Source organism: Emydura macquarii, unplaced genomic scaffold (genome assembly GCF_026122565.2).
Source record: "Emydura macquarii macquarii isolate MOO-44397 ecotype Brisbane River unplaced genomic scaffold, CSIRO-AGI_Emac_v2 contig_499, whole genome shotgun sequence".
NCBI lineage: Eukaryota > Metazoa > Chordata > Testudines > Chelidae > Emydura > Emydura macquarii.
Window position 1 is genome coordinate 15,631,284 of NW_027130636.1, and position 129,768 is coordinate 15,761,051.

Below are 129,768 nucleotides of genomic sequence, written 5' to 3' on the forward strand. Positions count from 1 at the left end.
TTCTGTGGGTAAGGCCCCAGTATACCCCACCATGTCACACCAGCTAGCAAGCGTGGTCTTACCTGACTCACCTAGCTCCTTCCTGGCTAAAGCCAGATTCCACGGTGATAATTCTAAAATACTGTCTTCTGCATTCTTATACCAAGCAGGCGGCTTAATTGGATGTAAAATTAAAATGTTGGCAGGATTTTGATTTCTGTATCTGTAAGTCATTTTTTAAAAGTCTATCAAAGTCAGCATCTTATATTTTATGCTGCATTTCTGTTAGACAACTCTTGGCTTTTTGAATCTGTTTAGCATACCTTGGAAACTGCTCACCTCGTTTGACACAAGATGTCAACACTGCAGCTCTTAGTTATGTCTGGCACCAAAGACTGCCCTTCTGTAGCTGAAAATTAGAGTTGAACTCCTTAGCCCAGCAGACCCAGAAATTCAGCCATTGAGTTCTGAAGTTTAGATGAGGCCTTGCTATAGGATCCAATAGGATGGAAAGAAATTAGGTAAACTGTTTTACTAGAACAATTTCTTTCAGTAAGAGGCTAGTGTAGACATCTTTTGATAGCTAAATTTAAGGTCTGTTTATAACAGTTGTCATCAGAGAGAGTAACTGCTGTAGTACTTATTTTATCATAACGTTTGTTGAGACAAGGGAGGGCCTTTGTGGTGAACGTACAGGACTGGTATGCAGAGAGCTACGTTCAGTTCCCAGCACTTCTGCAAACTTCATGCAACTTCAGATATGTTGTTTCATTGTTCTCTGCCTTCATTCCCTGTCTGCAAAATGGGAGTAATACATCCCCAACCTCAACAGGCTGTTCTGAGGATGACTCCATGAACACGGGGAAGGACTCACACTGTGGTGACAGGGTCCAGAGCAACCCCTACTCCTGTATGGCTGCGCTGTCTCTTTACTAACAATAAATGAGGACCATTAAACATCTGATACTAATAAAAGTAGTAAATGTTTAATTAAACATAACAGAAGGTGCTTCTGTCGTCACTTCTTAGTAGTTGAATGTTAAGTGGTCCAGGTACCAAGTGTCACTGTGTGGAAATGGAGGACACGACTTCTTGAGCACCGCATGGTGCACACTCATTTGGCAGGTTCACTTAGCCTGAGTTTAAAAGGACGACACCAAGTTGAAATCTTGATTTCACACAGAGCAAAAGTGGCAGGAATAGCAGTGGCCCCTGCCAATTTTTCTGGTTTGACATTTCTTCCTTTCAGAAATGGGGCTCCATGAAGGACCAGAACAAAGAGGTGAGAGTTAAACTAGCTATACACAAACCTAGCTGAGGAAAGCGATTTCTTATCCAACATTGCTAGTAACCTCACTTCTTTGTTAGGAGATTAAAAGGATTCAGATACTGACAGGTATCCCTTGTAAAAAAAGGGAAGAGCAGCTCTGCTGCTACCAGCATTAGCAGTGAAATAGTCAAGTGGTGACACTGTCAGCTTTAGGCTTCAAAGTTAAATACCCAAACAGAGATAAATGGGACACTTCACATCTGACTAGTTTTAGCACTGTGTATTTTTAAAGTTACCTTTGTAGGCATGAAGGCTAGCAACCTAGTTTTTATAAATGAAAGTACAGATTCTAGAGCACAGTTTGGTAGGTGGCACACATAGGACCTTATGCTGTAGCTGATAGCAGTCTAGCTTTGCTGTTGGTAAGGCAAATAAGCATAGTGGCAGTTTACAAAGCACTATACATATTATAGCAGTTTAAAAGCACAAAAGACAGAGTGGTCATTATTTTGTCCCTCAGTGGATGCTTTCATCTTTCCCACATTATCTCAATTAAACAATTTACGTGAGGATAGTTAATGTTTCTTTGGAAACTCTACAAATCCAGAATTAGGCCCTGTATTCTTACAGGTGCATGCGATAACTTCAGAAGGCAAGCAATCTGCCATTAGCACTGCAGCAAGGGAAGATTAAACTCCTGAGGTTGAGAATAGCACAATGGATGTGAGAGCCCACCAGTGTTCCCCTGTCGTCACCTCTCCCTCCCCACCGTTTTTATTTATTTATTTAATTTTAAAAGAACCTTTCTAAGAAAGCACACAGGAAATAGCTCCATTATCTTCAGTCTGACAGAAGGATTCAAGGCAACTGGTCCAGGCCTCAACTACATTTGAGACATGATAGCTTAGCTGGTAGGCCCAGCTACAGCCCCAAGCATCCAATGTGAACTGTTAAACACCCGTTGCAACACCTGAATTCTTTTTAACAGGTTAGCCCCATTCCACCAAACCATGGTAGAAATTAGATGCCCTGGAACTGCTTCAGAGGAGTTTCCATGCTACATAAGCCTCTCTGGCCAGCAAATGAGGGGTAAAATACTCTCCCCGCTTCCTTTACAGCAGAGGCCGGACCTCAGAAACAAGTACTAAAAAACCAAAGATTTTAAGTTTGTTTATTCAGATACAAATTGAAAGCAGTTGATGAACGGCACACAGCCCCACTTTCTCCACCATCCCCCCTCTCCCTTTAAAATTAATGCAAGGGAGATGAGGAGGAACAGCAGCAGAGAGAAAGCAGCAAGTAATTTAGTGACAGAAGCATCATGGCTCAAGAGTCAAACCTCTGCTCTCTGGGAGACTGGGGCAGACAATTAGATTAGCATCAATAGGTCAGTCAGTCTCATCATGGAGGAGATCATTTATGGCCAGCTGTCACCACCTTCTGTGCACAAAAGCATCAACTGACAAGTGCTGTTCCTAAATGCAGGAAAATGCATTGCAAACATGAATTTGCCATCTGCAGAAACCCTAGAGGAAGGAGAGGACTTCACTAGCTTCTATGGTTGCTTGCATCAGGATACAGGTCTCCTATGCAGCTGTTTTCTAGCCAGCTTTCATTTTTAGTAAATAGATATTAAGGGTCACAGGCAAGCCCCTGTAAAGCTATTATTTTAAGTAACTCCAAGGTTTCCAGTACAACCGTAGTTGACTTTTAACTATCAACTTTTCTAGGCAACCATTTTTTCTAACCTTTTGGGATGATCATTTAAAATGGATTTCTGTGAACTAGCTTTTACAGTATACATTTGCCACATTGTGCTTGAAGGATCATCAGAGGGAAGCTGCAGAATAGCATGTGACTGGTATGCAGCTAAGAAATAAATTCTACGTCCATTTAAATTTCAAGCCCTGGTGTACATTATTTTGAAAGGGAGTCCAATGGGAGCAGTATCTGGAACTGTTCAACCCAGGAGGAGTAACCACACTACACATGATGCATTGTGATTGTTTTAAGCCAACAGTTTTTGGTGCCACAGGGACTAATTCACAAGGTGAAACCTTACATACCAACACCATGCAGGCTGTAAAATCAGAAGAGGGGTTAGGTGTGAAAAGGAACATGGTAGATTCTCAAATTTCCAGTTCTGCCTACCCAACCCCTGATCATTTTTAACTAAAAGCAGTATCAGGCTCAAGATTTAAAAACATCTTGGCCTCTCGCAGGGCTCTGGTGTCTAGGTCTCTTAAAGAGAACAGAAGCTTTAATTAAGACACCTCACTGCTGTGTTTGTCAATACATCTTTTTGCAGAGCCTTGGTGTTTTGTTGACTCATCCCATGAGACTGTAGCCCTTCACCTATATCCCTTTCTTCCTTCCTCCTTTTATTTTAACTGGGATTCTCCTCCCCTTTTGGTTATCTTCAGATCTTGGATATTACCAAGAGGTTCTCCCACACAGGAAGTGCTTTTCTAGTTACTAGCCACATATCAGATTCACCTCTGAAAGAAGATTGCTTCTAGGTACGGTGAGAAGACAGGCAGCACTGTTTGTGAGAAAGCACTGCAACTACCATAAAGCACGAGCAGCAGTGCATGGCCTATTACTATAGAAAACATAACCATGCGGCTGACTAGCTCACATGCTACTGGGCTGGAGATTCTGTGGGATGTGCCTGTATTAATTTATATTGCTTTCCATAAAACTAATTTTGGCTCAGATCAGCCAAAGCAGGAAAGCTCTGGAAGGAACTAGCAACAGTACAGGTTTTTCCCCCCAAAAGAGGGATGGCTCTTGATTAAATATCACTGGGGAGTACTCGTAAGGGTCTAGCTCCCTGTCAGATTTCTACCGTTACTCTTGTAGAGCCAGCTGAGCTGCTGCTGTTACAAACCACCTTTGAATTCCTAGGCATCACTGCATCCACTTCCTGCAAATGTTTTGCACTGAGAAATCCTGACTCTGACCATTGAAGCCTTAATGATGATGTGTTTCTTGATCCCAATGCAAACAGTGCACACTCTGCTCGAGACTGCACAGAATGCTGGGTGGATGGGAGGCAGGGATGTCAGCAAGCACCTATGAAAACCAGTAGGGGCCCAGGCACTCGAAGAAACTGCCTTCCCCCCTGTGCCCCACACACAATACAGATGTGCAGTCAGTTTCCTATTTGTTTTCAAAGAGATAAGATTTCAAAGTCTTCATCCTCTGAGTCAAAGAATCTTTCCAACCTGTCTGCGTCAGACGAGTCTGAAAGACAAGAGACAAAACCACCTCTCTGTAATGTGCCCATTGCTTAAAACAGATTTAAACCAAAGCCACTCAGCAGCCAGAAGCTGTATTAGAGGAAAATTATGGGCATCACAAGCCAACGCAATGAAGAGCTGGCACAATTGGGGGAAGGGATTGGAGAATGGATGGCGACAAAGCATGCTTTAATAGCAAGGAACAATGGACAATCCACCGACACAGTGTGGCAAAGAATGTACCAGCTATCCCTAAATGGTCCTCAGTGCTGGATAGTTTGTATCACAGCCTTAATGTGTCCCAACCTTGTGTTGTAACTTCTGATGGCTGTATATATAAGCATCACATGCACAGACTTTATACACCCATAAATATATATGCTGTACACTGTATATATATATACAGAGAGTTCTGGTTAAAGAGACGTTCCAGAGGGGCAGCCGTGTTAGTCTGTTTACAGCAAAAACAATGAGAGTCTTGTTGCACCTTAAAGACTAACAAATTTCTTCGGGCATAAGCTTTCGTGGGCTGCAACCCATATTGTCAGATGCATGAAGTGAAAACCACAGATAGGAGGTATCTGACGAAGTGGGTTGTAGCCCACGAAAGCTTATGCCTGCAGAAATTTGTTAGTCTTTAAGGTGCTACAGGACTTTCGTTGTTTTTGGTTAAAGAGAGGCTGAATTCAACCATATCTTTGGAAAGAAAATGGATGAGTGCCCAGGCTTGAGGCTTTATATGGACCATACCTAATCCTTTGTGGCTAGTACTGGGTGGTGTCACACATCCCAACACGAGTAGAAGAAATATTCCCTTTTATTAATGCCTTTGATCCAGAACACTAGGAAAGGGCAACACCACAACACAGATGTTCCCGACTCAGGTGAGGCCGGCTCTAGCAGGGAGCCGACACTGATGCAGACTCATGTTCCCTGCTGGTTTGAAGAGTGCAGGCCATGCAGATGGAGCAGGCCATTGATGAATGCCCAGCACAGCAGCACTGAAGGCAACGTGTGGGTTGGTCTATGATAGTTTTACCATCACAGCAGGCATGCCAACTGCACTCTCTAAACTTGCAGCTGTCCACAGTGGAAAATTCAATTTAAAAGGTGGAAGAGAAGTGGAACAGGGCACAAGTTGCCGAGACCAACAGTAGCTAAAGCAGTAAGAAAATTTGTCTTAAATTCTACCAGTGTAACAAATGGCTAGTGAAATGCTGACTGACTGCAAGGCATCGACAGAGGAGACAAGTCAGCTAAGAATTGGCAGGGCTCTGGATTGTGGTTCTTAGATCTTGCCACAAACATTCAGTTCCCGGAGGGAGCATATGCGAAAGCCCTATGGTCACTGCTTTCCACAGTTTTCCAACTAGATGCTGAGGGACCACGTGTCAAGAGCATGGTTGTACCTATACACACAATACCCAAGGGGAAGTATTCAACTGAAGCAATAAAGGAAAAAATAGCAGAGGACAATGGCAGCAGTAAGACCAAAATAAGACTGAATTAATCACAAGCCAAATCAGTCATTCTATCAAGGGCCATGGCAATAAAATGAGCAGAAAAAATACGGGATTGGTAAGGGGAGGGAGAACTGAAGCTGAGCAGCACATTCCAACATTTGAGGGAGGAACAAGAGATGGGAACTAGGGAGAATTTGAACAGAGAATAGGGTCAAGAGAAGGATTAAGAATAAGGGGAAAAAAAAGCTTTCCTGAAGGAGGAATAGACAGAGTGTGAGATAAGGGAGGCTGTGAGAAAAGCAGGGATAAAACAGAGAGTCACAGAGGGGAGAAATAGATAAGAACACGAGGTACAATTGACAGGAGACATCCAGTTCCTGGTAACTAGGGAGATGTTTGTCCACAGACACTGAACTCCTTTTGGCAGAAGTTGTCAAATGCTTTGCCTCCTGCAATGTCCATGCCTAATAAGCACAAACAGGGATGGCAGCAGAGATCTGCATGGAGGTTGTTCCCCTTTGCACTAATAGGGCTGGGGTGGGTAGACGGCACATACCCAGGAGGAAGAAATCAATTACATGGGAAACTGAAAGAAGTCTAATTCTTTCCAAGGTCTTTTCCATTTCTAGAGGAGTCCCAAATCATTCTCTTTCAAGGAAATTGAAGGGATAAGTCCACCCCTCAGTCTTTTTACCAAACCAACCAGATGGCTGGGCCTTACCTGGCGTGAGATTCAGAACATCAGGACTGGAGAAATGCGAAGGCTGATGTTCCACTAGTTCAAACATTGGCAGGGCTCCTCTTAGCAGGGACAGCTGTGGAGTGAGAAAACAGAAGCAAGCTGTTAGTACAAACATACCCACAATCAAGGGTAGTTAATGGCTGCCTCTTCATTCCGGAGCTGGAAGAAAGTATTGCTGTCAGATTCTTCACCTGACTAGTAAGTTCCCCTTCTACAACTTTAAACTCCTGCCTTTTCTGGAAGGGAGCATTCACCTAGCTGGTTTCTATCGCTCAACAGCAGGGAAGGAGAAGAGGATCCATAACTCTTTTGGTCCTTCTCCTGGTTGATAAGGAAAAGTCATGGAAGAGTATAGCAGAGTACTTATTTTAAAGGAAGTTCTTGTGTAGAGATTTCTGGTTTAGAGATTCTGAGCACAACAATCCTAGGAGCACCAAACACACACAAGCACCAAGAGAAGGAACTAGTGGCTCACAGCATCCGAAGCTAACATCAGGATTGCCTCGGGAAACACTGAAGAAGACATCATCAGGGAGTCGTTTTATTTGTTCTTCAAGCCAAAGGAGTTATTATTTCAGAGGGTTCAAGTGAAGCTTCAAACTAACTCAGCTTAACACATTTCTGTAACTTTGGGCTGTTAAAGCCACCAAATCTCAAAATCGTCAAGGATGGGGCATGGTTACTATTCAGACATGAGATCCCCATCCACTCCCCTTTTCCCACATACTTCCAAGAAATAACCCACGATGCTGGTGATTCGGTTTAAGGACAGGAGTTGAGCCAATGTTCTAGCATGCTGTTAAGGGGCACTGTGCTGCTTGGGGAGACAAACTCTTGGATGAGATATAAAATCAAAGTCCTGTTTCCCTGTGTTCCACAGAGATCCCACAGTACCCTGTTTAGCAGGGGCAATTATCCTTGACAGTTCCAAGCTAGGTAATTCTATTTTGCTCACCCAAAATCCCTATGCAGTTTTAGCAGGTTGTGGTGCACTTCATTTCCTTTCCTTATTACTGCTTTGTTAAACTGCTGCTGTGTTCCACCTCGGGACTGAAAGAATGACTGAGTTAGGCAAAAGAAAGAGGAGACCAGGGGTCTTTTCCTGTCTCTGGCAGACTTCTTGTGACACCTGGACAAGTCACGAATCTCACTCACAGACCGGTCTCATTTTTCTAATATGTTAAGTGATGATAACTCCTATTTTCAGCCTTGCAGAGCTTCACACGTTAATGATTATAAGGTGCTTGCCAATCTGCTGGCCTTCAAGGCATGGCATCGAAGATCACCTCTTAGGAGTTTGCATTTCTATTTGATAGTTAAAAGTGGGGGGCAGAGTTCTTTTTGGTTTTAATTATTAACTAGTTTTGTACTCTTTAAAATGTGGTCTCTCTGCAGAACGTGTATTGGCTGCATTTGCAGAAGTTGGAAATTAATGTAGGCAATGCCCTGTACCAATGACATGTCTGAACACAAACCTTTTTGATTTGCTGGCACCAGTCATTAAAATCTTCCTCTGTGTTGCAGAAAAAGCCCTGAAAAGAAATTTTATATAATCTTTATTAGCTCATAATAAAAACAGAACAAAGTGTTGATGGTGTCTATCAAAGCCTCACAAATTAATGCCATGCAATTATATCAAATATACATGCTGAACACCAGCTATGCTGATAAACATGTTTTCATGTAGTGACCAAGACAAAGGGGCAAGAATGTTTTTGTCGTTCTATCCACCTGGCTTTAAACCGCAATTCAGACTGTAACAAAACTGGCTACTTCTCATGGGCCTACTCAGGCCAACCCCTTCCAAAGCTGGATGCACTAACTATGGTCTCTGCTGGGATGACAGAAGTGGTACGGGGACAGAGCCAGCCCAGCTGAACGTGTCACAATTGTACTTGGATCACCTACTTCACCAGAAGGCAGGATGCAAATCCAGGCTGCACGCCAGAGATGGCAGAACCTGCCCACACACTCAGAGACAAGTGACCTGAGGGTCTAGTACTTGCTACAGTATTCGGGGTAATATACCTCAGAGTTATTAAGATGCTGTCAAAAAGGCAACTGTAAGCACAGCTGCATGAAGATAAAGTCAGGGGTACATAAGAGGCAACTTCTCTCTAGGTACTCTTCATTATACCCTGGAACTGGAGTGTTATGATCTGGGACTGTTCTGCTCTTCATAGGTCGATGCATTCACTATATTCTGGAGTTGCCTGCAGCACTTGCCAAGCTGCATGTCAGACATTCAGTAATTAGTCACTGTGTAGACGCAGCACAGTAAGGGTGTTCCCCCTGTGTGGAACTGTTTCATGCAGGAGATTTATTTTGGCCCTCCCCTACACCCCCAGCATTTTTGACCAAAAGTTTAAGCTAAAGTCAGGTATGGCAGAAGTTTCCAATAGGACTGGCAAGTAAAAAGCAGTCTCGGAGGGAGTGGAAACAGCCGGAAGAGGGCTGAAAAAGATGGTCCCAGCTGCTACAGTGGCACTACTGCAAGGAGAGGTCAAGCTCTCAACAGGTGGGGCAGAAATCAGTCACAGGTACACACCACTGCGATGGATGGGTCAAGCTCAGCAATGCTCATTCGGCAGGGAGGGTGCTGGCAGTGGAAGCTCTCATCAGGGAGACAGCTGCTGTCACTGGGTTCCACTGCAGGCTGTGTGGTGTGGGGGTCCAGGTAAATTAGTTCCTCATCTGGACAAATAGAGAAGGAGAAATTAACAGGCTCTCTCACACCGGATGACCTTCTTCTGAGGAGTAAGAGGGTGGATAAGGGTCACGAACGCACCCTCTGTCCCACCATAATCAGCTCATGATTTGGAAAATAGCAGGAAGAGGAAAGAGACAGGTGCTCACAAAGGAAAAGCGGGAGGAGAGAGTAAATAAGTTATACAAACCCATGAAGGGAAGTCAGCTCTTGATCAAAGATGAGCTCAGTACATAGACCCCTCTTCTGCAGTTTAATTCTACACGAGGAATGTTCCACAATACCAGTCACTCACCTACATAGCCAATGAAGTAGTGAGCACTGTTGGGTTTCCCTCCAATCACTCCCAGGGACTGAGGCATCATGAAGCAGTGCTGGAAAGCAAGACAGAACATGGGCAGCTGGCAGGCAGTAGCCACTAGAGAAAGTGATCAGAAATCAAACTGAAAGGCAATCACTGTGGTAGTGACTCACACTGGGCTTCTGAACAGTGAGCAAGCCCAGCAGCAGAAGTAACAGTTCATGGTAGAAGGTAGAAGGGAAGGATGCTGCAACATGGAGCCTTCAAGGGCAAGAGGTTCAGAGAAGCCTTAGAGCCTTGGGGGAGAGATCGACCAAGAAGAAAAAGGGGTGGGAGGAATAAGGAGAAGAGACATTGCATGGTGCAATCTGCAACGTGGTCACAAATTCCAGGAATGACTGAGCAAAACCCTCGCTCCACTAAAGTTAATGGCAAAACTCCCATTGACTTCAATAGGACCAGGATTTTACCCTAAATCTTTTGTCAGTGGATCTGCAACACAAGGGCATTACATTGTTCCAAGTGCTCTAGGGAAATGGATTAAGAGAATTTAGCATCCACGTTGCTGTGTCCAAGCACAATTCAATGTATTCTGGACAAAGTATCCAGCCTGAATTCAGAGTTCCCTTACTCACACAACTGAGGGACCAACACCACTGTTAGAACAAGACACTGCGCAACTCTCCTCACCAAGTCAATGTGTGCCTCTCCTAACCTGATGTAGGCCAGCCTCTGTTGCTCCAAGTGCTGGTCCAGAATCCCAGAGTTCTGCCCACCTAAATTCTGATTTGCAACACAGATCTCACACTACAGCCAAACATGGACTTGCAGCACTTAAAACACAGGCTGTTCCCGTGCAGAAAACGGCAATTGTGCTGATCTGTGATAGCTTTGGGCTGGGTACAGACAAACAGGTAAGGGCTGAGATTAGACCATGGGTAAAATTTTCAGAAGCGCCTAAATCCCATTTTGAAGAGTGCACTGCTACAGACTGAGGACTGACTAGTTAAGGCAGCAGTTCTGCCGAAAAGGACCTGAGGGTTACAGTGGACAAGAAGCTGGATATGAGTCAACAGTGTGCCCTTATTGCCAAGTAGGCTAACAGCATATTGGGCTGCATTAATAGGAGCATTGACTATAGATCGAGGGACATGATTATTCCCCTCTATCCGGCACTGGTGAGGCCACATCTGGAATACTGTGTCCAGTTTTGGGCCCCCCCACTCCGGAAAGGATGTGGACAAATTGGAGAGAGTCCAGCAGAGGGCAATGATTAGGGGGTTGGAATATGACTTATGAGGAGAGGCTGAGGGAACTGAGCTTATTTAGTCTGCAGAAGAGAAGAGTGAGGAGGAATTTGATAGCAATCTAACTACCTGAAGGGGGTTCCAGGGAGGATGGAGCTAGGCTGTTCTCAGTGGTGGCAGATGACAGAACAAGGAGCAGTGGTCTCAACTTGCAGTGGGGGAAGTCTAGGTTGGATATTAGGAAAAACTTTTTCACTAGGAGGGTGGTGAAGCACTGGAATGAGTTACCTAGGGAGGTGGTGGAATCTCCATCCTTAGAGGTTTTTAAGGCCCAGCTTGATAAAGCCCTGGCTGGGATGATTTAGTTGGGGTTGGTCCTGCTTTGAGCAGGGGGTTGTACTAGATGACCTCCTAAGGTCCCTTCTAATCCTAATCTACTATGACTTAACCACTTTGGCTCTGAAGTCCCACTGCCTGTCCATGAGACTTGGGCAGCTAAGCACCCATGTCTCTTTTGCAACTGGAACTTGGGCACTTCCGAACATTTTGCCTCAGAACCAATTTTACACCTGAGCTAATCACAAAATTTATTCCTGGGGTAGTAGTAGAACACCATGATGTCAGCTTGTCCAAGCCATAACAAACAGCACTAATTCCCCTACCTTTAGTGTTTCAATATAAGCTTCATTGATATCCGTGAGCCCAAGACGAAGAGGTATCAGCAGCACCAATGGTTTCCATAGCAACAACCTCTCTGTAACCTCTGCTCCATCCGGGTACCCATTATAGAGCAGGTCTGACTCTGCCGCAGGGAACGCTGCAGCCCCAGCACACAAGAAGCTGGACTTGCACAATCTTCCTACAGAAAGGGAACACACACACATGCAGAAATGGTTTCAGGAAAAGCCTCAAACAGCTTTTAGACCTTGATGAGTATTTATCCCCCACTCCCGTGGTGAACAACAGACACCACTATCTAATTTCTCAGAGCTACATGCAACTTAAATAAGCAGCTGGTCTCAAGAGAAAATGCTTCACTTGAGTTCTATATTCTCTTCAGAACCCTCTGGTGAAGCTCACATTTATTTTAGAAATCCTGTACATCAGTTTACATTAAGCCTTTTACATCAAAGCACTTTGAACATGCAGGGTATGTCTACACTGCAATAAAACACCTGCAGCTGGCCTATGTCCGCTGACTCAGGTGTGTGGGGCTATATAGTTGCAGTGTGGATGTTCAGACTCAGGCTGGAGCCAGGGCTCTGGGACCCCAAGAAGGGGGAGGGTTCCACAGCCTGGCCTCCACCCCAGCCTAAATATCCACATTGCAATTTTATAATCCACTGCCTGAGTCAACGGACACAGGCCAGCCGCGGGCTTTTTATTGAGTGTAGACATACCCACGGGGATCACTTGGGATACCATCTGTAGGGCAGCAATGCAAGAACCAAGCAACTGCTCTGTACCAGCAAGATTAAACAATACAATTTTGAGGAGAGACAAAACTAACTTATCCAATTGAAATCCCAGGGAGAATTTAGGTAGGAAGAAGGGAAATGCTTGAGCTGTAATTTGGTCAGGACACGGGGCTGAATGCAGGAGGTCTTCACCTATAATAAGACACAAACAGCACTACACCACCACACTAAGTCTTACAGGGGCCCTTCGTGATACTTAGCCTTCAAAGACAACACAGGATTCTTGCCAAGGTCAGGCAGGTCAAATGAAAGGCATCCAAGAGGCAATTCCAGAGGTATCTAAAGTTGAAGCATTCAAGAATTCTGGAACCTCAGTTAACTAAGGTTCCTTAAAACAAAACAAAACCTCATCAACAAAACCTCATCTCATCAGCTATGGCCACAACAGTGTTTTTATGAGCAGCACAACTGAGTCTGATTAGGGCTATTTCAAAAAAGCTTTCAGTCCCTACACCTCTTTTTGGTCATCTGGTTCCACAAAATAGCTTCCAAGCAATCCCAAATTTTCCACTCCCTGACACCTCCCAGCTTACATGCCAGGGAGGATATTGACAAGTGGAGTCTGCCTAGGAGGGTAATATGAGGGATACAATCAACACAATGCATGCTGTGACATCAAGCATCATTCAGCAGCTACTTTAAGAGCCTAAGGAGAGTGGAGGAGGGAAAACATTATTAAAACGTGAAGCCATCTTGAAATGCAAAGTGCCTCACAATTATAATAGTGACACTTAGCACAAACAGCTGTACAAATACTGATCCCCATAGCACATCTGTGAAGTGAGCACAGTGTACCCCCATTTTACAGATAGGGAAACTGAGGCAGAGAGTTCAACCAGGTTGCTGAAGGCCACCCAGCAAGTCAGTGACAGAAATGGGATTTTCCCACTACCTGGAAGTTTCTGGCTCTTAACCACAATTACACTTCATAACCAAGGCAGCAAGGGCTGGATAAGTCTACTGCTCACTAGAAAACTACAGTGTCATTTTGTTGTAAAGTGAGGCAGATTGGAAAACAAATGGAAAAGGTTGATTTGATCTCATCTATAAGAGGCCCAAACAGGAAGCTGCACAACACATGTAAGTGCTTCCAAGCACTTCCAGTTCAAGCAGGACATTTACTTGTTTGCCAGGCCCTATATCCCAGCTGGATAAAGAGAAAGTGTTATCAGGATACAGGGCATTATTACATGGAATGAATGCATTTGGAATAATTTGTGTGTGTCATGTTCTATGTATGAATGAGTGGGCAGTACAGCTATTTGTTTGGGCTATTTGCAGACCCTTCTCTAGCTGAGATAATTCTCATATCTTGTCCATTTATTTTTTCACTCGCCATCGCTGTTTTAGTGGGTTGATCTGACCATCTTGTAAAACTTTTTGAATTTATCGGATACCCTTGGAATTATTTGGTTTTTCTTCCGGGACTTTCCTGCCAGCAGTCTGAAATCTTGTCACTCTTATTGTAGCTATTTGATCTGTTGCATTGCAAATCGCTACATGGATTTAGTTATTGCAACCATTCCATACTTTCACCCAATTTATAATTCTGAAATTCTTTATCTTTGATCTCATGTGCTCCTCACATCCCATGCTCCTGGTTTCTCACTGTCTCTTTTAGCACTCTTTCCCTGTCCTTTTGATACAGTAGACTAATTCAGAAAGGATAATGGATGGATGTTTTTCACCATACTAACAAAAAGACATTTCCTATTCATTTGGGAAAGAATAGCTATACAGTTTGTAAAACACCATTTAACTTCTGACTGTCTGCATGTGTTTTGGGTTTTCTATGAGGATAGAACAATGTGTTATTTAGTAATACTAATATGTGTAAGTGCAGAGTAACAGATTGATTTAGCTGTTTTCAGACTGGGAATAGCATTTCATCATTAACATTCCAAACGCATTTTACAAAGATAGAGAATATATTGCTTATCTAAAACATCAGCCTGACCAGCACTGCAGAACAACAGGCAGCAACAGTTACCATCCTGCCAATGTCCCTCAATCTTAGCCTGAACACATTGCCTCTAGAGGGGAAAGGTTAATTCAGTCTCTATGGTCGTTCAGTTTAAGGCACGTGACTTCCATGGAGCTACTCACGTGCTTAAAGTTAGGCAGGTACTTCAGTACTTTGAAGAGTCAGGGTTTCAAATCCTTGGCATTTCTGCAGAGACTGTCGAATGACAGAGGTGTTTTTTGTAACATAGACACTTGCACTCTAGGGCCAAAATGCCCTCACAGGCTGATCAATTTTAGTCATTACTGACCTATTGCTGATCTAAACCAGTGATCTAATGGTGAAAGTCTCCAGGTTGAGACTGGGGGGAGTGGTAGATACCCTGCAAGGTAGGGATAGGATACAGAGTGACCTAAACAAACTGGGGGATTGGGCCAAAAGAAATCTAATGAGGTTCAACAAAGAAAAGTGCAGAGTCCTCCACTTAGGAAGGAAGAATCCCATGCACAGCTATAGACTGGGGACCGACGAGCTGGGCAGCAGCTCTGCAGAAAAGGACCTGGGGTAACAGTGGATAAAAAGCTGGATATGAGTCAGCAGTGTGCCCTGGTTGTCAAGAAGGCTAATAGCATATTGGGCTGCATTAGTAGGAGCATTGCCAGCAGGTCACGGGAAGTGATTATTCCCCTCTATTCGGCATTGGTGAGGCCACATTTAGAATATTGTGTCCAGTTTTGGGCCCCCCACTACAAAAAGGATGTGGACAAGTTGGAGAGAGTACAGCGGAGGGCAACCAAAATGATTAGGGGGCTGGAGCACAGGACTTATGAGGAGAGGCTGAGGAAACTGGGCTTGTTTAGTCTGCAAAAGAGAAGAATGAGGGGCGATTTGATAGCGGCCTTTAACTACCTGAAAGGGGGTTCCAGGGAGGATGGGGCTAGGCTGTTCTCGGTGGTGGCAGATGACAAAACAAGGAGCAACGGTCTCAAGTTGCAGGGCGGGAGGTCTAGGTTGGACATTAGGAAAAAGTTTTTCACTAGGAGGGTGGTGAAGCACTGGAATGGGTTACCTAGGGAGGTGGTGGAATCTCCATCCTTAGAGGTTTTTAAGCTGAGGCTTGAGAAAGCCCTGGCTGGGATGATATAGCTGAGGTTAGTCCTGCTTTGAGCAGGGGGTTGGACTAGATGACCTCCTGAGGTCCCTTCCAACTCTAATATTCTATGATTCTATGATTACCAATGTGTTGAACCATCCAGTTCTCAAGAAAGAAACAGCTAATCATTTATCTCTAAAAGATCTCTCCTATTAGCCAGGATTTCCTTTACTCTTTCTTTGCTCCTCCCCAGAAGGGATTTTCAGCACAATTTCCTTATTCCCTCCCCGCAGCAAACTTGTTCTTGTTTTCTTACTGTTTGGTAGCAGAGATGCTGCAGTTTTCAATTCCAAGAGAAACACAGATAACCATTTACACATAAACGTGGCCCCCCAAATGAATTTGCCAACACCAACCTCCAGGTTGTTCTTTCACATTGTCTCAGGTCTAGCTGGTTTTCCTCTCCAGAGCCGGAATTCACATACCAGGTCAACCCAGGCTTTACAATAAAAGCAATAAAACTACTTATTTGGCTTTGCCTTTTGCTCCTAAAAGCAGCAGTTCCCATTTCGGGTATGCCTACACAGCAAAGCAAAACCTGCGGCTGGTCTGTGCCAGACGATGTGGGCTCACGGAGCTAAAACTACAGGGCAGTTTCATTGCTCTGTAGACTTCCAGGCTTGGTCTGAGCTCTGGAACCCTCCCACCCCATAGGGTCCTAGAGCGTGGGCTCCAACCCGAGCCCAGAAGTCTATACAGCAATGAAATAGCCTCACAACCCAAGCCCTATGAGCCTGAGTCAGCTGGCACAGTCCAGCCATGGGCTTTTCTTTGCTGTACAGACATACCCTTTGTTTCCAACACACCTGGCTGCGGCTTTGTACAGAAGGCATTCATTGTAAATTTAGTTGTTATACTGCAACTGCTCTCCTGGTTCCTTCTGTACTTTTTGCAGCCAGGGCACACAACTTTGACTCTACATTTAGGTTATACTTACTAATTTCTTCCATTACTACAGTGTTGTCCATGGCTATGTGCACTGCTAGTGAGCTCCATGTATCAAAAGTAGCAAGTTTTCTACAGGAGAGAGAGAGGTAAACAGAGGACTAAATATAGGGCAGTACACAAAGGCAAGGTTCTAGCAGAGAAGAACTTTCACTTTTTCCCCTATAGTTTTCATAAAACAAGATACTGAACTAGAGAAGACACTGGGTCTCACAGTTTGTGCCAGTCCCAGCCCCTCTCAGTAGAGTTCACTGCAGGCATTCGTAGCTTGCAATGAGGAAAATGCTGCAGGGAGAAAGAATGCCTTTAACCTACAATGATGATTGAATAACTGCAGTTTTACCATGTCTAATTCCTATAGTGTACAAGGTTCACCTATACAGCTCTCAGCTTCAGCTCATTACCATAAAGCCCCAACAGAAAATAATTTTTGAAGGTTTACGCTTTATTCTGTCACTCAAATGGTTTACTGACCACCTGAGAGACTGCCTCTGTCCTTCACTCTTAGGTAATGCCACTACTGTCAAGGTTTGCAGAGGCAGTCCTCAGATATGACCATAGATTCAGCGATGTTGAAGCCAGAAGGAACTCTTATCATCTAATCCAACCTTCTGTACAACACAGGCCATTCCAGCAGCAAGCCCAATAGCTTGCAAGGTCTGGAGACAGATTCTTGGAGGACTGCCCTCAAATGGAATTCACTTGTCTTTTTGGTCCACCAAGCCTCGGAGCAAGGGGAAAAGTCCATTTCCTCTCCCACTGGGATTGATTTCCTAGGGAGTGGGGAGATGGTTTGGTTTTGACACTATACAATTCAACACAATTGCTTTTATACAGCACACAGCACCCAGAGACTTGGGTGAGGGGCAGTTTGACTGACTGAAAAATAAAGAGCTACCCCATTGCATTGCACAGAAGGAACAAAAGGAAAAGCTCAGCACTTACTTGAGCACTTGTGCAACTGTGTTTGGTCCATACCACTGGCCTATTGATTTGCCCTCTCCAACTCCCATCTGGGCTGCACCAAGTAGACAAAACCAAATTAGTCAGCAGCCTCAAACCTGGCCCCTTCTCACAGCCCCCACTATCCCACTGTTGGAGTTTGATGTTGTTAGTTATGAGCTGGTACAAAAAGGATTTTATGGGAAGAGTAAAAACTTAGGCCTGGTCTACCCAAAAAGTTTAGGTGGACCCAGCTAAATCCACACCCCTGAGCGATGCAGTTAAGCTGACCTAACACTGGTGTGGACAGCGCTACGTCAGCAGAAGACCTCTTCCATCAACCTTGCTACCACCTCTTGGAGAGAGGGATTACCGACACTGACAGGAGAACCTCTCCCGCCAGTGCAGGTAGTGTCTACGCTACAGCGCTATCACTGTGACATTTCAAGCATAGACAAGCCCTTCAAAATGCTTTAGAGTCACACCACACCATCTTGCCTGGGGGTCTGAAGAAACCACAGCACCTCATGTGACTGTAACAATAGCCCTTCCAGTCAATTAAAAAAGCATGTTAATTAATAGGCTTCAAAAAGGAGTCTCAGCCATCCTCTGCTGGAAGCAAGATGGGTTTAGGGCTCAAGAACGAGACAAAGGGAATTCCTAAAAAGGCTAAGAACTGCAGATGCCTCAGAGGAAATGCTATTTAGAAACAATTCTATTTAACAATCCCTGATTTTTCAGAGATGCTGGGCACCCCCGTTCCCACTGTTTAACTGGGAGTGTGAGTGCTGCAAGCAGGAACACCGCAATTTTTGCTTTGCTTTTCCTTCGTTCCTTAGCACACTTGCACCCAAACAGGATCTTTGTGGAGTTTGGGAGCTCCTCCTGCTAATTCCCCACCTGATGCCAATCTTCTTGTTTGCAAGATTCCTGTGTAGCTGCTGTGAGCATGACTATCATCAGTCTCTCTCATCTTGAGACAGCAAGAACGAGGGAGACAAGGATACTGGCATTAGGCTGAAAGGATTGCACTAGACAGACAGTTTTCACATCACAAATCCTTCAACCCTTAAATCAATAACCTTAGTTTTAGGCAACATCACACAGCAAGCAGTGCTCTATATATTTCATTCATACATAGCAGCACAAATACATAGAAGTTGATCTGCACACATCTTACCACAGCCCATCACAAGTTATTATTACATCAATATCTACAAGTAGGTTGCTTCTGAAATTGCTGTGCCACTAAAATAAACCTGAAGAATCTGTTGCTGTTCTGTAACATTGAGAGAAGCCTAGGGCAGGATACGTCAATCCACAACTGCCTCTTACCTATCTGGTGGATGGAGTAGTAGCTGTCTTTTTTGTCAATGAAGGCATTAAGTACATTGAAGTAATTATCCATCTGCCTCTTCCCTTTCACCCACCTCCAATCTAAGAGATACAGGGGAAAAATAGGTTACTGACTAGTATACTCCTCCATACGTCACTGCTTAGTAGGATTTCCTTGATGCTATTCAGCCAGAAGCCTTATTACTAGGGATCTGTGGAGATCCCAAGAAAAAGGACCACATTTAATGCAAGTAAAAGGGTCTTCTCAGATGTGGAACATTTTTGGGAATTGAAGACATGATAAAAATCAATTGCAGGACATGCATTGACCCTTCTCAGTCAAGAGGCACTGGCTTCCAGGAGAGGGAATACCAGACAGTGTTAAAAATCTCACATGCCACCCCCACCCTACCCCTAAAATCCCACACGCCTGAAAGAGCATTGGAATTTCTGTGTCCAGAAAGTCCCTGCAGAAGTGGGGCACTTGGTTTGAGATGGACAGGATACCAGTGCCACAAAGGCATCTCCTGCCAATCCACAGAACTTCAGCAGCAACCACAGAAGAGACCATGTATCACAAGGTGTCAGCTGGCTATTGGTATCACTTCTAGAAAGGTGATGTTCAAGGAGAGGACAAGTCAATCAAGGCCTGAAGGTGTCCCAGCAGAAGGTTCAAAATAAAACTAACAGTGGCCTACAATGCAGCAATTTTAACCAGTGTAAAGGTTTTACAAATTCTGGTGTACAAATCTGGGAAATTTGGGGCTCTCTTGGCTAGCCCTTTCGGAAGGTCTGAGACACAAAATGGGGTTCTGTTCATTTTGGGGGTATAGGCAAGAGGGTTTGCTGTAATTTAGAAAAGCTCAGCAGACAAAACCATGGTCTGACATTTAGCAGAACATCTGCAGGCTGCAGTAGCAGTAAATCCAAATGTTTGGGTGTTTTTCCCCCTCAGAGTGACATGATCTCGTCTCCAAACACCCCACGTTACAAGTGGAAAGCAGGCTGCTCCACTAGCACAGAAGAATTTACAAGAACATTTTACTGGTTAGTGCAGCCCTTGCCAATTGTAAACAAATTCCTTTGTCCATTTAATAACGGATTTATTGATGTAGATTCAGAAGCAAGATGCTAGTAAAACTCTGCTGGGATGTTTCCACTGGGGCTGTACCATCATCTAGCTCTTCAGGTGAGAAGAGCTAGGAAAGCTTTACATGAAGCCCACCGCAGTTTCAAGTTGTGCCCTCTCTATTTGTTGCCCCAACAAGCATACCATTATTTGAAGGTATCTTGCTCTGGACACTTCGCTTAAAGATGCACTGATTTACCTCTGCCTAAGTGCCGGCAGATTAAGGCCTGAGCGAAGATCATTTGGCCACACCTCAACATGCAGCCCCAGCCGGTATCAGATGTGGGGCCCGTTCCTCCTGTAGCCAAACAAACAAAAAAAAGTCAGAACACAGAACAGAATGCAAGAGTTAGACCAGCTGTCTAATCACAGTGCAATACAGTGGCAGGTGAGGGAGGGAGAAATCTGGGTATGCAAGGCAGGGTATTATGACAACAGTGACCCATCTGTCAGACAATAATACTGAGGAATAAACACAGATTTAAGAGACAAACCCTACTGCCACCTCTTTAAGGGAAATAAAGCCAGGCACTTTCAGAAGAGAGGGGTGAGGACTTTCAAGTAAAAATCCAACCAACTCAGCCTGGCGAATGAGACATGGGATCACACCAGCCCTCAGACATGGTTCTGGGAACTGATCTCCAGCCCAAGCTACCAGAAACTTATTTATATATTTAAGATTAAAGGTTTTTATGGACTATTTTCCCCATAATCTTCACCCAGTCCTACATCTGAAGGCACTTCACCAGGAAAACAAGATAAGGAATCTCCACAGCTGCTAATGGCTAGGCAAGGTTTCCAAGTAAACATTATAGGAAAAGCACCAAAAGACATTAGGCTATTGGCTCATGTTTTCAGTATGCAGAGGCTAAAGGCCAAAAGGCTTTAAGCTCATCTTATGGCAGAACTTCAAAAGGAAAACTGCCACTTCCTCTCCCACGCTAGGACATTCAACAGCCAGCTTTTAAGATAAAGTTTAAAAAGCTGAGAGTAACCAGAACGAGGGGGCTGGTTTTACAGACTGAGCTGCTCCTTAATGCAGTGGTAGCAGGAAATCCTTTGTAACTATTTTCTCTTCTCTCTGCTTCTATCTGGTCATTTTATATCAAGGGTGTAGGGAGATCAAAAGTAAAACAGCCAAAGAGGAGATTCTCCAGATCTCATCTCCCTGAGTCATGCTAGCATGTTAGACCAATTTTTCCTATTTGGTCAGCCGAGATCTCCTTTAATCAGGCTAGTAATCTGTCATGTATAGAGGCCCAAAAACATGATAGATGCTGTACAGAACAAATACATTGCCCTTGTCCTCAAAAGCTTACAATTGAATTTTAGCTGTCACAATGGATGGGAGGAGCCAACAATGGAGAGGATGATGAGGGGAAGATGGGGAAAAGAACAAGGTTTACAGCAGTAATAAGGGCTTGGTCTACACTGACAATGGAAGTCGATGTAACATGGCTTATGTTGACTATCTAAAGTATGCATCTCCACTGGCATCTCAGTTCTGCCAACCTAAATTGCCGTAAAATTCAACGTAATAAAGCCACCTCCGCAAGTAGCATAATGCTGACATCGAATTCTATGGGTCGAAAGAGCACCAGTGTAGGCAGAGCACAATGTAAATTGACATCATTGGCCTCTGGAAGGTATCCCATAATGCTCTGTTGTGATCGCTCTGGACATTTGCACTCTGCTGCATCATGGTCACGTAAACAGGAAATAGCTCCTCCCCTCAAGCCCTGGGAAATTTTTAATTCCCATTTCCTGTTTGGTCAGCGGGGAGAGAGCTTTGTATCTGCACTGCTCATGGCGACTGCATGCCCCAAACGCGCTCCAGCCTGGAGTCGATCTGAGGTCTTGGATCTCATCAGCCTGTGGGGCAAAGAGTCTGTTCTGGCTCAATTTAAATTTAATTAGAAATTTAAGAATCTATGAGAAGATATTGCATGGTATGGTGGAGAAGGGCTACAACAGGGACATGCAGCAATGCCATGTTAAAATCAAAGAGGTGAGGCAGGCATATCAGAAAACTAGGGAGGTGAACAGTTGTTCTGGCTTGTCACCGAAGACGTGCCACTTTTATGAGGAGCTGCATGTGATTCTCGGCAGTGACCCCACCACTGTGCTACCACGCAGCATTGCTACCTCCGAAGAATCCCAATCCAGGATGAATGAGGACTCTGTGGAGGAGGAGGAAGATGAGGAAAATAGGTTAGGAGAGCGGGGTATCCATTCTCCCACAGAGCCAAGACCTGTTCGTTACCCCAGAGCAGCACAGCCGGGAACAGGACAGTGTTACAGACCGAGATGCCAGGGAAGCATACCTGGTGTGTGTAGCAAATCACATTTCTGTGGTCATGTCCCCAGTCCAGCTTATTTTTGGGAAAAAAAGGAGTTTGTGTTTTTGTGGGAATGGGCTTCTTGGGGTTTGGTAAACTTCAGCAGAGGGTTACCCCCTGAACAGACTATTTAGGTGCACAGTGATGCTCTAAGACTCCTCCATGGATATCTCCAGGAAACTTTCATGTAGGTACTCTGCAATCCTTTGCAGGTTTCTGGGGAGGGCAGCCTTACTTCTTCCTCTACAGTAGGACACTTTTCTCTTCCACTCTGCTATTAAATGAGCAGGCATCATTATGGAACACAGCATGAGACTCAGGCCTATACCCCGATGCTTGCAGGAAATCTTCCCTTTCTGGCTGTGTTACCCTCAGGAGACTGATATCACACATGGTCACCTAGGGAAAACGGCTTAAGTTTACAGTACGCAACCAATATAGTCACTGCATGTTATTTCCCTGCTGTGGATGGTGTCCCTGGGTCCCTCCACAGACAATTCCTAGCCATGATATTGTTAGCAAGGGTGTTAAGTCCGGGAACTGTTTTTTCCCCCAGTGACACTTCACCCACACCCTCCTCCAATCCCTTTGACCACCTCCTCCCAAACCGGTCTTTGGAATGGTAATGGTGAGCCCAATAATCCTTCTTCTTGGTTGTGTGTGAATTATGGAATTTAGTGCTATACAGACTTTTCTGTAATGGATGCAAGGACCCCTTACTTACCATATGTGGAATGGCACTCCAACCTGTGCAATAGGTACAGATTGGTATGTGAGTCTGGCTTTGCCTTGTGAATATGAAAGGGAGTTCTTTTTACATTGTAACATTTCTTTTACTCCATGGGATCAGCTCACAATGGCAACTTTGTGCTTTGCTTGCCTTACAGCAGACACCTCAGCCTTCACCCTATCTTCTACTCCCAAGAAGCACCTTTCCCAGATTAGGAAGCGGAAAAAAACCAGCAACTTGGGATGACATATTCAACAAACTAATGAATACCTCCATGGCTGCTGGCACAGAGCTCAGAATCTGAATAATGTACTTGTCAGAAAAACTAAACATGGATACGGAACACAGAAAAACAGCGCAGTAGCATGCAATGCAACAGGAGATGTTGCATATTATGAGAGATCAGTCTGATATGCTGAAGTGGCTGGTAGAGCTCCAGGAAGAGTAGTGGCAGGACACTCCCTCTGCAGCCCCTGCAAAATGCTCAGTCAACAAGCTGTTTCTATGAATCCATCCTCAAGCGCTCTAGGAGGAGGTTAAGCATGGTGCAATATGTGCTGCACTCCACGCTGGTGGAGGGGAGCAGAAAGAGATGACAGCCCTTTTAAGAACTAGGCATGTGCATGATTTGCTGTTTGTACTGTCACACCTTGCATTGGCTGCCCAAGCAGCTTTATGTGAATGTTAAATTATCTTCCTTTCCTCCCCTATAACTGATCACCAATAAAACTTTACTCCTTAAAAAAACATTTCTCTTTATTCATGGAGAGCTTGGGGATTGCCAGCAGTGAAAGAAGGGAAGGGGGCTGATGGTGTGAGGGTGGGGGATGGGAATGGAAGGCACAGCAGTGCCAGAGACGTACATTACCGCGGTTCATTCCAAAAATGGGTTTTCAATGCTTCCCTATGGCACAGTGCTCTGCAGTTGGCTCTTAGTGTAGCACTGGAAGCTGGCTGCTCAAAATTAGCAGCCAGCCTATCAGCCTCCATGACACAACCCTGGGAGAACTTTTCTTGTTTCATAAATGTTATGAAGAACACAGCAGGCAGAGGTAACAGTTGGGATGTTGCGTTCACTGAGGTCTAACCTACAGAGAAAATTGCGCCATCTTGCCTTTAAGCAGCCAGATGCACATTCCACCACCATTCATCACTTGCTGAGCCTATTACTGAAACGCTCCTTCTCGCTGTCCAGGTGCCCAGTGTATGGCTTCATTAGCCAGGAGAGCAAGCGGTAGGGAGGACCCCCCAGGATCACTATTGACATTTCAACATCACCAATATTTAATTTTTGGTTAGGGAAGAAAGTGTCCGCCAGCATCTTTTTGAACAGACCTGAGTTCGTAAAGATGTGCACATCATGCACCTTTCCAGACCACCCTACACTGATGTCGGTGAAACATCCCCTGTGATCCATAAGGCCCTGCAACACCATTGAGAAGTATCCATTCTAGTTTATGTACTCTGTGATAAGGTGGTCCAATGCTAAAATAGGATATGCATGCCACCTATCGCCCTCCACAGTTTGGGAACCCCATTGCGACAAACCCATCTACTATGTCCTGCACATTTCCCACAGTCACTAGCCTTCTTAGCAGAAGTTTATTAATGGCCCTGCACACTTGCATCACAACAGCTCCCACAGTGGATTTACTGACTCCAAATTGGTTCCCAACTGACCGGTAGCAGTCTGGGTTGCTAGCTTCCACAGAGCGATGGTCAGTTGCTTCTCCACTGCAGAGCAGGTCTCAAGCAAGTATTCATGTGCTTCAGGGCTGGGGACAGCTCTCCGCAAAGTTCAATGAAAGTGGCCTTTCATATACAAAAGTTCTGCAGCCACTGATCATCATCCCACACCTTTGTAACAATGCAGTCCCACCAGTCAGAGCTTGTTTCCCAGGACCAGACCCGCCACTCCACCAACTGAAGATGCTGCATGACAGCCTGCAGCAAACAGGAATTATTTCGCTCTATGGCTTGTAGCAGGGCGGCCTCAGTAACATCACAATTTTCCATGCTGCGGCTCCTGTCTCAGCCTTGAAAGTACTACAGGATAAGTCACGAGGTGTTTGTGATGCTCACAACAATAGTGCAGAGCTGAGCAGGCTTCTCCGGCAATGCTTCTCTATGCTTCTCTGGCAATGGCGTGCATGCAGCACAGACTGAAGGGTTTAGAAAAATAGTGCGAAAAGGCATTTGTCCATTTGTTTGGGACAAGAAGGGAGGGAGCACACTGTATCATGGGAGGTTGGTTGCCTCTGTCCAGTTGTACTGTGGGATAGCTACCCATGGTGCACTGCTTTGATTGTCGACCCAAATATGGCTAGAGGGGACGCAATACCCCAACGCAATGAGCATGGTGTGATCACACTCCTGCGACTTCTAAAATTCAGCAGATGAAAATCTATTTAAAATAAATCGACTTCACTCTGCAGTGTAGACATATCCCAGATCAAATGGTTACTTGGGTATAGTAAGGTCACATCTTGGGCTTCCTAGGAAAGTCCCTGCTTGCATGGAAGCAGCACAGAAAAAGGTGCAGCAATGGGAATGGAAAAGACTGAAAGGGGTGTTGAAGCAGACATTTAAAGAGTTGTGGAAGCATGGTGGGCCACAGACACTATCTTGTGCTTCTCCCAGGAACCTTTTTGGGGGTCCCTCTTTTCACTAGTAGAGGAGGAAGTTTGCCTCTGTGGTCTTGCTACTTTCTACTGTAAACCAGGTTAATTTATGAAGTTCACTAATACTAAGCCTGTAGAAGTTTAAGTTAACTGACATTCAGGGGAACAGAGAGACAAGGTGGGTGAGGTAATATTTTATTGGACCAACTTCTCTGTGAGAGAGAAAAGTTTTCAAGCCACATAGAGCTCACATGTTATCGTCTTCCACCATCTCTGCCTCAAATAATGCACAACAGCGACATCACCACTCACAATTACCACATCCCACCAACAATCATGCTTCCTATCATGGGTCCAAGTCATCCAAGAAAACTTATATAGCTTGTGACAAAGCTCTTCCTCTACCTAGGTGGGTCCAGCACTTCTTTCTAGCGGTAGGTCGGGGAACTGCTTCACCCCTTAGTACTTCCACCCTCTAGTGGTGGATGAGGGTAATACAGCCTCTCTAAGATGGCCGCTCCCTGCTGGTCCCAGTCCTGTCTCTGGTTCTTAGAGGCCCTTGCCTCTTCGCTGGGGCTCTTGTCCCTCCAGTGAATGGCTGGTAAAGGGTGGGGGAAGGGCCCAGTCCCACCCTTGACTCCAGGCCCCAAACCAGGGACCCTACAAACTACAGCCTAACACTATGGCTTCAGAAAAGCTGCTAGCTTCGCTGGGTTACTTCCCCGTGACCACTGACAATGTCCGTACCCTGCTCAGACAAGGGCCCTTCCTTGGACTCCTTGCCAGGGGAGGCTCTTGACTCCTGACAGCCCCACTAGGCATCATAGTGCCAAACCAAATGTCCAGTTCAATCTTCCCCTTCTGGCAGGCTCTTTTCCCTCAGGCCTCCAGGCCTGGGGAAGGTCCTTTGCTCTCTTCGGGCAGGGTTTTCCCTCCCCCAGTCTTTGAACCTGCAGGGTTCTCTCCTGCCAATGTTCTGCTCCTTCTCCTACACCCTCCTGGCTCTTGACAGTGTCTTGTTTGCTCACACCCCCTGGGAGCTCACCTCACTCCCACAACTCCAGCCACACCCTCTCTCTGGAAAAAGGCTTTTTAACAAGTCCTGGGCAGGGCCTTGATTGGCTCCAGGTGTGTTAATTAACCTAGAGTAACCCCTGCTCAGCTATCAGGGAAAAAAGGACTTACTGATCCTGGGGCTGATATATCAGCTTTCCAGCATTCTCTGGTAGCCATTAGGTCTGACATTGTCACAAACTCCTGTTCAAAACTATTAGTTCTCAATGGGCTTGTTTTAATCTGGGGTCATATAGAACCAGGGATGAGCTGAATGAGACATATCTGCACACCACTGCACGCTAAGCCTATTTGAGAAACAGTCCCAGCTGGCTAAAAGCTCTAGAAGAATTAAGTTATATTAAAAATCAAAGGTGGAATCAAAAGATACTACAAAATCCTCTCTGTGCTTTGGCACTTCTTAGAGCATGGAAAAACATTGAACACCCTAGATCAGTGGTTCCCAGCTTGTGGCCCAGGGGCCAAAAGTGGCCTGTAGGGTCTTTCAAAGTGGCCCACCACTCCCCTCCCACTGGCTGCAGAAGGGAGCCACCATCTAAGGACTTAAGTGGAGTGTGTTGCACTGGTCTTGTAGCCCTGCGGCAGGCTCCTTGCTATAGCCAAGGGGATGGGAGATCAGCACTCCCCTCCCCCTGGTTGTTGCAGGATGCATGGCAAAGTGCTCCTCCTGCATCCATAGGCACTGGGGTCCCTCCTGGAACCAGAGGGAGGGAAGCACTGATTTCCTGTTCCTCTGGCTGCAAAAGGGAACCACTGCCTAGGGACCCAGTTGGAGTGCACAGGGCTACAGGATGCATGCAGTTTCCCTGCTGCAGCCAGGGGGACAGGAGATCAGCAAGGAGGAAGCCTCCTCGCTGAACTTCCGTCTGGCTGCAGTGGGGCGGGGAGGGGCTGATAGAGCAACCAGAACCTACTATGCTTCAGGAGGGGCAGGACTCAAACTCAGTGCCTTATGGTTTGGCCTACACTTAGCAGGCCACCCAGCATGATTTAGGTGCCAGGCCATGTGCTTCAGTGTGTAGTGACAGTCACTCATCTACACTAGTGCTTTGTCTGTGAGTGTGTGACATAGGTGTAAAATAGTGAATGTAAAAATAACCACAGAAGCATCAAAATGTTTACTTTAAATATGTAGTGATTTGTAGTCCTTAATGGTGAATATGTCAATACATTTTTTTATGATCTGATACACTGATGGCCCTTCACAGTTGTAAAAATTATATTTGTGGCCCTCGACCCAAAAAGGTTGGGAACCACTGCTCTAGACATTGCAAGATTGGTGTCCAGAACCCCTCTTGTGAGGCAACCCTACAGGATTGCTCTTAAATGGTAATCCAGACCCGCAGAAAGGGTAGGTAGCTAGCATTAATTTTGTAGGTGACATTTCTTAATCAAATTATCTTAAATCCTTCCAGTAACTGATCCAATTTTCTCTTCTAATAAGTTCTTATCAATCCCTACAATACAATATTGGGTCACTTCCACTTCATAGAGAGTTGAATATTCCAAATTTAATAATGATGAGACCCTTTCTTCCAGCAATGGGAAACAAAGTTCTTGTGCTTAACACAAAATAAAGAAATACAAAATGTAAAATAAAACATCTACATATGATCTTATTGCATGCAAACTAAAACAAAGTGCTATGATAAAAGATAGAGATAGAATAAAGAAATTTCCATCTTAAAGTATCTACCATGGAATTGTGTATAACAGACTAGGAATATGTACAAATGGAATGAATTGTACTGGTAGAATGAAAATTCTCCACTAGATCAAAGGCTTTCTCACAGGTCCTTTTCCTGAAGATGACTCTACTTTCTTTGTGTGCAATTTTATATATTAAAATGGGATGGAAATCAGAGGAAACCATAACAGTGTGTAAATGGAATTATAGATCTGTGCCCTACCAATGGAACAGTGGTTTAGACTCAGAAATATCAGGAATTTTAGGCTACTTACAATGGGTACAGAATGGTCCACTCTTCCATTTCTTTAAAAGCAATTATCTAACGGGATTTGAAACATCCCCCGAACACCTACTGCAGACACAACTGAATATGTTAGCTGGTTGCATTGAAGCCTAGACTCATCCTGGGTTCAACCTTGACTGAGCACATAGAAGTGAAAGGGATTAACCAGTCTCAAAATTTTTCCTAGTGTAGAGATTAGATGAGGGTTAGTTAACGTTTTAGCAAATATCAATCTGATCTCAACCTCACTGTCTAAATTAGACAAACCCTAGATGAACTTAACTTGTTGCCCTGAATGCAGGGTGGTTGTAGTCATGTTGGTCCCAGTACAGTAGAGACACACAGCGAGTGAGGTAATATCTGCTATTGGACCAACTTTGTTGAGGTGAGAGACAAGCCTTCAAGCCACACAGAATTCTTCTTCAGGTCTGGGAAAGGTATTCGCAGGCCTTATCTACACTTGTGGTTATGCTGGCAAAACTTTGTCGCTCAGGGGTGTTTGCTGACATAAGCGTGAGCATAGCCGTGTTACGTTGGGAGGAAAGAGCTCCCCCACCGACATAATAAATGAGCGTCTCCCACTGACATAGTGCCGTCCACACTCGCACTTATGCCGGCAAAACTTATGTCGCTCCCCAGAGTGACAGTGTTTTGTCGGCATAACCGCGAGCATAGACAAGGCCTAAGGCATTGTCTACATTTAAAAAATAAGTCGACTTAATATAGGTCTAATATAGTCGACCAATAGAGGTTGACTTACAGCCGACATACACTGCCTTCCTTCGGTCGGTGGAATGCGTCCTCACTAGGAGCACTTCCATCGACCTAAGGGGCAGTGCAGGGTCTCAGTTCCCTGCCGGGCTCCAGCTGCCTACAGCTTCCTTGGTCCCACCCCACAATCCGGAGCCAGAAACCAGCCACCCCAGCTTCCTTGTCAATTTAAGTAGTGAAATTGACAAGAATGACAGCCCCTCCACCGCTGTAAAGGGACGCATTGTCTACATTGACACTGCATCGCCCTAGCTATGCTGACAAAAGCCCTATACCTCTCATCAAGGTGGTTTTATTTTGTCAAAGAAACAGGGCAGTTTTGTCGGTGGGGGGTGGAGGGGTGATTGCAGTGTGTACAGCACTGTTTTGATGACAAAAGCTGACTTTTGTCAACAAAACTCTCTAGTGTAGACCAGGCCTCAGTTAAATGCAAGGTGGAACAGACTGTTTGGCATAAGAAGTTAACACATGTTCTAAGGGACCATTCAAAGGAGTATTGCCTATTTACACATCTGCAGTCATAGGACAAAAAGAGGGGGTTAGTACATAAGAATGGCCATAGTGGGTCAGACCAATGGTCCATCTAGCTCAGTATAGAGGCTTCAGAGAATGAATAAAACAAGTAATCATCACGTGATCCATCTGTCGCTCTTCAGCACCTCTTTTCTATGGCATTTATCTGGCCCTGTTAACACAGTACTGGCACCTTACAGTCATTACTGGATCTATCCTCATAACACCCCTGTAAGTCAGGACAGTGCTGTTCTCCACATTATACAGGTGGGGAACTGAGGCACAGACAGGCTAAGGCCTTGCCTACACTAGCAATTATGCTGGCAAAACTTTTGTTGCTCAGGAGTGTGGGGAAAAAAAAAAAAAAAAAGCAAACCCCTTAGCGACATCCGCTTTGCCAGCATAAGCACTAGTGTAGCCATGTTAAGTCAATGGGAGAGAACTCTCCAACTGACATAATAAAGCAACTCCCACCAACATAGCACTGTCCACACAAGGGCTTGTACTGGCAAAATTGATATCACTCGATAGGGGTGTTTTTTCACACCCCCAAGTGACAAAAGTGTTGCCAGCATAAAAGCTAGTGTTGCCAAGGCCTGAGTTAGCCAAGGACACACAAGGAGTTTGTGAAAAAGCAAGGAATTGAACCTGTTTCTCCCGAGTCCCACACTATCACCCTAATCATTGAACCCTCCACTTCCCACTTATGACAAAGTAGTACATTTCCTCCATATCCACTATTGCCCAAGATGTAACCAAATGCTAAGAGGCCAGGGATAGGCGTTGAAGGTGGTGGCTTTGACAAGGGGCTCCCCTCACACCTTGGGGTGTTCCCTTAACACTGCACTAGGTCGGTGTGTTTTCTAAAAGCACTCCGGTCCTTTACTGCCACTCCACTTCAAATACTTACTTCTGACAGGATGGTACCTTGTACATATCCCAGATCCGAAGTCCAGTGAGCTCAATGGAAAGGCTCCAGTTGGGTCAGGTCCTAAGAGACAAGTCAGACTCCTTTGCAGTATAGAGTTATTTTCTTAACTGTCTTTGCTACTTACCAATGGCAGGAAAGTTCCTTCTGTATGTGAACCAAAGCCGAGAGGTCACATCCAACAGGATCTCCTCTTTCTCTGAAGAATTTTCAGAAACAAACGCACATAAATGACATCCCTCAGAAAGACACCAACCCCACCTAAATCCCATCACTTAATCACTTTCACTGATGATACTGCTCCTCATTCAGAGCTTGGCTTGACAGGAGCAGGAAAATATTCCATGAAGGATGGACCAGTCAAAGATCCAGCCTGCAGGGCAGGAGAGGCCTGGGAAGAAAAAACAGGGCCATGTGTGGAGAAAACAGTCTTTACTACTTCAGTCTCTCCTTGCCAACGTTAGTCTTCCCTTGCTTTAAGCAGTGTGGCCCTGTATCTCCAGCCAGGAAAGTGGGAGAAGAGGGTGTTCTACAATCCCTGTAGCCAACAAATATTCTCCAAAAATGCAGCAGGAGCGCCTGAAGGTAGGAGGCCAGGCTATCCTGGGAACAAGCAGGGGAGCTCATGACAGCATGTATTGTAAGCAAAATGCCTATCAGCTAGCAAGCAGGGGCTGCACTTCTGCAGGTTGCTCTTTAGAAAAAGCTGGGATCACATAAGAGTTCAAAACACTACATAGGATGGGTTGATGTATGTAAAGCCCTCAAGCCCTGAAAAGCATTGTGTAAGTAGTAGTATGTGAGTGAAGTACCTGTAAATACACTGTATTTTCTCCCCAGTATCCAAACAGGCTCTTTGGTCTCAGGGAAATCTTCATACTCAAACCTGAGAGTATCATAGGTAAGAGTAGCTGAAGAGAAACAGAAAACACAGAAATCACATTCACTGTGGTTTGTTTTTTCCAGTTTAAATTATGTAGTAATACATGTTGAGGTTTTGGTAAGGATTTGGTAAGAGTGCTATTGATCACATTAATACTGAATACCACCTAGCTCTTATCTAGTGCTGTACATCAATCAATCTCAAAGCACATTACAAAGATGGAATGGGGAAACTGAGGCACAGAGTGGGAAAGTGAGTTGCCTAAGGTCACCCAGTAGGTCATTGAAGAGCCAGCAACAGAATGCAGGTCTCCTGAATCCCAATTCAGTGCTCTACCCACTAGATCACAGTGCTTTGATAAAACCAGTAAACTGGAGAAAATTGCTGCATCAATGAGCAAAAGCTCAGCATTGAACCAAAACACAGGAATCGCCAAACGGAATCAGACCAAACGTCCATTTGACTCAGTATCCTGTCTCTGACTGTGGCCAGCATCAGCTGCTTCAGAGGAAGGTGCAAGAACGCTGCAACAGGCAGAGGTGGGATAATCTGCCAATCCCCAACATAGGTCTCAATTCGGTCTCTAATAGTTTGACATGGTCTTAAACCTTGAAGCACGAAATTTAATATCCCTTTTAGAATGTCCAGACTTGTTATTAACAACAAACAAGTCCCTTCTCCCAGAGAAAACAGTTTTTTGGTGGTGCAGTGAGAAGCCTAGAATTAAATTAACATGGATACTAAATATTCTTCTCAAACCCTTCTGTGGGTCTGAAAATTGCTCCCTTGTTAGAACCAAACATGCAAAAGTCTGCTCAAAAAATAGAGTCTGCTGGCTGGGGAAAAGTTGAGATGATGCCCTTTATCCATATCACACCACAAATCATGTGAAAAAAATGGGATCTATGCTGAGTCATCCAATCCAGAGGTTGCAGGCTTGTATATTATCCATTCTACTAGTTTCCTTCATAACATGACCTGGATCAGTGCTTAAACATGTTTTTCTAACAAATATCCAGCATTATTGATGCATTTCAAAACAACCCAGCAGTGTAGTCTATTGCAAAGCTCCCAATCAGGGCTGTGAGTCTCTCCACAGAAGCAAACAAGCAAGTCTGATATGGCATGCTTAGTCAGGTTTATTGTTTGGAACTTCTGCACAACATATTAGTGAAAACAGGGCTCCACTATATGGCTTGGTAACTGTTGATCTGAGCTCCCAGGAAAAATGTTCTTAATAAAAATGTGTCAGAAGACTCAGTTCCAATCACTTTTTACTTTACATGTGTCATTCTTGAATAAGCTTGAGCAAGCTGCACATCAAATTGTAACAGCTTTACGTGGTTGTGCTGTACAGACAAGATATTCTCAGCAACTATTTTAGCTGAGACAAGATTCCATAAATTACCCAGTGATACAGCTGACATGAAATCACACAGCACACTCCATTCCCCTCGGTAACTGTGTCTACTGTCTGCCTCTTAGCTTTCTGATGTGACTCAGTGGCCATTTATCAGTCGCCATCTGTGCTGCTGATTTCACTGTCCTTCATTCTAATTTCATGAGTAGAATTCTATACACACAAATTCAGTTCTCTTAGAAATTGGTGGTTTATCACCACTGTATTTCGGGCTTGCCTACACGCGAAAGTTAGTTTGAATGAAGTTAGCTTATGATTTTAAAGCACAGTAGCTGTTTGTGAACACTATGTAGACAAGTGCTCAGCCTGGCTAAGTGTTATCACAGTTTTACAGGTGAGGTCAATAATTCCTTTACAGTTGGTACTAAAAAAATTTAACAGCATATGCAGGGTCAAAAAGATTCTGCTCTTCCTCCTTTCAGCCATGCAGGTTAACCTATGTTACATTCAGAAAAACAAGACAGACAAGATGTTTTTGTCAATGAGACCACACAGGTCCCACTCAGATCTTCTGCCTCTTGGTCTTTCTAACCAGGAATGTCATGATCTGAGCGTAGCAATCTGCCATCACTGGTAAACTGTAGTTTTAAGTAATAGGGCTCTATCTACATAAATGGGGGGGACTAATTCCAAATTAAGATCTGATTGGACAGACATTTTTCACAGTATGGACCACATCTTAATAGAGACAATGATCTCCTGGACACCTCTCTTCCCATGGGCAATGCCTTCCCTGCTCACTTGCTATAGCATGACTTCTTTGTGGCAAGCACAGCAATTCTTTGCATGGGAAAATATTAATATGATGTAGCAGCAGAAAAAAGGATTAGAGCCAAACCCATATAACAAGCCACCATGTCTAAGACCACCACCGATCAACAAGCCACACTTTGGTTTATCTTCTTTCACCTTCTCCTTACTACAACCAACTGATAATTGTGCTATCAATGCTTGTCTGTCTACACTAAGCCCCTGTGTGTTTGGTACTATTTGTGACAGATGGTATTTTCATAAACCTGTATTTGAACCCAAAATAATCTTCACCCTTCTCCTTCTGCACCCCAAATGCACAGGCTTATTTGCAACCCAAAGGTGAATTTATTATTAATTTTTGCAAAATTCTGTGCACTCACTTGAGATAGTCTTAACGTTTTTTACGTTGACACTTTTCAGACAAGTATTAAGCCATCTTTGAGTGATGAGCTCTATTTTTAGGATTTTCAAACTTGCCATGGATCAAGCACTCAGTGAAAATACTTGTTTAAATAAATTGGAAAAAAGGACTGTATTTACACAGTACATGACTCTCCACCTTTACCCCTTCAATATACATCTCTGCCCATATATCTTAAACACTGCACATTAAATGAGTATGAGCTGGTTGAGATGGCCAAGTTAAACTTTGCTTGGCTGGTCTCTCTTATTCAGGGCTGGCCTGGGACGAACCTGCACCCTTAGCAAGGCATCACTCTCCCATCAGCCTCCACATTTTTTGAATTCCCAATCAGTAGCTGATACATTCAGTTCAAATTTTACATGTTCCACAACTTTCTTTTCTACAAGCACACAGGGACCATGTGATTTGAAGCTGGCAGAGTGGTGAGTGAGAGACCAGCTGGGCCCTTTCCAACTCACTGAAAGTTGCCATGGGAAGAGGTGAAGCATGTCTATCGGATTCCCAAGCTGCACACTACAGAGCACAGTGTGCTCACAGAATCCAAAGACCCCAGAACATGCAAAATTTTATTTGAACACAGTCACTATGCACATCCAGGATAATAGTTGTAAGGCCCCATTCCCACAACTGGACCTGCACACTCAGTTCCCTGCATCAGCATGGAGCCCCATTGGCGGCAACGGGGTTCCCTCAAGATGTAGAGGCTCACCCATGCAGATTCAAGTGCACGACCGGAATCTCAGACTGCACATTCAACAGAAATCAGTCAGATACACTAGCTGGTCTCTTGCTTATTAAAGAAAAATATAGGTGACAACTCAATGTGAGATGTGACATCCATTCAACAGGAAAGTTAAGATTTTACATGCATGTCAGGACAGTCAAAATTATGGTTCCTGGTGAATATAATTATGACACACTCCCCATTATAATGGGCATGCTAGTGTGCCAGGTATATTTAAGATTACCAGAGCATTTTCACTATAAACTCCATTTTCAGGTGATCAAGTTTTCCAAAAGTTCCACCCACTGGGCTGAAATTCTCCAGACCTGCTGTACACCCAAAGATGAATACCTAGACAAGTTTAAACAAAACAGTTCTGCTATTTTTGAGTATGAGAAGAGTGGGGAAAAAGCATACATGCACATATTTTCTCCATTCTAGAGTTTTGTTGGAGTAATTCCTTTCTTGGACGCTTTAGAGTCAAAATGGCTGGAAATAAAAGGTGGAAATTAGGCCGGCAGAAAGTCTTTTGAATGTTCAGCTGAAAGTCAGTTGAGATTTGGCAGAGTTATGAGGCTTCTCTGAAGACAATGCTTTTTGCACCACAAGTTTTGAATATGCGTATTTTAACAACCATCTACTAGTATTCCGAAAGGGAGAAAAGTTGCAATGGATACGTGTGCAGATAACAGGTGCACATTAAATAGGGCAGCCCACCTTCATTCAGTGCATATTTATTGCCTAGGTAGTCAAGGGGACTAAATGTGCCCAGTACAACGTTTTCAACTCTGCAAAGCGCAGATTCAAGAAGGCAGGGCTCTCTTGTCTCATGGACCCAGGCATGATGTGAACTACGCAAGGCTGTACAGAGTCCTTGCCTTAGTGAGTGAACATCTTGCATAGGATATACCACAGCATTGCAGCACCATCTCCCCCGCCTCCGACCCAAAGAATCACTTTGACCCTGTCTACACTTATCTACGGGATTCGGCGGCAGTCGACGGGAGTTACGCAAGCTACGCAAAATATTTGTGTGACTCCCATCGACTTCTGGGCTCCTCTTCTGAGCGCCATCTTCACTGCACTGCGCCAATGGGAACCACATTCCCATCGAAGCAGCGCTACACCACTTGCAAAGGTGGTCTTAGTATGTCGATTTCTGGATCGATTGAGCAGGTCTTCACTGACCGCTCAGTCGATCCAGAGAAATCGATCTGACGGCGGCGACTTTGCCGCCATCAGTGTACCCGTAGCCTTAGGTCAAGTTAAAAGGAAAAAGAAATTCCATACTAAGCCATTAAAAAATTACATTAAGAATATAAGGGTTGCACAGTTCAGCACTCAAGTGAGAAAATACTATTAATTCCACTAAGACAGAACAACCTACAGTTGCTCCCTTTTGCAGGCATTTAAGACAATAATTACAAAACATACTTTCTCTTATTATGATACAATGCATCTCCTACAGTCTTGTATGGTATGCACTAAATGATCCCTTACCTGTCTGTTTGCATCTTGTATATAAAAGGACTTTTAGAGTCAATTTATCTGGCATAAACAGTAGCATCAGTGGTAGGAGATTCTACACATTGATGTATTAAGGTTGTAAAACAACTGTATGATACTGCACTATTTGAGAAATTGTATGCTATAATCAGATAATATTTTAGTGCATAAGGGGATGAATTTAAGATTATAGGTGAAAACAGACATCTTCGGTACTTCTAAAATTTAAACATGAAAAATTGATGTTTAGTTCGGTTTTAGCACACTGAAAAGTTATCACATGTGCACACAAATGGGCAGCAAGTTAGTCATTGCCAGAACCAGGCTTTGAATTTCCCGATTTGTACATCATGTCAAATTGCAACCATCACACTAAGTTACTAAATGCAAGGACTGTCACTCTTACTGCTGTAAGGCAGTCTTACCAGCCACATTAACATTAGCTCTGTAAAGGGTAAAACAGCAAGTCATTGCAATACTTCTAGTGTTTGTTTCTGTGTCTATCTAAAAATTAGTAAGAAATCAAAGCTCTGATGACTCAAACAGAAACATGACCTATGAGTGCAGCAAGTGATTATTTTCCTTGTGCACACTAAGTAGAAGAGCTGATTTAAGCATGGGTGGTCTGAATAAGTTGTATAGGAACACTATAAAGATATTTCAACAAAATATATTTATTACCAGCACTCTCTGGAAGGCATTTAAGTAGAGTGAGACTGCAGGAAACCCTGGCTTTTCAATACCCTCTGGGGGGTTTTCTGAAATCACCAAAGTAGGAGAATGCCACAAAATTAGAGCTATCTTGCCTCTTGTTCCACACAATAGTATTTTCCAGACAGTGCCAGCAACTGTTTTAAAAACAGCTTCCCCAAGCCTACTCTCTTTCAATCTACTGACGCCAGAACTGCCAGGAATAGCGTCACTGTGCAGGAGAATATGTGCAAATGCATCATGTGATCATCTCTCTGAGCTGATGGGGTACATTACAGAGATAAACAAGGAGGAAACAGCAGACAGAAAGATACATCAATGAGAGGGGAAAAATTAAAGTAATACAATTAGTTGTTAGTAGCTGAAAAATGCCTAGTTAAAATATCTAACAAAAAGGTTTGAAGCCTCCCCATTTTTACAGGGAAAGAAGCAGCACACACTTCTCACAAAAAGCCTTAAATAAAATTAAACCCCTGTTGTGTTTAAGAGGTAAAAGAGAAGAGAAAGGCCCAGACAAACAAAAGATCTCAAAGGAAAAGCTAAGTACTTCAGATAGGGAAGGAAATCAGCCAGCAGGGTAACTCCTCTACTGTCAGTGCCCCATGACAGTAAGTGCAAACAGTTAAAGATCTGTTGACCTCTAATTGAAACAGATGACTTCCTCCCTCCAAATCTAACTGGCTAAGCAGAGTTGCAGGACAAAAGGGCCAAGAAGGTCCTGAAATTCCATTGCAGCAGAGTTCCTGAACACTGCAACAGAGAAAACCTGTAGGAGCCAACTTTCATTTGGATAAGCGAAGTTCAGCTAATTGAGGATCTACTGTACATCACACCATGGTTTTCTTCCCTTGATAAAACTTGTACCAAATAAGATAACACCTAAACTGCTAGATATGCTCTGCATACTATTCACTTGCTATATTATTCATCTTGCTCCCCATCAACAGGCACGCTAGGCTAAATGCAAACAAATATTGTGCTTTCATGTGCTATGATGCACTGGTCAAGGAGCCAGTTTAATATCCACAGCTGTAGAACTCTGGTTGTTAATACTACTAGCACTGCAGAAGAAAATTAAAGTCAACAGCCCTGGGGCACAGGAGTTATGGGTCCAAGATGAAAAATAAGCAGGGGCTGTGAATGGCTCAGGAGAATGTTAATCAGTAGAGTCATCCAATCCGCAAAAATGGTCTATGGATATAAAGTGGATATCCACAGATTTGCAGGGCTCTATTAATGAGAGTAGGGTATGGAGTCCATCTTTGGTTCAGTGGCTTACATGTGGCCCTGGAAAGAAGGAATCAAAATTACCACTGTATGATGGCTGTCAGACAATTGTTTGCAAGGAGTTGATTAAGTCCATTTCCTAATATAACAAAACATTAATGCTGGTCTTAATTGTCTCCCATGCTGGCAATCAGAGCAGAGAAGGGGAAAATGAACAGTGATTGAAAGAAACCAACTATCTCACTTCTGGAAGTGGTATCTCTATAAGTCTGCAAAACTTTCCCAGGAGAGTGGAAAAAAATTGTATAGACAACTGCTCTTCCTCTACAGTGAATTTCTACATCCAAGGCAGTCAAACCAGCATCACTGAAGCAGTGACGTGCCCTTTTCCATTACTCCAATTACAAAAGAAACAGGAGAAAAGCTGGAAGGAGGAATCTTTTCTAAAGTCTATAAACTGTCCACACAGCGTGCATCAGGCTACACACACCAGGCTGCAGAAGAAAGGAGGGTGGTCCTGTGAAACCAGAAATGCTGCTTCCAAAGAGCGTTACTGATGATGACCAAGCTAATTTCAAATGCTGAACCACACCTAATAGGAGCAGACTATTCCCACTCAGCACATACAGCCTTTCCCAAACTGCCATGCATAGCCTGGGGTTGGGGATGAAGATAGATCTGTTCTGTTTCAATTCAAGGTACTTTGTTTGCATAAAATGTTATGTAACCATTGCCAAACATAAAAGCCAAACCTTAGGTCTCTGTCAGAAACAGACAATGCATCAAGGATCTGCAGAGTGTCCACAGTTGTAAGTGTCCATGATAACATGCTATATCCCTCCTGTCTCCTTGTGTCCCTTCTAGGGCAAGCCACACTCTTCTCTCTAATGCCAGGGAGAACCCAGGCTATGTGCATGGTTAAGGGGGTGTCCCACACGTACCATGGTTGACACCTCCAATGCCAAGTTCTGGTAGAACTTTTTTATAACACGAGCCACATTTTAATAGAGACTGTCCTGGGCCATCCCCTCTTCCCCTATGAACACACCAGGTTGATGGCAGAAATTAACACATTTCAGCATAGTATCCCTCATTTTAGCTTTGCCCTTGTACTAACTGAGCTTAAAATGTTGATGCTGTGAGAGAAAAAACAGGGAGTCTTGGGAAAACAAGATACACCCAGAACCCCTGTCATGTGCAAATGGGGGTCACAGAGAACCCCTAACATGGGGAAGGGGTCAGGCTATAGGGAGTCCCTGAAATAAAGGAGGGTGAAACACATAGAGCTTGTAGGAGACAAAGGAGGGATGCAAAGAGCCCCTACAACGCTGAGCACCGTAGAAGAGCCTACTTAGAAGAGAAGTGTGTGACCCAGTGTATTCTTAACTTTCTATGTGAGTTAGCAGCAAGATGTGAGAAAGCATCACCATGGGCGCAGCCAGTGACCAACGGTCAATGAACCACAGTTTGGGACCCCACCTGCACACACCCCCTACCACCTTCCACCCCCCACCCCTGCATTGGGATCCCCAAGCCCCCCCCCCACACACACTACTCCCATCCCCTACCTTGGGGACCCCAGGCCCCCGCCGCCATCCTACGCGACCTTCCCCTCAAACCGCACCCCCCCCATGGGAGGTACCAAAGGAAAATGACCCCCAGTCACGGGGCCCCCCAACCCTCTAATCCCACCCCCCGCCCCACTGCGTATCCTGTGCCGGCGGGGAGGAGGAGGGCTAACACCGGTGCTCAGGGCAGCGGGGACACAGCCAGCCCGCCCGCCACGCCGGCTCTAGGCCGGGCTCCCGCCACCGCTCACCTGCGTCCATCCTACGATTCCTGCCTCCCGCCCGGCCCCAGGGCCAGGCCAGGCCAGCAGCGCGAGCTGCGGCGGCGGCTACTGCTGCTGCCTCCTCCACACACACACACACACACACAGGGCCACAGCCTACCCCGCTGCTGCCGGGCAGCCCGGCGCGTCCAATCAGAGAGATACTCACTGCGCTTCTCAATCGGGATAGGTCGACAGGGAACCTCGCCGAGTTCAGCTGCGCCGCACCGCTTCCTCATCTACCCGGGGGCCACCATTTTACTGTACGGACCCTTTGAGCTGAGAATGAGGTGGAGTCATGTGGCTCTAGACTGAAGCCGGGGGCGGGGAATAAGCGACGAATGATCTTTAAATGCTTTGCCCTTCCGGCTCCCTGCCCACTGCGCATCCCACCCCTATATACCGGCGCAGGGCAGACCCGATACGTGGGCGCCACCATCGTGTTGTACGGATCCGGAAAGGCCTGGGCCCTTTTCCAACACGATGGCTTCAGTTGTGCTCCATTTGAACCCCCCGACTGTCACAATCACCAGACAGAAACCCGCTCCCCACAAGCGTAACCCCCGCCTCCGAGAAAGAACCAGCGAGGTACAGAGAGGGGTGCTGGGAGCTGTCCCTCTCCGCGGTAGATGGCTCTGTACGGCAGAGCCTCGACCAAAATGGCGGCGGCCAAGTGGTCGTCGCCATCTTGGTTGACGGCACCGCCGTACAGAAGTCAGAAACCCCTTCCCCAGGGAAGGGGGGCAGCTGAGGTGACCTGGCTCCGCCATCTTGTTGTACGGCTGGCCTCGGCCCCTGTGTTGGGACTGGGACTGGGGGGGGTGAGGTGAGGGAACTGGGGGGAAGGGCCAGCCGGCCGGAGATGGTGATCTGCTGCGCGGCGGTGAATTGCTCTAACCGGCAGGGGAAGGTGCACAGAGGAGCCGTCTCCTTCCACAGGTAACAGCGGCCGCTGCAGCCGGCCCAGGCAGGTACCCCCGTCCCGACCGCCCAAGCCCGGCGCCCCCTGGGCTCGCGGCCGGAGCACAGAGCCGCCCCTCCCCCTCCACGGGCCAGGCCCACTGACTGGCTGAGTGAGTGACAGACACCGACCCCTCTTTATCCCATCCTGAGAGATCTCCCAGACAGACGGCCTCATTCCCCCTTATACACACCCTGTCCTCCTAGACTGACAGACACACACACAGCTGCTCATCCTTCACAGGTAGAACCAGTTGTCCTCCCCCGCGGCCAGGCAGCCATCCATCTTCTCTTTGCCCCCCACCACACACCCTTGCCCGTCTCCTTACTACACCTCCACACTGCCCCAGCCACACTCTACCCCCTTACAGAGCTACACCTGTTGTCCACCTGCCACTGCCCCTCACACACAAGTTCACCTCCCCCTGCCCTGACACACAGGAACATCTACCCCCTAGCAGGGACACACATACCTCCCACAGCCTAACACGCTCACACTTCTCTCTAGGTACATCCCCCAAACCAAGACAGACCCCTTTACCTCCCCAGGTCATGGACAGACACACATGTACCAACCTCCAGCCCTCCCTGACCCCTGCACACAGGCACACGTTCACCTACACCCTCCCACAGACTGATAGACATACTCTCACCTTTCTCCTCCATTAGACACATACTCTTTTCCTCTGTCCCCATGCAGACAGGCAGTCTAACTCCTGTCCTGTCCCTCCAACAGAAATACACAGAGCTGCCTTCATTCTCCATCCTCCTAAGAAGATGGAGAGTCACAGCTATCTTCAATCCCCAGATGCCCACATACCTTCTCATCTTCCCTCCTCAGAATGGCAGGTACTCATCTACCCCTGCCCTCCGCTCTTTGCAGGTTTCCCACTGACCCTGTAATGCTTAGTCCTGCTACATTTTTTGATGGTTGATGAAGAACTCTCATGTTTCTTCCTCTCCCATCAGACGCATTTTATCCTCCCCCTTCTCTCCTGCCCCAACACATGTATTTCCTGCATCCTGACAAATCTCCAACTGAACTGCATATAAGTGTTTAATCTTGCTGTACCTTTAAGGTCGTGATGGGGGACATACACATTCTTCCCTGATTCCCTGACACACATCGTTCCCCCTTTATGTCTCCTGACAGCCAGTATAGCTGCTTAGCCCTGCTGTACACTTCAAGTTGGTGATACAGGGGATAGTACATCCCCCTTTTCCCTAACAATCTATTTTTTTCCTTTCTCCAGACACACACTTCTTGATATCCCCAACCCTGCAGCTTTTCCTATAGTAGGCATCCCAACTGCTATATTTTTAGGCTGTTGATGACAAGGGATACATGCTTCCCTTCCCCACTGTCTTTATGTTCTCACTCTGCTCTTTTAGCCTTGTCTACATTAGGAAAGCATGGTGTTAAGCAAGTGCTTAATCATTTTAAAAAGTTGAGTTGGTTGACACTATGCTGAGCATAACTGCAGTCAGCCTAGACAAGGACAAGTTGTGTTTGGTATGGTGACAGATTTGATCATGAAGTCTAGCTGACAGCACGTTGAACATGACTTGTCTGCACTGGCCACAAAGCCCTGGTCAGCCTGTGTTGGCTAACTCTGTTGTTAAAAACCATAATTAAATACAATAACATTTCTACTACAGACAAGATCTAAAATGCATTTCTCTCCCACTCTTCAGTGTGTTTCCTCCCCTGCAGCTCTCCCCCTAGACGTATGTCGAGTCTACATTACAAAAACTTTGATGGTATAACTACTGGCAAACTCTCCTAGTTAAGATGCAGTTTATACCATCAAGAGTGCTTTTGTTTGTATAGCTTATTTTGTTCAGTGAATAAGCTCCACTGACAAAAGCACTTTTTTACTGGTATAATTACATCTAAATTAGGGCTTTTGCCAGTATAAAAATGTAAAATAAAATCACACCCCTCTCTCACATTGCTATTCTAGCAAAAGTTTCTAGAGTACACCTGCCCATAGTAATTCTTCTTATGCTATTGATGAAGAACACACACTTGAATTTCCCCCTTCCAAGCTCTTCACTAGCTAATGAAACTGCAGCTTAGTCTTGTTATAACCTAAGGCAGGCATTAAGGTCCATATACACACATTTCCCCCATTGCATATCTCAGCTAGTATGCATAATAGTTTTGTTGTCATGTACCCTTTTTGCTGGTGATGTGGGACACACATTCTTGCTCTTCTCTTGTGTCTTTGCTGACCAATGAGACAGCTTGGCCCAGAATAAGCAATAGGGAAAGAGGTTCCATGAGTTACATGCACACAGCTTTTTTTCTGAGATGTATTTTACTACTGCAGGTGGCATCTAGGAGAAACTCCATTAAATAAATGCTCTGTAGTAGTAGTCTTTTTCTCTTCCAAAAAAGCCAGGATAAAATATTGCTTTCCTCTTGTATTTAGAAAAACTGAAGACAACTCAAGAGCAAATTATATACAACACTTGTTTGTAATGAAATTGAGGAAATAATGTTTCCTGTGCACGAAATGAGTAATACAATAAACTTCACTTATGCACTTGTTGTCAGACTATACTGATTCTGTTCTCTAAGTCTCTTACTTAAAATCTGCAAACAAATAAGTTGTCCCTTTTTTCTGCAGACCAGTTAATAACTTTTATATCCATTATGCTTTGTTGTATGAATTTTGTGATTTGTTTTGTCATCTTTTGACATTCAGAAAGCTGATGATTTTTGGTTTGGAAGGTTGCTGAGCAATCACAATGGGTTTGGATAATATGGTGTTCCTGCCTTAACATATTCACTTCAGTCAGACGCTCTCTTAAAATAGTGGGTCATGTGGTCCAAAGTCACAATCATGCAAATGGAACTATGCATGTACCTGCATGCAGCCCGTGGGCTCTGCAGAAGTGTGGGGGGGTCCATCTGCCTAGATCCAAATGTAACCTTAGCAATGGTAATACTAAGCAAAATTGAGATGACTTATGCGAGCCCATTTCAAACTGTATCTTGTCTGCCTAGTTTAATTTTTTATTTTATTTTCTTCCCTCTCGGGTTATGAAAATCTGCTGAATTCCTCTACGAAAATGATTGTGTGTGAAGTCCTTGGCTATGATTTTGTTTTTTCTGGAGACATACTGTTGACAGTCTAAAATAAGCATTCATGTCAACTATAAGAAATATAGTGTGTGGAAAAATTACGATTTCTTAGCATTGAGGTCTGAACTGCAGGATGTTTTATATCTTGTTTAATATCCCTTCATTACATTGTATAAACACCAATCAGTCTCTGAAGATTGTAGATGGATTGGATTATTGTTCCAACAGTGGCTCATGGTTGTTCAAGGCAGAGGGTTTCACTATTCACATCTTGTCTTTCTTAACTTACAAGTACTGTCATGGTCTCTGACTGGTATAAATACGTAGTGGCGTGGCCAGTTGCTTGCTAGCTGATTTTAATAGGGGAACACAAAGCAAACTGGTTATGTCCTCTCTGAGGAATTTCATTGCCAGTCAAGGAAATGTTTAGCATTCCACTGAAACTTTCAATAATCAATCATCAACCACACATAACAAGTACTATTTTCTAGATAATTTTGGTTTCCTAAACTTATCGCCCACTGACACTGAGCGTCTTTGATTACAGAAATATCAACTTTTTTTTACCCTTTTATGCTTCTTGTTTGCAGATTCCCTCTAAAGGACTCAAAACGTCTGATCCAGTGGTTAAAAGCAGTTCAAAGGGACAACTGGACTCCCACTAAGTATTCCTTTCTCTGCAGCGAGCATTTCACCAAAGATAGTTTCTCCAAACGGCTGGAAGATCAGCATCGGCTACTCAAGCCAACAGCTGTGCCAACCATCTTCCAGATCACAGAGAAGAAAGTCAACAACCAGGATTATGTCAAAAGTAGAATTAAAATAGCAAGCCAAATATCTGTGAGGGATGGAGATCAACCAAGGGAAGGAGGCTGTAAGGTAGTTCAGAGAACCTTATTTTCTGACAAAGACTTTATGGTAATGCAAGGGACTAAAGAGATGGACCAAGTGACTCTGCAAGCTGAAATTGGCTCAATGTCTGAGCAAGGAGAGAATGTCTGTGGGCAGTTGGAAGGGCCTCTGAGAAGGATGTTAGCTGAAAATTTACTCACAAAGACAGGACTCCAGAGAAAGCCAGAAAGACCATCTGTGGGCGATAGTTCTGAACCCAACGTCCATACTGAGAGTTGGATAACAGATAGAAGTGGTGTATCAATTGATGACTTCACACCGCCAGTATCTGGGGCTTGCAAATTTATTGGCTCCCTCCACTCTTACAGCTTTTCCTCCAAGCACACCCGAGAGAAGCCATCTTTCCCAAAAGAGCAACTTGAGAAGAAAAGGCCAAAGAGAGATGTGGAACCAAGCTGCAGTAGCAATATCATGGGGCACAATAAGAGCTTAGCAGAAAGCTCCCTTAATTCATCACTTACTGCAACCCCTCAGAAACCTTCCCAAAGTTTGTCGGCATCCCCTGCAGACCTTACCCCTCAGCCAGCAACAGAGGCTGTGGTAGGTCAGAAGGGAGACACGGATGCCAACCCCATGTCAATCAATGAGGTCATCATTTCGGCCTCAGGAGCTTGCAAGCTCATTGACTCCCTCCATTCATACTGTTTCTCCTCTAGGCAAAGCAAAAGTGAAGTGTGCTGCCTACGGGAGCAGGTGGAGAAAAAGAATGGAGAGCTGAAGCTGCTGAGGCAGAAAATCAACCGCTCTGACAGCCAAGTCAAGAAGCTGAAGGAGAAGCTAGATGAACTAGCGAAGATGAGTTTCCCATACTTGAACAGTCTGCTGTCCCAGGACTGTGGTCAGTACCCTTTATAATTGCAGCAGAATTCATTCTTTTGACTAAAGTAAGGCTGTCTAGTTAAAGTGCACCTCTTTTGTAAGACTTTAAGGTCATGTCTGATTTAGGGTAATGTGTTCTGCCTTGCTTCTAAATAGAAAGTACTACAATTAGCCTCTACTTTCCCTTCCCCAGTCATTTTTAATTAGTTCAGTTTCAACATGAAACTGATCATAAAGGCCATAAGCAAATATTTGTGAAGTTTAAGGAAACAAAGGTCTGCTGTGGTCTAATTTTAAAACCCAACCCAAACTGGACTAGACCACAGCAAATTCATGCCCAACCCTAGCTCGTTGAGTTGTTTCATATCTGCCCTGAATCTGACACTTGTAGTTAGGTGGGTCCTGTTGGGTTTGGGTAGGATTGCAAGTGTCTACCTCACAATGCTGTCCTCGCCCAGCCTGTGGCTTCCTATCCCTGTTGTGCTGGACTCTGGGCCTGGGAGCCCTGGATCCCTCTCCCCAACCCCACACTCCACTTATCCTGCAGGAAGCTTCAGCAATGGAACTCCTGGATGTAGACACTATGTGATGTCTCATTCCACTAGAGCTCCCTCCTGCAGGACTGGGACGGCCAGTCCTAGAAGTGCCCCTTCAGGGATCTCGGCCACCAGGCAGTAGCTCTGAACATCCCCAGCACCTCTGCCCATGGGGCTTCCTGGGGGCAGGCATTGAGCCTGCCCAGCCAGCCAGCCCACATATCAGGCCAGCCAAGTCAGCATTGCCCTTCTCCTGCCATGTTGCAGTGTGTATGCAAGTGTCCCACCCTGACCTGCAAAGCAATGCAGAGTGGGGGCTCGGAATGCTCCAAGCCTCCTCTCTGCATCCTGGCACTGCTACGGCTTCCTGTTCGGGACGACAAAGACCCCTTTCCATGCAGCTGTCCCAGCATGCCTCATATTGCTAACTTCTCCAGCCTCCTGTCGCAACGTCCACTGGGCTCTAGGGACAGGGATCCTTCTGTCTCTCCCACCAGCCTGGTGCCGGCCTAACTCTCTCATAAGTCAGAATCTGACCTAAGCCCGATAGAGTTGAATTCTTTTCATACCCCAATGCAAAGCTGACACTTATAGTTGGGTCCTGTCAGGTTTGGGTCAGGTTGCAAGCCTCTGTAAGGAACCTTTTCTCTGGTGTCAGACCTTGTGTATGACTTAGAAGCTACTGTCACTAGCAATTCACTAGGTAAACATTGTGCAGTACCTGGTTGTATGGAGTGCAGTGGGCTGCATTAAATTAAGCTGAGCCTCCTAGCACCATCTTATTTGATTCTCTTTTAACCATGTTTTCACAATTTGAGAATCTGCGAATGGACTGTCACAGCTCCTAGGTGTTTGAGAAGCCTCCACTAGCCTTTTATCTTGATTTAAGAAGTAGTTTAGTTCTTGCCTCTTAATACTTACATTGCAAGGACTTCGTAGGGTATATAAAGTATAGGATAAGACAATTCTTAAAATACTATAATGCCATTATATAAATTGATGACATGCTTTCACCTGGAATGCTGTATTTAACTCTAATCACCTCATCTCCAAAAATCTGTAGCAGAAATTGCAGGAGCCAGAGACAGGTAATCAAAGTGATGGAGTGACTTTTGTATGAGAAGAGAGTGAGAAGGTTAGGAGTGTTTAGAGAAGATGAATAAGGAGGGGTATAAGATTAGAGATATATAAAATAATGAGTGCTATTCTTTTTTATTATACAAGAACAAGGAGACATTTAATAAAATTGGGTGACAAATTTAAAGCTGATAAACTTTTACATAATGCATAATTAACCTGTGAAACTCATTGTCACAAGATATCATTTGGGCCAAGAATTTAATGGGATTCAAAAGAGGAGTAGACCTCTAGACCTTTAAATAAATATACAGAGAACATCCAGAGTTATGTTACAAAGGATACATAATATAAAGGATATAAATCCTTCAGAGCATATGCCATTCCCTAATTGACAGCGTTCAGAAGAAAAACTTTTCTTATGGGTATTCCATTGTGGTGTTTCTTTCCTCTTCCTCTGAAGCATCTAGTACTAGATAGTGTCAGCAATAGGATACTACTTGTGTAAATGGACTACTGCTCTGATCCATGGTGGCAATTCTTATCTCCATACTCAATTAAGAGAAAATAAATTACTTGCTTATATTTTGGGTTGCTGTCCAACCTTATTTTTCCATGAGAAGGTCCCAGTTTTAACAGGTCTTTCCCATGGAAAAAAATCCCACATCTTAATGTATGTGGGGAAAAAATCACTCAAGTGATGTTAAGGTTTGGGTTTTTTGTTTGTTGGTCTCTGCAGGACTAGATAGTAGAAGTGAAGCTGTTCAAAATGGTTGTAACTTCATCCAGAATTTCCAACAATACTATAAACTACAAAATTGAAGCCTAAATAGTAGTACATGTCACTAAAACCCTGCAATAGCCTTATGATTGGTACCGTTAGTGTATATTTTTATATGCTCTTTGTGTGTCAACATAAAAGAATTCCTTAATCTGAACTGCTAGACAAATTTTTTTGGTTTACATAATTTGTCTCTTAATATTTTTAATATGTTCACATTTATTGGAACTCCTACAAATGAGCTGCTTATAAAATTGGTCCTTTGAAAGATGCTTTGCCCTAATTTAGTAAGCACCACAAATGATTTTCTGAGATACATGTGTTGTATAAGGGAGGACAAGAAGCAAACCTTTTTTGCATATTGCCAGATCTAATATTTTTGTCCAAGACAGAAAGCAATATGTGGATAATCAAACAAATTCTAAGGGATTATGAATTGTTTAATGCAAATGGTAAAGTTTACATTGGTAAAGTTTTAAGTGGTTTCCATAAATCTTAAAAAAGTGTTTATTTTAATCTCAGCATTCTACTGGCATGTACCACCTGCTCACACTTCTGTCTTCTTGTTATAATCTCCAAGAACCACTAATAAAACTGCAGTTGACTGCACAGTTGGGCAGTTTATATGCTGTATGACTGCTAAGGATAGATTGATACAAAGCTAAATCAAGAGCTCTGTCTGTTTCCTGAGAATCACATAAAGGAGACTTCATAATTTATCAATTAAATAATAATACTATTGGGAGAGACAAGCTGGGTGAGGTAATATCTTTTATTGTACAACTTCTGGGCATGGAAGAGACAAGCCTTTGAGCTGCACAGAGCTCTTTTCAGGTCTGTGTAGACACGAAGACCTGTGCAGACCGGAAGAAGGGCTCTGTGTAGCTCAAAAGTCGTCTCTTCCACCATCAGAAGTTGTACAATAAAAGATATTACCTCACCCACCTTGTCTGTCTATGCTGGGATGGACACAGCTATAGCACCACTGCAAATGATAATATTATTGTCTATTGGCATATATGTTTAGTTGACAGAACACTAACTGGGGCTCTTTTGGGTAAATAATAGACTTGTTGGGTTTTTTCATTAAAAATAGTCTAAATACGGTGATGCAGTATTAGATACATATTCATATGAAAGGCCACGAATGACAGCTTGGGAAACAAGCAGTTAAGGCTGAAATTTTGCTTTGTTTTGCCTGAACTTAAAGGCATGTTTCCCTTACCACTGAAGTTTTATCAGTGTGCATCTCAGCCAGAATGTGGTATATTTGCCTGTGACATATACAGCCAAACTTGCATCTTGCTTTTCTAAATGGACAGTCTATGACGGGGGTATGTAAGGTGATTAGGCAGACTGTCTTTGCAAGTTGATTATGCTAATTATTTTATGCCTTGGTTCCAATAACAATAAGCCAGCTGGCTGACCTCCCCTATCTCCTGCTTCCTGGCACTCAGCCACACCCCTCAAATTGCTGACACCAACATGAACCTTTGGCCCATCTGCAACTGTTCTGGGCCCCAGTATGGAGCCTCCCTATTGAATTGTTATGTATTCTGACATGTATTGGAGTCTGGGGTTTCTCAGCCCAGAGTGTGCCAGTGTGAGAGTCTGGTATCTGAAGTGTTCAAGACTTTAATTCATGTCAGAGCATGCAGTAAATCATTCAGTAGGAGCCAGAGTCCTAGAAAAAGGCAGCTGGGCCCAAAATTAACCTCCCAAGGGGAAATAAAGATGCTAGGGGGAAGAAATAAGGTTCAAAACTATGCTGAAAAGCTTGTGGATGGTCAGGGGAGGAAGAGAATGTTATGAACAACCCACTCCTATTGGAAACAAATAGTGCCAAATCCTCTTGTCCTGCTTGAAGGTTTCTCTTAACTATCAAATCTTACCATACCTCATCCCCTTTGATTAGATTTAGAAAGCAGTCCAGAAAGGGTGGGTCACGCTAATTGTGCCACTGCTGTGTATCAGTTCAGTTATTTTTGTAAGAGCCTTTTTTAAATTAAACTACAGCTCCCAGCAGACACTGGGTAAGGATAACATTCTCACCTAAGCATGAGATCATTTCCTATATAACCATCTTATCAACCAAGTGCAAAGCATTTCCTGGTGACCAAGGAAAGATTAGGGAGCTAATGTGAGCAGTCTAAAAAATAACCCTGGAGAATATGGCCAGCAGTGCAGCAAACACAGGTATGGTTAAATGCAATTAAAATATCATTTATTAGGCAGAGTTAAAATTCTAACATTCAAAGGTTTTTACTTCAGTGAAACCTCTTTTGAATTTAGTGTCTGCTTTTGTGAAGGCTGTGCTATGAAAACAGAAACAGTGAAGAATTGATCCACATCTGAAGCTAAGAATCAGCATAACATTTAGACTTCTCCCAAATTAGGTTTGTTTTAGAAGTCTTAGTAAATCTAATATACATACATTAGTGTTCAGAATAATTCTTGCATTTGAATGAAAACAGTTTTGGATGAATTGGATGGCTCTTGAGATTGGTAATAGGATATAAATGGGGGGCTTTTATTTTTGTGTGCTAGTTGAATCTGACACCTTTTCAGTGGTGTGTGTGAAGTGAGCTGGTGTTCTCAGTCCAGATCAGGTTAGCGTTACAAAACCAGTCAGCAAAATCCATTCCACTATTGATGGTGTGTCAGAGCCAAGGGTTGAATGATACTGGAGGCTGAATACCCTCATTCCTTTAAGTGGTTGCTCCATCCAGATCAGGGCTGTAACACATTGCTGGGGCAGGGTGGGGGAAGTTGTCCTGCTGATTCTTCTGTGATACTTGTTCTGTAGGCAAAGGGAGGGTTACAATATCTGAGGCTGTCTGGCAAAACCTGTCCTCAGCACTAAATGAATTTAAAAAAATAAAATGTAATTTAATTTAAAAAACAGAAGGCAGAGTTCCAGCTTGGTGCTGGAATGAGCTGAAAATTAGCGTGTATCTCTGACCTGGCATTGTCAGGAGTTAGCCAAATCTGACATCACTTTTTGTGATCTTGCGTCTTTAATGTGTTAGGAGTTGGGTGGAAGGGATATCAGGCAAGTAAACCTACTCTTCTTTTCACTGTGCTGTCTTTTGATAAAATATGTCCTCTAGCTCAGCCAGAAGTTATGAGCTTGATGTAGGAATTATTAGGTGAAATTCTATAGCCTGTGTTATGCAGCAGGTCAGACTAGATGATCATAATGGACCCTTCTTGCCTAAACATGTATGAAACTCTGAAATGATTTGAAAATCCTTCACACTGTGTATTGGTGTTGAGACAGTCTATACCTGTAGGAGGACAGTTCAGGAAATGTTTAGGAGGGATATGGATTAAGACAGTGAATTTGATCAGTTTTCTCAATGTTGACTTTGTAATGACCCATCAATCTCTAACTCCATTTGTCACGGTTATGGGGCTAGCTGAACCTCTGCCCTCTTTCTGGGCAGAGCTTGTCAGGTGTTGACTTGTTTCAGGGTGAAATCTCATGATTCTCCCATTCTTAAACCAAAGTTCTGCCTCATGTACACCAACTGTTATCACCCTGCAAGGCCAACTGTATTTTGGACACCCGCACTTCATCCCTATTGAAAACAATCTGTTTTATGTAGCAGTTGGAACAAAGCATTAGTGATGAAGGAATTTTTAAAACAGCTGCCAGCCTGCATGCACATTTAGTCTCATTGAACCTTACACTTCACTACAAACTACATTAGATTGGCTTTCCTCTTCAGTTACAGGAATAAAACAGAACCCATTTATATTCTCCCAGCAGAGCCCAGATCCTGCTGGTGCATCAGTCTGCATCCCACCTCTCTCATCTCTGCAGGTGCCTGGACTCAAGTTACAATGTTGCTCCATAGTTCTTTGTTCCATACCGCAGGTGTGAAGTTTCCTAATGCCAGAGACAAAGCACCCAGAAGGGCCTATGTAGAAGAATGCCCTGGTCATGCTGTTGCTCCTTTGTTTGGGCAGACAGATCCATTCAGTATCAATTGGTTGTAATCACTGACCTGATTGCTATATGAATCTGCCTGATCCTCTAGTCTAGACCTCTAAGGCCTTGTCTACACTAGAAAAATAAGTCAACATATTTATGTCGACTTTCAGCCACTACTATAATTACAGCAGTGACTGATGTCCACACTGCTATCCTTGGGTCGGTGGAGTGTGTCCTCACCAGGATCACTTCCATCGACCTAAGGGGCTGTGTCGGGGGAGCTGAGAGATCCTGTGGTCTGCCCCCTCTCCCCCCCGCCAGCCAGGAGCTGGGGCAGCCGTGCAGGGACTTCTCCGCTCCCCGGTCACATCTGGGAGCTAGCTGCAGCCCCCCACATCCTGCCCAGTCCTGGCTCTGAGCTGGGAGTGGGCTGCAGCAGCACGCTTCCAGGCTCGCAGCCCACCCTGGCTCACAGCTGGGCTGCAGCTGCCCACATCCTGTGCTTGTAGCTGGGCAATGGGTGGCAGCCGCCTGTGGCTTGCCCAAGTTTCAGGCTCACAGCGGGGCTGCAACCTCCTGAGCCCCGGCTCGCAGTCGGGAGCCAGGCGGCAACGTCCTGTGCCCTGGGCTCACAGCCGGGCGGCAGATGTATACCTACAATGAGTGTATTCCCTTGTCATTTCAACAGAGAATGGTATCTCCAAATGTAGGCTGTATTCTATTGGTAGAGCAGTATTGGTCAGTCTGCAGCCTGCATGCATGCACACACCTTTACATTTTTCAGTGGACATGGTTTTCACATATTCTAAGTTCAGAAGGGACCATTGTGCTAATCTAATCTGACCCCTATGTAACGCAGGTCACAGAATTTCTCAAAATAATTCCTAGAGCAGATCTTTTAGAAGAAACATCCATCTTGATTTAAAAATTGCCAGTGATAGAGAATCCATCATGACTTTTGGTAAATTTCAATGGTTAATTACCCTGACTAGTTGGGGTAAATGGAGCTAGAAGACTGAGCATTTTATCTTCTCCTGGCTTTTTCACCACCAGTATGCATGTCATAGTTAAGAAATGGGAGAAGACAGTGAAAGTTTCATTATGTTTTTACAGCCTCATATGATCACACACTATGTATTATACAATTGGGTGGATTTTATGGGTGTTTCATGTCTGATGTTCAGAATGTTAGCAGTTCTCTCCTATGCAACAAGGGCCTTAAACTAAATTCATATTCCCCAATACTAAGAGGTAACTTTATGGAATGCAGCTGGTAGAATGTTTGCAAAAGTCCTGCTTGATGCTTATCTCCATAATAAGAAAAATATTCATCACCTCTCTAGAGTGATTCCTCTAAACAAGGATTACACTGATATTTAAAACTAAACAACCCAGTACACTAGAGATACATTTCCCTTTCCTTTGTCAACACCATTGTATGTTCTGCCACAACAGTCAGCTAGCTCCACTCACCCTAATCATCCATGATCCAACAGGCAGGTAGCCTCCCTCTTAAGTACTTCAGCTTTCACTTGCTATAGAAAGTACAGTACATATCAGCTGGTAAGAAAACCAACATACGCCAGTTTAGTCATAAATAATCATTCACATTCTAATGAAATACTTTATTTCAGATCCATTACACTCCCAGGCTTTTTAAATCAGTATTGTCACCAAATAATGCAAGCTAGAGCTGTTAGCAAGGTTAAAGAATTTACCAACATCTACCAGCTCAAGAGTGAAGTCTGCTAGCCATTCCTTCTACAATGTAAAAATAAAACACTTGTATTTAATTCTATTGTGTTCTCAATCAACCTTTTATCTTATTCATTTTTTAAAAATGCTGCTTACTGCATCTCTCTTGCTCCTCTTCTACCCTCTTTTCTATCTAGCTTTCACGCCAATTTCCTTTCCTTCCTGACAGACCATGGTTTATCCGTTTCTCCTTTGTTTTCATTGTCTGCTAACTCTTATTTTCTCTTTCTCCTCCACCATGTTATATCTCTTACCTGTGTTGTGTTCTCTGCTATTGCCTCTTATTTTCTGCTGCTTCCTTCTTCCATTTCTTCCCCTCTCTGTTTCTCAGTCTCTTTCTATTAAAATCATACATCTCATTTCTAATTCATTCCATCAGCCTCTGTCTCTCTCCTTACCCCCTTACACACTCAACCCAACTCATTCACCTTCATCCACTCACACACAAGGCTTAAAATTTCCCAGAGATCAGAGGACTAAGCTTACTTGCCAAAGACTGATGCAAAAGATGTGAGGGCATCATCACCCAGAGGCAACATCCAGGTGAGAAATAAACCTGTGCCCCAGCTGCTGAGAAAGGCTTGTGTGCTGAGATTCTTAATTGCTATCCCTGGACCCCAGTCAGGGGCTTTGTCTTTCAAATCCTCTGTGTGATAGTAGGTGCCTAATAAACTTGAATCCCCCAAATCCTTAGACTATTTTTCAGGAGAAAAGAGTGTTTTTCTGCTTCTCCCACCACCTCCACTCCCACCCTAGAAACTATGGATTGCTTCAAAGGTACATGAAATATCTGCTACTCCTCCACTCCCTCCTGGCTACAAGTGGGGGGTTTGTTCATCTGCTGCTCTCTTTTCTCAGCCACTAGCTTTTGAGAGGAGGCTAGATCTCCATTGCTCTTCCCCTCCTATAGCCACTGTTTTGTATCCCCACATTAGTGACTCCACTGTCTACCTTTGCTGCCGCTTATAGCGTTCCCAAGCAGCACCATGAATGAATAATTCATCAGTTTCACTGTTGTCCACAGGGTTCTGAATAGTAGCAGTTATCATTCTGTTACTTGGTGTTTTCCCCAGGTGGAGCAAAGACAATTAAAGATGTCTGTCTGCAGACATGACTGCATCAATTTGTACTTGGTTTACATCTGGAAGATTATTTTCACAACCTTAAGGACTAGAAACACAATTGAAAAAAAAAAAAAATTCTGCAGAGGTTGGTGACACTAGCTCAGGAAAGTTATATACTCTTTCCAAACATATAGATGTTTAAAGTAATGGTCATTAGGAACAATAAAATTACTCCTTGTGCCTGACTCCTCTCTGAAGCTATTTCTTCTATCCATCAGGTTCAGTCTGCTTCTTGATTTAGAAATGGTGGGGAGTTAGAGAAAGAAATTAAACATGTACTGTTGCAAACCCCTCTGCATAGCAGTGGAGCTCAAAGTGTATTCCAGGTTAATGTTTTCCGTTTCAGAAAATAGGTATCTAAACTTTTTTCACATAGGCAAAACCAGAAATTCACTGCCTGCTTTGATCTGTTGCAGAGAGGACTTTGAATTACTGCAATATCACTTGATCCACTAGAGGGGAGCAAAAGCCTACACTGCAGACCAGATGCTGTTGCTCCCAAAGCTTCGCTGTTCACTTAAACTGGGACTTTTCATGTTATAAAATGCAAAGAGAGCACACAGCAGGGAGGAGGGATTGGAGTGCAGTATACACTTTTAGCAAGCGGGAGACAATGATCTGTTTGGCAGGATATCAGCACTCTTTTGACTCACTAATTTGCACACAGGGAGAAGGTAGAAAGAAAAGATATTCTTAGAAAGCTATCCTGCTGTGGAGGGCTTTTATCTTAGGGTTTCTATAGCACCCCATCACCATAGTAGCCAGGCTCAAAAAAAACTGATTGTGTAAAACCCCCTTTACAACATGGCAAATAAGGTGGAGACCCTGCAGATGTTATTCCCTGTACAAGTAAAAAGTCAATACCTAAAAATGTGAAATATGTAAACAGTTGTTGCTGCCCCGTATTTGAGAACCTCTTCCTGACAGTGCTGTCAGCTGTGAAGAGTGCAAACAGATATGACAGTCTTTGCAAACTGTTGCTATAGTTCTATAGAAATCCCATCAACCTAACTGTGGGATCTGATGATGCCTTTATCTTGTTATTCTATCTCCTGTGTTTCAGAAGAATGAAATGTAATTAATGGCATTACTTTTACACGTAAGCTGCCACCGTTTTTAAACTCGTGCTACACTTGGGGAGAGAGACCCCACAAGTGACAAATGAAATTTCTCTGATGGGGAAAGTTCTCATTCCCTTATCTTTAAGTCTGTCCCTCTAAACATGGGCTCTCTCTCCTTCCTTTCCTGCTACTTTTACCAAGCAATTTGGGGTTGAGACACAGTGAATTTCACACTTGCCTAGCAAGTATTCACCTATGACATCACACTTTTAGGTCATCAGTTTTCTTCATAATTTAGTCTCTACCTTCCACCTTAGCCAAACCTGCATCACATTCCTGCTGGTTGCAAGATGATGTTGGCTCTAGGTGTGTAAACTCCTCTCCCATTGGACTGAGTGTGTGGGCTCTATTAGCTGGCATGTGGGAGCTTAATTTGGATCTCTGGCTTCACAGTGCCTAATGTCACCACCCTAGACAGTGCAATGGGCAAACCAGGTTACGTTTGTGTTGGTTTTCCCTGATGCAATGGGGTGATGTATCCCTTTTCTTACTAGCGTAATCAGTACAGAAATGCTTTGCCATTCACCTGGATCTGAAATGGTGGCAGTGCATCTCAATTGATTTCTTAGGTGGGGGGTATTGTTGTTTTTGGGGTCTGTTTGTTTTTTTACAGTGCACAGCCTATTAAAATCATATTACACAATAAAAAGTGCATAACTGTTGTTGACCAAAGCTGTTCCTCTAACAGTGACTCATTAAAGAAGGCATCTTTGTTTCATGAGACAAAGGTTCCCTATAAATGTAACAAAGGAATAGAACTATTTCCATCATAGAGCACCTTTCTGTTCCATTTCAGCTTTAACCTATGCACACCATAGTCTCTTAATTGGTTTTTACCTAGTCCCTAAGCCTAAGCAAAGCAACTTCTGGACTAATTCTTATTCCTGTCTAGCAGTGGAAAAACAACCCACAGAGTTTCTAGCAGAGGGGAGGCAAATTATGGGCTCATTAGCCCCTTCCAACAGTTTGTGCCCAAATTTTGATTGGCCTCCTGAACATCCAGAAGCTGGCCCTGATTATATCTTTGGCACTTCTCATCCAGACATGCATTATTGTATTTTCTGGTTTGGCTTGGAGCACTGAAAATGTTTATGAGGTGGGTCTGTCAATGAGTTTCCTGGTGAATTCTTCTACAAGGCATCCTGCTGGGGGGTCAGTGGCCTCCCTGGGGATGCCCAGGTGAGACATTGTTGAACAGGTAGATATCGGATTGATGAAAACAGTAGTCATCTATGTTTCATGCTTGCCATCCCTATGCTCTTTTAAATGGAAATATAACCTTTGTAGGTGTTTTAAATAGTTTGGTCTGCAGCCCCATGTTTTGTATCAATGCTGGAACTTCTTTGGCAAGGGTGTGAGGGTATCACAGTTTCACTCACTCTTACAGAATATAGCTATACAATGTGCAGGTGAGCCTGTAATCACCTTCTTTCTCCTTTAAATTCCCATCTCCTTCCATTTATCATTCATAGCTACATTGTGGCATGAGATTCTGTGGCTGGAAAGGCTGCCACTGACTGTTCTTTCTTGTGAAGGACCCCAGGAGAGTCCTTAATAGTTCGGCATCCTACTTCCTGACCCTCATTAGAGACTAATACCAAACTTCTGAAACTGGATGACTGAAGCTGAGCACCAAATGTCGATCTGATTGTTTTCTGAAATGCTGAACAATCACATCTCCTACTGAAGCCAGAAGGAGCTGCAGATACTCAGCACTTCTGAAAATGAGGCCATGTAGTGAAGGTATCTAAATATGTTTATGGTGCTTAACTTTGGGCCCTGAAGTTTCATAATTTTTCCTTAAGCGTACACCTATTCTTTATCAGCGTGGAGGTGGGGAGCCTGAGGTTGGCCGTGTAGTCACATGTTGTATTAACTGCTAGATCAAGAGGCAGATTTTAAGTCAGACTTGTTCTCCACAACTGTCGTCCTTTGTTCCCATCTCCATTTGAACATGCCACTAATTTACCAAAGAGCAATGATGACATATCCTGACACCTGCAAGATGCATTTCCAAAACAACTGTACCCTACTTGACACAATTGACAGAGAACTCGTAAGCAGATCTCTGAGTCAAAAGTTCCTGATTTTTCCTCCTTCTCAACAGAGACCCCCCAGCTAAACCCTGTGATTGAGCCTCTATCCTGGATGCTGGGCACCTGGCTGTCCGACCCACCGGGAGATGGTGACTTCCCTACGATGAAGCCCTTTCAGTACCTGGAAGAGGTGCACATCTCTCACGTGGGGCAGCCCATGCTGAACTTTTCGTAAGTCTAAAATTCAGTTTGTCATGGGAATAGCAGTTGGATTGAATATGCATAAACCCCAACAGATTTACTGGCTGCGCATAAAAAAAAAGTGGTATAATAGAACTTACTCACCCATCAGATGAGAAGGCGGGATGGGATCTGACTGGGTGGTCTGATTTTTCAGAGGTGCTGAGCAGTCACAGGTCCGTAGCAACATGTGCTTAGGTGACACACACATCTGGCAACTGCTGTTCTTGATTAAACATTCAGCTGCATTTCTGTTCACTTAAACGTTCACAAATCACTGCACACCTAAACAGGAGTGCAGAAATAAGTGGGCAAGCCTGGGAGCGTGACTCGATAATTTTAAGTGTGCATATGCTAGTGACTGGTTGTCCAAAGGCCACAAGTGGTTAATAGAGCACATCCATGTGGTCCACAAAATGCAAAGTTTTGTGAGCCAAGCAGCAGAGGACTTCGGACGTTGGGAGATAGAGTGGGTCCATGAGAGAGATTTATTTCAAAGTGGTCCAAAGAATAATTATATTTTGAATATCAGTGGGTTTTTAACTTTCTAGACACTTAAATCTGGTGTGTGTCTGTCTGTCTGTACACCCACACACACACACAAATTTACATTGATCTAAGGCATGAGAAGACAATATTTTTAATGCTGAACTAGGCACTCTAATAGGATTATCCCTAAAGCTTCTCACTCTGCTTCACTGTAGAGCTTGTGCCTAGAGACCCAGACTCTTTCTGCTATAGATTTAAACAAACAGTCCCTGTGTGCTCACACAAGCAGCTATGAAGAGGGGGCTAGATCTGTCCATTTAAATCCTGGCAATCTGTTATAGTAGGTAATGAAAAAAAGGAGAGTGATTAAATGAAGTGTTTAATAGGGCATATAGGGTAAAGAGCTAATTATTCAGTCATTTTGGACATGTAGGCTGAAGAAGAAATAGAAATAGAGAGAAGATTTGGAGGAAGATAGATATTTTAGCTAACATTTTAGTATTCATGTTAGTAAAAATAGCGTTTTGTCTGCTACTCAGTTTTGGGGGTGGATTACAAAGGTCATTACTTTGATTGCAGGAGAAAGGAATAATTACAAGCTGTTAACATAGTGCAGAAGACACACATGTGCCTAGACCAGTGTTTCTCAAATAGTGTTCCGCGGAACCCCAGTTGAAGGGTTCCGTGAAAAAGCAGAACTGCGCCGCCGAAATAAACATAAATCGCATGCCGCCAAACAGCTGTCAGCGAGCCGCCGATCAGCTGCTATCGCGCCGCCGAACAGCTGATGGGGCTGCCGATCAGCTGCTATCGCGCCACCGAACAGCTGATGGGGCCACCGAAAACGGCTTAGATAGCTTGTCGCCGAAAGCCGCCTACACCGTGCTGCCGAAAAGGGGTAGATTTCTTGGACTTTTCGGCGGAGGGTCTGGCATGGCTGGGCAAGGGTTCCGGAGGGGAAATATAATTGAGAAACACTGGCCTAGACTATATGCAGTTTTTGTACTAGTATAATATGTTGGTTGGGCAAGGGTATTTTTAACTGATATGATTATACTGGTACAACCCCCTAGTATGAATGCAGTTGTACTGGTGTCATACCTGCATAGCTTTCTTCCCCTTCCCATACAGGAATAAGCTATATTGGTATAAGCACATTCATACCAGTATAACTGCACTCCCACTAGGGAGGGTTATACTTCTTTCACTATACTGTCATAGTTAAAGCAGTACGTTTGTGTCTAGATAAGGCCAAACAAGAGAGATAACATGTTCATAAATAAAGGAGATTGTTCATCAGAGTGCAACTGCAAACACATAAATCTTTCCTTGATTGTATGCCTAGCTATGCGCACAAATCCTTATTTTTAATTACACTAAAAGTACTTAGATCATGTGTAAAATATGCTGATAGTCTGTTTCTTGGGCACCCCATGCTGTATGTCTATTATGAAACATTCTTGCATGCTTATTATACCTTATTACACACATGAAATGTGTTTTGAATATTTAGTGTAGAGTGTTTTTGTGATTAGTAATTGTTTCTAGTCTACCTTGTGGCAGTCCCTAGGGTGTAACTATGCTGAAAGTTCGGAGGTATGTTTTGTGCTTATGCTGTTAAAGTTTGGACTTCAGCTGATGAAATGGAGCACTCTGCAAGCCCCAGATTAGTCTAGTTTTGAGAGGGAGTTAGGTTTCTCTGACCCAGTGCAGGGATTCCATAGGGTTCTGGTAAGTGTTCATGTCAGATTTATGGGGGAGGAGTACTACTGAGGTGTGTCTATAGATCACTGCCAGATTAGGGAACTACTGGAGCAGAATTAGCAAGAGCTCAGAGGAAGCTTCCCCTCCCCTTTCATTTATACAAGTGAGGGGTTGGAAATGCCATCCAGTGACATGGGAAAGAAGAAAGAAGAGGTAAAAGTATGCTAGTCTGACATTTAATTAATATTAAAAAGTACATGTAGACACAGGAATGCAGCTGCACTAAGGCAATTTATTGTTACACAAAGAAGGACTGACCAGAATACATAACTCCAGGGGCCTATGGAGACTACATGTCTCCAAGTTGGTGTATTTGTGCTTTGTGGAGAGCTGCTCTCTTAATGCCTCTTGGAGACTGATATATGGAGGAGGCAGCCAGGCAGCCAACCTTGCAGACTGGAAGATAGATGGTATAAGATCAGATATTTAACAGAGCAAGTAGGAGTATATAAGGCAAATGGTGGCCCCAAATCAATGAAAAGGCAAAATTCCTATGGTTCCCTCTCAGCCAGCCATTCCTTGTATTGAGACAGATGAGCTGTGGAAGATTCCAAACATGAGCATAAAAAACAAAGTATATCTGTAAGTGTTAGCTAGGCGTAACATGTTATATCTTATACAGATTTAGGTCTTTCAGTGCTGAAATGCTGCTTTACTGCTATGTTGAGTACTGGTGCATCTATGCATAGTGTGGGGATGTTTTTTCTATTCCTCTACTCTTAATGTACGTAATGCTGGTGGCAGTACCGTGGAATAAAGTATCATTCTCTCAGTGATGAGACTGGGCTGAACACCTTGCATTTTTGCTACTCTTCCATAGCAGAAATATGGTAGTTTTAGCATCCTGATTTCCCAACAGGTTTAATGCTTTCCATCCAGACACCAGGAAGCCAATGCACAGAGAATGTGGATTCATCCGCCTCAAACCTGACACTAACAAAGTGGCCTTCATCAGTGCACAGAACACAGGTACAGGCCTGATAGTCTACCAGTTTGTACTATTATTTTAAATTTGGGTTCCGTGGGAGAAGGGAAAAAAAGCCTTCTACATCCATGCTGAAGAACATTATTGGATCTGTGTGAAGTTTTTATACCAGCTGTTTTAACCAATCATCTGGCACCAGGACACAGTATTTCCACCTCTGGTACAAATGAGCTCCTGCACCATGAAACCTGTTGTGAGGGAGGAGTTGCCAGTGACCCAGATAGTACTTTGGGGAAGAACTGGGCTTCCCAGCGTTCTCCAAGGGTGTCAGAGGACTCTAAACAGGATACTAGTCCTATGCAGAGGTATGGGATGTCCTGTCTTTGACTGGAACAATGAGCTGGATGGAGCTGAAGCTCCCAAAAATACCTTCCAATTTCCAAGCACAGCTTTATAAACAAAGGATGACGAACAAAACTGAAAATCAAATACAGGTCCGGAGCCTTGAAGATAGCAGCAGGCAAGTAGCCTGCAAAGTTAAATGTAAGCTGTAACATTGCCATTCCCTTGAGTATCCATCTCTCCTCTTTGTGGGAAGAGAACCACAAAAATAGTTCTCTGCCTTCCCATCACTCCCTATCTGAAGCACAAGTTTTCTGGAAACTGTAGATCCCACTATGGGTGTGGGCAGGCGCTCACCATAGTTCACAGTTTCCTGGATTGAGGATGCAACTTTTCCTATTACAGCTGTCCCATTATTTGGCTGATTGCCAGGTGACTTCTTAGACATTGCCAGGTCACGTTTCTTTTTAACAAGTTCTTACCTATGTTAACACCACTTCAGGGGTCCACCTCGGAGGGGTGCCTCTCAGAACTCGGAGCCCACAGTGGCTTTAAGCCACCTTTGCACTACAGTCGGCTGCTCAGGTGCCCCTAGCATACTTTAGACAGTCCTAAGTTATAGTGAGCTCCCCAATACTGCCCAGAATCTCTTGTGTGTCCACTCCTGACATCCTCATCCTATCCCCTGCTCCACTCATGGCATGCCTCCTTATGCCAGGGCTTGGGAAGGGAGGCGCTGGAGGGCAGCATCATGACTGTCTTCCTCCTCTGTTCCTATGCTAGGGGACTCCTGCCCCAACCAGAACCAGGGCCTTTGGGCCCTTTACATCACTCCATCCCTTTTTCATTGTTTAAAGGGGACAGAGCTGGGGTGAAAACATCAAATTATTAAAACTGAAAGAACTTTAAAATCCAATCAACTTCTCAATTTTCATCTCAAACTACCTCACAGTCTTCCCTTCCGTGCCCTACTAGCTCAGTACTGAACTGCACTTTCATGCAAGTAATGCTTGGCATGTCTTGGCAGAAGACTATGTGATGTAGGCCGGGAGCACTAGGTTTGCCACTTTAACTAGACTGTTTGCACCTACAGATACCAACAGGGAGAGCTGTGTATAGTTATGCAGACTGACATATGTGGCTGCAGTTAGAGTGATGTTAATAATAACCCTTCTTGCTCCAGGTCTGGTGGAGGTGGAGGAAGGGGAAGTGAATGGACAGGAGCTGTCTATAGCTTCTCACTCTATAGCCAGGATCTCCTTTGCCAAGAAGCCCCATGTGGAGCAGGTAAGTGCCCTGGCGTTTGACACAAGCACACAGTTCCCCATAATGAATACCTGCCCAGCACAGCATCGCCCCAGGCGCTGCTGGTTGAGGAGATGCATTGAATAAAATCCCTTTATTTAAAAAAACCAAAACAAACAAAAAACCCCACACACAAACCTCCGAATGGTCTCAGAAATACTGCACTCTTTCCTCTCTCATTTCCTGTGTGTCTCCAGAGGGTATTTATTTTTTCCCATTGCTTTTAGGAGGGGTATTATCCCTAAACATCTCTCCAGGATACTTTCATGGGCCTGATTCTCATTTACATTGTGGCACTTTTTACACCTTTCTATTGCTCAGGTGGTGTAACGGGGCCTTGGTGTAAATGAGAATCAGGCACTGTATGTTTGGGAATAAGAGAGAACATATTTCAAAGAGCCCAAACTAACCTGAAGGGTGCTGTAAGGCCTAATCCAGCTGATGTTTGTGAAGTGTGTTGAGATACTGGGAAAGAAGAGGCTATAGAAATGCTAAATTATTTATTACATGCAATGCCAGTGAAGCACAGACTTTTGTTCAGTGGCTGGCATTTGGGTGGCATACATAGCCAGTAAGGCAGAGGAACTTCTGGCACTGGGACATATCCCTATTCTGAGAAAAACTCCCCTGAAATCTTCAATCTCCATGCAGAGCTGACAGTCTGTTTTTAAGGTCTAATCTAAGAGACACCAACATAATAAATGCATGATAGTCAGTGTATCTGCCATGGAATTGTAAGAGCTGAGTTGACCTAGAATTAGTTTTTTTTTATTGCTGCTCATACCCAGGCTTGGCTACATACCCAGGCTTGGCTAACCTGGTGTGGATCACTGGTATAACAGTGCAGAGAAGATGTAGCTAAAACATGATAGTGGAGCAGAAACAGACTAGAAAACAAAACTCAAACCACCACAATCTTATCTGTCATAAACCAGGCACTACTGCAAGAGACTTAGAACTACCAGAATACTAGATGGCCCTACTGTGTTAGGAAGTTCAGACAGCAGAAGATATGGTGCTACGACTTGGGCTCTGCTGTGAGGGAACTCGCTGCCAGAGCCCTCGAGCTGGAGTTAATAGGACACTTCTGTGAGGAAGCTTACACTGCTGGAGTTAGTGTTGGCATACTGAGGGCACAGCAGGAGTCCTAGCTACTATTTGTGAAGTCACCGTTGCAGAGTAACAGCAAGAAGCAAACCTAAAAACTGTCCCAAAAAAGGTACCAATATTAAAGTTGAATTTCTTCGGTAGCTAAAATGTTTGAGATTGTATGTAGCTAGAGGAAAAAAAGGTGTTAAGTATTGATAATATTCACTGACCTCTTCCGACTACAGAAACACAGTGCTATTGATTCTGGACTTTAAGGATCAAATCAAAACTAACAGAGCTCCTGTTAGTGCAGGAATAGAGATTGCAGTTGCAAAGAACTGCAGGCCCAAATTTGTGCAGACAGTCTGCATCTTAAATGTGTGTGGTCTGATATGTATGCACAAAATAGTACCCATAATTGTTTGGGCCTACAAAAAGGGAGTCCAGTGTCTGAAAGACTGGCCCTGGCTATCATGTAAAAATTAAAAAGGAGTTTTTAAAACTAAGGACTGGAGGAAAGCCGAAAGGTGCAGAGAAGCACACAGTTCAGACAGACACATCCCTTAGCAATGGATTTATTTAGGGGACACTCTATAGCCTAGTAAAGAGCAAAGGATAGAAGTTGATAAGTACAGGTAGGAACTGCAGAGAAACAGTCAAATGAAGGAGTCCCATTCAATCATACATAGCATGAAGGGAGACAACTAAATATTGTCAAATTTTGTAAGTGCTTGTATACAAATGCAAGAAGTCTAAATACTAAGATGGGTGAACTTGAGTGCGTAGTATCAAATGAGAACAGAATAATAGGAGTCACAGAAACTTGGAACAATGATAATCAATGGGACATAATAATACCAGGATACAAAATATATAGAAATGACAAAGTAAGTCATGCTGTTTTGGGAGTGGTACTAGATATGAAAGAAAGCAGAGACAAATATAGTAAAAATCTTAAATTAATCAAACTGTACCATAGAATCTCTATGGATAGAAATTTCATGTTTGAATAATAAGAGTATAGCTGTAGGAATATACTACCAACTAGTTGACCAGGATGGTGATTAAAATTGTGAAATGCCCAGGGAAATTAGAGAGGCTACAAAAAAAAGAAAACCCAACAATAATGGGGGATTACGGCTATTCCCATATTGACTAGGAATGTGTTATTCAGGATGGGATGCAGAGGTAAAATTTCTAGACACCATTAATGACTGCTTCATGGATCAGGTAGTCCTGGAATCCACAAGGGGAAAGGCAATTCTTTATTTAGTCCTAAGTAGCACACTTGAGCTGGTCAAAGAGGTGAATATAGCAGAACTGCTCAGTAATAGCGACTATATTGTAATTACATTTGACATCCTTGCAGGGGGAAAAATACCAAAGAAACCCACCACAGTAGCATTTAATGTCAAATAGGTGAAATACACAAAAATTAGGCTAGTTAAATGGAAGTTAAAAGGAGCAGTCACAAGAGTAAAATACCTTCAAGCTGCATGGAAACTTTTTTAAAACACCATAATAGAGGCTCAAACTATAAGTGTAAAAGTATAATTAGACAGGCCAAAAAAGAACATGAAGAGCAACTAGCAAAAGACACAAAAACTAACAGCAAAAATTTTTCTTAAGTACATCAGAAGCAGGAAGTCTGCCAAACAATCAGTGGGGCCACTGGATGATCAAGGTGCTAAAGGAGCAATAAAAGAAGACAAAGCCAGTGAGGAGAAGCTAAATGAATCCTGTACATTGGTCTTCACTGCAGAGGATGTGATGGAGATTTCCACACCTGGGCTGTTCTTTTTAGATGACAAATCTGAGGTATCAGATTGGGTGTCAGTTAAGAAGGTTTTGGAACAAGTTGATAAATTAAACAGTAATAAGTCACCAGGATCAGATGGTATTCACCCAAGAGTTTTAATGGAATTCCAATACGAAACTGCAGAACTACTAACTGTGGTATGTAACTTATCACTTAAATCAGCCTCTGTACCAAGTGACGGGAGGATAGCTAACGTGATGCCAATTTTTAAAAAAGGCTCCAGAGGAGATCCTGGCAATTACAGACCTGTAATCCTGGCACTGAAGTTAGGCAAGTTGGTTGAAACTATAGCAGAGAACATAATTATCTGACACATAGATGAACATGATTGTTGGGAAAGAGTCAACATGGTTTTTGTAAAGGGAAATCATGCTTCACCAATCTACTAGAATTCTTTGGGGTCGGGGGGGGGTCAACAAACATGTGGATGAGTGATGCAGTGGATTTAGTGTACTTGGATTTTCAGAAAGCCTTTGACAAGGTATTAAGGTAAGCAGCCATGGGATAATAAAGAAGGTCCTCTCCTGGATCAGTAGCTGGTTAAAAAATAGGAAACAAAGGGTGGAAATAAATGGTCAGTGGAGAGAAGTAAATAGCAAGGTCCCCGCAATCATTTGTACTGGGACCAGTGCTGTTCAACAAATTCATAAATGATCTGAAAAAAGGGTAAAGAGTGAGGCAGCAAAGTTTGCAGGCAATAAAAACTACTCAAGATAGTGACGTTCAAAGCAGACTGCGAAAAGTTACAAAGGGATCTTACAAAATGGACAAGAAAATGGCAAATGAATTGAATGTTTATAAACACAAAGTAATGCCCATTGGAATACATAATCCCAACTATACATATATTATGATGGGGTCTAAATTAGCTGTTACCACTCAAGAAAGATCTTGTAGTTATTATGGATAGTTCTCTGAAAACATCAGCTCAATGTGCAGCGCAAGTCAAAAATGCTAACAGAATGTTAGGAACCTTTAGGAAAGGGAGAGATAAGAAGACAGAAAATATCATAATGCCACTAGATAAATCCATGGTACGCCCGCACCTTGAATACTGCATGCAGTTTTGGTTGCCACATCTCAAGAGAGATTAGAATTTGAAAAAGTACAGAGATGGGCAACAAAAATTATTATGGATATAGAACAGCTTCCATATAAGGAAAGATTAAATGACGAACTGTTCATCTTAGAAAAGGGATGACTAAGGGGGAATATGATAGAGGTCTGTATAATTATGAATGGTATGGAGAAAGCGAATAAGGAAGTATTATTTACCCCTTCATATAACACATGAACCAGAGTCTCCCAATGCAATTAATAAGCAGCAGTTTTAAAATATACATAAGGAAGTATTTCTTCACACAATGCACAGTCAACCTGTGGAACTTGTTGCCAGGGATGTTGTGAAGGCCAAAAGTATAACTGGGTTCAAAAAAGAATTAGATAAGTTCATTGTGGATAGGTCCATCAGTGGCTATTAGCCAAGATGGTCAGGGACAAAACTCCATGCTTTGGGAGTCCCTAGACCTCTGACTTCTAGAAGCTGGGAGTGGATGACAGGCAATCACTCAATAATTGCCCTGTTATGTTCTATCCCTCTGAAACATCTTGCATTAGCCACTGTCAGAAGACAGGATACTGGGCTAGAGGATCATTGGTCTGACCCACTATGGCTGTTAAGAATTTTCTCACTGATGCAGATTTTCTTAAAGAGATGCTGACACCTCCTCTATTGATCAGATTTCTTTATTCTTAATGATTTATAGAGCTCTTACCATCATGGCACTAGAGCTCTTACAAAATTTTAAAATAAAATGGGTAGAACTACTCAGAAACACTGCTGCTGCCTGAAATATTAGCAGCCATATTTTCAGGAGAAGGGTGAAATTGACATAGAGCTAAATAAAATATATATATAAAATCTCACATCATTCCTTGAAGTTGTACAACTCTGGCTCTGGCAGAGTGCCCAGGGATAGGAATTCCAGAAGTGAGGGCCCTTTACTAAGAGAGAGACTTCAAGGTGGTTTACAAGAGCTCAGTCCCAAGCTTTGAAAGTTAAGATCAGCTGAGAGGCTGTTACTGACATGTTGGGGTATAAGGCAAGAGGTGGCTCCCAGACCATTCAGAATTTTAAAATGATCACCAACACTTTGACTTGCACTTGGAAACAAATAGGAGTCCAGTGGAAAGACAAGTGTGAGCATTGTGTTCTTTTGGCTGTTTATTCCACTCGAGAGGGTGGCAGCTAAATTCTGTACCAGCTGGAGTGTCTCTTACAGGAGCGGTCTTAAGTAAAGCTCATTCCCATAGTTCAGTATAAAGCTGACTAAGGCATGTATAACTGCTACTAGGTCTGCATTAGGGAGGAGCATTTTCCTAGCAAGATACAAAGAATGAAAGCACTGCAGGGTTATTGTGACCAGGTTTGTCTCTGTAGCATCCCTTTAGGACCTATCAGGTCACAACTCACCCAACTATGGGTCTCCGCTGGTAGGTCACTGTCTCTTTCAAGGTTCGATGTAGCTGTGCTTTAGCCCTCCGGCCAAAGCACACCTCAGTCCTACCCCTTGCAGGACATTAAGGTCCAAAAGAAGTCACAAAAAAGAAACCACAGCTCAAAACAGGTTGAATGAATCCAATGAACCTTTGGCAAAACCGTACCCTTCTATTCAGGACTTGTTTGCAAAGGGTCAGTAGTTCAGCTGGTCCCTCAGGGTCTGGTTATCCCTTGTAGAAGGAGGGTCATTCAACTGTCAAGCTAGCCCAGTCTCTGGGCAGCAAGCAAGCTTCTCTCACATCAGGAGGAGAGCTCTATACTCCTTTTTAGTCTGCCCTAAACTGACTTAGGTCTTCTCCTTTTAGCTCCCCTCTTCATGCCCGACACCTGCTGTAGGTGTAGTAGAGTGGGGCCAATTGAGTCTACAGACTCTCATTAACCCTCTCATTGCCAGTGTGGGGCCTGTCTGCCCTATCACAGTCATCTTTGCAGAGAGTCCAATAGGCTCAAGTCTGTGAGCCATTTTGGTGAGGGCTTTCACCTAATTGACAATGCTTGTTCTTGCTTGGAAGCATCACTTATGTAGAGCGAATCACCTTCAACATTTTAATCTCCACTAACATGGTCAGTTACTCATGGGGTGATGAGCACTGTAGTAACAGTGTTGAAAAGGAGACATACAGCAGACTATCATCAGCACTTCAATGACTCCACAGTTCTAAAGGTTGTACTGTTCTCACTCCTAAAACATGTTCTGTTTAATAACAGTGCTGCAGATACATCATTTTTTTTCTGCTGTTGTTGATTAGTAGAACCTTCTGTAGGATCTTAGTTCACCTACTGCTGCAACTATTTCTTATCTGAAATCTGTATACTTTGACATCAAAACCCTTTTGACAGTAGCTAATTGCGAGGTCACAAATGATTGCATTGTGACATCAAGTGGGAAATAGGCAGCTGAAGAAGCCAAAAATAGCAAAGATTGGTTCTTTGCAATTTGTATTTCTCATTTGCATGAACCATCAATGGAATTATGTCAAATGAGAATAACTGTCAAACTTTCCATAGGGCATCAGCAAGTCAATAATCTCTCTGGGCCACCAAAGAACATTTTATATCTGGGAGTCACACCAAATGTGAGACAGGAATGATATTTACAGGTTTTTTAAAAGCTAAACACATTTTCAACAGCTGAGATTTTAAAGTGATTCCTGAACTGAGTCACGAGAGGTAGGGCTAAAGCTGAAAGAAAAACCCGTTGTTTATATTCTCCTTTCCTTCTTCTCCTGCCTGGAGAAGAGATTGATTTCTAAGTATTTTTACTTTTTTAAGGCTGTTAATTAAAACATACGCACAAAATCTTGACCTGGCTGCTCCAAAAGATACATCCCACCATGCATACTTCCTCCTCTCTATGCTCATTTCCCTTTACTCCATGTTTGCTCGCTCATTTTTGAGAAGCAGTGAGCTCCCCTTGTTTCCCTGATATGTGATGGCTCTTTGTATCCATAACGGACCCACATCACCTTTTGAATCAAACTAAGTTTAAGAAAAAAGCCTACAGTTGAAAGGAGTAACAAAGTATTCACTCTGTTTCCTTTTTCCCATATTCAGCTGCTATTATCCATTATTTGTACTCTAGTAGCATCTAGGACCCTGGTCGTGGACCAGAACCACATTGCACTAGGCACTGTATAAACCCAGACCAAAAAGACAGCCAGTCCCTGCCCGAAAGAGCCTACAATCTAATAAACATAGTAAGAACATACTATGGGTTTTACTGGATGTACTTGTTTATAAACAGACTCATTTTTTAATAGGATGAAACCCCTCCCTTACAGTGCTTTTGCTGAGATATAATAAAGACCCTCCCAGTGTGATGAATACTCAATCACACCAGGGATAGGGAGTGAGTTTTCCTCCATTTCACCTGCCAGTTTTAAGCCTCAGCAGTCGTGGCATCTTCTCTCATCCTTCTGTGACTTGGCGGGGTCCAAGCTAGAGCACAGTCAACCAGACTCATTTTGAGGATTTAGGACCCATGGGAGGGTATCCTATTTTCAGTCCATAAAACAGCAGCCTGTTACAAGATGTTTGCTGGCCAGGGGAATAGTTATTTAAATGTCTGCTATATGAATGGACTAGTGTTTTTTCCGGAAATCTTGGGTGTGTTTTCTTAGGCTGTGTCCTACAGCTCTTTCTAAAAGCATTAAATCCACCCATAGAGAACCTTTCATTTTTATTTGCATACATATTAATGATAGTTTTAAAAGGATGACTTCAGCTTTGCTTTAACTGGTTTTAATGTCAAACTAAAGCAAGTCTGACTCAGTCACAAAACCAGCCAGGTGGCCCACCCGTTCAGTTGTGATCATGAAAAGGAGAGAAACCTTCTTAAGAATATGAGAACATAAGAATGGCCATACTGGGTCAGATTAGTGGTCCATCTAGCCCAGTACCTTTCTTCTAACAGTGGCCAATGCCAGGTGCTTCAGAGGGAATGAACAGAACAGATCCATCAAGCGATCCATCCTGTCGCCCACTCCCAGCTTCTGGAAAACAGCAATTCCTGCCCATCTGGCTAATAGCCATTGATGGACCTATTCTCCATTAACTTATCTAGTTCTTTTTTAAACCCCCTTTGTAATCTTGGCCTTTACAACATCCTCTGGCAAGGCGTTCCACAGGTTGACTGTGCGTGTGTGAAGAAATACTTCCTTATGTTTGTTTTAAAACTGCTGCTTATTAATTGCATTGGATGACTCTGGTTCGTGTGTTATATGAAGGGGTAAATAATACTTCCTTATTCACTTTCTCCACACCATTCATAATTATATAGATCTCTATCATATTCCCGCTTAGTCATCTCTTTTCCAAGCTAAAAAGTCCCAGTCTCTCCTCATATGGAAGCTTTCCATACCCTAATCATTTTTGTTGCCTCTTTTTTGTGTAGCTTTTCCAATTCCAATATATCTTTTTTGAGATGGGGCGACCAGATCTTCAGGCAGTGTTCAAGATGTGGGCATACCATGGATTTATAAAGAGGCAATATGATATTTTCTGTCTTATTTACTATCCCTTTCCTAATGATTCCCAACATTCTGTTAGCTTTTTTGACTGCCGCTGCACATTGAGTGAATGTTTTCAGAGAACTAGCCACAATGACTCCAAGATCTTTCTTGAGTGGCAACAGCTAATTTAGACCTCGTTGTATACATATAGTTGGGATTATGTTTTCCAATGGATAGTACTATGCATTTATCAACATTGAATTTCATCTGCCATTTTGTTGCCCAGTCACCTAGTTTTGTAAGATCCTTTTGTAACTCTTCACAGTCTGCTTTGGATTTAGTTTTGTATCATCTGCAAATTTTGCCACCTCACTGTTTACCCCTTTTTCCAGATCATTTATGGATATGTTGAACAGCGCTGGTCCCAATACAGACCCCTGGTAAACAGCATTTACCTCTCTCTATTCTGAAAACTTACCATTTATTCCTACCCTTTGTTTCCTATCTTTTAACAAGTTACTGATCCAGGAGAGGTCCTTCCCTCTTATCCCATGACAGCTTAATACACTCCTTTCTAACCAAAATTATTTTATAAAACCTTCCTTACACACTAGATTTCAGAGTCATTCGCTCTCTGTAGTTACCATGAGACCAGACAAGCAGCTGAGAAAAACTAGGAGAAATGTTTTCATTTTTAAGCAGCCCTTTCTCCTGGACTCACTTCTCCTGCTCTTTTCCCCTGTTAGCCGAGTCCATTCTTCAAGGGTCGCATCAGCAGGTCAGTTATACATAAAATATGACTTAGATCCAGGATTCCTTTTAGCTTAGGTTGGGGCAGTGGCAGAATTGACCACGTTCAAAGTAATTGTTTCTCAGTCAGAGAATCCTTTGTTCCCTTTGGAGTTAGATGATCTCGGCAGAGCAAACACATTCCATTAGTAACAGAAAGACAAAAGATCTAGCATTTTTCATTGTAATCACAGAGAGGAAAAGCAGCTTCTTACAGATTTAAAGGAGCTGTGTCCTTGTAATATGTCCCATCTTCTTGCGGGATCTGTGTCGTTTCTGCCTGAAAACATTTGAGGAAGGAGGGAGGAAGCAGTCACCACAGGGCAGCTGTGCAGAAAAGACAATTTTCTATATAGGGTAAGCACAAGGGAGAGATGGGGAAATGGGAATTAGTAGAACTGCTGTGTGGAAGGACGAAAAGGCATATGTAGGTAGGACAGATTCAGGGTCCATTTGTGGTTGCTTCTGGTTTTTTGCCCCTGGGTCAGCAATGGCTGGAACTGCTTTTGAGGCAACAATTTCTGATTTTTAAGGAGTCAGTGCCTTGTATTGCAGAACAGTGACATCTCCCTCTAATTTTGGGGATACCATTGACTGCCTACAATAATAGTCCTATCCAGTCCTCATTAGCTAAAACGAGTATAGGTGGTTGTGGGGTTTTAAAGTTGGGAGATCTTAAACTTGGGGAAATAAGAGATCCTCAGATATATAAGCAACTTCCCTCCATATATGTATATAAAATCATACACACACACTCTGCCCAGAAGGAAAAGATTTGCATTTTGCTAGCTACCTCCCTTTTGGAACAGAGGCTAACACGAGTGACAAGCGATGAAAGCTGCACAGAGAAAGCCTGAAGAGTAAATTCAAAGAAGGGAAAATAATTGATTTGTTAATGATGGTAACAAAGATTACCTTGGACTGTGTAATTCTGAGACAAACGACTAACTATGGCTATGGCTGCACTCCAAGCTAGGAGTGTGATTCTCCTGCTCATGTACACAGAAGAACTGGTGCGAGTATAACTACCAGTGTAGCCACAGTTGCATTGGTAACGGCAGTGGAGGTCCGGCTGAGCCACACTAAGTATAAACCCGTCTGCACCTGGTGAACTCTAGGAGCCCATCTCGTTCTACTGGAATTATTCTCCCTCCTGGTTGCTGTGAAATTTATCGGAACGCTTACTCATACGAAAAGCATAGTGCCTTTTAATTTTCTGCCAGTGCAGTACAAGATTGGCAGTAACTTTTTGTTTTGCTTTGGCCAGCTTTACTCCCTGTGTGCATGGTCTAATCCTTTGATCTCGCCTGAGGGAGAACAAAGCCAGACAGACCTCTGTAGTCTGAAGTTTGGAATTCCATTCCTCTGTGCAGACAAGATTTTACGTCTCCCCTAAGCTTTTAAAACTAATTTCAACTCTCCTGAAATTAGCCTTTCCTGCCAGATAATGCCTTGGAGCCAGATAGCAGCTGGCCCCTGTGCTGAGGGGGGAGGGCCCAGAGAGTTTCCCTTCATGTGCCTCTCACACAAGAGCCAGCCACAGCTCCAGCCATCCATAAAGGACCATGACAGAGGAGAGAGCAATGACTGCATTCCTGGCAACTCCAGGAAACTAGTGCACCATGAGGGGCAATGCCCCTGGGAATTCCTGGTGGGCTGTGTGGCTCACCACAGGCCAGCATCTTAAAGGCATAATTGAGCACTCAGCTTGCTGAGAAGAGCTTCCTAGCACACAAAGCATTAATACCAGGAAATAGCACTCCCTGCAAATGCAGAGACACATTAGTCTGCCTTGTTTGAAATGTCCAGTTGCAGAACCACAGAAATCAGTGCTGGAAAAGACCTAAAGAATAAGGTCATTCAGTTCATTCCCCTGTCATTGGAGGATTTCTTCTTATATTTTAGGATTTGGATAATGGAATCAGAATGGTTTGTGGATCATTAAACTTGAAGGGTAATCAGTATTGGCAACTCCAAGTGTTCAAAAATCATGAGTCAGGGCCCCAAAATCATGAGATTTACAAACCATACCTTTTGTATTCTTTTTATGTGCCTTCTAGTGAAGTATTGTGAAGTGTTTAGGGTTTACATTTTCAAGCTTCTCACCACAATCTGAGGGTTACCGAAACCTACTATAAAAAAAAAAAAAGCTGAGATTTTAGGTAATAACATGATTCCAACAGTTGGAGCTTTAAAAAAAAACAAATATAATGAGACCTGCAATACATTAGTCAGAATTAACAACTCTGCATAATATAGAGGTGATTCCTTGACACCTTAAAATGAGTCAGAAACACTGAAACAAAATAATCCCTTTCAAAAACATTGTTAATGTAAAAGGAAGTTTTAAGGGTTTAAACACAAAAGTCAGGGCATTTTAAATTAAGGTTCTCGCACCTTATGTTGTTCTTTACATTGCAATCTTTCATTGTGCAATTATACAATATACAGTGTGTGTAGAAAGACAAAATGTGGCATAAGCCCTTGTCAGGCTATCGGGAAATGGTACAGTTCATTTGTATTTGCTGAGGTAAATCCATTTCCTTTTTCTAGACTTCTCACTAGTCACTTAGATCAGCCATTGCTATCACAGAAAAGCACATCACACATGGTCCCCTAGCCAAGTACTCACTAGGTCTAACCTGGTCCAGAGCAACTTAGTTTTAAAATTAGAACAGAACAGGATTTTCAGTTGCAGTTTCATGTTTCCCATAATGAATTCATCCCAGGACACACCTCTATTCCAGCATCAAAAAGGGGCAGTCTAGTCCTTGCTGTGCCACTGATCTGACTATGAACTTGGCAAGTCAGTAAGCCTTTCTGTACTTAAGCTTCCATAAATTGGAGATAACACTTCCTGATCTTATTAAAGTGCATTGAGGGTTTTCAATGCAAAGTACAGACCATTACTAATTGTAAAGCAACGTGATGCCTGCCTGTAAAACGTGTGTTATATAATCTCCTCACCAAAATGGCATTCGTTTACAGTTAGGAAATGCAGTTGTGTTGATAAGGTTGCTCAGGCAATAAAAATCAAGGAAATCACCACTTAAATCAGCATTCAAATCCAACCTCAATCTGTATGCCATCCCATCTAGACTTCAAAATGCCCAAATACACTCCACAGCTCCATAACAGATACATTTCCAGCCTACCATAGAACCACTTACAGTGCACACATCCATTTCTGCACAACCGCACTGAAATACACAAGCGAAACCCCAGCCTAGACCAATTACAATACATTATAGACATACATGTAATGGTGCATTATCTCCAGAGGAAAAGAGGAGGATGTCAGAGTTCAGATTGTGAGTGATTGTCAGGAACTGGAGGGGTGCTTTCTGATTGGTTCGCTGAGGGAACTGAAAGTGGGTTTGTTGTGTTGCTGTGCTGTTTGGGTGTTACGTGTGTGTATGTGCATGTGCATGTGGAGGTGTGTGCTGAGAGATGCAGGTTGTGGGTAGGAACATTAGGTCTATGGATTTCTTGATGTTTAATGAGTGTGTTGATGGGAAATGCATTTGAGCAATCTTAACTTTACAAAAATGTTTTTGTGAAGGCCTCATTCTTCCTTTCTTCTCCCTGGCCATAACCTCAGTCTATCTTGTGGGCAGCAACAAGCCCTACAGCCTAACACGGCTCCCCTGATCCCTTTGATAACATGCATGTTGTATGTTACCCCACACACATTATCCCTACCACTTCTTAAACCTCATTGGTTCACTCCCAGATCAACAGACTTCTTTAGTGAAAAGTTCCAGAGGGGTAGCTGTGTTAGTCTGTATACAGCAAAAACAACGAGAGTCCTGTAGAACTTTAAAGACTAACAAATTTAATTTCTGCAGGCATAAGCTTTCGTGGGCTGTAACTCACTTCGTCAGATATAAGGAATAGAAATCACATAGGAGGTATATATATACATATCCAAGGGTAAGTAACATCAATGGGGAAGGTAGACAAAAGCGAAGTCCATTGACTTAGAGTAGTTGAGGCCTATTCACAACGATTGATTAGGAGGTGAGAATGTGTGAACAGTGACAATTACTTCTTGTAATGAGATAACCATTCCAAGTCCTGATTCAGACCCAGTTTGATTGTGTCAAGTTTGCAGATGATTTCTAGCTCAGCTGTTTCTCTTTGAAGTCTGTTTTTGATGTTCTTTTGTAGAAGTATGGCAACTTTCAAGTCAGTGACAGAGTGTCCTGGGAGATTGAAGTGTTCTCCGACTGGTTTATGGATGTTATTATTTTTTATGTCTGATTTGTGTCCATTTATTCTTTTGCATAGTGACAGTCCGGTTTGGCCAAAGTACATGGCAGAGGGGCATTGCTGGCACATGATTGCATATATTACATTAGTAGATGTGCAGGTGAATAAGTCCCTTATGGTGTGGCTGATGTGGTTAGGACCAGTGATGGTGTCACTAGAGTCGATGTGTGGGCAGAGCTGGCAATGGGGTTTGTTGCAGGGGTAGGTACCTGGGTTGGTCTTCTTGTAGGGTGTACAGTTGCTGGTGAGTATTTGCTTCAGGTTGGGGGGCTGTCTGTAAGCAAGGATGCCTCCCACAGCTTGAGTGAGTGAGGGATCATCTTCTAGGATAGGTTGTAGATCCTTAATGATGTGTTGGAGAGATTTTAACTGGGAACTGTAGCTGGGGGCCAGTGGTGTTCTGTTGTTTTCTTTGTCGGTCTGTCCTATAGTAGGTGACTTCTGGGTACCCATCTGGCTCTGACAATTTGTTTCTTCACCTCTCCAGGTGGGTATTGTAGTTTTAAGAATGTTTTATGGAGATCCTGTAGGTGTTTGTTTCTGTCTGAGGGATCGGAGCAAATCTGGTTGTATCTTAAGGCTTGGCTGTAGACAATGGATCGTGTAATGTGTCCAGGGTGGAAGCTGGAAGCATAAAGATATGTATTGTGGTCAGTTGGTTTTCGGTATAGGGTGGTATTAATGTGACCATCCTTTATTTGTATTGTAGTGTCCAGGAAGTGGATTTCTTGAGTGGACTGCTCCAGGCTGAGATTGATAGTGGGGTGGAAATTATTGAAATTCTGGTGGAATTCTTCGAGGGGCTTTTCCTTGGGTCCAGATGATGAAAATGTCATCAATGTAGCGTAGGTAAAGGAGAGGTGCTTGGGGACGAGTGTTGAGGAAGCGTTGTTCTAGGTCAGCCATAAAAATATTGGCATACTGTGGGGCCATATGGGTGCCCATGGTTGTGCCACTGACTTGAAGGTATAGATTGGCTCCAAATCTGAAGTAGTTGTGGGTCAGGACAAAGTCACAAAGGTCAGCTACCAGGTCTGCCAGGATTCTATTGAAGGGAGCAGCTGCCTTGGAGCACAATGAAAAGCTCTGTGTCTGTGAGACCATGTATAATTTTACACTGTCAATCTTACCCCCCTTCAAATCCACCTTCTCTAGGCCCCCTGCTAATCTTAGGGACTAGGACAGGACAGTAGGGAATTATAGCCCACATTGTCAGAAACATGGAACATATAGCTTTGCTATAGAGTCAGCTGCCCCCTCTGGTATTGGCTGCCTCCATTCTCTGATGGATCTGTACTTTTCTTGTTAGAGATAAGTAAGTTTATTTTAAATTAGGGCAATAACTGTTTGTTTATAAACAAATAACACAAGTATGTAGGGACAAGTATGTAGAAAGGCGAAGGCACAAAATGAGATTAAACTAGCTAGAGACATAAAGAGTAACAAGAAAACTTTCTATAAATATTTTAGAAGCAAGAGGAAGACCAAGAACAGAGTAGGCCCATTACTCAATGAGGGGGGGGAAAACAATGATGGAAAATGTGGAAATGGCAGAAGTGCTAAAGGACTTTTTAGTTTCAGTTTTCACCAAAAAGTTGAGTAGCAATTAGAAATGTAATTTAATGAATGCCAGTGAAAATGAGGTACGATCAGAAGCTAAAATAGGGAAAGAACAAATTAAAAATTAATGTACCAGTCAGCATGGATTTGTCAAGAACAAATCATATCAAACAAACCTGACAGCTTTCTTTGACAGGGTAACAAGCCTTGTGGATGGGGGGAAGCAGTAGATGTGGTATATCTTGACTTGGTAAGGTTTTTGATACTGTCTCACGTGACCTTCTCATAAACAAACTAGGGAAATACAACCTAGACAGAGCTACTATAAGATGGGTGCATAACTGGTTGGAAAACCATTCACAGAGAGTAGTTATCAGTGGTTCCCAGTCATGCTGGAAGGGCATATTGAGTGGGGTCCTGCAGGAATCAGTTCTGGGTCCAGTTCTGTTCAGCATCTTCATCTATGATTTAGATAATGGCATAGAAAATACACTTATAAAGTTTGCGGACAATACCAAGCTGGGAGGGTTAGCAAGTGCTTCGGAGGATAGGATTAAAATTCAAAATGATCCGGACAAAATAGAGAAATGATCTCAAGTAAATAGGATGAAATTCAATAAGGAGAAATGCAAAGTATTCCACTTAGGAAGGAACAATCAGGTGCACACGTACAAAATGGAAAATGACTCCTTCAGAAAGAGCGCTGCAGAAAGGGATCTGGGGGTCATAATGGATCGCAGTCTAAATATGAGTCAACCATACTGCCAACATCTAAATATGAGTCAACCAACACTGCTGCAAAAAAAGCAAACATCATTCTGGGATGTATTAGCAGGAGTGTGGTAAGCAAGACACAAGAAGTAATTCTACCACTCTACTCCACACTGATTAGGCCTCAATTGGAGTATTGTGTCCAGTTCTGGGCCCCACACTTCAGGAATGATGTGCACAAATTGGAGAAAGTCCAGAGAAGAGCAACAAAAATGATTAAAGGTCTAGAAAATATCACTTATGAAGGAAGATTGAAAAAATTGGGTTTGTTTAGTCTGGAGAAAAGAAGACTAAGGGGGGACATGATAACAGTTTTCAAGTACATAAAAGGATGTTTCAAGGAGGAGGGAGAAAAATTGTTCTCATTAACTTCTGAGGATAAGACAAGAAGCAATGGCTTAAATTGCAGCAAAGATGGTTTAGGTTGGACATTAGGAAAAACTTTCTAATTGTCAGGGTAGTTAAGCTATGGAATAAATTGCTAAGAAAGGTTGTGGAATCTCCATCAATCAGAGATTTTTAAGAGCAAGTTACACAAACAGCTGTCAGGGATCGTCTGGCTAATACTTAGTTCTGCCTTGAGTGCACGGGACTGGACTAGAAGACCTCTCGAGGTTCGTACCAGCCCTATGATTCTATGTATTAAAGAGTGCATTTTGAAAAGTGGCGTATGTCCGAGATATTCTGAAAGTGTGTGCATGTGGGTGCAGTTTGGTGCTTCAGGGAGACTGTGCTTCTTTAGCTAGATGGAGATAAAAAATGGTGAGATCGTCAGAGCCAAATGTCAAATTTACAAAAGCCATCATTTTAAAAATGTTTCTTCTGCAAAAGTGACTAAATATTTGACTCTAAAAATTATGGAAAATTCCATTGTCCTCAGCCAAGTGATTGTATTAAATAGGGAGACATTGTTAAGTCCTTAAAGAGAGAAATAGCAGGATTAAATTCTGTTTTAACTACAAATCTCAACACAGCCCTAATTCTACAGTCACAACCAATGCCTCTGTCATAACAAATGTTCCCATTCTGTTTGGTGCCTGCAATGTTGAAGCACTCTGAGATGATAATGTAAATAAAGCCATTAGAAGAAGGACAAATGTTTTTTTCAGCTGTTTGTTTTGAAAAGACAGAAAGTTTGATCTAAATCTTGGAGTCCCTAGATATAAATATATACAGATGACAACAGCATCTCACTAAGATATATATCTTTTGGAAAGTATTTTGTACAGTATGGTCCAAAACTGTGGGTCCATTGGGAAACTTTTTGACTGTAATGCTGTCCTTAGCATTTTCAGTTCTTCCTTTCAGTTGAATGCACCACTTTTAATGAATTTTTAAATTTGACTAAATAATCCCATTAAATGTAACCACTGGACAGTGCTATCAGACTGGGTTCCCTCCGTCCCCAAGACTTCATTTCCGCTAATCTCTGGAACAGTGTTCAGCATGAGAAGGAGCAAAGGGGACCAAGTAACATAAACAAAGCTCTTGGATGATGTGCAGAAAATCTGCACTGAAATAAATCAAAGGGCGAAACCTATGAGCATGTGGAGTTTATGCCAAAATACGTTCAGGCAACGCTGATCGTTCAAGGAAGTCCTGTGCACTTGTAAATTATACGTGTGGTTATATGATCATTCTATGCAAGGCTCCATATAATCCACAGCTGGAGCTCCATATATTCCACCTCTTGCTGCAGAGTTGCGCACCAGGATATAAGCATTCAAAATGATGGGCCTGATTCTCCACTCTCTTACACCAGTTTTATGCAGGTGTAGCTCACTGACTTGAAGGAAGCCTTTATGGTACCTTGAAGATGTAAACCAATACAATACATCTTCTTGAGGCTTCTTACAGTCTGAAATAGTAGCTCTGAGAAATGTATAATGCCTGGGTCCAACTTAATGGGTTAAATCTCAGGTTTAAACCCGTCCACATTAGGGATAGTTGTGGTAGTGTAGCAACACCAGGGTCAGCTCCCCATGTATATTCTATGCCTTGATGTGGTTTACCCCATATTACACCAGTACAATAGAGATGAGTGAAGTGTCAATATTAACTATTTCACTGCTGATCATTTTAGCAGAAGATAACATGTTTAATCCCAAAAATCCAGAGCCTCAGAGTATTTAGGCTTCTAATTTAAGATTCTAAATACCTTTGAGGAGCTAGGTTAAACTGCTTCCCCTTCAGCTGACCAAACCTCCAGCTTCTCCCGATGACTTCTTCAGTGCAAGTAATCATTGTCAACACAAATTTTCTGACATACTGAAAGCTGCCAATGTGAATATCTTGTCAAAATAACTAAGCTGGGGGTTCTTCTACTGATTGTATTATTAATTGTCTTAATTAAAAGCCTAATGTTTTAATTTAAATTAAGATGCTTCATAATTTCCAGTCTGCCACTGCTGGCTCTACAGAATTCAGGAAACATGCTGCAGAATTTCGGTCTAGCTTTTTATAGAGTACATTGGGTTTTGCCGCTAATAATCATCATATATGGAATTTGGCTTTGCTTTATGGGAGTATTTGTTCTCCATCAGCGGCAGAGATTATTAAAGGTATGTTAAATTTGAAATTATGGTTTTAATTAGGAAACAGGAAATGAGGTAAGAATGTCCAAAGCCCCAATGGTGCTGCTTTTCTGCAGCAGTACACGCTTTTATACAGTGTGTACCTCTGACATACATGGTATTTATTATGTTTCTTTCCTTTTGATGACTGGCATGTTTTCATATTTTCCACTCTGTTTAATACACTTTGTCAGCTGTGCTTCAGGAAAATATGTACTCTATCTTCAGGCCATCACCATGAGTGTACAGTATTCTCAGTGTAGGGCCCAACTGTGCAGTGCAATAGCAGCCATTGCTCTGAAAGAGCTGTTTTCTCTTAGGGGAGAAAGTTTCTCTCTGCTTTATTGGCGTGCGCAATGTGTTTATTTCCAATTTTCCCAGCTGCTCCTGTAACAAACCAACCTACCTGGGCAAATAGGGAAGGGAGAATTTAAACAGCCCTTAAGATTTTGCCTGTGCAAGTTTGTCAGGCCTGGACCAGGATCTTTCCACTACCGAAATAAGAGCAAAACTTATTGTAACTCCAGCTGTTGGTTTACTTCTGTTTTTAAAAAGTGCTGAACAGAACAAAATAAAAGGGCTATTTGTGTTTATTTCCCTCTTAGATTACCAGAAAATTTAGGCTCAATTCTGATGGGAAACTAGAACAGACCGTCTCCATGGCAACCACTACACAACCAATGACTCAGCACCTTCACATTACCTACAAAAAGGTGACACCTTAAAACTAGGAGGATAGGGTTTCCCCCAGAGAAGGCGGAGCCTGGACCTGGATGTTTACAGGAGGGGGAGGCGTGTGAGCTGCCCATGCTGCGGGGGGAGGGAATGTTACTCAGCTGTTTCTGTAACAGTATATGTAAAAACCAAATAAAAAGCTTTTATTTTTATGGCTGTGGCTTTGGACCTTATTGCTGTGTGGGCTGTAAATTCCTCTGCTCTGGCACTGATTAAACAAGGGGTTTCTCAAGCCTGTTTCCTAGGAAGTTGGGATGGGTGGCAGGTGCAGCTTTCTAATCTTTTTATATCATCTAAACAGATCATCACCGAAAAACAAAACCCAGGAAGATGAAAGCAGCAGCAATACAGGCTGTGACAGCCAGAACTCTCCATTCCATCTAACGCAATACAAGCTAAAGGTTAGGAGAGAACGCCTCCTACTGTGGGACAGAGAGAACTGCCAGGGGCTCAGCAGCCCCCAGGAGTGTGGGGAACGGAGTACCTTGCAGGATTAAGACCATAGAGGATCGGATCAGAATCAGTCTTTCCATTAACCTCAGGGGATTTTGGTCAGGCCCAGAACGAGTCCCCTCCCAGTAGGGGATAGAGGGAGCTCTGGAGATAAGAGCCACCCTTTCCCTAGCTTAAATGCGGAACATAATAAAACTCACATTGACAGGTACAAGATAGATAAAAGCACCTGAAGCTGTAAATAACAAAGGCTTGATTTCTGCAGCATTTGCAGTGACCTTGGTTTCATGGTTCAACCTTTACTGTAACTAATCTATAATATTAAAAATATCAATAGGTCTTTGCAATGGAGATAAATTTGGATCTAAAATTAAAGCTTTAGTATACGTTGAGAGACAGTTTGAAAGATAGTAAAACAACTTCCTTTTCGGGGTGGGGAAGAATGATCAGACAAGGTTTTTTGAGACATGGGACTGAGAAAATTGTAACTCACTTTATATGAGAGGAGAAGCCATAACTTTGAAATAACTTGGTCTAAACATTTCAAATGAATTTTATTCAAGACTTCTTGATGAGATATACAACATGGGCCTAATTTTGATAAGGCTGGATGTTTGTTTTAGTAGCTATTTATTCCCTACAGATTTTATTTGAACATTTAACACAGTCAAGTTCTGGAGGCCTATATAAAGTTCACCAAAGGCTTGCTGTTTGTATGCCCTGGGGGCCAGAATGTTTGGATTCAAAGAGGTTACGCACTTTTGTGAGGTTTTAAGCTCCATCTGGCAAACCATTTAGGTTCAAGATGATTACAGATTCTGCCAGAAGTGTATTAGAGTTGAATACTACATTTTCTTGTGTTTGAATAGCATTTAGAGTCTTCATACCACATCTCTAAGAAACTAATACTCATCTACAGCAAATTTTTACATATCAATTATTATAAATATTTGGTTTAAAAACAAAAACTTAAGGAAATTCCAAGACAAGAAAACTCTGGGAAGGGTGTCTGAACATGCTGTTAGACTGAGATTTTAAAAGTCATCTAGGGGAGTTGGACACAATTTTCATTCACTTTAATTGGGCATTCTTTATTGGCTTTATGCATTCTAATGAGGATTTTTTAAAATAGACTTAGGTTGAGATTTTCAGTTAAAAAAAAAAAAAAGTAGAAAGTGACAGAGTTTGGAGTTAAGATTTTACATGAGATCTGATCCCTTGTCCCATTGTGCTATGCTTCATCCAGATAATGAAGATGCAGGTCAGATAACTGCACTATTTTTCAGGGTTTTTTTGAATGATTGAAAATAATGCAACTATCAGCTCTCTCCTATGTAGAAAAGGTACGGTCAGCTCAGCTCATTTAGCTGCTTTGAAGGAGCAGATAGAGCAGAGTCAGCAACCGGTATTAGTAGAGGGGATGGTGTGTGGCTGCGGAGGTGTTAGATCTACCTGGAAATTAGAGCTGGTCAAAATATTTCTGTTGAAAGAGGCTGAACTGAAATTGGCTTTTCAACTTTTACAAAACAATTTCCATTGGCCAAATATTGAGATTTTGTCAAGAAACCAAGATTTCAAAAAAGAGAGGTATTGGGGTTTAGATTTTCATCAAAAGTGCAGAAAACTGACAAGCAAAACTTTAATTTTTGGTCAGTTTTTCATGTGGGGCGGGACATTTCTCAGCCAGCCCATGAATAACAGAAAGTTCTTCTGGCTTAGGATCACAGATAAGAAATGTAAGGTGAATATTTTATTATTATTATTTTATTTTCAAACAAGTTGGATGGTGAATCATCACTATCAGACCTTTTAATGGAAAGCAAGTTATTAACAGTAATAATACATAGCACTTACTCCTCTTGGTTTTTTATTAAGCTAAATAAATTAGGGAAATTACTCAACACTCTAGGTGCCCTTACCAGTCACTTAAAACATACATACAAATTTTAAACCGAGAAACCAGGATTTACTTTCTTCCCACACCAAACAAGAGAGGAGAAATAAAGAAGAATACCCCACTGTACCTAAATATTACTCTGTGAACCATGTAGGATTTAAGCTTCTTGCTACACCAGGACCTTACAGTATAACATCCACATTGTGCATGACTGCATGTATAACATCTGGGTTCACTAATAAGTGTTATTGTTCACATGTTACTGCCTGGAGAATGAAGCGTGGCACAGTATTGGAATATCAGAGTAGCTGCATAAGAATTATTACTGATCCAAAACCTGCAGTCCCAGTGACGGAAGGGAGTCTGCTGTGGAACTGCTCTGCCCTTCCCTGAGAGCTGGTGGTTAAAATAACCCCGTGATGCCCCATTTGTGTAGTTTTTCCAGATAAGAGACTCCAGCTTAACAGCAGCTATACAAAATAGGTTGTAAGGAGCATGACGATAGTTTAAAATGCTAGGTGAAAGATGAGCAGCAGCACTCTCAGGAGGGGCCATTGCACTTGGTGCAGGGACTATGGGATGTGAGAATAGTGTGAGCGGAAAGTCACAGCCCACTACTTCGAGGATTAGAGTTCAGTGAAACCACCTTTACAAATTCCCTATTAAGTGCAAAACCAGATTTTCCTCCCAGGGCGAATTTTCACAGCTTTTTCAGTGAGGAAGCTCCTCTTATGTCTGCCCCTGCCAAAAAACTACCCTGCTGTTGGTAGCCTGGGGCCCCCCATGGCTTTAATAGAAGCTGTATTGTACGCACAAGGGCAGAATATAGATACAGGTGATTTTTTAACATCCTTTCTGGGGCTCTTTGCAAAACAAGATTAGTAGAATGCCCCTCTGTATCACTTCACTATCAGCAATGTTTCCTGTTTTAATCACTGGCTGCCTATGTCTATAACCCCTCCTCCCACCCACACACATTCCTCTTGAGCAGCGCTAGTTTGTTTGATTTACCATTCTTATTTTTTTGTTATACTGATTTAATTGGTGTATTTAACTCATCCAGTGCCTTAATTTGGTGCTTTTTTCCTTGGCGCTAGTGCCTTATTTACCGCATATCTGTAGCCTGCAGCATTGTAATTCAAAGCAGACTGTAAATCCTGATCTAGAGAAAGACTTAATGGTGCAATGTTGGATAGCGTTAGCTAGTTTGATAAATCCACATATGGTCTAAAAATCTAGTCGAGACAAAAGAGGCAGGTTGTATTTGACCACATGCTAAATTAGTTGAGTGAAAGCCTAGTGAGTAACCTAGGTAGTATTGTGGAACTGATCTATGGTTTTTCTACCATTCTAACTATTGGTTTAGAAACCAAAGTTTACTGTAAATGTAAGGGAATAAGCTATACTGATAAGCACTTCATACCAGTAGAACTGCCTCCACACTAGGGCATTGTACTACCCTTACTAGATCTATTTCTGAACTGATAGTTCTAGCAATACAAAAACTACATTTAGGCTAGCCTGTAAGTGTTAGCTAGCTCAGTCTAACAGTCCTAGGTCAGGTCTACACTTAAAGTTTTGTTGGCATAGCTGTCTGTTAGGAATGTGGGAGGGAAAAAACCATCCCTAACTGATATAGTTGTGCTAGCAAAAACCCTAGTGTAGATGCCATGCTGCTAGCAAATAAATCCTTTTGTCCGTGTCTTCTTGGGGGAATCGGTATAAAGTATGGTAGCAAAAGAACTCTTCTGCTGGTGTGCAGTGTTGTCTACACTGGGAGGGGTTTCTGGTATAGCTCCACCTGCAAACCCTTTTCAGTATAAACAAGGCTTAAGGCTGCAGGCAGGTTCAGTAAAAGGGGTGTGGTGTGAGTGGTTGTTTTTTAATGTGAAGGCATGTAGAAGAAGGTGGTTTGCTTTCTTCAAGCCTAGAGCTCCAAGAGCTTTCACACCCTCAAAAGGGAAAATGCAGTTTTGCCCATATAAATATAGGGTAAAGACACCCACCTCCCCAATATTCATGCATGTTCCTACTCCAGGGAAACTGCTTTTCTGAGTAGGTAAAGCCTCAGGAGCCAGGCAGCCCAGGAGGACCAATCTGTTGTCAGTGCAGCTCAGCTGAGGGGACTGTGAGGCCTTGTCTTCATGAGGAAAAAAAAAAGATTTTTTTGTAAGAGGTGTTAACTGACAGGAGTTGAGCCAGGCAAGCTGTAGTTTTAACAGGTTAGCTGGTTGTGGTAGAGCAACCTGCTAGAGTATTAAAATCCCACTGTAGACAAGGCAAGTTGTTGTTTTACCAGGTTAATTAACGTTAAATACCCTTTGTTGCCAGTACCGACATGGCCTGAATTTACGTGTCTCTATGCACCACTCTACCCCTTTCTTGTATTTGTTTAAAAAATGCCACTTTAGTTCACAGAAGCCAACCTCCAGCTATTTTTATTGTTTATCACAATAGAAAATTGCAAGTCACACTTTATAATATGCTAAAGGAGAAACATTTGTCACTTTTGATACAGTTTTTCACAACATACTGCTCATTTCCGGCTTTTCTCTATATTCCCCCCACCCCACATCCTACTTACATGCTCTTGTTCTTTGGCTCCATCTGAATCTCCTTCTAGAGAAAACATTCATCTTCATTATAATGCTCAAACAAAGCTGTCGTTTAAGAAGTGGCTCTTTGCTCCCACCATTTTGTTCAGCTGTGTAAAGCACACTGCTGATTGCTTTCTGCAGTCTCTCCTGCTGTCCCATTTCTTTGCTACAACATAGGAAATTGGTCAATTAAAGCATGCTGTAACATCCCTATGTGTCCCTCAGACTGAGTTGTTCTGATACCCCTACACTTGCAAAGTCACAACAGGTTTGCAAATTACATTAGCAAGGGCATCTGCTGAAGAGGGCAGTTCAGTCAATAATCCATCACTTCACAGCCACAAAAGGTATCCCCCGCAACTACAACATGCCATGCACAAGGACACATTGGTCAGGCTTGGGGACAAAGGAAAGGACTGCATTAGCCACTGACATACCGAGAAGAGCCTAACAAAGGGGATTATGGGAATTAAAGGGACAATCCATCTTTCAAGTGAGGGGCTTGGTTTTTCCTCCAATACCATCTCCAACGGGAGTCTCCTCGTTTCCCTGATATAGAAGTGCGAATGTGTGACATGACCAGAAAATGAATACATCTATGAATATCCACACCCCACACAACACACAATTAAGAGATTCGCCCATCAGTCTGCCCCATGATGGGCTTTCACCTGGCCAGGTAGAAGTCACAAGGAAAACAAGGGTCTGCAAAGGGTTACTTTGAATGTGAGAGAAGTCTCCTGTCACAGAGAAAAGAATGTTTGCAGTTGGATAGCTGCTCTCTGCTGAAGGGAGCGGAGAGAAATGTTTTTGTTGATATCAGCCTCTCTTCTCTTCCTCCTCTTCAGCATCAGCTAGGTCTATGGTCACTGTTGCTCCTGGGGTGGGGGAAGAGATGGGCTTGGGGCTGCATTTGGTGCCTGGCCTCATCTCTCTGGTAACAGCACAAAGAAGATGGCCTTAAGGAAGTGACCAAAGCTACAAATGGCAGCCACGAGCCAATGGGAGCGAAGGTTTGGATCGGTATTCACCACACATTTTGTGATGTCTGCCTAGTGAGGAGAAAACAGAGGTAATCAGAACACACAGTACCCAGAACCACACACCCCTCTACCAACTCCAATGGCATAGCCTGGCCTCTGAGACCAGCTCACACCGTGACACCTGCTGGGTGAAGATGGGACTGGCCCACCGCTGTCCCCAGCCAGCAATACTACAACCATTTCCCCTGTGTTGCCTCCTTCCATGCATGCTGTGAACAGCGCCAGTGGCATTTCCACACCCTGTAAGTTGTTAAATGATGCCTGAAAGCACTAGAGAGCTCTGCAAAATTTATTCATCTCATTCTGCACCATCTTCATTCACACTGTCTTCCAACAGGGGGTTGCTGGGCGTTCAGCTCAATATGACAGCAAAATAAACTCTCCCCCTTTCAAAAAGGACACCCTCAGCAATATCCTCTTCACCCACCTTCCTGCCTTCTTAGTAACAATAAGATTGTGCCCAAAAATGGAGCTGTTTAATTTAATCTCAGGCTGCTTTTACTTTTTCCTCTTGCCTTAATGTTTTATTTGGCTGTCAGTCAGCCAAATCAACCCCTGAGTTAACTGCATAGTAATATGAGCTTTGTTTGTTGAAATGTGTGCATTGGTACGGATGCCTCCTAGACGCGTGGGCCAACCTCAAAACCAGCTGCCCGGAGTGATCCTTAAGCAGTTAGGGGAATATAAACTGGCCTGGAAGGGCTGGGAGGGTCAGGGAGGAAGAAGGAGAACCGCACAGCAAATTCATGTTACAAGGGATATCTTCCAGCACTGAAAAGCCAAGGGTGGAAAATGTTTAGAGGGCTGAAATGAATGGGACTAAGCTGCACAGAAAACTGCATCTTTGGAGAAAAAAACAAATGTAGATTGTACCAGTAAAAGAGCTGCCTTTGTGAACTGTCAGGAGATTCTATTGCTGCTTTGCCATAGATTTCCTGGCAACCTTTAGCAAATTAGCATGTCCCAAGGGGGTCCTGACATGGCCAGAGATTTTTGGATGCCTAGTTCATGACACATGCCCAGGATTTTCTCGCAGTGCTACAGTCTTAGTCTTGGAGGGGAGGAGGGGCTTCAGACTCTAAGCACCTTTGAAAATCAGCCCCACTGTGCATCTCAACTTGGTCACCTAAAGCTAGTGGAAAGTTTGGGCCTTATTCTGTGCCTCAAGTTCCCCATCTGTAAAATGGGGATAATGTTGACCTAGCCCATGGAAGTATTGTGAGGTTTAATTCAGTAGTGTTTCTAAAGAGTTGGCCAATCCTCTTGGATGGATGGCATTGTAGAAAAGTAGCATATTATGTTATAACCACATCCCTGCATTTCCCAATGCCTGTCCTCCGAGGTTTAGGATTACCTCAGTTTTTCATACATAGTTTTTCATCAGTCCATTTCTAGAGCATCCCAACTCTCTAACCGGGCGCTCTGATGAGAAAAGGTTGATTTTGGGCTTGCACCTTTTGAAGTCACTGATTGTTGAGGCACTGACATCAATGGGAGTAGAACTGGGCACTTCATGGGGAATTGTCCCAAACAAGGTACAGTTATATGCAAAACCCTACATTAATGCCATCTACGGCTGACATTATAAGAGTTAGGAAAATCAAAGCTAGTGTTCCAACAGTAACTTTGACTCAGCATTGAGAAATCTATAGTCCAAGGTGGGTCTTACTGGCCATGAAAAGTGAAATCAACTTGATGGCATTTCTTGGTCTGAGTGTAACATGCTAGCTTTTGAATGCCCCATCTCACCAACTTCAAATTTTCAAGAAATGTTCTAGGCATCAATGGGCAGAAGTCTATTGATTTTGGTGAAAATTGGAAAACCAGAAAGGGAAAATGGGGGCACGTGGAGCTCCTGACATCTGATTAGCAGAGCATAGCTTCAACCACGTCTATAATTATCTATAGATCTAAGAATCAGTTGATGGGAGCCATTAACACCTTCCAATGTAGTGCTTCCACTGTTTGCCAGAGGCTGGGAATGGCTGACAGGATGGATCACAGTGATGATCACCTGTTCTGTTCATTCCCTCTGAAGCACCTAGCGTTTGCCATTGTCAGACGACAGGATGCTGGGCTAGATGTATCGTTGGTCTGACCCAGTCTGGCTGCTCTTATTTCTTATAACCCCTTCTCCCCCCAATCTCAGCTCTGTCCACCCTCCCAATTGAATTTAAAATGTTGACACCCTGAATGACTTCTCTCTGACAGAAAGAAAATAAATAGAAATGGCAGGGGAACGAGGGACACGGAGAGGCCTTGGAATGGGAGGAAGGAGGGAACAGGAGGGCATGGGGAGTGCACAGAGCCCCTGGCACAGGGGAAGAGGGAGGACACACACACAGTCCCTGCTACAGGGAATGGGTGGGATGGAAGGTGTTCTTGGAGTATGCAATGAGCAATGAAGTGTGCGACCCCCCCTCATTATTATATAACCTTTCTGGATGCATGAATACAGAATGCTACCTAGACGCCTCTACAGCTGTTCAACAAGATGCAGTATACACATCAGTCAGGAGCATAAAGGTTGTAGCAATTAAGCTGAATGATTTAGATTACTAAGTGCCTGAATCTGCCACTCTCAGGCAATTAGAGAGACAAGGGGGGTGAGGTAATATCTTTTATCAGACCCACCTTGTCTCTAATAGCCTGAGAGTGATATACGCTAAGTAAATATCAACTGAGGGCCTGTCTCTGCCGGGCCCACGCTCGGAGTAAGGTGCTAAGCAGCACAACGAGCTGGGCGTGCAGTATATTGTACAGCTCAGCACACTGCTGGAAATGTTGTCTCTGGTCAGTATCTCCAGGCAATGGATGGAACCACTGTCTCACTCAGAGACCTCTTGTTGATACCAGCAGTGCCCGAAATGCTGAGACCTACTTTGCCTGACAGAACCTGCTTTGCCAGGCAAAAGCACTGGAAAGCCACACCATGCAAAGCTGGAAGTTGCCTGCTTTTTTCAAAACTGTTATTTGGCTAACAGCAGTTCAGCCAAGTGTTAAATTCACCAGTGTTCACCTGATAAAGCATCGGAAAGGAGCGTTTCCAAGCTGTTAATTGAATCGTGCTTTCAGTCCTGCTGGGCAGTGATAAACTGTTGTGACAGCACTTTGCTGACTGCCTGCTCGGCATCAAACATTGTTAGCAACTTGCTCCTCTTTACCATTACTAGTTTGTAGCAACTGGCATTTTTTATATTCCATGGGGATCTTCCTTGTAAAGAGAGCCCCGCTGGAGGTAATTCCTGAGACTATGAACTCCTCCCCTGTGGGGTGACTCCCTAAAGGATTAATTACTGCTCCTCTCCCCCCTCCCTCCGAAGGAGAAGGGTGGGAGCCTGCTGCAGTCTTTCAGATGCCTTTCCGAGGTCTCCACACAGGCTTTCCTGTATCAGCGCAGAGTACGGTGGCCTCTCTTGGCAGCCCCGTCCCTGTGTGTGTGCATATGAGACGGGGGAAGCTCAGATGCAGTGCCAAGACAAATGAAGGGCAGGGCAGGGCATGCAGCAGATGCAAGGCCCTCCTGTAACAGCCATTTCATTTTGGCCAGTCTGTGAGCAGGGCTGGGACGTCTCGCACAGACAGGCGGAGAACACTCCAGGGAACAAGTGCAACCTGGAAGAGAGGACTGACAGCATCCGCTGCTTGGAAGAAACTATGTCTGCACTTCTGAAGAGAGCATCACCTCCCTCCAGCCCACGGTCCGCTACGCACTGACAAGTGCATGTCAGAGAGAGTCTATGGCCCGGAGTCACAATATATTGGTTTGATGATTCAGGATGAAAAAAAGTCAACATTTCACTCAGAACAGGGAATAAAAGGTCTCTCCTCTGGTGCCCTCCATCTGTAGGTCTTGAAGGAAGGAGAGTATCATTGTCCCCATCGGACATGTGGGGAAACTGAGGCACATCAGCAAACTGAGTTGCTCAAGAGCACAGAGCAGCTAAGTTGCAGAGCCAGGTTTCCTAACTGCCATTCCAGGGCCCTATCAATGTTTATCACTAATATGCCACACAAAGGGCGTACACGGTGGCTTTAGCCTAAGAAAGCAGCCCACAGCTACACCATGAAGAGTTACACATTTAGTTATACACATAGAACCACTAAGCTGGGCCTGGGCTGGGACATGAAGTGAGAGGTTTTTAATAGCCACATAAAGTTCCAGATGGTGGCAAGTTATGTTTACTTGCTAACTTTCCCCTTTGGAACCGTGCAGGCAGGTTATAGGTGAAATACATTTTCTAGAGACTAAACGAAGGGGCCAGCAGACAGCTGTTCACATTGCAAGACTCCTGCAGTTTGCACTCATTACCATTAGCAGTAGGTGCCAGAGAAGCTCTGGAAAAGAAGAGGTGCTTGTGGGCAGGATGGCAGAGCTGTGCAGGAAACAGAGGACTAGCATAGCCAGAGTTGTTCCAGGGCAGGATTGAGGTGTAGGAACAAAGCTATGGGAACAAGGCTACTACTGGTAAAAACAGGATTACTGCAGGTCAGAAATGAAGTATGATGGCAGAGCTGTGACAGGGAAGCTTACTCACGCCTAGCTATAGCTTAAGAGATCACTCTTGTTTTGACTATCATCAGTAACATTTCCATAATTCATTCACAATTTAAAGTAAGCACCTCTTACCCAGCCTCCTTTCCTCTTCAGCCATGTCACCAAGGTCTTGCGGACAAACTCTCCCAGGCAGTCCACAATGGTATGCACCATTGCGGGCTGAGCCTGTCTCACACAGTCCACAGCCAGTCCCGCTGCCACAGCATAGAGTGACACGACCTTGCCCCATGTTATGCCTGTGGGAGGAAGGGATAACAAATCATCAGTTTCACACACGTTTGCTGCAGAGCCGGTGCTGGCAAAAAGCACCTTGTTTAGAAGCTGAGATGATTTTCTCTCACGAAAGGTGGCTGCTGTATGTTTGTGCAGCTTCCCTAGCTCAGCTACAGCAGCAGCTGTGCATCCTCCCGCGCTGGGGAGCGCAGACTACACTAGAGTGAATTGGGGGCAGTAACTGGGGAAGCAGTGACCCACCTTCAAGAGCAGAGGCAGCGGATTTAACAGACGTCCATCCCCAAATGTGCTTTGAGCTCACATCAGCACCACTGCTCCTGTTAAATGGCTTCCAGCACACTTGACCCCAGCGCAGCAAGCTCCCCGGACAGGCCACCAAAGCAGTGACTGGTGCACTGTGGGATGGAAGTGGGCAGAGTGGCTATTAGACCCTTGATTCTCATCCACACCTGCACTGCACCCGTGGAGACCGACACAAGAGGAGCACGGTCTAATCCAAACAGCAGTGTGATCCTTTGTGTGTTGCTAGAAGCAGATGTGTGATGTGAAGTGTGTTACAGCACCGAGGGCAGACCCAGACCATGGCTAGTCTGCCACACATCTCCAGCGCATAGACAGCTTTACCGTTACACCTCTAGACCAAGCCACACAGCCAGGCAGCTGCAGCACGATGACAACTTGGCACTTTGCTGAGGGAGGAGGACTTCTTCACAGTGACTTACAGCCCCATAGTCATCTGCAAAGGAGGCAAGGATGCAGGGCCAGAGCACATGCGAGGATGCATGGATAGCCTCCATCACTTCTCAATCTATGCACATTATCACATGCTGAAAATTAAACGAACCCCTGAAGGTTTTGGTGCCGCTGCCTAGCTCAAGCACTTCAGTGTCTCATTTGAATGGCGCCATACTGCCAAGGGAACGGCACATATGTGTGTTGAGGGAGTGGAGTGTTGGCCAGTTATCTAATCTCCTTGACAGCAGAGCTTCCTGCAATGCTGACCTGCCAGAAACAAGTGCCCCCTGGAAGTCATCCCAACAGCATTCATCTTCCTGTTCTGTTAGCGCTACTGATAAGCACTCCACAACTCTGAGCTCAGCACTGGGTACAGTCCAACCCAATGGGTTTCCCATGTGCTTTGCCAGTGGGCGGCGATGGACAGCTCCTCGATGCTGAAAAGCTAGGCCAGAGATCATACAATCCCTCGCAATGCTATTGAGGGGAACTATGACCTGGAAACTTGACCCGCTCCAAATCCAAGCAAGAGAAGCAGCAGCACAGTGGCGTCGTCTCTCCAAACCTCAGAGCAGAATGAGAGGAAAATTTTCCCATTGGTTTATTACTTTGGACAGCAATTGTTAGCAAGCAGACATTTCCTAGAAGAACAGTGGTCAAGTTCTGAGGAGCCTGCCCAAATCTTCTCCCAGCTGCTGGCAGAACTCACGTGAAGCTCCGGTAGTTCATAGCCAGGCAGAGAAGCTGTTGCCTTAAAGTGGTAGGAAGGAAAACACAGCCATACAAGAGGACAGAGAAATTATCTTATTCAACACATTTCAGGAGTGAAAAAGAGACCGCCCAAGGACAAAAAATTGGACATGCTCAGGGAAAAGTCAGTTTGGAAGAAAGCAAATGCTGAAACTGCATTGACTGGTGCAAAATTTCTACTGCATAGAGCTCCACCTTTTGCCTTCAGAGTACTTCCAAAGCCACCAGCACCTGAAACACTGGATAGCTAGAACCAGATTCAGGAGAAGTCTCTCATGCTTTTACATTGGAGTTCCTCTTCTCTCCTCTCCATTTACTCCACTCCATTGCACAGCACATGTACATTTCAACAAGGGATGCGAGTGATAATTCTACCTAGTGACCAAAAGGGACCCCTACAAGTGGATTCTGCAGAGTTGCCTTTTTTTTTAATGAATCTGATCATTAAAACAAACTATTATTTAAACGTCAGATGTATAAAGAATAGATGTAGATAGACAGGAGAAGAATTTGTTAAAATGAGTGAAACAAAAAGCATCTATGAATGCTTCATCTGATAATGAGAGGCTGTTTGTTCCAGTCTTGTAGGAGGTCAAAAACCACAAAGTGCTTTTGAATAGAAGTCCTAGGGATAATAAACTAGCTGCATTTCAGAGTCCCCTGCATTCTTCCTTCCCCCACCAATCATGCATTTTTGGGTGCAGAAGGAAATGGAGATATTCCAAATTAACAGACAATTTGATTCCATTTTTGTTCTCATCAGAGTAGGCCAAGAGAGCCCCTGCTGCATGGCCCTCACTTGTGCATGTCAGTGTCCCTGTGGTATTCTCAGTTAACATTTGGCTATTGTTCTCATCTCATTATGTGTCACTATGACAGCCACAAGGGTGAGCCAGGAAGAGGCTACAAAAACCACACAAAAGGAAGAACTATAGACTGTAGGGTCACATAGATGTTTATACCATTGAAGGAAATGCTACTCTTTTCTATATACTCACCATCCATCTAATGAGCCCTTCAGAATTCCCCCGGTCATGACACCTTGGATCAGACCCTCAGCTAGTGTATGCACAGTGTTGGCATAACTCCACTATACTGATGGAGGGGGGTCTGGTCTCTTGTGCTTTGCTATTTTGGGTTCTCTGGGAAGTCACCCACCATTCTGGGAATGAATTTACTGGTGCAGGTGCAAGCCTTTACTGATAGTGACTCAGAGTCTGCTCTCATTTATACCCTGGTACATCTGGAGTAAATCCAGGGGCTTCAAGGGGTTCACATAGGAGTAAATGATATCAGAAATTAGGTCAGTCCCCACCCCCAGAGGAAGATGCCTGTGGTCATGATTAGTTTATTTTAAACTGTGTATCTTTTCAAGTCTTTCTGCTGACTTCAATAGGCTCCAGATCACGCCTGTAGTGCCCATAAAAAGGGAATGACAACAGATCTAAAGCCCAAATTTCTTATTTCCCCACAGCCTACATATGGGACAAGGCAGTAGCTTTACCAGCTTCCCTCTCTATGAACCTCCTGTGGACATGGAGTGTGATCTGTGGAAGGACAGTTTAGTCTCCAAATCTGTTCGGAACTGGTCCGCTCTGCTATAGTTGCCAACAAGGTGCCCAGTTAGTACCAGCTGCAATGGGGTCTGTGCTGTGGACATTTATCCACTAGGATGAGGACAGAGCCAAGACCCATGTCACATAGGCTGCAGAAGGATAATGGCTTTTGGTTACCCATTGATTGGTCCAGAGGTTAGACCGGTGACTAATGTGAAAGGCTTTGCAGCTACATCCTTCTCACAGCCCTTACAGGGAACAGCTGTACAAGCTGCCTGAATCTTTAAGCCTGCTTTTTCCTGCTATTGAAAAGCTATCTATCTGTGACGTATTTGCTGGGAGGAGAAATCCCTTGGTCATGCTAAAGCTCTGCTCCTTCACCCAGTGGAGTTATGACTTAAAGGCAAACTCCAAAGCCAAGCTGAATTCATTTGAGGGTATGTCTACACTGCATAGGGTACTCAGGCTACTGACACATTACAGCCCAGGCCCCTTCCCCCACCCCAACACACACAAAGGTTTATGTACCACTAGCCAGGCCATGAAGGCAGAGGGGGCCTTGGATCTGTGCAACCTTGATGAGAGGGGATTTGATTTCCTTTAACTACCTGAAGGGGGGTTCCAGGGAGGATGGAGCTAGGCTGTTCTCAATAATAGTAGATGACAGAACAAGGAGCAATGGTCTCAAGTTGCAGTGCGGGAGGTCTAGGTTGGATATTAGGAAAAACTCTCTCACTAGGAGGGTGGCAAAGCACTGGAATGAGTTACCTAGGGAGGTAGTGGAATCTCCATCCTTAGAGGTTTTTGACAGAGCCCTGGCTGGGATGGTTTAGCTGGGGTTGGTCCTGCTTTGAGCAGGGGGTTGGACTAGATGACCTCCTGAGCTCCCTTCCAACTTCATCTTCTATGAACCTTGTACTTGCATAGCACCTTGCACTCAACCATCCCAGAACAGTGACATTTCTAGCAACAGGTGCCACAGAACAACCACTCTCTGAGTGGTCCGTGTCCTTGTTCCTTCATCATCCATCTGCAGTCTGAGGCTGACACTACAGTCTGGTCATTGTGTCACCCCTCCCCTCCTTGCACCCCAGCCTTGTATCTGGCTCCTCTATTTCGCAGGATGTGGTGTAGGGTTGCCAGACGAACAGGAAGGCTTGGGGCCTACTCACAGGTGGGAAAGAACTAAATGGATCTGACTTTACCCAGGGATTCAGGGAACCCAATACCTTCCCAGCTGCAGGATATTCATCACAGAAACCTACCTTTATAAACTGTTTTCCCTTGCCCCAGGGGAATTCTCTGCTACTTCTTAGTTCGGAAAGACATCTCATAATGCATCACATTCTCACATCAAATATTGGATTCAAATGATTTGTTTAGTAGAATACCAAACTTTTATATCTATGATGTCAGAGTGATGCATTGTGGGATAGCAGCCATAGACAACCACGAAGAGGCTGGGAATTTTTGCAGGAAAAGCCTCATTACAAAAGCAGGTTAAAGTGTATTTGTGCTGAGTGCCGCCCCCACCCCGTCAACAGCCAGTCTGCAAGTCCAGGGTCAGCCCCTCTCTCCATTTGCCCCTGTCATGGGGAAGGCACAGCCAGACTGCGTGTCATCTGTTCAGCATTCACTACAACAACAGCAACATAGGGGGCTACAAAGAGCTGCAATACCAAGCTGTGTCTGCCTTGCTGATTTCAGTTAAGAATCCCTGCTGAAAGTGGGGTAGGGGGTGACAGCATTTAGCTCCTTACCCCTATAGGCAACTCCTCCGTCATTCAAAGAACTAATGGCTAAATTGTGCCCATAGCAGCAAGGGGGGATATGGAGAAGTTCACTGCCGCAGAGTGAGCTCCCAGGGGACCCCGTGCCACAGACGGGCACAATTACTCTAGGATCTCTAGGATCCCCGCTTTCACAGGATGCACTGTCCAGTCCCACCACTCCCTGCATGGAACCGCCTCTGCTGGCAGTATGCAGGCACTGAGGGCAATAGACTTCTTACTCCTCCCTTCTCACCGGGCTGGAGCCTCCGGGACCCCATCAGGACCAGCGACGTGTTCCCAAGCTCAAGAGTTAGGCTTGACTCTGGGCACTGGTCAGGGGTAAGGAAGGTTCCTGTCCTGTCTCTGCCCCCTACCCACTCACACAGAGCCAGGCACAAGCTGGCCTGGACCCACAGCCTACAAAGTGTCTCTGGCGTCCAGCCATGTTGGGGGGAACCACGCGGCTCATCCACACACGCAAGCAAAGAGATTATTAGTGACCCACAACTGAGGGAAACGTAGGCAAATGTAACTGTATCTCTGGCATGCATTGGAGCTGAAGTAACGGGCAAAGGCACGGACTAGAACCAAGGCAAGGCCTGCAAACATCTGCCCTTGGGAGTGGAACTGGAATGCCGCTTCAAAAGAACACAAGAGACGTGAAAAGCTGCCTGCAATTGGTTTGTTTGTTTTTTTAAGTAGCAGACTTGCAGCCAGCTATGGAGCTAGAGGTATGTAAACACTGGCTGGCCAAGGGGAAAAGGAGCTAGGGAGAAAGGGCTGCTTTGGAGAGTTCTCCGCTGCATACCAGCTTCCCTGCCACTGGAGAGAACTTGGGAAGTCACGTGACAACCGGGATCTGGTCAGGCTCAGAGCACAGTCCGCACAGTGCTTCCTTTGCCTATTTAAATAAACCTCCCCGTGTTAGCAGCAAGGAAGGACTCACAATTCAGCTCTAAAAGCAACATTATCATGAAGCACATTTCCACAGCAGGAGGAACATGTATAGACACCCCACAATCCTCTCTGGGGATGTCTAGAGGAAGATCGAGACCCAGAAATAAATACACAAGGGAGTCTGGTTGGCAGCTCAGTTTCGTATGGCCTAAAACAAAAGGCAGCAGAGAGAGAACCACTTCTTACTGAATTCCCACTAGAAGGGGCGAGCATTTACCCCTCTGGCAATTTGGGGGCACCATAAGTCATGCAGACCCTACAGGACAGGGGAATGGGACACTTGGGCCCAAATAGTCCTAACAAAAAACTCAAGGAAACCAAGTGTCACAGAATAAGAATGAATCCGATTTAGAGAGAAAAGTCCTGTGTTATAGGGTCCAGCAGGGCTACCTACCATACCAGTTGTGAACAGTTTCAGTTGGGGGATGTTAGGGGACAAAGTTTTTCAATTTTTCCTTTCAGTTTCCCATGGAAAAAACCCTTCCTTTTGGAATTTATTTTGCTTAAAAATGTTAAAGCTAATCCAGGCCCGGCTCCAAAGCTCTCTGAAATTAATGGAAAGTCTCCTGCTGACTCCAAAGGGGCTTTGGATCAAGCCCCAAATTCAGAGCTGAATGAAGATTTTGCAGTTGCAGAGCTGGGTTGGGGCATCTGTAGCACCAGAGTGTGTGTGGGGGGAGCATTAACCCTGTGTCACAGTTTATGTTGCTGTCGCCTTACCTGTAGTTATGGGTTGCTTTCACTAGTTACCCACCCCAAGGTGTGGGCTTGCACTCGCACCTACTTTAATCTGTGAGAGATCAGCTCCCAAAATTGACAACAGGAGAGGGGTTACCTATAGATGGGAGACGCCTGGTGCACAACAGAGACTGCACAGTGCTCTTTCTGTATGAATTACTTCTATTAACCAACCAATGACAATACACACACGACAATCAGAAACAACAATACACAACATCTGGCATTTGCATTACTCACACCATCCCTTGCAGAGAAACCCTTGCAGTGTCAGTCGTCATCCTCATGCTGCGTCATCCACCACTACATCATTCATGGTTATCATCCTGGTACCCCCCCACCAAGGCACGCAGGCCGGGACACAGCTTATGTTATGTGTTATGCTGACACCCACCAGGGCTCAGACATATTTATGCAAGGATTTAACCCCTTTTCTTTATTTGAACTTCCACACTGCTGCTTTTGGGGTGCCCCATTTACTCATTAACATGTAAGTCACAGTATCACCATAGTAACAAAGAGCTACTTTAAGGAAGTCTCAACTTTCACCCCGGCTGCCAATGGTCATCTTGTGGTGTCTACTGCTCTCTTGTAGACTTTATTATCCAAACGCAGCAGTTCTTTCCAAAACCTCAGGATATCACAAATACAGAAACACGCTCACTAAAGTCTCAGTATAAGCTCGAAAGCTTGTCTCTCTCACCAGCAGAAGCTGGTCCAAGAAAACAAGATATTACCTCACCCGCTTTGTCTCGTGGGGTGGGCTTTGGTGATGTACTTGGGCTCGATAAGGAAAGGCTTGTAAAAGAGTGCAGTAAGAGAGGAGAAGGGGTACAGGGAGAGAGAAACTGCCCAGCAGGAAGGTACAACAGGGGGTGCAGCTGAGCAGGTCCGTAGTCCCAGACCTGGACTGTTTTCTCAAAAGTGGCAGAGTTTGTATCTCTTGGTCCATTTCTAGCACTGAGCTGTCAGCGATTGACTCTGACGACTCAGACTATTTGAGATCTGTCGTCTTTTGCTGAATCTAGGCCTCTTTCCTGTGCATTCCAAAAAATGGGATGTCCGGCTGCCACAGGCGCAACAGTTAATTTTGCTGGATTCAGCAAGAAATCCCAAGTCTTGTAACTATAGCTTGGATCCAGGAACGTGAGAACCAGCAGAATCTCCTCCTTCCCCCCAGCGGGAAATCTGTGTGACTAGCAGAAAGGAGCAGGTAACTCACTCAACATTTCTGCTCAGAGGCTGTCCGCTTTATGGCACTTAGGCAGAGGAGGGGTCGAACCCTGGTGCACCTTCCTGCGGCCCGCTAGTGGCTCTGGAAGTTCCCCGAGTGGCTCAGTCTAGGTTTTATAGTTGGGGATTCCAGTATTGCCAGCCCCAGTTCAAAAATCATGAGTCAGCCCCTCCCCGAATCATGGGATTATCTTTAAAAAGTCATGATAAAAAACCACCAATTTGGGACTCTTTTTATTTGTCTTCTGAGTTTTGAGCCTTTGGGGTACGGCTAGGGCACATTTTCAAGCCTCTAGAAACTCATTTAAAAAGTCACCCAAGGTTCTCACCTAGTCCCTGGACGCCAGGAGCTGGGGCTTTAAGATCACCTGACATCACGAGATACACAATAAATCACAAGCACCAGCAACACTGGAACCCACCACAACCACAAAGGCTCTCTCCTCTCTCACAGTCACACAATAGAGTTGTACGCATGCAGTCCCAGCTACCAAAGGCACATTCAAGTTCTCTTCTGGCTTGTTTAATTCTCTGTGGGTCAGGGCTCTGGAGTGGGGGAATAGAGAGACCCATTCCCCTGCTGTAGTTAGCTGTGCCCAGCTAATAAAATAATCACTTGCACTGCAAACACTTGAACGTGCACGCTCAACACTCATTTTCTGTAAGCCTCAGTGCAAGCAAAGCTCAGCTGCTCAAACAAGCACAAAGAGGGACATGAGCACAGCCCGGGTGAATTTATTCTGACATCCACACCAGACATTTTGTCATATTTTCCCAGCACTAGTAATTAGGCCCCATTCATGTTTCCACCTCACTGTGCCCAGGAAGTCTCTTCATTCCAAGCACACCACGTAGGCTCAGGTTTCTGATGTGAGCATTGCAATCCAGCTCATCCCTGAGCAATGGAGTAAACCTCTTGGTAAACTCTGCAGGTTATTTTGGATTCAGGCTGCTGGAGTCTCTGGGAAAGAGATTCCCCTTTCTTATTTATTGCCGGTACTCCAGGAAAGTCTGTGCTCTGCATCAAGGTTTGCTTCAGATATAGAGTTCAGATGACTGTGGCCCCACTGTGGTCCCCACTCAGCTGTGCATCTTTGAGGATGAAGACATTTTTGTAGTAGTAGAGGAAGCGTATTTGAGGGCATATTGGAAACCTGGGGTCTTTATTTGTCCCCTTCCAAAGTTCCCAACAGCAGCACCAGCTCAAAGCCACTATTCAAGCCTGAAGTAAAGAGCTTGGGGAGCAGAGCCATGACCATCTACTCCATCTCACGCCAAGTGTTTTCACACAGCTCTGCTGATGGTTAGTTGCATGCCAGCCCTGCTTTGTTTCAGTCACACAATGCTAGTATTGTCACACAATGCTAGTATTTCCACCAGCCTCTTATTTATTGCTGGGTTGCCCATAGCATGTGCAGGGCATTCCAGAACGCCCATGGTTATGCCAGGGCATGCCCACAGCCCTCAGACTGTCTGGGAACGGAGTAGACGGAAGGCTTTGTCAGTTCCATCTCCGCACCAGCCAGCTATCATGAAGGGGAATCAGAGTGAAGGACAGGGTGTTTATGGGGAGGGACAGAGGCTCCCTTGAAGGAGTACAGCACAGAGTGTGCATATATTTTGGTCAACACCACGTCGGCCAGGTCACTGACTGCCCCAGAATCAGAGGAACGATTGTATCTGACTAATCAAAAGTCTCTAGACACTGACTCATCCAGAAATGAGTCTAACGAAATGACAGCACACTCTGGAGTATCTTAGGCTCCAGTATGATACAAGGGTTCTGGATGCTCACAAGAGCAGAGGAAGCTAGAAGGAAGCAGATTCCCTCACAAGGAAGCAGTGCTGGCTATGGATAGGAGAAAGGAAGCCATGATGAGGGAGACTCACTTGGGTCCCAGGATGAGGAGCAAGGGCTGGATTGAGGGAGACTCCCTTGTAATGAGGCTGCTCTAGTTGCCAGGAGTGGGGAGAGGAACCTGGAATCAGAGCGACTCTCTGGTGTGATGAGGCAACAGTGACTCCTCCCGGAATTAGAGGGTAAGGCCCTCCAGGATATCGGGCTCACCTTTCCCTGCCAGTGGTATGCCATGTAGAGACAGGCCAGAGGAGTTCTTTTTTCAGGAGCCCAGCTCCAGGCAGATTGGCAATACTGGCCCCAACCTATTGCCTATCCCTGCAGCAAAGGCAGCCCACCCGTGTTCCTCCCCCCCACCCTGCCCTACCCCACTCCATCCAGCCAGACATCTGTACCTGCCGTGAAGATCTGGGCAGCTACTGCCAAGAATGCATCAGTCACCACAGTCTCGGAGTGCAGCGAGATGTTCAGCTGGCGGGAGACATTCCGGTAAATGTTCGGTCGGATGTATTCCAGCTCATCCCCTGGAAACAAGTGCTTGGAGTCAGTGCGTGACCAGCGCAGACACTGCTTTCCACTCATCCCCTTGAGGGAAATGATGCTAAGACGTCACAGATGTCAGCCCAACCACCAAGCTTCTGGAGAGGGTATTCCTCCCCGTCAGCTCCCATTTTACAGGTGGGAACACTGAGTCAAGGCCCAGGGGTGAAGGAGGAAAGCCATCCCTGTGCTGGTGCTGAAGGCGGCTGTTTGCATGCACACACATTTCTGGGGCCACTTGGCCTTTGGCCCTGGTAGCTCCTGTGAGCCTTGCGTAGCTGGGGAATAGCCAGGAGAGCACATTGCCACAGCCAGCCCCCCTCCAACGTCAACCAGCCTCCGCTAACGGCCCCGCACCGAAGGCTCCTGTGGCCGAGAACAGTCAGAGAGGCCAGTGCTGCATGTGGAGAGGACCCCCATGCTGTGGCATTCACCAGGGGAGCAAAATTTTACCTCTGCTTCACAACTCCTTGGCAGAAGGGCCGCAGGCAATGAATCATAGCCCAGGTGGTGTTCTCAAGGCCACAGAGGGAGTCAATGTCAGGGGTGGGAGCTGAACTCAGGAACTCTATCCTAAGGCTTTGCTCAATCCACTAGATTTCACCCACCTGTTCTCTTGCCCTGGCGGGTGTGACCACAGTGACTGTGTTTTCTAACCACAGGAGAAGGATCAAGAGAAGCAAAAATAGCTTGAATTTTAAACACCTGGATGGCAGATGCCTCCCTTTATTTTAGATCTCGTGGGACACACCCTTTTCTGCAAAACAAAAAAAGCCTCAGGAGGAAAGGGATTTACTAGCCCTGGAAACTGATGAAAGCTGAGAACGCGCCTGGGGGCTGTGAAACATTCAACTGGCAGAGCGAAGCACGTCAGTTCAGTTGTCTTATGTGGGCTCAGAGTACTTGTGTGTTCTTCAGAAGGCTACATGGTTTGCCATCTGCCTGGCTGACTCTTAACCTTCAAAATACACTCAGACCTCCAGGCAATTCTCCCAGCTGGGAATCTGAGGTATGTATCAGCATGAAGGCCAGCAAGAGAACATGAAGACAATACCAGGACCAGCAGAAGATGCTCTCCCTGGATGAGAGCTGTGCTGCTTGAATAGCAGCAATCAGCTCCTGTCTCTACCACAAATGTCAGTGAACTATGTCGTAGGACTCTTGCAGAACAGAAATGGTCCCCACCACCTGGCCAAGCTGGTTTCTGTCATGTCCACACTGCAAGTGACTACAGCACAGGTAGGCATATGTGTGCTACCTTTAACTTAGCTCATCTGGGTAGCTATAGCAGTGCAGATGTGCTGTACAAGTCCACCAGAAACTCTGGAATGAACTCTGGTTGCTAGCCCATGCTGCTATATTTTCACTTCCAGTGGTACCCATGCTAGCCCGATTAACGCTAGCCCAGATACATCCACAATCCTATTTTCACTCACAGCGTGGACAGACCTTTGTAGTCCAGTTGAGAGTCACTCAACTTCCACCATTGTGCCAAAAGCTTGTGGGGTGGGTTGTGTGCATTGTGCGCACACAGCATGGGCCAGTGAAAACATGTTCAGGTCCCATCCACACTGCAAGGCAGGGCCATGTTTCAACCATGCCATAGGAGGGAGGTGTGGGGAATAGATCCTCATGCCCAGCAGCAGGTGGTATGTAAAAAGCAGGATTTTACCTGCCCAAATTAAGGACTCTGGAAGCAGCAGTATTAGCTGCTAAGCCTGCACCCATTTACACAACCTCTGACATCAGTTTTGAAATATTAAAGCAGACAACCCCCACAACTTCCCTGTGTTTCGATCCGTGGGAGGGTCAATTGTTCCATGCAATCTGATTAACAAAGGAAACCCTGCAGAGGCATGGCTGAGGCTGATAAGAGGCCAGGAATGTTACACACGATATGGGATACACCGCCTGACCCCCGAACATGAGGAACAGAGGGAGCGCCTCACCCTGGGCTAGCTGAAAGATCTGCATGGTGGGAGGAGGGGAATGGGCTAAGCAGTTGGCAGAGCACTATGATACTTCATTAGTGGTTTTATTACAATAGGGCCTAGAGGCAGCACCCACGGTGCTAGGTGCTGTACATGCACGTAGCAAGAGACTCCTTGTCCTGAAGATCTAAACTAATAGACAAGAGTTGGAGGGAAAACAAAGGTACAGAGAGGGGAAGTGATTCCCCCAAGGTCACGCAGGAAGTCAGGGAGAGAGCTAGGGACATTACCCAGGACAGGTCTTCCTACTCCCAATCCAGTTCCTACCCACTAGGTCACACTGCTTCTGACAGCACACTACACTGGCGGGAACCTTCTCTCTCCACGCTCAGCTGGGATTAAGTGTAACGAACGTTGTGATCTTAGCAGTTTAATCAGTTTGTCGGCATCTCACCCCCCACGGCTGTGAAAGAGCAAGGCTTTGTCACATAACCCCGAGTCGGATCTGGACGGGCCACTTCAAGGGCCTTGGCTCTGGGTAAGCATGGGACCAGTTCAACTAAAGGAGTTTTCAATTAGGGCCAGACTGATTTCAGTCGGGTTTATATCAATTACTGAAGTAGGCAAAACAGATATAAACCAGGTTTAAAGCACATGATGAGTGACCACACTGTTCTAACCAAATCACCACTTACACCAGTGTAGTTCAAGAGGTGTGACTTGGAATGACCTGGGCATGCCTAAGCTTTGGCTGCATTTATTCTCCGCTGCCATATGTTTGGCCCCTGTACTAGATTGCCTAGGAGGGTGTTCTAGTGCCCAGTGTGATGGAACAAGACCAAGAGCACCACTCACTTCTCCTAGGTCACTGAGGCTGAGTCTACACTGACAGCAGCAAATTCGCCACCGCCAGATCGATCTTTCTGGATTGATTGATCGGTCAGCGTAGACCCGCTCAATCGATCAGGAAGTCGACGCTGGTAAACCACCCCTCAAGTGGCGTAGTGCTGCGTCAACAGGAACACGGTTCCCATCGGCACAATGCAGTGTAGACAGCGCACAGAAGGGAAGCAGAGCAGTCGATGTGAGTTACGCAATCTACTTTGCGTAGTTTGCGTAACTCCTGTCGACTGCCGCTGAATCTCCAGGTAAGTGTAGACCAGTCCAGAATTGCTGCAAGATGGATTAAGGCTTCCAACCTCTCCTGCTTTGCACCTTTTCTCTGAGATTCTCAGAGTGCTTTGTAGCATGGACTAGATAAGCCTTACTACAGTCCTATGAAGTAGGTATGATTGCCTTTTCACAGCTGGGTAAACTGAGGCAGGAAAGATAAGTGACTGCCAGGGCTGTCGGACTGCAGATTTAAAGGGTGAGGGGCACTCAGAGCACGGCACTGATTTTGGTTAAGCTCGGAAAGGCCAGTTTCTCAGCTAGTGTCCATTGACACAGTGACATTGATATCACTAGCACGACGGTAGTTGGACCTTGCCGCTAAGGGCGGCAGAGGATTCACGGACCATATTCTAGCATGAGCCTTGCTGGTCTTCGCTTCATCAACTACGGTCTGCGAGCCTGTTCATACTATGAGCCAGGCAGACATGCAGCAGCTGTTGGCAAGGCCAATACGGAGGAGGTGGTTGTTGCAGACATAGGTGGCAGGTTGGTTTGTAGGCGTAATGAAGCCACACACTTATTTTAGGCCTATTAGCAGCCACAGTGCCTCCCTGCTCTGTGCCACTGCTGCTTAGCTGTGAGCTCTTTAAGAGCATCAGTACAGCAACCAGCTCACCTTACCATCCATACACATATACATGAGAACCAGGAATGCTCTGGTCCTTCACGTTCACAGAGTGCTCACAGCAACTGCCATTGGGATGAGAACTGGTTTGGCTTGTTGCACCAGTTGATGTAGAAGCCTGGGGCTCAGGTTCCTGGAACATGCCTGGGAAACAGCAGTGGTTCAACACCTTTTACTGCAGTTGGTTATTTACAACCGGAAAAGGGAAGGAAGTGTGAAAGGCCAGATGGGCAGCAATGTTTCTGAACAAGTGGGCAGGAAATGACTTTATAGCTTAATATAAAGGTCAATTTTCCCCTTCTATCTCCTACATGTGGTTCCATGCCAAGCAGGTTTGCTTAGAGAAGCCAAGTTCGTAGGACTATCAGCCAAATCCTTCCATCTGAACATAAGCCCACTAACAGAGTCAGGACAGTCGTCAAGGAGACGCCTTCAAATTCGCTCTGCCATCTGCCCACCTTCCAAAACACATCTGCCACCCACATTTGACCCCATCTGAGCAGATGGGTCAGAAAGAGAGAAGACCAAAAAGATGAAAGGGGATGGAAAGGAGAGGAAGAAAAGACACCGATGGCAAAAGAGGAGAGGAAAAGCCAAAACAGGAGAGAAGAATTTGTCTGAGGAAGAGAAGAACTTAAAGGGGAAAAAATAAATTGAACTAATGAAAAAGGATGAAAAATTAGTCTGAGGGCAAAACCACAGCCATTAAAACAAACACGAAAGAAAAGCGTCACCAAGACACAGAAAGGGAAAGGAGAAGTAGGAAGAGAAAAGCGGGAGAGAAGCTGCGAGAGATATTGGGCTAGAATCAGTGAAGCAATGCTGCAATCAGACAGACAATGACATCAATGGAAGTAGACTTGCAGAGGGTCAGGTCCACAGGATTTGCTTTATAGGAAGGCAGCATCCTGAATCCATGATTGAATGATAGTGTCCTAGCCAAAAGTGATCTGGAGATTGGTCCAGCCCTTGGACAAGGAGGGCTGCTAGATACTAACCTACTCTCCAAAACAAGGGTGACAGGAGGTGCCAAGGAGCGAACTGGCTGACTTTAAGACAACAAAGGCTAAATCGTAATAGGATGGGCAAAAAGTCAAGCAATGTGGCCAGCGGCCCGTACCCCAGTATGCATGTGAAGTGCACCTGGTGCAAGCAGAATCCTGCTGATATAGGGCAGGAAGCCACTGGCAGGCCCAACAAACCTCTTCTCATTGTTCCTCTCTCACATGCAGGGTGAGCAGCGAGCAAGTGTGAAAAATTGGGATGGCGTGAGGGGGGTAATAGGCACCTGTATAAGACAAAGCCCCAAATATCGGGACTGTCCCTATAAAATCAGGACATCTGGTCACCCTAACGCATGTGCCGGCAATTAATGGTGCCACCTAGCACATGGACTGGATGGCAGCACCACACATCTTAGCCCCTGTTGACCTACACCACCCCCTGCGCCTGTTCCTACAACCCAGCATCCAGGGTTTGGTGACTGCACAGACTACCAGTGTTAAGTTGATGCAGCCTTCAGTGCATGTTGGCTGGATGCCATATAGCCATCGCCACCACACATACATTTGCTGCTGGCATCTTTTTTCTTCATGCACAACTGCACAGGCAAAGCCAGTTTGTGCAAAGCTCCCTGGCCTGGTGATTTGGCCGCACCCCTCCAAGCACGGATGACCCCACTGCCAGATGCGATAGAGAAGACTCGTGTCCAGCTGAGTGATTCAGAGAGACAATCGAAGGCAGATAGCAGGGGATGGACAGTAACACTGTTATTGAAATGCAGCCACTCCAAGGTTCTCTAATGCACACTGTCCAAGGAGAACCCAGTGAAGCATCCCTACAACTCAGTTACCCACGACCTATGCGAGCAAATGAAGCAGCCCAAGTTTATAGCTAGTAGAATTATACAGATAAGACTAGCCCCGCACTGGGCTATCACAGAGGCCAAGTCATCCTCCTGAATGCAGAAGAGATTGAGAGCTCCCCGGGGGTGTTAGTCGGGGAAGCAATGTATTGAATGAACCCAGAGACAAAGGGCTTGATCCTGCTCCTACTGAAGGCAAAGCGATGAGCTGTCTCCTTAGTCCAGGTGAGAGGGATGGGGCAGCACGGGGAAGTGCACAGGGAACACATCTGGCTACTCCAGCTTGAAAGAGTAATACCTCATTCTTTAAGTGAATAAGGCCGTGGCTGTGTGAGAAGCCCTCCTGGCACCCAGCAGTCACTGCCTTTTGCTCGTTCCTGGTCTGGTTAGAAGTGCCCCAAAGGGACCCCCCAGCTCTCCTGGTCGCAACCCCAGCTTGGACACTTACCTAGTCGCAGAAGCACGCTGGACACCTCAGCCAGTTTGCCGCCAGGTGCAGGTGCGTTGTACTCTGGTTTGCTCCAGCCGATGCCAGCCCGAAGCAGCCGGGAATGTATGTAGTCTCTGCAGAGCACCTTGGCCTGGGACACCAGCTCCTTGTCTGTGGGAGACCGATCAAAAACCTCCATCACCTCCGCAGCGAAGACGGAGGAACGGCGCAGCACCTCCATCCTTGACAGCTGAATTCACGGACTCAGGGTGCGCCTGTCAGAAGTCTGCCCCAAAGCCTTGACAGGAATCTGCAACTATTGTTTAAGGGAAATAATACACTGGGCTCATAATTCGTCACCGCTCCCAGCAAGTTTCTTGAATTAACCTGGTGGATAAGAGCATTTGGAAATCCATCAGCTCCCCCGGAAAGAAAAAGGAACATAGGGCCAGATCCCCTAGCATTATAAATCCTAGTGCCATGGAAGTCATCGATGCTGCACGGATCTACATCAGCTGAAAATCAGCTCCACTGAATCTTACAGCAAATAGGCCAAATCTTGCAGTCCTCAAGTGCTCACGGAGGGAAGTGGGAGTTTTGCCCGAGTAAGGAATGCAAGATTTATGCAAATAAGATGTTTTCTCTTTCCCCCCTTTAAGATTCAGCAGTTCTGAAATTAAATTTCAAAGAGACTAAATAGTTAGAATCTGGAAACAATTTTCAGACTGTGTAGACAACCCCAGCTTGCTTCCATTAAGGAAAACTGCTCTAGGAAATCAAACTAGCATCCCAAATTCCAGCTACAGTACCTCTAGCAGACAGACACACATGAATTCCAGCTCATTATAATGTGCATCTTGAAAGAGAGTCACCAAGACCCTGCAAACACTGTGCTACATTAGAGTGTTTCAATTTTCAAATGTCTCACCAGCCCTTAACCTCAGAGACAAAAGCTTCTTGTTTAGTGCAATCCTAAATTAGTTTTTGTTCCTGTAACTTCTTTCAGAGCTACACTGTAACAGCTTCTTCTCCCAAGCCTTTCAATTGCAATTGTCTCAGCCAAGTGGTAAAGCTTGGTAAAGAGGTAAACCTGGAAGTGCAAGCACCTATAGCAAGGGACCTAAAATCCATTTACAAGGACCTAAATGAAAGCTTTGGGTCTGACTTCAACAGACCTGCAGGTGATCAGCACCCCTGAAAAAACAGTCAGACCAAAGCTTTTACTCAGGTGCCTACATATGGGTTTGAGACCCTAATTTAGGAACCCATATTTGAAAGTTTTTATCATAAAGAAAACAACGCCAAAGTCTTAAAAACTTCCCAACAAAAGACATATTTACCTCTCACGTTGCATTTTCCCTCCTTTCAATGATCTTTTGTTGGTTTCAGGTGCGTCTCATATTTCTTTAGAAGAACTGGTTCAAACAATCCGGTTTAGGATTTATAAAGATTATAAGGATTCTCCGCTTCCATCCTCTGCAGGAACTAGAGTGCATCTGCTTGCTCTGTACTTCATTCTCTCCCCATCTCTGTCAGCCTCCACATCCTATCTGCACTCCAGTCTGACCCTACCACTTGTTCTGCTGCTTTTGAGAGCCTGGAGCAGGCTGAGAAAGGAAAGCAGCTTGCTTTAGCCTTGTAAGGAAGATGAAATAACCAGGAGGCGGGGTTATGCAAGCCAGCTAGCAAGAATCTCCCCTCCCCTTTCTTCTCTCAGTTAAGGACGCTCTAGGCAGTTGTACTGCTAGGTTAAGAGGGACTTTCTTCAAGATGTTGAAGCCCAAACAAAAAAAAATCACTGAAACAGGTGGCTGGGCTCCAGGGACAGCATGCTCTGAATGTCCCACTAGAACACTCACAAGGAGAAGTATTATTCCCTGATGAAGGTGGATTCCTGTGACAGCTGTTGCCGAGTCTGCAATAGTTATTTGCCCATAGAATCCAAAATGCCAAATCCCAGCATTGCATCACCTGGAGTGGGGGGATCTGAGGCTAGAATGTTGAACAGGTTGTAAAGTTGAACCAAAAATGACACAGGTGCTTAAAACACACAACCAGAGCTCAATAACAACAAGGTGAAACAACAGATCAGAGGGAGTTTTCATTTCCAAAAGGTTATGAAAAGAGCTGGTCAAGAAATTGAATGGCACTGGGTTCTCGTCAGAAAATGCTGTTTAATCAAAACTGAAGCGTTTCATGAGAATGTGTCGATCTCAATGAAATCTGACAGGGAAAAAGTTGAAATGGTTCATTTTGATTTGTTTTGTTTCAATATTTGAACAGTCCATTTTCTGATATATTATACTTGTCACCACCTGATGGCTGTTTGGTGGCTTTTGTGAAAGGCCTGAGGTAAGGACACCTGTGGGTTTACACTGGTGGCTGAAACTCCAGTGCAGTCAAGACCTATAGTTCAGTTTCTTTGCACTGGAAGCTTTCCACAAAGTGCAACCTTTCAGGTGAGGTGACAGCCACCAAAAGTGAAGCGGGCTTATGAGAACCAGTCTAGTATTACACAGTAATATAACATTTCCTACTGGTGCTTGTGAGACATTTGCTTACAAATTCCCTCAGAGTTTTTGCTCTTGTCCATCAGCCTTCAATTAATTTGAAAATATATTAATCAAAAGGGATTTCTTATCTAGATAATATGTAGACCAAGACCACATGTATTCCAGGATTCTGTGGCCACAGAACCCACCCCCTGCCCATCCATTGTTGCAAAATGTGGTCCAGAATATAAGGTGTTTTTTAAAGTCATGTTTCTAGCCTTCATGGCATCAGTATAACTGATGCAGTGTTGCCTTCTTGATTCTGCAGACAGAATGAAACAGTGGACAGTTTAAAATGCCCCCATTTAACTCAATGGAGCTCTGAGACAAAGGTGAACATTTAGCATCAATATTGTTTAGCTGATCACTTAACCAGAATGCCAGCTAATGCATGCTGGTTAAGTGCTGACTCCAGATAATTTCTACCAAGAGCATAGCACACCAATTCAGGGCCCTGGCAGTGGAGTTTAAGACTAGTTTGCCACAGGATACACAAGACCAGGATGGATGGATATAGGTGTCATGCACGTAAGCAGGTTCTAGTGACTCAGTGGTGATGCTGGCTTTTCCCTCAGGGCCCCTCGCACGTGGGAATGCCTTAATGGGCCATTATGCAGGCCATTGTTCTGCAGCCATCCTATCTGGGGTGTTGCCCAAGCAGAACAACTTGAATACAGATATCTCAAATACATCTATAACTTCCATTTCAAATATTACACATGAACGTAAGTATTATTATCTTACTTAGCACATTATAACCTTCCTAACAATACCTGACATGGCATATCCCACATGGATTGTTATGATTCTGCCATACTGATGTCACCCAATATACTAAATGCCCCCCCACTCAAGCCAGCCCGCATGACACCCCCAACGTGAGACTGGTGTAGAAAGGAGTAATCGGAGCTCCTGAATACACCTGAGGGGCCCCCCTTATCCAGACACCATGACAATAGGCCTAGTAGTCTACATTAGAAAAAGTTTGCTGGTCATAGGATACAGTCAACCGTCCTAGCATAGATGCAGCTTATATTAGGAAAATGTACTTTTACCATTATAAACTCCACCAGTTCGGTGAGTGAAATAAACTCTCCTGGCAATCACCCTTATGCCAGTATAAAAGCGTGTATACAGTAGGACTTCTGCTGGTATAGAAGTATCACAAAATGCCCCCATGGCCCTAACTGACATTGCTGTGCTGGCAAAAGTCCTAATGGAGACCTGGCTTCAAATTGCAATAGAAGCCAACAATTCAAGTTGAAAGTAGGTTCCGAATACACCTCACTGAGCTTGGCTATTTCAAGGGTGAAACACCACACTTTAGATACCACGTGAACCCCTACACTGGTGCAATGGGATGGGCTGAGGACAAATTATGAGCCTCAAATCCAACTTTCCTATCTTCAGACAATGTGTCTTGCAGCCTGAATATTTAAATGTCAATATTTTGTCAGTGAGGCCACGTCACGTTTTTTAATAAAATTTTCATTCAGCAATGGAAAGCTCATTTCAGCTCATTATATCCATTATTGTAAGTCACAGAAATACCCAGACTTCTGTTTGATATTATCCTGTTGTTCTGAAGACAACGGTTTTTACATACACAAACTCATAGGACAATTCCAACAGAAACAACGCCCCCATGGTAGAATGTACCAGGGGGGATGAAACACAAAGATAAAAGCTAGTTTCTACTAGGGGAAGTCAGGGTGTTAAGGTTCAGCTTTCGGAGACTGGCATTGTGAACATTTCCCTGTTAGACCAGAGACTAGTCCAGTCGCTCTTCTGCCCACTGCCGTTGTACATTTAGAGGACAAACATTAACATTTTAATTTGATTGAGACCCCATTAAACTCATTAGCTTTTTCTCTGTTGCTCCTCTTGGCTTGCTGGTTACCAAGGTATGTGTTTGTAAACATGCTCTCATTCTTGTAAGTGCCTCCTCCTGCCTGATTCATTGAGCGATACCTCAGCCCAGTGTTTGTGAAATGATCATTCACTGTGGAGGCAATTATGATGTGACAGACTCTGGACTGATGCCATGCAGTTAATCGACTGTGATGTTAGAAGAGATGGTGCTCTTCACATGCAAATATTTTGTTAATTGTCAGTGACAGGAAGAAACAGTAAACAGCAGTGATGGTTTAATGGGGCTTAGGCAAAATATTCAGGTTTTCTGATTTGTTGCTTTCATTCTTTAAGGGCATGATCACAGAATTATTGTTTATTATTTGTATTGTGATAGCACGTAGGACCCCAGTCATGGACCTAGGACTCCATTGTGTCTGGCGCTGTACAAACAAAGAACAAAGAGATGTCCATGCCCCAAAAGAACTTACAATCTAAGTAATGGCTCCTGCAGACTTCAGTGGTCTTAGGGTTTTAGAACTTGCTCAAATGATAGAGCTCTGATGACCTAAAGTGCAGCAAGTTTTAGATCCCAAATCACTACTAGATAAAAAGGTTTGTAGCTACACACTTCAGTCTTACATAGCGCAGGCTGCCCTTTAGAACTACAGCTGGTAACAATTTTTTCCTGTAGGAGAGAATTGCAATTTGCATGCCACTTCAGCAAACAGGCACACACCTTTCACCATGAATATATTGATGGAGGAGAAGAGAATGAAGACAGTACCACTGGATACCTCCCACAGAACTGAAATACCTGTGGCAAATTACAACATGTTATTACTGCTGCTGCAAGGATCCATGGTGTTTGTCTAACTTGTTCTTAAAAAATACTCCAGTAATGGAGATTCCACAGACTTGAAACAAGGTAACTTATTTCAGTGCTTGGCTACCCTTATAGTTAGGAAGTTTTTCCTACCGTCTAACCTAAATCTCCTTTGCTATAATTTAATCCCATTATTTCTTGTCCTGTCCTCAATGACAAAGGAGAACAATTTATCACTCTCCTCTTTATAACAACCTTGAATGTACTTGAAGACTTATGTCCATCCCCCCCAAGTTGTCTCTTCTCTAGACTAAAAACAAAACAATTTTTTCTAATCTTTCCTTGTGGGTCATGTTTTCTAGGCCTTTAATCATTTTTGTTGCTCTTCTCTGGACTTTCTCCAATTTGTCCACATCTTTCCTGAAGTATGGTGCCCACAGCTGGACACAATACTCCAGGTGAGACCTTATCAGTGCTCAGTAGAGTTTTTACTTCTCGCGTCTCGCTTACAAGACTCCTGCTAATACATCCCAGAATGATGTTCGCTGTTTTTGCAACACTATTGCATTGTTGACTCATATTCAATTTCTGATCCACTATAACCCCAGATTCTTTTCTGCAGTACTCCTTTCTAGGCAGTCATTTCCCAGGTTGTATCTGTGTAATTGATTATTTCTTCCTAACTATAGTATTTTGCATTTATCCTTACTGAATTTCAGCCTATTTATTTCAGACTGTTTCTCCAGTTTGTCAAGAACTTTTTGAATTCTAATACTAACATCCACAGCACTTGCAACCCCTCCTAGCTTGATATCATCCACAAATAAGTGTAGTCTCTATGCCATTATCCAAATCATTTATGAAGATATTGAATAGAACCAGACCTAGGACAGATCTGTGCAGGACCCCACTTACTATGCCCTTCCAGCTTGGTTGTGAATCATTCATAAATACTCTGACTACACCTTTCCAACCAGTTGGGCATCCATCTTATTGTAGGTCCATCTCTACACTATATTTCTCTAGTTTGTTTAAGAGAAGGTCAAGTGACACAGTATCAAAAGCCTTACTAAAGTTGAGCTATATCACATCTACTGTTTCCCTCCGCTACCCACAAGACTTGTTATGTTGTCAGTGAAGAATATTAAGTTGGTTGACAAACCCATATTGACTGTTACTTATCATCTTATTTTCTTCTAGGTACTTACAAGTTGATTGTTTATTTGCTCCATTATCTTTCCAGGTACAGAAGTTAAGCTGATTGGTCTATAATTCCCTAGGTTGTCCTTATTCCTCTTTTTACAGATAGGTATTATATTTGCTCTTTTTCAGTCCTCTAGGATCTCTCTCCCTTCACAAGTTTTCAAAGATAATTGCTAATGGCTCAGAGATCTCTTCAGCCAGTTCCTTAAGCATTCTAGGATGTATTCCATCTCGCCCTGCTGACTTGAAGAAATCTAACTTGTCTAAGTACTTCTTAACTTGCTCTTTTCCTGTTTTAGCCACAGAGGCTACCCCATTTACGCTGATGTTTGCTATGTTCGTTATCTAATCACTGCTAACGTTTGTGGTGAAAGCTGAAACAAAAGAGGCATTTAACACACTTTGGCCACTGCTGCAGTTTTCTGTTATTGCCTTTCTCTCCTCATTGAGTAATGGGTCAACCCTGTTCTTGGTCTTCCTGTGGCTTCTCATGTATTTGTAAAATGTTTTCCTGTTACCCTTTATGTCATGTCTAGTCTTGAGAAAAGATGACTGAGGGGGAGACTTGACAAGTCTTCAAGTACATTATGGACTGTTACAAAGAGGACAGTGATCAATTGTTCTCCATGTCCATTGAAGGTAGGATAAGAAGTCTGGGGCTTAATCTGCAAGAGAGATTTAGGTTAGATAGTAGGAAAAATCTTTCTAACTCTAAAGGTAGTTAAGCTCTGGAACAGGGAACCGAGGGAGGTTGTAGAATCCCCATCACTGGAGGTTTTTTAGAACAAGAGGAACAAACACCTGTCAGGGCCAGAGTAGCTTTACTTGGTCCTGCCCCAGCTCAGGGGGCTGGACTTGATCTCTTGAGGTCCCTTCGATCCCTACTACTCTGTGATGCTTCCAGTGAAATCCTGAATTCCTACCTCACTGCTTACATTGCCATTGAGGGCAAATATGTTTGAATAATATGGACAGATGTCTACTAGGAAGTGGACTGAAAGCTCTGGCTCATTTCACACAGGTCACTTACTAGCTGTCAGGTGGTAGTCACATTTTGTTACCACCGACCTCTAGGCAGGGTCACATTCAAACCACATGTAGACATGAAAGGCTTCTTATCAGTATAAGGAACTCAGTTTGATAGACAATCTTTAGGCTAACAGTAATGTAGCTGAGAGAGTGATTGACTGTAGTGCATTTCTTTTTAAACATTTCCTGTAATTGGTTTTAAACACATATTTTACAGAGCAATGAAACATCCGGCAAACCAAACAGAGAGAACAGACAAGAAGATATATCTTCTTTTTAAAATACTTTTACTTTCCATAAATTATATACCGTAACAGTTTGTTCAGGTGAAACAGGGCTGCTGTATCCATTTGAAATGCATACAGAAAACATTTATATTGTAATGATACATCAGAAAAGAAAAGGAGAACCAGGAATGGAAGAAATGACTCCTGGAAGGGTTACCATCCATACAGAAACAGGGTCATGGTGTTTTGCCTCCTCTAGTCTAAGCCATACTAGGGGTGTGGGTCTTTGTTCTCTTCTAGTGATTAGTCCAGCCAAGAGGTTTATGAATCTGTTCCTGCTTCCATCCAAGGGACTCCAGGCTTGTCTACATTTGAACGTTAATTCGGATTTAGGTAGAGTGTGAATTTAAAGCGCAATAAGATTTTAACTAACCCAGCAAAAGGCACTCTTATTCTGGAATAAGCATCCACGTATGGAGTTATTCAGGAATGACTATTCTGAAATAATTCCATTTGTAGACAAGCCCTCAGTTCTTTAGCTCAAGGAGTAGGGGCTCCTGCTTTTAGCTCTGAGCCTCTGTAGGTCCCAGCTTCTATCATTGCTGTTGGCTCATGAGAGGTTGATTACAGTCACCAGCCAATGTTTTAATAATTTGGGGCCAGATACCACTATCCTGATTTAGACTGAGTATTACCTGACTTCTGATTTTGTTCCATGGATTTCAGTGGAACTCGTCACAGCAGAAAGTTCCACTCAGCTTGAGTAAGAGTGGCAGAATGTGGAATTTTACAACTGAGTCTTATTTCTGTGCCTAACAGCACAGATGTTATGGCTTTAGGTTTCTTCAGTGGTTCAGTTAAGCTAGAGAGAAAGTTCATTGATGCAATGGTATCCACTGATTCTTTTCCTGTCAGTGCAGCACACATCGCACACATCACAACAGTGTGTTTAGCTCGCCACAAATTCAACACTTCTAAAAAACTCCTCTATCAGTTAAGATATAAAGTGCTCAAAAAGGAGGCCGTAGTAACTTTTATTGCCTTACCTGTGCAACACTTGAATGAGGAACACGGAGGAGAAAGCAGGACAAGCAAAGAGGATGATGTTTCTTCCTGGCCAGACCAAGAAGCTGACGCTTGATCAAATAAACATAAAGCAAGAGTAAGATTAGACTGCATTTGCTGGGAGTGCCCATTGCCCTTAAATTCAACCTCTCCCCTACTCCTGGGGCTATGAATCCTCCATCCAAGATTTACCTGACTGGAAAAAAAGAAGGAAATGATGAGCAGAGGCTGGTCGGTGGCAGTCTGATGTTTGGGGTGAAGTGTTACATACCCCCTCCCTACCCCAGAAAGGAGACAAGGGCTTTAAAGTGTTTTAATTAAAATGCTGTCAGCCATCTCCCCACCAGACAGTGTCGGAGTTATGCCAGCACTCAGGCCTGGTAGGGTCAAGAGTCATTTGAAACCTTCTGCAATGGGAGGTCAAATTAAATAGGTCCCATCACAGGGTTACCTGCCTTTCTCACCCATGTGCACTGCGGACTGGGTGAAGAGAGTCTTCCTCCCTCTGCTGGAGGCTCTGCCCTTGGCCCCAAAAGGAAGCAGATGCTCACCCTGAGTGAGCTGCAAACTGCTGTGCTGAGGGTCACTCCCATCACCCACTTCTGCAGCCTGTCGAAGCCTCTTCAGCCTCACCTCAGGGTCATTCCCACAGCCCCTCACGGATGCCCTCTAATGGGTCTACCCAAACCAGCCTTATCCACCACTGGCACAGACTTCCCTCTCCTAGGTCTACTAGTTACAGAGAGACCCAGACCAAGAGCTGTCTCAGTACAGACCTGATGCCTATGCCTCCCCAGGCTGTCTAGCACACTCCACCCCCTTCTTGGCTCGAACAGAAGGGCCATCACCCCAGGTCTGACCTCTTCCCCAATCTTCCTATCACTGAGGAACAGGAAGCTCTTTTGTTCCCCTTCCCCAGCATATGCCTTCCCAACCTACCAGCCTCCTGCTACCGTCAGATTGATTCCCACTCTGGCTGTCATGCCAACCAGTCAGTTACTCCCCAGAAGCTGCAAACCAAAGCCAACGATGCAAGAGAACTGGCAGTGGCAACAGGACATCTGACAACACAAGCAAGTGAGGTAGGGAAATGCCAGCCATATTCAAGCTAGACGCTGTATGTCAGCTTTAAACTGCCATGGGGCCAGCAAGGGCTGAAACCTCTTCTCAGGCTGAGCCACCAGAGCTAGAGAGGAAGGAGCTGGTATTGTGGGAGCCTTACTGCCTTGCTCTATTTCCCCTACTAGTAAGTCTGGGGAAGGGAGCCTCAGGTAACAGCTACTGACTTATAGATAGAGGAACCGGCCGTGTGACAGAGCTACCAGCTGCCATGGATTCTAGCGAGGCCTCTCAGACACCTGAAGTATTTCCTCAGCAGCACTTCCCTATTGCAGACCTCTGTGAGGGCAGAAGGATGCCTCAGACAGCACCGCAGTGCTACAGGAGAGCACGCTCTGTTTGGTTCGGGGGCCATTGCCTGTCCTCACAGGGTGGGAAATTCCAGTAAGTATTTTGCAGAAATTAAACAGCTGTTGCCAGAGGCAGAATTGTGTATTTGGATTTAACTAGAGACCTGGGAACGCCTCTCCTGAGCTGTGGGAGCAGAATCCACCCCCACACAGAGCACCAGCACAAGGTCTAGGCACTGCTTAACCTCCAGAAATAAAGCTTTGGTGGACTTCAGCACGAGGTCTGGCCTAGGGTGGCCACTTGCGCATCCCCAGAATATCAGACATTCCATACTTCTGGGAATAGCATGTCCGACCGTGCCAGGCTGTCCTCACATGCACAGTGCGTGCGGAGTCACGGGGGTGGGGTGCTCTTCAAAATGGAGGAGGCCACGCCACCAGGGACAGGCTGGCATGCTCTTCAAAATGGCTCCTCCATGTGTGCAAGGTCACACTAGTAGGGGCAATCCCCAAAATGGCATCCCCCGGCCATTATACCGGACAAAACTGCATCCAGTTTTGTCTCAGCACCAGCCAGGGGCCAAACCATTTAAAAACAGGACTGTCAGTCTTAAAACTGGATGAATGGCTGGCCTAGCCTGCTCTTCTTCAGAGGTGATTTCACCCCAGGTTGTCTTGCTGTCAATTAAAGATACACTGCAGAGGCCGTTGCAATCACTGTGGACCTTCACGTATATTTGTATGAATAAAAACACAGCAGCATCTTAAACAGTCTGATTTGTCTTGTGACAAGCCACAACATTCATTATAATTTTAAAGATGGGCTTATGACTAGACCTTTGGACTGGGACTGGAGATCTGGGTTCGATTCCTGTTTCTTCCAAACTTCCAGTCTGACCTTGGGCATGTCACTTAGCCACGCTATGCCTCCTCTGTGTAACTGGGTTAATACTTCCTACCCCTCAACACCTATTTAGAATAAATCCATTGTCTGAGAAGTGTTCAGATACTATGGTTGATGCAGCCATGTAAACAGAAGAGTTAACTAGTAATTATCGCTGGCCAGCCAACCAAGAGAAACTTACTTGTTTATTGATAACTACAGAATACAGATGGCATAGCCAGCTTCAGGTTTGTTGTGAGGGTGGGAAGAGGAATATGATAAAATTACCATAATTTCAATGACAAAAAGGTGCAACGCTCACATCAAAATCCTGCTGAAAGCGTGCAGTATGCTCAAGCTATACTCACTAGTTCTTGTTCCGAGTCCTGTCCAAGAATAATACTCTGTGCTCTGTCTGATGTTAGGAGACAACAGGGAAGCTTCCCTTTGTAAGATAGAGACAATTGTATTAGATAAACTATTACATGGCAATTCTAAAACTGTGATCCCTCTAAAGCATGAAAAACTGAGTGTACGGACCTTTGAGCAGGAATAATATTTGCTTAATGCTACACCTCAGTCTGATAGCCCAGAACTCAGACATGTGAAAACAGTTTCCTTTGTAAGATGGACACACAGTTATTTCAAGCATGCTATAAAATACAAACAAGACTATTCCCTTTAATATATATATAAAATCATTGTGTATTAGAGTCAGATAGACCGGGGCTGGTACTAAGAAAGTATTTTTATTCCATTTGAAGTCCCACACCTTCAACTTGATCAGGAGTGCTGAGATTCTAATTCTCTATAGGTTCTTATACCACCCTCATCACTGTAGCATTTGAGACCTGGTCTATACTGAAAAGTTAGGTCAACCCAAGTACATTGGGAAGGCATAGTTAAGCCAACCTAACCCCCAGTGTAGGGAGCACTAGGTCGACGGAAGAACTCTTCCATCAGCCTAGCTACCACCTCTCAGGGAGACAGATTATCTACACGACTAGCAGAAGCCCTCCGTTATCATAGGTAGTATTGACACTGACGCGCTACAACTGTGGCTGCAGTGTTTCAAGTGAAGACAAGGCCTGAATGCCTTCCACTAAGGCATTAAGCAATGTTACTATCATCTGCCACCTGTTTGTTTTCTCATCCTCTCCCCAGGGGGAGAAGTGTGTGCAGTGGAGTGTCTTGTTTTGGATTCTTAAAATATATATGCATGGCTATGTATCTATTTGAGAAGGCAGGTTGAAGCGATGCTTCTTGCACTCGGAGCAGTTGGTGGGGAGGTTTGGGATCATCCTTAGTTCCTGGGGGAGTGAATTCTTCAGTCTTGGACTGGTCCTCAGGAAAGCTCTGGATCCTGCACAGACGAGATTTACCCTTATTGCAGAAAGCTCTACTGGGCTAGAGGAGCAAAGCTGTCAACCACAGTCTTGATCCCAGAGCCTTAATTGATCTTTTAGATACTCTGGGCCAGGACCACAGAGCACCTTGATGAAGCGGACAGGACTTTGAACTTGAATCCATCACATTGCTGGTCTCTTAGGTATGCCAGAGACCACAGTTAAATCATGGGCTGCCTTTCTCAGATGGGATGCCTGGGGCAATCAGCATGGAGGAGCTGAGGTCTGCATTTTTAAAAGGAGCGTATGGAGAACTGGTGCTTAAATCCACTGAATATCAGCCCAGTATTAGGTGTGGAGGTAAACTGTGGGTTAGAAAATTCTAGCAAGTATCTCATCAAAAGCTGGCCCCTCTCTTCTGTAATCACCTAACCTTGCCACAGATCTCCCATGATGAGAGGTGGTATGGCAGAATCACCTCAGAGAGCTCCAAATCTTAGTGTTGGGAGACACTGGAGTAAGGGTGGGTAGGTCCATGTATGTCAGAGACCATCAGTAGTAGGGTTTCTGTTCCCAGTGGCAAATGGGACCTCCTTGTAACATGTCCAGATAAAAGCCTACTCCCCTTGCAGGACAAAATGATTAATTATTTACCACATAATGCATGTGAAAAGCATTGCTGGTTTTGTCCTTTGAAAAACCTTGGCAAGGGTCTGAAAATTCATCACAGACTCAATCTAACTTGATTGAATAGAGTTGTTGTTTTGTTTTAAACAAAGCTGAAAAAGGAAAAATATTTGTTCTTGTGCCTTGTAGGCTGGCGACACGCCCCAGCAGGGGCGTTGCTACCCTTCCTCGGGCCCAGGCTCCAAGGAAGGCCACAGTGCCTTGCTTTAAAGGCAAAAAGATAGTGGGTTATGAATCTCTAGCCTTGGCCCCCAAGTGGAGCGGGCTAGTCACGCAGTCTGTAGCCCACAGCACTCAAGCGGGGCAGGCACAGTAGTCTCGAGCCCCTGGCCTTCAAGCAGGCAGGTCTGATAAGCAGTCTATTGCCCCATGCCTTCAAATGGGTGGGGCAGGTAAGCAGTTTACAGCCCCTGGCCCTGAAGCCAGGCAGGGCTGGTGAAGTAGTCAATTGCCCCCGGCCCCCCAAGCAGGCAGGGCAGATAAAATAGTCTAGAGCCCCCAGCCTTGCAGACAGGCGGGGCTGGCAAAGCTCGGTATCCTCTGGTAGGCAAGCTCAGAGGAAGCCAAGCACTCCCAGGGTGGTTAGGGAAGCGGGGAGGAGGGCGCAGGCCCACCCGACTCCACTGCATCCCAGCCCAGGGCCCTATCAGTGGCAAAGTGGTTTGCCACTGAGTCAGCAGGGATCCAGCTGCAACACGCTGACTGATTTAGCCCCAGACTCAGCCAGACTATAGTTGACTGTCCCTGGGCCACTTCCTCCCACCCTGTCCCCAGGTACCTGCAGCCAGGCATCTCCCTCCAGATCAATGGGGTAGACAACGAGCGGGAGCACCATGACTCCCTCACCGTCAACTGGTCCAGAAACTCCTCAGGGTCATCAGCGGAGGGCAGCTCCTCCAGGTCACAGGGCCCTAGGGGGTCCTCCAGCACACTGAGCTCAGGCAGCTTCAGTGGGTCCCCGACGTCAGGCAGCTCCTCCAGGTCAGGGCCAACCTCAGGGGGTTTCTCCCACTCAGTGGTCTCAGGAAGCCCTCTCCAATCACTCGGGCCTGGCAGCCCGGGCAGGCCTTGGAGGTTCCAGTCGGTGGGGCGGTTGCTCCGAACAGCCGCAGGGCCTGAGTCAGACCCAGACCGCAGCCTCAGGGAAGACACGTCTGCCTCCAGCAGCAGCTTCCCCTTGATTGAGCTGCTAGGCCGGTCTTTTATACTTCCCTCCCTGGCCCTGGCTCCATCCCTCTGTTTCCAGGGTGTTTGGCCTGTAGGGCCTTGTTCTGTACAGCAGGGGCGTCAAGATCCTTCCTCAGGCCCAGGATCCAAGGAAGGCCACAGCGCCTTGCTACATGCCTCTAAAAAGCATGTAAGATAATTCTGCAAGGGTTCTCCCTTTCTGCTTGGTTTTTACCTCCAAAATCCAGGTCTTGTTCACCAGGGCAAACTGGTGACCTAGAGAGCTAGTGAAGTTACGGTATCACAAGAGATGAGCAAGGGAAAACTGGGCAACTGAAGGGAGGGGAGTTTTAGTCATGCTTAACATTTAATTTGTGTGCTTTTGGAGACGTACTCTGACCTCACACAATGAGCACTTGGAGAGGAAGAAGGCCTTTGCTAAAGATTCAACACCTCTGCCCTCTCAGATAAAGTGTGCGAAAGCTCACGATACACATCTATGACCTTCAGCAAATCCAGGGAAGACCAGATCTAACAGTTCTGATCTTTAAGGTATCACCATTAGGCCTGCACTGTAAAGCAGCCAAAAAATAAAAAAGGCATGGACCCGGGTTTTGGATTTCCTTTGCACCTTTAGACAAAGACCTAGGACATCATTGTGACTATTCCAGGTGAGAGACATGGGTTTTAGGAGCTGGGGGAGGAGTTTGGGTTAAATGTTTGAGATGGGCAGTTGCTTTGCACATGCACACAGCCAGCCACATTCAGGCCCATTCTCCTAACTCCTAGCAGAAGGCACCTTTATACACAAATATTGGAGCAGATGCATCTGTAGGGCCTGATCCAAACCCCATGGCAGTTAATGGAAAAGATCCCAATGAAATCAATGGGCTTCTGATCAGTTTCATAGCTGAACAAGTAGAAATCTGTAGCCTTTCCCCTCAGCAGGAAAGAGATTAAGATATTGTGACAATACGGGGAGGTGACACCAAAGAGAAGTTCCTCCAACATATCACTGAAATAAATTCAATTCCTCTGCATGCTCTTGGCTCTCTCTCCTTTCCACCCGTAGAGCCAACACCCCTAAGGTATATCAGTACCTGGTTCCAGAAAACATACCACTGGAGGGCAAAGCCAGTGACTTGACGTCCTCTTTCATTTTGCAGAGGAGAGGAGAATTAAATGACAAAGCAGCAAGACACTCCCTCCAGTAATTCTCTGCCCTCTTCCTTCAGCCTCTGCCACACGCATCAGGACAGTGCACTGCTATTAAACGTCCTCCCATGCACAAACTGAATTTGAAGGCTACTTAGACAAGCTTGTCCAGCGGGGATCAGGTAGAAGCTCCCTTGACCCTTTCCATTTGCTTTGCTTTCTTCTTCGCTGGATAATTCTTACTAATTCGGGCGTTGTTTGGCCATTGAGTCCAGTGACTAGCTCCATCTGTGAGTGCAATAGGTAACTGTGTCCTGGTGGGTAATTGCCATTGGTTCCAGCCATTCGTTTCCACCTTGGTTTCCATGAATAGTTACACTTTGAATTGTCTTGAATACTTAGATCCTTTGTCCCACTGAATAGCTCCAGCTTGGATTAAGTGAATGACTAGAACAGCTACACCCTTGAGCCTTTTCAACAGTAATGGGCTGTCCTCACCACAAGCGCACCAGTGTTTGTGTAACCTCTTTGGTATCCTCTCATCCGACTATGTTACAGCCAACATGGCTGAGGTGTGCACAGCTGCTTGTTTCACTACACAGCACACATGGCAAGACCTGGCTTTATTTTCGGACGTGCCATAATAGTTTCAGCTTTAAATTGCCAGAGGGCAGGGTGTTCAGGCCCAGCCCCACTCATATGCACTTGGGAGGCAGATCTTTCCTTTATTATGAGGTGGGGGAAGCCAGGATGTCTTCTTCACTTCTCTCTGGCCCCATTTCAACAGAGTTAGTGATCTCACCATCTATAGCCTCTCCCAAGCCTCCCTTTTGTTCTTACTCACCTTGGCTGTTGAGTTCCTGCTACTCACCTCAGCCCTCTGCAGTCAGTCCAAAGAGCATCTTTCATACCACTCCATCCACATCACCCCCTCCCTCTTCAAATCCCTTTCGTGCCGTCAAGCCTTTTGCAGCATATTTATACTTCTCATCTTCACAGCCCTGCATCTCCCCCTCTCTGCATCCCCTCCCATTTCCTGCACTCCACCAAAACACCCATTTTATGGCCTCTTCTCATATTTGCACCTTCCATGCCACTCCTGTTTCTTGACCTCAGGTTAGCAAATCACTTCAGTCCCAATGAATTCACACTGTACTCATCACATATCTGGGGAAGTTTGAATCTGGATCAAAATTTAGCAGTTTACACCAACCTCCAGAATGAGCCAAACCAAAAACCTTGGATCCAAACCCTCCTGGACTCTAGGGGAGTTGAGATCTGGATCCAGACTTCGGGGCTCCAGCCATCTGTTTCCAAGGAGACTCGCCACTTAGTGAATGACCTCTGAACCAGCGATACTCAGAATGAGGTTCCACGTGTCTCCTTTGCAGCACATGATGTTAAACCACTTTGTGATTTAAATTAGTAACCGATCTAAGTTACTAACCAATCAGGAGGCTTTTGCTATGTTATAAACCAAGTGTAGCTGATAAAATAAAAATACTTGCTCAGTCATTTTGCTGTGAGAATTATATATTTATAAAACCTAAATATTGTCCCATTATACTGTTTAAATAGGAATATATAGCTGCACTATAGTAAATGAAAAATGAATTCACACTATGGTGGCTCTTTGGGGTAATATTGATTGCTAATTTGGCTCCTGAATCTCTGAGGTCTGAGTATCAAAGGTCTGAACACTTTTTCCTTTGAAACCTCTTCTCTCTCCATCAGATGTATGACTCAGCTTCCTGAAGTGGGGGCAGTGAGATGAGAGGAAGGAACCTGGCTTCCTCTTCTCTTTTATGGTACACATCTAGGCTGACAAAAACATACTACACCTGTTTATACTCTTGCTTACCCCATCTGTGGGTCAATGTAGCCACAAGGATGGTAGTGGAATCACGCCTGTACAAGGAAGATCAAAATCAGCACCGTGGGAGGAAAGTTTGACATTCATGGAGGACCTAACTGGACAATCCCTACTCACGGGAGCAAGCACTTACTCACATGAGTAGTCCCCAGATGTCCAATGCCAAGTCACACTGGAACGCTTGTACTCAGGCAAGGAATTCTATGGAAATCAACATGACCCGGAGCTGGGCAGCTGGGGCTGATGCTACATGAGAGAAAATTCTGGAAAGTAGCAATGCTGAAGGAGAACTCAGGATGAAAGGACAGTTGGTCCTTGGTAGTTGGTGTTGGTCCTGCTTTGAGCAGGGGGTTGGACTAGATGACCTCCTGCGGTCCCTTCCAACCCTAATCTCCTATGATTCTATAACAGCTGTATACATCAAAGCATCCTGTCACAGCAGGAAGATCATAGCTCTTCTGTGCTCTGAAAGGGATGCCCCTGGAATATTATGTCCCGTTCCAAGCACCCCTTTACCCCAATGAGACAGAAATGGGATGAGCTAGAGAACAAAAGCCAGAGGGGCTGATTTATATAGCTCTTAAACTTTCCTTCCCTCTCTACAGTGGCTTGGGTAAGTGATAACAAAGGGTGTGTCTACACTTCAGTTCTAGCCCAGGCTCAGACATGTTTTTCTGCCCAAACCCTCCTGCCATCCACACACAAAACCCTCATGCATGTGCTTATTTGTGCTGTGCACCCCATGCTTGCTTGCATACTCGGGGACAGGAGTTAGTGCCCAAGCTGTGCGTTAGCACATGCCAGAACCCACCCATGTTGCAGCGAAGATGTGGGGCAGATCACTCAAGTGCTGACAGTCTTCCAATGCCTTCCCACCATCTCCTCTCAGCCCTGCCACCCAGGACAGGCACATTCTCCCACAAGGAACAGAACTGACGGGGGAAGAATCCCAGCATGTCTCAGCACAAAGAGCCATGGGCTGTGGCCCCAGACATACAGCCCACTGCAGACACTGCAAGGACACCAGAATGCTCTGCATGCTGGGGGCCCGCATGCTTAGGCTAGGCTAACCCAAGTGTCAATCCTCTGGTATAACTGTGCAGTGTAGACATACTCTATGGGGGAATGGAGCATGAGTCTCCACAGATCTTTGAAGGATGATATAATCATCCAAGAGGGGGAGGAATATAGTGTGGTGCACTGGGATTAAAGCCTGGGACTCATAGGCTAAATGTCAGGAAAAACTTCCAGAGAATTAAGGGGTGTCAGCTGTGGAATAATCTCCCACAGGAAGCGAGGGAAGCCCCATCATTGGGGGCCTTTTCTTTTTTATACTGGCCAACACACTGCAGAAAGCCTGCATTGTTAGTGAGATGACCCTAACTGGGGATGACCTCACTGGTCTTTTCCCTCTCGACGCCCATGATTCATAAAGGGAAATCTAGTGAAGCCTGCTCAATGGGATCTGTCAAAGGATTAGACCCAGCTACTATCTGTGCACAAGCTCACTGCTTTTGACCCTGCCACATGTTCCCTCCAGGAAGAGTTCTCAGGGGCAGGCCATTGCTGCTGATCCTGTTATATAACTGTTGCTTTCTAGCAGACTGGTTGGAAAACAGAGTCTTGGGGACAGCATTACCCACACGTATGCCAATGCTAGTACAACACAGCACAAAGCTTACACTACTCCTAAGCATTCTGCTCAGTCAGCAAAGGCTGCTTCTGCCCATTCTGCCACAATTACAGTCAGGAATAGGCACTTGAAAGCTACATGGGGAAGCTAGAACACCTTATCCATAGCAAATTGTAGCATGGCAGGACCCCAGCTTATGAAAGAGCTCAGCCAGAGAGCTTGCTTTCATCTTAAGACTCCAGCACAGCTGGTACAAGTCCAGGCTGGGAAACGAGGAGCTGGCAAGACAGCCAAGAACATGCTGTGAGCTCAGCAGTAGCAAGAGAGGACCCGTGAAGGTGCAGATGTCACACTGACAGCCTATCTGTTTTGCCAGTGGGTGGGCGAGATGAAGGGCCGTTTGTTTTATTTTCAAAGCGAGAGACAGAGAGAGAGAGAGAGCCTCAGGAGAGAGTTCCCTCCCCCGCCCCCAAATGGAATGATGGAGCCCATCCAGCACATGGTCATCCCAAGACAGCAAGTGGGACTGAGAGATCTTTCCAGCTTTTCCCAGCGGTTGCTCTCTCCTGGTTGTCTGGGCAGCAGCGGCCACCCCACAGCTTCGTGTTATTGACAGCACTTGGCTCCTTGGCAGCCCCAACTCAAGCAATTATGTTATTTCATCTAGGCAGGTAGATTTTATTACCAAGCACTTCCCTGAAGCTCCCAGCCATTGCTCATTTGTGCCTCACTGCACCTTTCGGTTAGACCTTGATCTGGGATAGGCTGACAAGCAGCTGCTGGGGTGGGTACATGCCTGTGTTGGCTAAAGGGACACAAGTAGACGACTAGGCACCTTTCTTTTGGTGGGCTATTTGTCAGTGCATAACAGATGAACTAGCATAATCCACCCTAGAGAACGGACTGAGCAGAAATGGCTGTGCACCCCACGCTCTGCAGCAGCACAGCCATGAGCAGAAAGGAAGGGGACCTAATTGCCCCAGATTTCAAAGGCAGGGTGGCTGACTTCCAAAGGAGTAGCAATGTCTGCAGGGGGAAGCCTGCTGGAGCCCAATTCCTGACCCCTGTCCTCCATGAGCAGAAATCTGGAGCAACCTCTGGGTGCGGCGAAGGGGGAAGGATTGATTTCTAACACCCACTCCCATCTCCACGTGAAGGAAGATTTCAAACCTAGAAGAGCCAATGCCGGTCAGAAGAAAGGAGAGATTTGTGGGGCTGGGTCAGTGGTGCTGACCCACCTTCCAGTAGGAGAATGGAGATG

General features: G+C 44.5%; 3 protein-coding genes across 9 annotated transcripts; 1 reads left to right on the forward strand and 2 right to left on the reverse strand.

Moving 5' to 3' along the window:
- Positions 1–2,406: 2,406 nt before the first annotated feature.
- ATG4B (autophagy related 4B cysteine peptidase) lies at positions 2,407–40,630 on the reverse strand. Of its 3 annotated transcripts, none has more exons than XM_067538987.1 (13): positions 40,494–40,630; positions 31,658–31,756; positions 30,973–31,044; positions 20,096–20,194; positions 18,768–18,869; positions 17,436–17,508; positions 16,483–16,562; positions 11,614–11,810; positions 9,699–9,777; positions 9,245–9,390; positions 8,172–8,228; positions 6,676–6,769; positions 2,407–4,495 (listed from the first exon to the last, which is right to left on the reverse strand). In XM_067538987.1, the coding sequence occupies exons 1-13, from the start codon at positions 40,561–40,563 to the stop codon at positions 4,422–4,424; spliced, it is 1,242 nt and encodes a 413-aa protein (XP_067395088.1). In that variant the 5' UTR covers positions 40,564–40,630; the 3' UTR covers positions 2,407–4,421. The 3 variants fall into 3 exon arrangements, with proteins under 3 accessions (XP_067395088.1, XP_067395089.1, XP_067395090.1); XM_067538988.1 differs by lacking the exon at positions 40,494–40,630 and adding an exon at positions 40,313–40,410; XM_067538989.1 differs by lacking the exons at positions 9,245–9,390; positions 9,699–9,777.
- Positions 40,631–41,112: 482 nt separating this feature from the next.
- On the forward strand, positions 41,113–82,803 carry THAP4 (THAP domain containing 4). Of its 3 annotated transcripts, none has more exons than XM_067538984.1 (6): positions 41,113–41,263; positions 44,966–46,125; positions 58,545–58,704; positions 61,826–61,935; positions 63,417–63,520; positions 82,528–82,803. In XM_067538984.1, exons 1-6 carry the CDS (start codon positions 41,187–41,189, stop codon positions 82,645–82,647), a joined length of 1,731 nt encoding a protein of 576 aa, XP_067395085.1. In that variant the 5' UTR covers positions 41,113–41,186; the 3' UTR covers positions 82,648–82,803. The 3 variants fall into 3 exon arrangements, with proteins under 3 accessions (XP_067395085.1, XP_067395086.1, XP_067395087.1); XM_067538985.1 differs by lacking the exon at positions 82,528–82,803 and adding an exon at positions 64,474–64,954; XM_067538986.1 differs by lacking the exons at positions 41,113–41,263; positions 44,966–46,125 and adding an exon at positions 50,605–50,696.
- Positions 82,804–87,116: 4,313 nt separating this feature from the next.
- On the reverse strand, positions 87,117–111,187 carry BOK (BCL2 family apoptosis regulator BOK). 3 transcript variants are annotated; one of them, XM_067538664.1, is made up of 5 exons: positions 110,942–111,187; positions 109,620–109,917; positions 103,434–103,562; positions 93,271–93,441; positions 87,117–88,656 (listed from the first exon to the last, which is right to left on the reverse strand). In XM_067538664.1, the coding sequence occupies exons 2-5, from the start codon at positions 109,840–109,842 to the stop codon at positions 88,583–88,585; spliced, it is 597 nt and encodes a 198-aa protein (XP_067394765.1). In that variant the 5' UTR covers positions 109,843–109,917; positions 110,942–111,187; the 3' UTR covers positions 87,117–88,582. The 3 variants fall into 3 exon arrangements, with proteins under 3 accessions (XP_067394765.1, XP_067394762.1, XP_067394764.1); XM_067538661.1 differs by having other exon boundaries at positions 87,119–88,656; positions 93,278–93,441; XM_067538663.1 differs by having other exon boundaries at positions 87,119–88,656; positions 93,278–93,441; positions 109,620–109,988.
- Between the last annotated feature and the right edge of the window lie 18,581 nt (positions 111,188–129,768).

Bases quoted from the DNA above. Each gene is read 5' to 3' on its own strand.
- THAP4 (XM_067538984.1), top strand. From the start codon at position 41,187: ATGGTGATCTGCTGCGCGGCGGTGAATTGCTCTAACCGGCAGGGGAAG. The intron at 61,936-63,416 runs GTACAGGCCTGA...TTCTTGCTCCAG, and splicing joins CATCAGTGCACAGAACACAG to GTCTGGTGGAGGTGGAGGAA. The intron at 63,521-82,527 runs GTAAGTGCCCTG...TTTCCCTCTTAG, and splicing joins AGAAGCCCCATGTGGAGCAG to ATTACCAGAAAATTTAGGCT.
- ATG4B (XM_067538987.1), bottom strand. From the start codon at position 40,563: ATGAGGAAGCGGTGCGGCGCAGCTGAACTCGGCGAGGTTCCCTGTCGA. The intron at 18,870-20,095 runs GTAAATCAGTGC...TGTATCTCTTAG, and splicing joins CTGCCGGCACTTAGGCAGAG to ATTGGAGGTGGGTGAAAGGG. The intron at 6,770-8,171 runs GTTTGTGTTCAG...CTCACTCCACAG, and splicing joins GGTGCCAGCAAATCAAAAAG to CTGTCCCTGCTAAGAGGAGC.
- BOK (XM_067538661.1), bottom strand. From the start codon at position 109,842: ATGGAGGTGCTGCGCCGTTCCTCCGTCTTCGCTGCGGAGGTGATGGAG. The intron at 93,442-103,433 runs GTACAGATGTCT...TTCCTCCCACAG, and splicing joins TGCCCAGATCTTCACGGCAG to GCATAACATGGGGCAAGGTC. The intron at 88,657-93,277 runs GTAAGAGGTGCT...TCTCCTCACTAG, and splicing joins TGAAGAGGAAAGGAGGCTGG to GCAGACATCACAAAATGTGT.